Source organism: Mirounga leonina, unplaced genomic scaffold (genome assembly GCF_011800145.1).
Source record: "Mirounga leonina isolate KUSES-001 unplaced genomic scaffold, KU_Mleo_1.0 Mir_173, whole genome shotgun sequence".
Classification (NCBI taxonomy): domain Eukaryota; kingdom Metazoa; phylum Chordata; class Mammalia; order Carnivora; family Phocidae; genus Mirounga; species Mirounga leonina.
In genome coordinates, this window is record NW_023270447.1 from 75,365,283 (window position 1) to 75,509,461 (window position 144,179).

At 44.2% G+C, this 144,179-nt stretch overlaps 3 protein-coding genes and 1 long non-coding RNA gene across 4 annotated transcripts; 1 reads left to right on the forward strand and 3 right to left on the reverse strand.

Annotated features, from left to right (window-relative positions):
* Positions 1-13,754: 13,754 nt before the first annotated feature.
* Positions 13,755-73,980, reverse strand: MACO1 (macoilin 1). The gene is made up of 11 exons (XM_035019453.1): positions 73,818-73,980; positions 59,107-59,248; positions 57,382-57,508; positions 52,125-52,248; positions 50,380-50,558; positions 48,627-49,128; positions 28,303-28,461; positions 26,792-26,974; positions 24,105-24,225; positions 19,691-19,865; positions 13,755-15,006 (listed from the first exon to the last, which is right to left on the reverse strand). Exons 1-11 carry the CDS (start codon positions 73,895-73,897, stop codon positions 14,804-14,806), a joined length of 1,995 nt encoding a protein of 664 aa, XP_034875344.1. The 5' UTR covers positions 73,898-73,980; the 3' UTR covers positions 13,755-14,803.
* A 9,265-nt stretch (positions 73,981-83,245) lies between these two features.
* On the forward strand, positions 83,246-120,558 carry RHCE (Rh blood group CcEe antigens). The gene is made up of 10 exons (XM_035019455.1): positions 83,246-83,454; positions 92,324-92,510; positions 96,179-96,329; positions 100,923-101,073; positions 101,828-101,994; positions 103,497-103,634; positions 105,843-105,976; positions 111,919-111,998; positions 115,512-115,585; positions 120,309-120,558. The coding sequence occupies exons 1-10, from the start codon at positions 83,277-83,279 to the stop codon at positions 120,333-120,335; spliced, it is 1,287 nt and encodes a 428-aa protein (XP_034875346.1). The 5' UTR covers positions 83,246-83,276; the 3' UTR covers positions 120,336-120,558.
* Positions 86,834-112,023, reverse strand: LOC118019866. Its single transcript, XR_004681762.1, has 3 exons — positions 111,384-112,023; positions 89,370-89,446; positions 86,834-87,117 (listed from the first exon to the last, which is right to left on the reverse strand). It is a non-coding gene; the product is annotated as an uncharacterized LOC118019866 (long non-coding RNA).
* Positions 120,559-121,704: 1,146 nt separating the features above from the next.
* Positions 121,705-139,639, reverse strand: TMEM50A (transmembrane protein 50A). The gene is made up of 7 exons (XM_035019456.1): positions 139,398-139,639; positions 137,672-137,778; positions 134,944-135,056; positions 132,463-132,530; positions 130,343-130,435; positions 126,977-127,037; positions 121,705-122,177 (listed from the first exon to the last, which is right to left on the reverse strand). The coding sequence occupies exons 2-7, from the start codon at positions 137,762-137,764 to the stop codon at positions 122,132-122,134; spliced, it is 474 nt and encodes a 157-aa protein (XP_034875347.1). The 5' UTR covers positions 137,765-137,778; positions 139,398-139,639; the 3' UTR covers positions 121,705-122,131.
* Positions 139,640-144,179: the final 4,540 nt, after the last annotated feature.

Consider the following 144,179-nt stretch of genomic DNA (forward strand, 5'->3'; position numbering starts at 1 on the left):
AAGGGCAAATGGGCAGGCGGTAAGAATGGCCAGTTATTAAATCCATCGATCACTCTGCAGGCCTGACCTCATTCTGTCCTGGGAAAGCCAGTTCTGCCCGGGGGCGGCTGTGAGGGGAGGGTGGGGGGTGGGATGCTGACCCAGCAGGAAAGGGTAGTGGGGGCCTGCGAGGCCAGAGTAGCCAGGGTAGGAGGAGGTCACAGACAGCTCCTGGCTGTCTGTGTCCGGACAGTGTGAGGACAGCCAGGGGCCCAGGGACAGGCAAAACCATTGTAATGCAGATGGCCACAGGCAACCCCCTCAGGCAATGGCCTGAAGAGGGGCCCTTCTTGGGGGTCCCTGCCTCTAATTAATTCCCCATCACTGCCTGAGCCCCGCACACCCAGGATCCCAGACCCCAGAAGATAGGAGTCGAGGGCAATACGGTGGCCATGACATGACATAAATTGGGATGCGCCCACGGGGGCCACTACTTCGCATCTAGTGAGCACCTGCTTTGTGCAACACATTGCACTAGGCCCTCAACACATGACCCGTTTCATCCTCAGGCCATGTGGGGAAGGGTGAGGGGCTTGAGTTCTGGAGGCCGAGGGACCTGGGTCAGAATGCAGGCCCCACCCCGTGGGCGTCCGTGCACCTCCTCCCCTGGCTAACCGTAGCTTCCACGTGGGTGAAATGTGGTTAATAATAACACCCATCTCGTGGGAGCAACGTGGTGAGGATTGGAGGGTGGATCCCGTGTAACTTGCTCACCTCAGAGCCGGGCACGTGGATACTTAGTAAGCGGCAGCAACAGCGAGGACATTGGTCCCTCCGCTGTGCAGGGTGCTGTCCTGAGCACTTCCCATGCTTGTCTTAACTTACACTTTGCAGTCACACCGAGGGGCAGGGACTATTGTCAAGCCTCCTCTCATAGGTAAGGCAGCCAGAGCTCAGGGGGTGAAGTCACTGGCCCAAGGTCACACAGCTGCTGGGTGGCAGAGGTGGGATTTGAATCCAAGTCTCTCTGCCTTGAAGGTCTGACTAGCAATCCCCCCCGAGTCACCCCCCCTTTGTACCCCCACCCCTAACAAGTGAGGTTAATGACCCACTGGCTCCTCTTTGGTCCTTTAAGAGAAGCTTTCCTGGAGACCCACGGAGGTCAAGGCACCAGCCCGGGGCTGCAGACAAGATGGGACCGGAGCTGGGACTGCCACCCAGGGCCTCTGGCTCTCTGGCCAGGCCTCATTTAGAACCCTGGATGTCATCTGCAGCTCTGCTCTGGCCTCGCAAGGCAGGGTGTCTTATCTGCTAGCCCTGCCCCCACCTCGCTGGCTCCTGAAGAAAGGAGGGAGCCCCCACCAGAGCTCCTGGGCTTTTCTTCCCCAGGCCACTGAAATGTGGGATTGACGCCCCATTCTTTTCCACTGGAAGGTAATTTGCCTGGAACATGTTGAGCACTTAAAATATTTGGTGACATTGCCACCGTCTAGGTTACCATGGTGACCTCACTTTGCATTTGCTTCCCAGGGGGCGTGGGTAATAATTAATACAGCACTTAGCACTGCTGCCCACAGCGAGTGTGGGGAGCATCACAGAGTTGCCCTGGGACTTACTTCCCCAGGGGAACAGCCTCCTCCCCCTCTAAGCAGGGTCCTGGGGCTCCTCCCCAAGGAGGCATGGAGGGGAGAGGACCCCCCCACAACCCTGCCCACCTCTTCAGCGGCCCTGGCAGCCACGTTGTGGGAGCTGGAGTGGATTGGAGAGCTCTCTTTTACCAATGGGGGATTCGAAGCTCACGGGAGTAAGCGACTCGTTCAAGGCCACAGGACAGGATCCAGGCAGCATCAGCATCAGGCCGGAAGGCGGGTTTCCTAAGCTGTAGGACAGGGCTCTCGGGCTGCCAAGACTGGGGAAGCTCAGCTCTGAACCTCTTCCCTTCCCAAGTGCACTTGAGCCATTTGAGAGGGTGAAATACTGCCCTCTCTGGACGCCAAGGAGGGGCCAATGGCCCTGTGCTCAGTCACTGCCCCTTTAGACCCAAGCGGATTATGAGATGGTGCAGGGCGTCAGGAACCAGGCTTGGGAAGAGGCTGGAGGAGGAGGTGGCTGGACTACGATGGGGAGGAGAGCGGGGGAGGGAGCTCCAGGCAGCGAGGGCTTGGCCATTTTGGGGGGGAGTGCAATGCGGGGGCATTCTGCCTCTCTGCTCCTCTCCACCTGTTCCTCCCCTTCATTTCTTGGTCTCCGCTCACTCCAGCTCTGTATGAGGAGAAGGAGAAAGACATAGAGTAGAAAGAATAAGAAGTCTCTTGAATCCAGACTCCATCCCTTTTCTCCGATGGGGAAAGTGAGGCTCATAGAGGCCTTAGAGAGGTCCACAGACCCACAACCAGCAAGTGGTCACAGGGATGTGGACCCACATCAGTCTGTAGCATCTGTACTCCTAACTGGTACCATTGGGCTAGGTTCTCTCCCTATTCCCACTTTCCCCTTGGGGGCAGGGCTAAGGGCTTGGGTAGGTGTTAGCACCGATCTGCAGCTGAAGGGCATATGGCGGGCCTGAGGCTGCCTAGGGCTGCCCGAGAGCAAGATACAGGGAGGAGGGGCAGGCGGACTTCCTTGCTGGGAAACTGGAGCAGGCACGGCTCGGGCCAAAAACTGGGAGCTTGGGAGCTTCAACTATGGAGGTTGGGTTGTAGCAAAAGGGAAGGGAGAAGGGGAGAGTGGGGAATGGCTTTGATATCTCTAGCCAGGTCCAAAAATTGAGCTTGCGGTGTTTTGTTCATGGCAAACGAAACAAACCTGGGATTTCAGTATGCTGCCATCAGGTGGCGGTGTAACTTGGCTGCTCATAACATTAACTGCCATTAAAATTAAAATTTCACTCATTTTTCAAAAAAGATAAAAGTCTACAGAATTAGATTTATAATGATGTCACATACTTTTTAAAAATGAAGATGATATTTGAGGAGGAAAACACCTGAATACAAGTTGGTTCTTTCTTCCTTGACCTTTAACTTTCATCTACCTACCTACTCTAAACCTTCTGTCTGACTTGGGTCAACAACTAGAGCCCACCCCTAATGTTTTCATGCCAACTCAACATACTGGAAAGATCAGAGGGCATGGAGTCAGCTAACATCCCTGACCTCAATTAGCCCAACTCCAGAGGTAGCTGCTTACCACCTTACATCTGTACAGCGACTTTCCGTACACCGTGGCTCTCCTCCCACTGGGTTTTAACCCTCGACTGCCTGCCATATCAGAAGGTGGATTCCTCCAGGCAGAGACCATGGCCCATTCATCTCTGTACTTGCCCCAGATCATAACCATAATACCTGGCACATGGATGCTGACCAGCAGTTTGTTGAATAAACGAATTCCCATTTCACAGATGAGGAAACTGAGGCTCCAGAGGGAAATGATGATGATCATAATTATAACTGATATTTGTTATGTACCTACTATGTGCCAGACATGTATTAATTCATTTAGTTCCCACAATAATTCTGGAAGGTAGATCCTTGTATCACACTTATACGTTAGGGAACTGGGGCTTAGAGACATTTGGGAGGGGGAGCTGAGAGCAGGCATCATCTGTCTATCCATCCATTTATTTAGGAAGATTTTGCTGCAGCTAGATGCTGGATGTCTATGGGATCCCTGGTCCATGCTAGGCCCTGTGGTCAGTAAGCAACAGGGAAGCACCGGCCCATGTCCCCTCTTTACCCTGGCCAGCCCTTGCATGAGGCTTTTCACCCAACGCCTGGGGTACAACCTGTGACAGCCTACCAAAAATGGCTCCTGTGGCCTTGAACTTCATATCCTCACACCCAGTGGCAGTTTGGGTGGGAGGGAGAGGAAGCGCTCTTTCTCAGAAGATGGGTAATGTTTCCTTGCATGTCTTTGGCCCTCCTTGGGTTGAGATTCCATCCCTGAACCAGTCAGGATGCCATTGGTGGGTTGACTCCACCCCCGGAAGTGGGCAGGTGTTAATTCCAGGCCTGGGTGCAGTTAAGAAGGTGAGAGAGGTGAACCGCCTAAACAAAAGGCAGGGTCCGGCTGGAAGAAGGCAGGTAGATGCCGGGAGGTGGCCACACCTGCCCACTCACTCCTGTTGCCTGAAGCTGAGAACTGGAGGACAGATCCCCACGTCTCTCAAGGGAGCTGCTGGACCCTCCAAGTCAGGGAAAGTGGCCTCCCCGCCCCGTTCCTCCTCTTGTTGGCTGTGGGTGCTCCAGCTCAGACAGGGCCTCAGTGGGCTCACCTGCGCAGTGCTGTGGTGAAGGTCCAGTGGAGGCGAGGCCCAGGAAGGCACCTTGCCCACTAGAGCCTTCCCTGCAGGTGCATGTTCTGAGAGAGCTGAATCACACTCCCTCTGTGAATCTGTGCACAAAGCCCCTCGTTCTGACTGCAGGACGAGTCCCAGGTGGGACCCAGAGTGGGGCTCAGGGAGGCTGGGAAATTGGGGGACGAACACTTCTCCACTTCCTGCCTGTGTGACCCTGCCTCCCTGAGCCTCAGTTTCATCACCCCTGAGGACTAGATACCCACCAACATCCTCAGATTGTTGTGGGAGTAAAGGAGCAGATATGGACATGGGGCCTGGCTCGAGGGAGTCTCTCAGAGAGATTTTCTCTACTTGTTGGGAGGACGTGCAGAATCAGGATGGGAAGAGCATTAGGAGGCTCTCAGTCAGATTCTAGTGCTCATCCTTTGGATGACCAGCAAACATTTATTGAGCACCTACTATGTGCCAAGCATGATACAGAGTACGAGGGATACAGCAGTAAACAAAACAGACAAAAATCCCTTCCTTCATGGAACTGGCATTTCTGTCAGGAGAGACAGACATACCACAAAATCAGTTTAAAAAATTGAAATATGATAGATAGCAATAAATATTAAGAAGAATAAAGCAGAGAAGACAGATAGAGACTATTGGTAGCTGGTTAGGGAAGGGCTCTTAGAAGGTCATATTTGAGTAAAGATCAGAAGGAGGTAAGAAAATGAGTCTAGAACATTCCAGAAAGAAAAAATAGAACTGTCACAGGCAAGAGTAGTCTAAAGACATGTAATGACTAAATGTAATGTGATATCCTGGATGGGATCCTGGAACAGAAAAAGGACACTGGGTAAAAACTGAGGAAATCTGAACTAAGTATGGATTTAGTTAATAATAATGTATTAATATTGGCTTGTTATTTGTAACACATGTACCATATTAATGTAAGATATTAATGATAGGGAAACTACATGTGGGGTATACAAGAACTTCTGTACTATGAGTTTTTCTGTACTTCTAAAACTATCCCAAAATAAAACGTTGATCAAAAAGGCGGGCAGCAAGCGCAAAGGCCCTGAGGCAGGAGTGTGCCGCCTGGTGGGATTAGCAAGGAGTCATTGCTTAAGGGAGAGTGGGAGGTGAGGAGGTCAGAGAGTTAGATGGGGCATGATTTGTGTGCAGGCTGGTGGGACATTCTAAGGACTCTATCCTTTGCTCTGAGGTGGCTATAGAACCACTGGAGGGCTCTGACATCTTTGGACTTGTGTTCTAACAGCATCCTTCCAGCTGCTTTGTTGAAAATGGACCATGCGGGGCAGAAGCTGAAGCAGAAAGACCAGTGAAGAGGTTCCTGCGGAAGTCCAGGTCGGAGAGGATGGTGAGTGGAGGAGGTGAGAATGGGTTAAGTCCTGGAAATATTTTGCAGGAGGTAGAGCTGACTGGATGTCAGATGTGGGATGTGAGAGAAAGAGAGGAGTCGAGGAGGATTCCGGGACAGCCTGAGCCACTGGAAGGATGGAGGAAGACAGGTTTGGGTCAAGTTAGGAGCTCAGTTTAAACATACTGAGTCAGAGGAGCCATGAGACATCCCAGAGAGGTCAAGAGGCATCTGGAAATACAAGTCTGGAGCTGAGGAGGGAGGTCTGAGCTGCAGATTATGAATGTGGGAGTCGTCAGCAAATAAACAGAAGGGAAAACTCTGGAAGCCAGGGAGGGGAGATCCCCTGGGGCGAGGCAGGGTGACTGGTGGCACCGCGCACGCACACACGGTCACTTAACACGCTTGGCTGTTCTCATCCTTACAGCCACCTCCCCAGCCGCCTTCTTGGACGTTCCTCCTGCATCAGTGGTGAGGACTAGGGACGTGACGGGGGAGGTCAAGGGCTAACTAGCGCGCGGCGCCTGGCAGGGGTGGGCCCTCCGAGCTCCCCCAGCAACCCGGTGGCCGGGGCCTTTTTCATCACCCCACGTGACGGACAAGGAGAGTGAGGCACAGAGAGTTTAGGGCATGTGGCCCCCCTCTTTCCAGCAGAAAGCATCCTGACCATGGGGGTCACATCGAAGCCCTCGGTTCTCATAAGGAATTCAGTTTATTCGAAGTCAGGGCTGATCAGTGGGCGGAGCAGCCTCGCCCACGGGGCCTCCCCAGAGGGCCACCAGCACCCGCTGTGCCAGCCTGCGCGGCGCCCGAAATGCCCCCGGGAGCCAGATCCTGTGGTGCTTGGGACATCTGTGGCTTCCAGCGGCAGCGGCTGGAAGGACACACTCTCCGGAGAGGGAGCGGATGAGGCTGCCAGTTGCCACCTGGGGGCCTGGATAGCCAGAGGCCTGGCAAGCTGCAGCATGCGTTCCCGAAGCTAGTTCTGATCGGGCAGAAAGGCAGCACACGGGCCCCGGAAAGGCTGAATCCTCTTGCTTTTCGGCTGCCCTGGAACTTCTCCGAGCGGCGGCTTCTGAACTAACCCAACATCGGTAGTAAGGCATTAATACATGTAGTTACTTGTGAGTGTTGGCAAAACCCTTCAAACACGGAGCTCACGGGAGAGGAAGACATCCAAGGGGCCGGGGTGGTGGAAGGCTAGGACTCGCTGCCTTGGGCTTTGGCTACCAGAACGATCGGTGTGGCGGCCGTCTGTGGGCTTCCTGCCCTCCAGCTCAGCAGCACGCTGGGTTTCTCTTCCGTAACAACCGGTTCATGTGTGCAGCCTGCGGTGGGCACGAAGCTCTGTCTCCCACGTGAAGCTGAGGGCCCAGTGCCTCCTGCCCCAGGCTCTTGCTCTCCATCCCGGGGCTCAGCCAAGGGGAGGGCATAGGACCCAAGCTTGGACTCTTTCTCTGGATTGGTCAGCTTTGCTGTGGTAACAGCCCCCAAATCTCAGGGTTTTGTTTGTTTGTTTGTTTGTTTGTTTTTAAGATTTATTTCTTTGAAAGAGAGAGCAGGAGCAAGAGGAGGGGCAAAGGGAGAGGGAGAGAGAATCTCAAGCAGACACTCCACTAAGGCTGTAGCCTGATACAGGGCTCGATCCCAGGACCCCAAGATCATGATCTGAGCTGAAATCAAGAGTCAGCCACTTAACTGACCGAGCCACCCAAGCACCCCTGTTTTTGTTTTGTTTTGGTTTTGGCTTGTGGGCATGAGGGTTGGCTTTGACCCTGCTCAACTCTCAGCCAGGCATGGCCCCTGTCTGGGAAATACTATTCTCCTGGCAGAGTGAATGAGAAGCTAACCTGAACCACTCAGGTGCATTTAAAGCTTCTGCTCAGATCGGGCACATGTGATGTCCACTCACATTCCATAAGCCAATTCTGACACCCGGGAGGGTGGGTGTATAACCCTCTCAGTGGGTGGAGTGGATCTTTGGGAGCAATGGTACAAGTCTACCACAGTCTCCTGACTCTTGCTCAAGAGAGGCTGGGTCATGGACTCATTCACCCCAGGGGCAGGGCCCTGGCCCGCTGAGCAGCTTCTGCCTCCGAGAGCCCAAGCTGGCGGACTGCTGTCTCTCCCAGCTGGCTTCTCAGTCTCCAGACAACCCTGTATGTGCTCGCCCCCCTTTCCACTCAATTCCGTTTTGGATTTATACTGGCCACAATCTGTTTGTATGACATGCAATATAAAATACCTCAGATAAGAAGAGAACACATGGGCACCTGGGTGGCTCAGTTGGTTAAGCGACTGCCTTCGGCTCAGGTCATGATCCTGGAGTCCCAGGATCGAGTCCCGCATCGGGCTCCCTGCTCGGCAGGGAGTCTGCTTCTCCCTCTGACCCTCCCCCCTCTCCTGCTCTCTCTCTCTCATTCTCTCTCTCAAATAAATAAATAAAATCTTAAAAAAAAAAAAAAAGAAGAGAACACATAATAACAACAAATTTGAAATGATGCAAGCAGAATTTCTTTTTGGAAACCCGAGGGCCAACTATTTAAATTGGTAAAGATCAGTGGGATAAATGTGGGTGGCAAGGGGAATCAGGACAAGGGACTGGAGGGAAGCCCAGGGGTCACAAGGATGAAGAGAGCTGACAAGTGTCTCCACAGGGGAGGTGGGAAGACAGACCCCCTTCCCTCACATCTCTGTTTGGCCAGTTCAACACCTTAAGTCCTGGCCCACAGATGCTCTCTGAGGCCCCAGGTCCCAGCCAGGACTGAGGCTTCCTCTTACTATACTCCAGTTCCCAGTCTCTCAACCTTGGCTGCATATTAGAAATCTCTGGGGAGTTCAACAACAACCACCACCACCACGACAACGAAGTTGTTGCTCCCCAGCCCTGTTAAATCAGGCTCCTTGGGGGCCAGCCCTGGAGATGGGCATTTTTAAGAGCTCTAGGTGGTTGTCATGAATAACCAGGATTGACACCCGAGGCCTATTTCTCCCAAGCTCCACAGTGCATGGGGAGGGAGGCCGGCCCTAGGATTTCAGATCTTCTGATATTTCAGCAGAAAACAAAAAAATCTGGATAGTATGAAACCTCCCAATATTTTTAAATGTTAGCTCAAACTTACTCAGTTCTATGCAGGCCAGACAAAATATGTCTTCAGGCCACTAAATAGAAACCCCTGGGCCATAAAGTCTCTATGTTTTAACATCTGTGGCCTGCTCCCATCTGCTCGGCCCCGGGGAGGCCCTGGAGCCTGAGAATAGCAGCACTGAATGGGACCCGGGGCTGTGCTTGGGTTGGGTGTCAGGCCACTACAGAGGTGACAGAGCCCTCACATGTTATCCCTTGGTCCCAGTCGGGCCCCCCTGAGCACATGGCCTCCTGGGTTCCACCCTACCCCCCCACACTCAGGTAGACACCTGGGCAGAACCAACTAGGAGGAGAGGGGAGCAAGTTCCAGTTGGGGGTTCTCTTTACCCTAAGCTGCTCACCCTAAGATCCCCTTTGGGTTGTTGTTGGCTTTTTTTTTTGAGTTGTTTTTTGGCTTTTAATTACATTTAAAATGTGTTTTTAAAGCAAGTATTGTTTTTTATTATAAAAGTAATATTAAATTTATTGTAGAAAATTTGGAATATAAAGTATAAAGAAGAAAATGAAAATCCCCTATAATCTTAACTGCCCCTTGGGTTCTGAATATGGAATGATTGCAGGATGTTCTGAAAGCAAGTTCGTACGTCAGTGTGCTGAGGAAGGTCCCCTCTCAAGGGCACAGAGCTCCAGTTCTCGAAAACTGGGCTATTCAACACCTTCAAAAGACTTGTCCATCAGACTTTTGATACTTGTCAGACACAGATTTTGAAAACCTACCTCCTTTTTTGGATCAACATTTCTTCCTCCTAATACATTACAACGAAGATTACAATTAGAAAGACATCTTTAGCGGAGAACTTCTGCCGTGCAGCGGTGCGGCCGCCAGAGGCGAGAAAGGACCCCTGGCTAAGGCCGCAGGTGCCCTCTGGTGGCAGCTGGAGGGGATGGCTTCAGGCCGGGCTGGGCCCAGGGCAGTGGTTCCCAGAGTGGGGTCCCAGGACCCAGCCTCACTTGGGAACTTGTAAGAAACACATTTTCCCGGGCGCCATCCTAGACTTCCTGAATCAGAACCACTGGGGGCGGGACCCGGCAATCTGGGTTTTAACAAGCCATTCCGGTCGTTCTGATGAACCCTGAAGTTTGAGAACCATTGTTCTAGGTAAGCTCGGGTCCGGTCCCAGGTAGCGTGTCACAACAGCCAGGCCTCCCAGGACAAGAGGGAGGCGAGACGCATCTCATAAAGGTCACTGGCATGCTGTCTGGCCTCCCGCTCGCCCCTCAGGCTCCTGGCGCTGCAGAGCTAGGGAAGAGGGGTAGGCCGGGTAAACAAACCCGTCAGGCTTCTTGGGTGGGACTTCAAAGGCCACAGCACATTGTGTGAAGCTATGCCTGGGATTCTTCGGACAAAAATCAGAGGTATACTGGCAGGGTGATTCCAGAACCCTGTGAAGCCCATCCTGCGGGGGATGTAAGATTTGAACCTCGGGCAAAGGCAGACGAGTGAAAAGCAAGCACTGAGACAGGAATAAAGCAGGAACAGAGTAAGCCCAAGGAAAGAGGGAGGCAAGAAGAGAAGTGTGGCCTCTGTAGTCAGACGGAAGGAGATCTTCGAGACATTCATTTAACCTTCCTGGAGGAAATGCTTTATAATTCGATCACTGTCAAAATGAAAAATCCCCACACTGACTCAAGATGCAGTGGGGCCAGCACTTGGGGAAAAAGGGTCTAAGACTCCAACTGGGTGATGGATGGATGGATGGATGGATGGGCCCAGCAGGTTCCCTGCGGTGAGGTTTCCCTGACAGAGAAGTGAGTGTTCTCCGTGCATCCAGCTGTTTAGGAAATCTTTGCACCTGGCTAAATCAAGCAGGCGTTTGTAGAGAAAATCTGACAAGGAAACAAGGTTTCGGCAGAAACCAGAGACAGGCAGATGGAAGATGTCATGGTAAATATGCCACTTCAGATTTTCCCGTCTCCTTCTAGAAACAGTTCTGTGTACAGTGTCATTCTAACAGCACTGTTCCAGAGGCGCTCTGTTAAGACACAGGAGTTCAGATTACACGTCTAACCTAGTAACCTTATTCACTCAGTAAATGTTTCCTGAGCACCTATTATGTAGCAGTCACTGCCCTGGGTTCGAGGGTTCCAGCAGTAAACAGACACCCCTGCCCTCACAGAGCTTGCACTCCAATGGGGGAGGGGGGTAATAAACAAAATAAGCAAAATGTATAAAGCTTAGGGCTCTTCGTCTCCAGTTTGCCCCTCCACCCTCTACCAAGCTCTTAACTCTGAATTTTCAAAGTCTGAGCGTTGGCTCTTTCTGATCTAGAAGAGAGAGAGTGACAGTGTTTAATCTTCAGGTTAGGAAAGTCAGCTCAGGATGGGGCTTCTAAGCAATGAACACTGCAAAGCAAGGGAATCCTCTGGGGATCCTGTTAAAATGCAGATTCCGATGGGGGGCATGCTGGGGAGAGCTTTCAGGGGAGTCAGGCTGTGGGGCAGGGAGCTAGCCCCAGGAACGGGAATTCAGCCAGGTCCCTGCCCCTCCAAGACTCCTTGCTACAGTTCTGGACTTGCATCTGGGAGGTCCTGGATAGTCTGCAGAACACTCTTTTGTGTCAGCTCACCTAGTTCTCATGGCAACTCCTTCCAGGAGGCAGGGCAGCAAGGAACAAGGCTCCTTGAAGGTGAGGAAACCACACCCCCCAGAGAGGTTAAGGGGGGTCATGGAGCTGGTGGCTGAAAAGCTGGGAGCAGACTCCCATCTGTGTCTAGAGGGCTTGCCTAAGCCACCAGGCTTCGGGGTGGGCCGGAGCCCTTAGAGCAGGGTGCCCCTGGGCAAGCGCCGCAGGCCCGTGAGGAAGCCCGCTCAGAGGGGTAGGCACTGAGAGAAACAAGGGGTAGGCACTGAGAGAAACAAGGGGTAGGCACTGAGAGAAACAAGGCCGGCACTTACCTGGCTGCCTCTAGCCGTCACAGCCCGGCCCGCCTGACAACACTTTACTAGATGGGCTTCACTGAATTGGCTTCTGGGTAGGCTTCCGGTGTCCCTCTTCGGCTCCATCTAGTGTGATGTGAATTTCGCAAGAAGCCATCTGATAGCTGCCTTGAGAAGGTTCGGCCCTCCCGGGTGGCTGGCATCACCCCCCTGAACAGAGCCAGGTGAGCCCGCGAGCTGCGATGGGAGGAGAGAGGACTAGTCCCTTCCTTCAGGCCCAGAGCCCGGAGGCATTGTTCATTCTCACTTTATAGGAAAGATTATCACAGAGAATGGACACATGACAGCTACTTCCTTGTCAAGTTGGGGGATGTCAATAAAGAGAGGTTATTCAGCCAGTGAAAACACACTCAGCCCGCTCCTTCTGTCAATATTTAACCATACAGAATGGCAAACATGGCTTTATGGCAGGTCATAAATTCTAGTGTACTAAGAAGTGGAACCCCTTCGTCATGGACCTATAACAACAAAGACAACAGGAGATTTTCTGGGGGAAAAGAACGTGCCAGTGAGAATGCTGTGGGCAGACACGTTCCTCCGGGGAAGGTGAAGGCAAAAGCCAAGCCAAGGTGCTTCCCCCCGGGTGGGGGGTGGGGGGGGAGGGGGCTCTGCTCATGGTATTAAGTGTGGCGTGTCTGCGAGAGCCAAAGTGGCTGAGCCGAAGTGGCTGAGACTCGGGCTATCCAGCAACAGGGACAGAGGGTGAGGTGCCAAGAGCAGAATTTTCCAAAACCGGAGCCAAGATCAATTCTAACAATGGCCAAGAGAGGAAAGCAAGGACCAAGAGAGGCAGCTGCTTCTCAGAAGATGTAAAACAGACAAAGCCTCCAGAAACACAGGAGGACTTGTAAGTGGCTATCTTGGAGGTCAGTTCAGGATCTAGAGCAGATAGGAAACCCAACAGGCTACTGGTCACCAAGTGGCCCCAAAAGATTCTGGAAAATGGGAAGGAAATCTGCTCTCAAAAGATTTTCTTGCCAACTACCTTCCAACCCCACCCCTAACTTGCTTTTTCAGGAAAGGAGGGTTGTACCAGAAAACAAGTCAGCCGTGGTTCTAACCATATGTGAGGGAGAAAGAAAGTGTGTGTGGGGGGGAAGATGGAGGGAGGGAGGGGAAGAGAGGGAAGCATGAGGGAGACAGAATGAGAATGCATATGTCTTAAGTTGGACTAGAACTAAAAACAACTTGAGACCCTGCATGGATTCATCCCAAATCCTGTTTCTGCCCCCCACATGGGGCACTGCCCCCTAACAGGGTGCCGAGATAAGGAGAGAGCAAGAGCGACCATCGAGGGCCCGTTCAGAACAATCTACCTTGTTGTCCCTCCTGCAAAGTTTAAAAAGGCAGAAAACTAGTTTTATCTGTAAGAAAATGTTTATTCTTTTGAACCCCACAGGAAAAAAAAAAAAAAGAATGCAGCCAAGACCACGTGTTTAACGAAATTGTGTCCCCAAAGGCAGCAAAATGGGGGAAACCTCAACACAAAGTCAGGGACAATTTTCCATGTTTTTGCACAAAGATGAAAAAAACCTATGACAATTCTGAGTAACACTTCCATGGCAACAATTACACAGGATGATTCAAAAATGCAAAATGGCAGCAACATGCACACCTGGCTAAAGCTAGAAGTTTTTTTAACCCCAAAATAAGATCTGTGATTAAAAGGATGATTCTTTTTAATACTTCTATTTTGCTGACTTGCTTGTCCTACTTAATCTGCTTTAAATATGACGCACATGCCAATTAACAGGAAATTTGAGAAGAACTGTGTCCTTCCAGAACCCATGGCAAGGAAGCCAAAACAATCTATTTGGTTTCTTAATTTTCCTAGTTTCCCAATACAATTTTGCTTTGCCCCTCCCTCTCCCAGCCCCCCCCGCCCCCACCCTGATTCTTAAACACTTCCAAAAGTTGCCAAACACTTTTCTCCAAGTGTCTGATGTACACTTGATACTGAAATCTTTGTGCAGAGTTTTGAGTTTAAAACTCTTAAAAAAAAAACCCTCCTTGGCACGAGAGCTGAGGAATAGTCGTTTCTTTTAAATCATCAAACACAAGATGATGAAGAGAGGAGAGCACAGTTAAATGAAATGCAATTAAACAAACAAACAAACCCCGAACTTAGAACGGCAGCCTGTTAATTAGCTGTCACCGTAGTCTCTGCCCAGCTCCCCGCCCCGAGGTGCTTGCCTCAGGACGAGTCCAGAACGCCTTGGTGCCTCCTCTGGAAGGGCACAGGGGCTGGAGCAGCGACGGTCACGAAGAGCCCCGCTACCCACCAGTTTCCAGCAGGATCCGCAGTGAGCTCGACACAGACAGAAGACAGATGATGGTAAAGGGGGAAAACAGTTGAAAATCAGCAAGTTTCCTCTTGAAATGTCTTTTCCCAAGGCACTGCTAGAAATTTTCTAGGACTGCACACCCGAGGGGAACAGGAATGTTTCCGACACAACCCCCGGTGACACTCTCACAGCTAGTCTCATCACCTTGCTCCCCTCGGCTTAAATGACACTCCCGGAATTTGTTTGGTCCTTGGAGGGGTAATCAACTTTTGTTTTCTGTAATATCAAGAATCATCTTCTGTGATGCAGCTATAAAATCAAAGCCGTGTGAGGTTATTAACCCTCCTCTAGAAAGGAAACCTTTTCATTAGCATCCCATGTGAATCCAATGTGCAGGTTTTGCTTGCTTATTTAAGAACAAAACCAAAAGAAAGGATCGAGAAGCAAAAACCCTGCTTTTTTTTTTTTTCTTCAAGAGGAAACTGTAAGAATACATAAAAGGCAAAATTGGCTACTTGAAATCCAAGAGTGGTTTTAATGTATTGGCCGAGAAAAATAAACTGCAAAGTTCTGTGAGGTCTTCTAAAAATTTACAAGAAAAACTGATGGGCAGTTCTAATCAGACTTGGATGTTATCTTCCCCCCCTTTTTAAAAACGACAACATATACAGTCCCACAAAATACAATATAAACTTTTTTTTTTTTTTTTTTTATCTTGACTGCCAGAGACGTTCCTTTGTGGTGCCTTCTGGTAACCAAATGGTTGGGCAAAACCCGCAGCTGGTCTTCATTTCTTCAGGGGCTGGTAAACAGAGGCATTGGGATCAAGTCCAGAGGGGCTGGTCTCCACAAATTTGGAAGAATAGTGGGGGGAAACGGGGCTCAGGGGGCTGGTGGCGGCACTGTACGTTATGCTGGGCATGACAGCCATGACTTCAGCTATCTTCTGTTTAAGGTCCTTGATTTCCTGGTCTTTCTGAAGAATTTGTCCTGGAAGATCAAAGAGCCACCGTTAGTGGGAAGGGAGGGCTCCTCTAACACGATGCCCTTGTCGTGGGCCAGCCCCAAGTGCCTTCCGCTCCAGCTCTGGCGGGCTGTAAGGGTAGGAACTTTTCCTGTTAAGGGCCAAATAGTAAATATTTTACGCATTGTGAGCCACAGACTGTCTTTGTTGTTTTCTTTTTTTTTTAACTTGGAGAAATACAAAACCCATTCTTAGCCCACGGGTGGTGCAAGAACAGGCAGCAGGCCACATTTGGCCTGTGGGCCATGGTTTTGCAGGTTTTTGAAAAGGGACTCTGTTTATGTAGGTGTGACAAGCAAACAGGTCACTTCCAGGAGCCACGTTCTGAGCACGGCAGCGGCCTACGGCAGCCTCAGAGGGTAGGGATTTTGCACTAAGGCTGCACCTCTTGAGCTGGACTACTTTCCTGGGAGGCTGGATATCTGAGTGTCAGACCCCAGGCACAGAGAACAACTGAGGCCGCAGAGTCGGTCCCAGCACCCTCCGCCTCCAGGTGCTCTGACAGAAGGTACACGAGGCTCTGCAGCCGCTGCACTGGGGGCCCCCTCGTACTCAGCGTGCTCGCCCCTGCCTCTGGGCATCGTGCCCCTGGCTGGACGCCTGCACAACACTGCGGCACACCCTCCCTCGCCATGCTCAGTTTCTAGATCCGACCAACTCTTGCCTGCCTTGGGCCGCTTCCCTTTCCATGCTTCTCCTGCTCTCTCTGTGTTCACTCTTGAGGTTTCCACTTCCTCACATGGCTTTCCCTGACCCTCCCTTCTAAATCAGACCCCACCCTGCCCCCCAATTCCTAGATTCTCAACACACCCTACACTTGCCTTTCTGTCACTTTCTTCTAATAAGGATAATAACTACAGTAGCTAACACGCATGAAGCCAGGTCCTGTTCTAAGTGTTTACGTAGACTTGTTTATTCAGCACAATGACCCTGTGACATGGGAATTATCATCATCATCATCCATTTTATGGATGAGGAAACTGAGGCAGAGAGAGGTTGCATGACAGAGCCAGGACCCGGCTCCATGCGGTCTGGCTCCAGAGTCCTCACTCCTATGTACTGCCTTCTTCCATCTCTTGTAACTACTCATCTGGTGATGACTCCTGTCCATCATTTCTCCAGTGGTCTATGAGCTCCATGAGGGCAGAAACTGTGTCTACATCTTTATTCACTGCTAGATCCCTAGTGCCCAGCCCAGTAGAAAGCTGAGGCTCTGCAAGTTATGTATCTTGCCCAAAGTCATTCAGTTACTAAGGGGTAGAGCAAGATTTAAACCCAGCACCAGTGTTCCAAAGCCCATGTCATTTCCATCACGCTTTGAAGTTCCCTGGTCTACTCGGGGAAGAACACTTAGAGGAGTAGCCCCTCAGAAATTTAAATGCTTAAAAAAAAAAGAGAGAGGTTGCATTTGAGTTGCACTCATTTTGATTCCTACAGAAGACGGTAATGTATCTGAAATGTTAAGAGAGCACGGTGGCACGTTTTTAGAAAGAATGTAAGAGAGATGAAAGTCATTTTGGAACTGGGATGAAGCAAATGATATCGAGAGTAGGAAGCAGAAAAGCAACAAGGGGTTTGATTTGAATTACAAAGTTGGATCCTTATTAGGATATTCTGAGCTTGACAGTGGAGGGAAGTAGTGGGGAAGGCAGCAGAGCCATGGAAAGGAACTGCCCCCTGACTGCCTTCATGTCCCCTCGGCTTCAAGTAAGCGTCAAATAGCCTCCTTCCCTTTGAACAAAATAAGCCTCAGATGAATAAAATACCTAACAGCATCTGAGAGGTGAGCCACCGTATCTTTTTTTTTTCCAGGCAGATTTAAGTTTGATTTTTTTAATCAGCAACATGCAAACATCCCCAGGGCTCTGGAAAGGGCAGTTCTCTTTGCCTTTTTTGTCGCTTTATAGGAATTCCTGGGCTGACAAGGAAGCTGTGCTGGTGAGAGCCAAACTCCCCTCGGCTACCCTGCGACCAGGTGCTCCTCACTCGGGGGCTAGCTCCTCCAAGTGGACAAATCCAAGTCAATGAAACGAGTCAGAGAGGGGTGGCTACTTCTCAGCAAGCTGAGCCAGGAGGGCAAAAAAGCCAGTGTATGGTCAGAAGTTCAGCTTGAAAGCAGCAGAATTCCCAGGAACCTTCTTTTTAAATGCTTTCCCCTGAGTCCACAGTAATCCGCCTGACCCTCAGCCTACTCTTCTTCTTGCTCTACCCCTGTGCCAACCCAAGCCACTCCTATGGTTCTGTTCGCTTCTCACAACTTCTATATTTCTCCCCTCTCCCGGGGTTTGGGCCTCTCTCTGGGTATTAGACCCAAAGTTCCCACTGACTGATGACAATCTTCCACCTGGCCGTCAGGAAGCCACTTCAAATCAGAACAGCTCCAACCAAACTCATTCTCTCTTTTTATCCTTCGAATCTTTCCTGCTCTTTTTTCCTTTGCTCCTGGGAACTTTATCCTCCCACACCCCTCGGGTGCCTCCACTTTCCTTCACTCCCTGCCTGGACCATCTCCCCCCTCCCCCAAGCCTCACCTCTTAGACAAAAGACAGTGACCGCTTCCTCACAGGCTCCTCTTCGTCCACCCAATCTCACCTTCAAATCCATCTTTCACATTGCTATTCCAAAATGATGGCCAGAACACGTCACCCCCTTCCTCCTGAAAATCTAGGGAATACATTCTCTAGTATGGCTTCATTTATGGTTCTCCTAATCTCCCATGTCCTCCAGCTGGAAGCCACTGGACTGCTCACCTGGACATTCTCAGCATTTCTTGCCTTGCCTTACACGATTCCCTCAGGTAACAACGTTCTTCCCTGCCACTCTCTGTTCTCAGAATTCATCCTTCAAAGCCCACTCCATGTCCCCTCCCTCATGAAGCCACCCTTGATCTCTGCTCTGGCCTTTCAAGCCCTCCTACCTCTACCTAAAGGCAGTAGGCCTTTCTGCTTGGCTTGCCCAAGTGCAGTAATTCTCACGGGGTCTGCAGGGTCCAAACCAGCTTCGTGATAATACTAACACATCATTTGCCTTCTTCACACTCATTCCCTCCTGGGGTAAGTGGAGTCTTCCAAAAACAACATGCAAGTAAAATTACAACAGACTGAATGTAGAAACAGAGATGAGAACTGAAGTATCTTCTACCGAGTCAGAAATTAAAGAGATTTGCTCAATGTAAAACAATGCCGTTTTTCTCAAATATTTTTGGCTTTGGAAATATAGTTATTTTTCATAAAAATATGTTGAGTTATATGTTTATTATGTTATTTTAAAGATGAATTAATAAATGGTTAAAATTTTTAATTTCTAATAGGTAAGTATTGATAGATATAACCCACTTGGAAAAAAATCTCCTTGGGGAACTCGATAACTTTAACAGTGTAAAGGGGTCCCTAAGACCAAAAAGTTTGAGCCCCACTGCCCTAGTCGATCCCCCCACTAGACTGCGTCTTGTTCATCTTTGTCTCCCCTTTAGCTTCTAGTACAATGCTTCAAATGCTCTTTAAGTACCTGTTGAAATATTCTTCTCCTTCTACTAAGTCCAAGTGTTTAAAAATTTTTTCAGTAATCTATTGCTGGCTAATCAAATTCTTGGGACAAAATCTAAATTGCTTTTCATCAGACTGTGTCATGCCTCTGTTCAGAAACCTTCCAAAGCTTTTCGAGTCCCTCAGAGTAAAGTCCTCCCATGGGATACCAAGTCTGGCGGAACGTGGTTCCCACCAGTCTTGACTTGCTGACTCCAACAACTCTGCCCATCCCTCAGGCTGCAGCTCCACTGGCTGCCAGGGGCTCCTTCCCCCTGAAGTGCTTTCCCCCCCGCCAGACTGACATGGCTCACGCACTCTCTTACTTTCAGCCTCTGCTCAAATGCTCCCTGTTCAAAGGATCTTCCACCACCACCATGTGGAACCCTCGGCCCCACGGGGACAGGCTCACACATCCTGCCTGACAGTTTCACTTCCATCCCCGCACCCATCAGCATCTGCTCCGCTCTGTGCTTGCTTGTGGCTGCCTGTCCCCTCGGGGGACCTCACAGTGCCTGGCACACAGTAGGCCTCAGGAAAGACCTGCTGAGTGAACAGCCGGCTCTCTAGAGGCTGCTCGTTTGTAACCACGCAGAGCCACCTGTGGCTCGGAACACAGCTTCCCTGGCCTGGCCCAAGCGGTTTCTTCTGTTTCCAGGCCTCTCTGCCCCTTACCCCCCTACACTGCTTCTTCACTGGGCTGACCCCTGCTCATCATTCAAAACCCAGTTCAGACATCAGTTCCCCTGGGAAACAGCTCTCTCGAACTCCCACACGGGCTTGGTCTCTGCTTCTCCCTCTGTTCCCACAACCTTGTACATACCGCAGCACCAGCACCTTTTGGTGGCTCTGCAGCTCTCTATTTCTTCAACAACACCGTGAGCTCCTTGAGCACAGAAATTCATACTCTTCTCTGGATGCCCTGCACTTGACATATTCTCACCTCAAAATATGTCTGCAGAATGAATTAATGTGATGATTCCTAAATATCAACGCTGGGCACTTCTCAAACCACTTAAAAAGAAAACTGAATGCCTTTGGTTCTGAGCTCTAAGGGACCTCTGCTCTCTGCGTCCCTGCGCATTCTTAGCCATACCACTTCATCTGGAGCCCGCTGCTCTCCTACCTTGGGCGATCTCGAGCTGTCGCTTTGCATCCCCCAGTGCAGAGAACAGGTCCAGCTTGATTCTCGTCTCTGCACTCAGACTGTTCTCCAGGTGCTGTGTTTTATCTTGCATGGCCGAGAGGGCTGACATTAACACCTCAGTGTCCTTCTCGTTTTCCTTATACTTCCGAAGCTCCTATCAACATCATCAAAGCAGCAAGATGTTACAAGATAGTTTGGGCATCGATGTCTACAAATTAGCCTGAAATCACAAATAAAATCCCGCTATTACTGACCTGGCCCCTAGAATACAGAATCCTGGTGTTTCATGGGTTAAGACCTCACCACTTAGATCCCTCTAAGTGCAAGATGTATTTATATGATGATATGACATACAAAAATATTTTAGTAGATAAATTTGACTGTGTTGGGCTGTTTCTAGTAAAAATGGACTGGTCTCCAAATGAAACACTTTCTCACAAGCCTAATTCAGAAGAACCACAAAGAACTTGTTCCTTGCTACCAGCTGCAAATGTTGCTATAATCAAATTTGCCAAAACTCTACTCTCAACCTGCACTAAAAATTATAATAAAAGTGTTCATTATTTTGACAGGACATACTGCAGAATAAGCCCACTTAAAACATCTGGTAATGTAGCCCATATATATAATATATATTATATATTAATATATATCATATATTTATTTTATATTATATATAATATGTAACACATGATATATATTTATTTAATATACAAAATATGCAATATATTCAATATATATTTTAATACATATTATATATGTGTGTGTGTATATGTATATGTATATATATACACATACAGGTATTTTAATTTTTTAAGAGAGAAATCCAAACATATTACAGAGAATTTAGAAATATATTAAAGTTCAAGGAAGAAAATGAAAATCACTCCATATCCTGACACTGCGAAAAACTATATATTTCCCTTTAATATTTTATAAGCATATGTGTATCTTTTAGCATAAATGAAATCATACTATAGACAGTTTTGTATACAGTTTTTAAAAAACTTATATAATCTCAACTGTTCTTTGGAAATGTAATTTTTAATGGCTGTATAATATTCCTATTTACATGTATCATAATTTATGAAACAAATCTCCCTTTCTTAGTTAAGGTTGTTTTTTTTTTTTTTCATTTATATACCATTATGATGAACATCTTCGTGTATCAATCATTGACGAGATTTTTAAATATTTATCTTAAGCAGGAGTTGTAAAATGGGAAATACTTAAAAAGTACATGACCCTTTCCAGAAAGTTATATTTCCACCAGCAATTATGAGGCCTGTTTCATTCATCCTCACCCAGGCTGATATTATTATTTAAAAACTCTTTGCTAATTTCACAAGAGATAAGGGAAACAAAAGCAAAAATAAGCTACTGGGACTATACCAAAATAAAAAACTTTTGCAAAATGGAAAGGCAACCTAACGAATGGAAGAAGATATTTGCAAATGATATATTCTGCAAAGGATTAATATCCAAAATATATAAAGAACTTATACAACCCAACACCAAAAAACCCAAATAATCTGATTAAAAATGGGCAGAGGATCTGAACAGATATTTTCCCAAAGAAGACATAAGATGGCCAACACATGAAAAGATGTTCAATAACACTAATCAGAAAAATGCAAATCAAAACCACAAAATCATCTCACACCTGTTAGAATGGCTATTATCAAAAAGACAAGAACAGTTACCGAGGGGCGCCTGGGTGGCTCAGTTGGTTAAGCGACTGCCTTCAGCTCAGGTCATGATCCTGGAGTCCCTGGATCGAGTCCCGCATCGGGCTCCCTGCTCGGCAGGGAGTCTGCTTCTCCCTCTGACCCTCCCCCCTCTCATGTGCTCTCTCTCTTTCTCTCTGTCTCAGATAAATAAATAAAATCTTAAAAAAAAAAAAAAAGACAAGAACTAACAAGTGTTGGTGAGGATGTGGAGAAAAGGGAACCCTTGTGCAGTACTGGTGGGAATGCAAACTGGTGCGGCCACAGAGGCTCCTCAAAAAATTAGAAGTAGAAATACCAAATGATCCAGTAATTCCACTACTGGGTATTTACCCAAAGAAAACAAAAACACTAATTCCAAAAGAGATATGCACCCCTATGTCTATTGTAGCATTATTTACAATAACCAAGATATGGAAGCAACCTAAGTGTCCATTGAGAGATGAATGGATAAAGAAGATGAACACACACACACACACACAGAATATTACTCAGCCATAAAAAAGAGTAAGATCTTGCTATTTGTGACAACATGGATGGACCTAGAAGATACTATGCTAAGTGAAATAAGCCAGACAGAGAAAAACAAAGATACGATTTCACTGATATGAGGAATCTACAAAACAAAACAAAGGAACAAACAAACAAACAAACAAAAGCAGAAACAGAGTCAAAGATACAGAGAGTTGGTGGGGTGGGCAAAATGGGTGAGGGGGAGTGGGAGGTACAGGCTTCCAGTTACAGAATAAATATCAAGGGGATAAAAGGTACAGAATAGGGCACAGAGTCAACGGTACTGTAACATCATAGGGTTGTAGGGTGACAGACACAGCATGACATACAGAGTTGTGGAACTACTATGTTGTGCATTTGCAACTAATGTAACATTGTGTGCCAAATTTACTGCAATTAAAAAAAAGAAACAGAAATTTCACAGGAGATAAATGATATCTAATTTTAATCTACAGGTCTTTGGTGATTGATGAGGATATATTCTTATATTCTTATCAGCCATTTATTTTTCTTCTGTGAATTATTTTTTCATATTCTTTACCTATTTTTCTGAATATCTGAGCTTTACTTAACAAATTTTATGAGCTACCTACATATCAAGAGTATTAATTCCTTATATTTGTTGCAATATCTATACTCACTGCAACTGATTTTTTTTTTCTTTTCTTTTTTTTTTTTTGGCTTTATGATTTCTTCCATTATTTTTGTTTAGAAAGTCTTTCCTGGTTGGGGCACCTGGGTAGCTCAGTTGGTTAAGCAACTGCCTTTGGCTCGGGTCATGATCCCAGCGTCCTGGGATCAAGCCCCACATCGGGCTCCCTTGCTCAGCGGGGAGCGTGCTTCTCCCTCTCCCTCTGCCTGCTATGTCAGCTGCTTGTGCTCTCTCTGTCAAATAAATAAATAAAATCTTTAAAAAAAAAAAAGAAAGTTCTTCCTGGTTTCAAGATCAAATTCTGGTTTAAAATAAAATGCTTTTCTTTTCTGCCTATATTTAACTCCATCTGAAATTTCTTTTTGTATGGTATGAGATGAGCTTTTTTTTTTTTTAAGATTTATTTATTTATTTCTTTGAGAGAGGGATAGCGAGAGAGCACGAGCAGGAGGGAGAGGGAGAAGCAGGCTCCCCACTGAGCAGAGAGCCCGACATGGGGCTTGATCCCAGGACCCTGGGATCATGACCTGAGCCGAAGGCAGACACTTAACCAACTGAGACACCCAGGCGCCCCATGAGATGAGCTTCTAATTTTATTCTTTTTTTCTAGTTATCTAACGTTCTGAAGCCTTTTTCTGACCAGTCCTCACTGTTCCCCATCCATTTGTGCTGCTACTTTTACTGCAGACTTCAGGCTCTGTCTCTAGGGCATCTATCCTACTCCACCGACTTGCCCATAATTCCCTACCAGTTCCACGTGATTCAAATTACTGTAACTTCACGGTATGTGACATCACTTTTAAATGTCCCTTTGGAGAACCAATGCCAAATACCGGGCTAAGATACACACCGCCCAGCGGTTGTGTCCACAGCACTGGCCGCTTTCCCCATCATGCACTGCTCAGAATTGCAATCTACAAGGCTGAGAGCCATTCAGAACAGTCAATTCCCTGGTGATGGACAGAGGGTTAGGGCTAAGAAGAGATGCAAAAGCTCCAAAGCACACTAATCTGGCCTATAACCTGAAAAAGTGAAATGAACCTACAGTAGGTCCAATTCCGGTATAAACTGTGTCAAAAGACTGTCAACATTTCTGGTTGTATTAGAATCTGGCTAATTAAATACTACTTGAATGAGCTGGACAAGGCTAGAGCTTTTTTTTTTGTCATACAGAGATTTTCAGATGCAGTGGGATTTGGCCTATTATCAAAAGGCACCATCTCAAGGCTCCTGGGTGGCTCAGTCGGTTAAGCAAAACCGTCTGCCTTCGGCTCAGGTCATGATCCCAGGGTCCTGGGATCGAGCCCCGTGTCGGGTTCCCTGCTCAGTGGGGAGCCTGCTTCTCCCTCTCCCTCTGTGTACTCGTGTTCTCTCTCTCTCAAATAAATAAAATAAAATCTTCATAAAACAAAAAGGCACCATCTCCACATTGCAACACTGAGCACACAGCTAACACAGAAGGAGAATCCAAGTAGGAGAAAGTTTTTTGTGCTCCCCATACCTGAACTTTCAGTTCTAGTTCTCTGATCTGGTCTTCTTTCACCTTCATGTCCATCGTGAGCTTCTTGCCCTCTGCTTCTAATTCTCTGATCCGATTCCGTAAGGTTTCGGTGCACTCCCCCCTTTTGCAAAAGAAGAGAAGGAAAGAAAAGGATTTAAAAGACTAGAGGTTTACTTATGCTGCAAGACTGGTATTTCTCTTATACTCCAGAGTCTGTCCGGTTTTAGCTTTTGGCTCAGTCTACTCATTCTCTGTTCTTTGACAATTTCAACAATGATCTGAGACAATTAATTGGGTATCTAATATGAACCAGGCACCAAGTGAGGTACTTTACCCATTCTGCCTTCTTTGCAAGGGTAGGATACATTGTCCCATTTTCCAGAGAAGAAAACTAAGACTACACAGATATAATACCAGTCCAACCTCACCTAGCTGGTAGGTCACAGAAATCCAGGGATAAGAATGGAGGCTTTCCAGCTTCCCAATGCAGCAAGCTCCCCCCAGGCCACATGACCTGAGACAGTACCCGGGAGCTGAGCAAGAAACTGGATGTGTACTATCTCCAGCAGGGGGCAGTGAGCTAAAAAAATTTTTCACTTTTGAGGGTCTATGCCTTGGAAAGTTCACTTTCTTGAGTCATGAAGTTGCCAGAGCGTTAGGTTGCTTCTCAGGGCTGTAAGAAGAACAAACTAAAAAAGATGATGGCAATAGCCAGTCCAAAGCTGATTAACCGTTTAGGTTTCAGAAATAGCCAGATGGAGAAGGTTGGTGTCTTCTGCCCACCAAAAAGGAAGGTCCAGTGAGGGACCTACACCTTGAGATTTACTTGAGAATAAAAACAGCCTCTACCTAAGTGATGGTAAACGAGGACCATCAAAGGATAAGATCAAAACAAATAAGCTTGACTGGAAGCAAAAGGGAGTCAGGGAAGAGATTAAAACCAATGTACTGATTCTCAGGCATAAGATACTGAACAGTACGGTTAAGGAACTGTCATATCCTCCTCAGTGGACTTTTTTTCAGGGTAGGAGGTGCTGGATGAATTAAGGACAGCACAGGCCACACGAATGACTGTTCAGAAAAATCTCCTGCAAGCCTAAGTGCTTCAGAAACGTGTACTTTTTACAGAGGTCTGTGCTTACAAATCTTTAAACGAATGAACAAACAAAACCCCCACATCCTAGGCAGGCTAGTGAGGTGTCTTGTGAGTCTGTCTGGATGCTGATGGGCCAAGTGAGCTCAGCCATCTGCACTATAGAGTTGGCTGGGGGAGGCAGGAGCCCAGAGGAGGAAAGAGTTCTCTCTGGCTATTATTTCCTTAAACGTGAAATGATGATCCATCAGTTCTTCTACCAATGCCAGAACCCAAAAGAAGGCTTTTAACATGCCACATACAAAAAAGAAAAACTTAAGGAAGAATTACAGTAGAATTACACTATATCGAGGGTGCCTGGGTGGCTCAGTTGGTTAAGCGTCTGCCTTCGGCTCGGGTCCTGATCCCAAGGTCCTGGGATCGAGTCCCACATTGGGCTCCCTGCTCAGCGGGGAGCCTGCTTCTCCCTCTGCTCATGTGCTCTCTCTCTCAAATAAATAAATTAAATATTTTTTAAAAAAGAATTATATCAATACAAATTACGATAAAAATTTAAAATGAAATCAATCATAATGTATCCTCACTCTGCAACTATAAACCCATAACTGACCCCCGCCACGCAGATGGACTTTGCTAGTCAAAAAAAAAAAAAAAAAAACAAAGAAAAGAAAAAGCCATAAAGTGAAGGCTCTTAAGGCTCTTCCCTCCTGGCTGGAATTCAGTTTCTGGAATACTTGAATACTTTTCAATAGTATAGAAGTAGTCCCCAATTCTCAGCCCTCCACAAATTCAATGATACCTAATAATGACTTATGGTTTTGTTTTTTTCATCTTTTCCAGCTCATGTGACAGTTTGCTGATACCTGACAAAGACAGGAGCAGTCAGTCAGTCAATACAAAGGACTTGGGCAACCAAGATTTTCCTTTCTTCTATTTTAAGATAAAAACTTCAGAAACACATATACCTGAGAGCAGAGAGTAATGACAGTTCTATAAAGGGCACGAGGGGCGCCTGGGTGGCTCAGTTGGTTAAGCGGCTGCCTTCGGCTCAGGTCATGATCCTGGAGTCCCTGGATCGAGTCCCGCATCGGGCTCCCTGCTCGGCGAGGAGCCTGCTTCTCCCTCTAACCCTCCCCCCTCTCATGTACTCTCTCTCTCTCTCATTCTCGCTCTCTCAAATAAATAAATAAATCTTTAAAAAAAAAATAAATAAAGGGCACGAAATTCCAGACTGGAATCTCTCCAAGTGTTTAGTAGTTGTTGGCCACACAGAAAGTGACCGGAAACCCTTTTACGAGCAGCACTTTGCCTCCTGGATGTGGGAGGCATGGTGACGCCCACATCCCGCTCCCTAGATGAGGTCACTGAGGGATGAAGCTGTTACAAGACCACGCAAGTTGTATGGATGGGCCTTGGCCATCTCAGGAAACAGTACTTGGTGGCAACCTATCAGTGCGTGATGGTTGTATTTCAACGCTGCCTGAGGCCTCAAACTCCCATGCTGGTCTTGGGTCTTGGTGCAAGGCAGGCCCACCTCAGATGCAGCGCCGGGAGCGGGGTGGGGGGTCGGGTGGGGGGAGCGGTACGGACATACCTAGACGCGGCAGCAAATGCAACGGCCCGGGCAGCAGTAGCTTCTTCCAACTTCTTCCTTTTTTTCTCCTCCATTAATTGCTTTTCTACAAAACTTCGGGCTTCCTGCTCAGCTTTTAGCTTTTTCTCCAACTGGCTGATATTTTGTTTGTCTTTTTGCTTCATTTGCACAGCATTATGTAATCTATATGGAAATGATTATCATACAGAGTTTCATCATTAGAAATGCCCACTAGAAACCCTGGAGAAACGTGGCTCCTCTTTTGAACAGCAATCATAAATGTCAGCTTCCAGAGTGCCCGGGAAAAACATATTGTCGTTATTCTTTAACAATTCCTAAACACCAACAAACAAGCTGCCTAACAACATACAGAATAAGACCTAACCTTTGCCCTACTACGGTAAGCGATCTACAGAAGGCAATCCAGGAAAAAGGATAAAACAAGTTTCTATCAGAGGGAAAGACAGCTGTACAACTAATTCTAGTTGTGCCCCAAAGCACCGTGAGAGAACCGGAGTTGATCACAGAACTACTGATGGAACCAGCCCCAGAGAAGCCAAGGTAAAGGGTGGGATGGGGAAGGTTTTTCTCTGCCTGAATACTATTATCATGCTGCAGCCTTTCCTTTTCCAGCTGTGAGACGTTTTCTCAAAGTATCCCAAAATAGACCCCAGAGTTAGAGTCACAGGGTGCTTAATTTCAGATAGAAATTTCAGCCATATTCCCTTCCCTGCCTACTACCACCCCCAGCTCTCTATATCAGTACAAGGTGAGTTCATCTCAGAGTATCAGAGTAAGGTGAGATGCCCTCTGTCAGTGTGAGCCATTAGGCATATGGGTCAGAAGCAATGGAGAAGTTACGTGCTTATAATGCTCTAGCTTTGAGTTGTGTTCCTCAAGAATGTTGAACGATTCCTCTTTCAATGGGGAAAGCCCAGAGCCTATCATAGTAATCATTACCCCAGGCACGCACACTGCTGAGAGATTAAAAAAAAAAGATCAATATTGAGTCAAGAAGTAATTCCAGGATGAATCAATGGGAAGCATAAACAAATTCACACAGAAGAGCTGGCTTTTGGCTTGCCTCTTCAAATAAAATCAAAGTTCAATGTCATTTTTTAGTTCCAGATATGAATAAATAGAGTCTTTTCCTCTGGAAACTTTCATTCAAAGGAGCAAGATTTTCAAATTGTGGCAGAACGACTGCTCGTCAGTTTTACTTATAGTATCACAAAAGCTCAATGACTATTTTAAACTAAGAGAAGAACTTAATAAATGAAAAAAGAAAGAACAGTAATATTAATAAACTGTTCTGTTGTGATGAAACAAGTTTTTATAGATTTTGTAACATGTTGAATATCTGGTACTACATTAAAGATTTTAAACATTTCATTTAAAACCCCCTCTGCCAGGTCCCTTTGTCATCACACATCTTTTGCTCCAGTCCCTGGAAGCCACAGGAACAGTGAGGTCGCTTGGCTCGTGACCAAAGGCCCACAAGGTGCACGTACTTGTTCTGCAGCAGCTCGTTCTCCTGCCGGAGCTGGCCCATTTCAGAGCGGATCCCCCGCTCGGTGCTGGAGAGGGAGCTGATCTGACTGCGGAGCTCCTGTTCCACTTGTCTGCTGGCCTGCAGGTCGGCCTTTAACTTTTTAATGTCTTGTTCCAGCCTAGGAGAAGGAGAAATGTGGCATTCTCATCATCAGGGGAAGGACACCCACAGGGCTCTGCGGGAGACCCTGGCTGAAGTCCCAGACTCGCCGGTTGCGGAGGGGGGGTGGTGGCAAAAGACCCCTCCGGCAGCTCCGGCGTTCAACACCACGACTCCCAACCGTCTGCAACTGGCTTTTCACTGAGTGCTTCTTTCGGCCTGGGTCCCCACCTCTTCCCACCGCCGGAGAGTGACCTGATTTCCTCCACATGTTGTGAGCCGAGGTGCTTGTGAATTCCTGAGCTGCTAATTAAGGGGGAGGGACAAGCAGAGAGAGGGTGGCTGAAGGTGTGGGAACCCCAACACACACACACACCCCCACCCCGGTGACTCTCCTACGCCCCTCAGCAAGGGAGACGTATTAGCAACGGCCCGTTCATGGCCCACTGGCTCTGAGGTATCCTGATACACCAGAGTTTACCGTCTCAAGATTCCCTTCTGCCGCGGGCCCAGAGAAGAAGCGTGTCTAAGGCAGCCTCGGAAACTGCTAGCATCCTTGCTACACGATGTTCACACCTCTAGTGACTGTGACAGAAGAGCTCATTCGACTCAACAACAGTGCAAATAGGAACAAATGACACGCTCTGAGAATCGTAAGAAAACTCCATCTGTGAACTGAAGCCTATCTTTTCTGTTCAATTCCTTAACCTCGGTTCCATCTATTTTCTTTTAAGACAGTAACAGCTCCATTTTAAGGGCTATGTTTTGGGGAGTTATTATATGCGCAGGTAGGACTGAAAAGGGTCAAGAGAAAGTATAAAATCCAGACTCTCTTCATGAGAGGGCTTTATAATTTCACTAGAGGCCCACAAATGGCGACTTAAAGTGGTGAGACAGTAGCACAAGGAAGACCGGATTGAATACATGTGAGAAGGAATAACAACTAATACTTAATGAGAACTTACAGGCCACGTACTGTTTGCTCCATAGGCTTTAATGGTATGAACTCATTTAGTCGGCCCAACTGTGGGCCAAGGACAATTGGTTACTCCCGTTCTTACAGATGAAGAGGTCTAGATTCAGGAAAGGCTCCAGCCCCAGGTGACACAGCCTCCAGAGCCCATTCTCTTCCCCAGCAGGCTGAGCCATGGCTGTCACCCACAGCGGGGGAGGGGGAGAGGTGCCACAGGAGCTCCGACAAGAGAAGGTGGGAATTAGGTTGGGCCTTGAAGGCTGGGCAGGATTTGAAGAAGAAGGGGAGGAGGGGGCAATCTAAACAAGGTGAAAACATGCTCAAAAGCTCAAAAAAGTAAGGACAGCCATAGATATTCGGGCACGGAACAATCAGCCTGGCCTCTGAGGAAGCCGTGCCCTCTGGGAACAGAGTGAGAAAGGTCAGAATGGGGCTGGTGGATGGGACTGTGGACAGCACTGAAGGTCAGGCCAAGGATGGCTGCAGGTGGGCCTGAGGAGGTATGCTTTCTGATAAACAGGCAGGCAGGCAAAAGTCAGTAGGCTCTGATGAGACCCTACGCATGTCGTGAATCCAGCATACCAACAGAACCGAGATTTCTGGAGGGCAGTGGTGACCTCTCCTTGGAACTGCCAGCCCCATAGACTTCAGTCCTTACAGACATGTTTTATTAAGCCCTAAGTCCCCAGGGCTCACCACAGTGAACAACACTTACGAAATATATGTTGTCTGGCCTCCCTTGGAAAATCAAAGAGAGGCTTTATTTACTGATCTACCTTTAGTCAACTGAAACAAAATCTCAAAAACAAAAAGTCATAACACACCGATGGTCATTTCCCAGGCACCGTAGCCTGTCCCCCTGTCCAGTGCCCAGGAACAGACAAGAGACCGTATTCCAGAAGCACTGCCATGTCTCCTGACATAGCTCACTCCCCAGGGAAGGGTCACAAGTCGACATCACGCCACACTTTCCCTATTGCCAGGGTTATTCCAGTTGAATGCACTCCCAGAACTGCTCTAAACAATTACAGACTGGCATTTATACTATCCCCACACCATCCCTCATTCACCCGAAGTAACCCAAGGGTTATTTTCCAAAGCAGGTCGATGCTGTTAGGTCATCCCCGTTAAGAAGTTTGGCTGAAAAACGTGTTAGGTTATTTATCTTTCTGGAGAAGTCGATTTCACAGTCTGAGGGTTGAATTTTTAGTAGAAAGGGTGAGCTTAAAGACGAGAATAGGGGCTTAGCATGGTTTATAATGGGGTTTAGGACCAGGATTCTAGATTCAGCTCTGGTGCCAAGTCCGCGACCCTGGGCAAGGCATGTAACCTTCCAAGACTCAGTTTCCCTATTGTAGGCTAATGACCTCTAAAGTTCCTCCCAGCTCGGTCTAGGGTTTCTAGGCCTGACACACTTACCACTGGCTGCTGATCTGCTTCTTCTTAGATTAGCAACCTAAGCTGTATCATATGCGGAGGCCCAGGAATCAAGTTCCACACAACCAGCCGACTGGGGCAAAGCACTGCCACAGTTGGGAATGAAAGAAAAATGAAATCTGCAGAGGCTAGATGTCAATAACTTTGCAGTTATTATTTTGCATCTTTAATCTGTAAGGGCCAATTTTCCTACCCTGAACTAAGAATAATGACAATATTCTGAATGAAACTTTAGAGCTCCTTGAAAAATGTAAAAACTCAAAGACTTAATGCAATTATGAGAACAAAAAGTACAAAATATCTTGAGTGTAAATTCTGGAGACCGCAGAACCCTGAACAAAAATGTACTTTCTTATGTAGGATTGTGAAATTTTGTCAAAGACAATAAAACAAAAATAGAACGACGTGGTTACCAGGGTTATGAAAATTTGTAAGATTTGTGCCCTTTTATGAATGTGTGTTATACTTCAATAAAAAGCTTATTTTAAAAATAAAATAACCTAATTTCACAGGATGGAGAAGTAAAATTAAAATGCTTCAGGATTTTCATAACTGCCATTAATTTTGTGAAACTCTGAATTACTGTTCCCCAAACAGCTGCGGCAAACTGGGGAGCTAACACCGGCATCCCCAGTTGAAGAAACACCAATCTGGGGGAACACTGCATGTTGACACACAAGATAACTTCAAGTGCTAAATGGAAAACTCTCAGGAATTTTAAAAACGTGTAAGGGGCAATTATACATTGTCTCTCAGAGAAAGCATTAATTTAAACTTGCATGTTCACTATATTTTAAATCTTTCCTGAGGTAGGTGGTAAAATGATTTACAATCCCCTATTAGATCTATTTTTTATTGCAGAAGTGACACCCAGTCCAGGTTAAACACTGCATACAACAACAGAAACAACAGAAAAGTAAAAATATAGAATGAAAATGTCAGTAATTCGGGGCGCCTGGGTGGCTCAGATGGTTAAGCGTCTGCCTTCGGCTCACATCATGATCCCAGGGTCCTGGGATCAAGCCCCGCATCGGGCTCCCTGCTCCGCGGGATGCCTGTTTCTCCCTCTCCCACTCCCCCTGTTTGTGTTCCCTCTCTCGCTGTGTCTCTCTCTGTCACAAAAATAAATAAAATCTCTAAAAAAAGAAAAGAAAATGTCAGTAATTCTTAATCCTCTCATTCAGACAGAAGCACTCACTAGTCACATTTGGTTTACTTCTGTTCTGCCTGAGTCTTCTTTCTCTTTGTTCGTATATGTCAATATTTCTTAATACTGATGAGAGAGTACCACATATGCAGTTTGCATATCGTACACACCTTTCCACACCATCAGAAATTGTTCTGTTTTGTTTTTGTTTTGTTTTCTTAAGTAGGCTTCGTGCCCAATGCAGGGCTTGAACTCACAACCCTGAGATCAAAAGCCGCATGCTCTACCAACTGAGCCAGCCAGGCGCCCCTAGAAAATTTTCATAAACAATTTAATTGCTGCATAATATTCCCCTGTATGGAGGCACTACACAATCCTATTTTCTAAGATATATTTCAATTTTTGCATATGCTCAATAGAAAAATGTACACAAGTTTTAAAAAAAGAATTATGTGAATTAGTAAATTGAATTGAATCAAGCCAGTCAAAGTGCCAGGGACACTTATTAGACAAATAACTACTGCTTGTCTTAATGGTATACTTAACCCTTTGGTGCTGAAGGTCAATACTTCCTAGATAAAATGCAGATATATAATTTATTGGTGTGAGGCACCAAGAAGTACTGATTAAATGGTGTTAGAGGTTAATGCAAAATCTTCAAATGCATTCATGGGATTTTATTAAAATGTCAATAGCTGTAATCTGAATCAGCAGCAAGTGGTCAGGAAGAAAATGAGGCAGAAGTAACAGTTTATAACCCTTAAAACCGATTTCTGTAAATAGGGATCAGAAGGAAGGAGGAAAGAAAATGCATCCACAAGCTCAGACCCCTTTTATCAGAGCGAAATCCTACTCTCTTCCCTACATAAAAGATGAAGGTATAAAAGGGAACTTTACTCCAGAAGAACTGCACTCTCATCCCTAAAAAAAGAAAAGAAAAGAAATTGGGCCAGACAGATCTTAACAAACTTGGTAAGGCTCAGGCAGGAAGTAAATGCACCTCCTGCTTGCCCAACTCCTGTGGCAACCAGTTTTCACCCTTACAAAGTCTGCCCAATGCTGTTACCACTTGGGATCCAGACAGGGCCTCTGGCAAAGCTAGAGTCTGTGTGCCTAACTAACATGTCCACTTGTGCCCAATTAGACAAGCCAAGGTTCTAACCAACCCAAAATGTTACCTATTAGGTCCAGACACCTTTCCTAGCCACTTTTATTAATAATTTTAAAAGACAGCACCCAACTTGTAACCTGTGAAGCAAGCTCTGACCCCCAGCAGACTACCTCACTCCCGGGGGTGGGGTCATTCAGAGCAGCCCTTCTTCAGGGCATCACAGCCTTCAAAGCCCAATTAACTGTCAAGGTGAGGATCCCTCTTACCTGCTCCAAACCCAAACTCTATCTCATTTTCTCCCTCATCCCACTCAACTAGGGTAAGTAATCATATGAATGTTTGATAATTATTTAATATTAAGAGGAAAGATTTACGTTTTAATAAGGGGTAATCTCCTAGCTGACCAAAAGAATGGAGCTCAAACGTTAGTCTCCCAGACAGGCTAAGTAGCAAAAGTATCTCTGAGTATCTCTGAGTATCTTGAAGTACATACACCTGGTAGTAAAACAAAGTACAGTATTCAAGTGTCGGCTTTTAGTTGAAAGGGGTATTGTTTTGAAGTATCTGAAAAGGTAGGGAGATATCTGTGTCTAAATGTTTGTAATCCTTATCTTCTGTGAATTACTTGAATTACAGCCCACAGTACTATGACTTCATTGAAGGTGTACAAATCTCCAATGGGTACTGCCAATAACTTCAGGGTTTTTATAAAGCCTCAGGCTTTATGAGGCTTGACTGACAGCTCAGAAAACTTTAAGGCTTTGAGGCAGTAAATTTCCCTAAGAAGTTAAGTCCTGCAAAAAAGAAGGAGATCTTTTTTCAGCCAGGACTTCACCTAGGGATGACTAGGTTCCCCAAATACTCTATGAGTCACACTCTATACCCACTCCAGAAAACTACCTAAGTGTGTATTTCTAGAGCTGCTGGTTTGACCCCATGAACCTATCAGAAAGATGAGGAGCCTCGGCGCTGCTGGTTATCTCTGAACCCTAAAGAGCTAGTGACCGAGAGGCTATAGGCTCTGCAAGACAACACAAAACTGGAAATAACAAGCGTCAGCAAGGATGTGGAGAAAAGGGAACCCTCATGCACTGTTGCTGGGAATGTAAATTGGTGCAGCCACTCTGGAAAACAGTATGGACGCTCCTCAAAAAACTAACAACAGAAGTACCGTAGGATCTAGTAATTCCACTTTGGGTATTCATCTGAAGAAAACGAAAACACTAATTTGAAAAGATATATGCACCCTATGTTTACTGCAGTGTTATTTACAATAGCCAAAATATGGAAGCAACCTAAATGTCTATCTGACGACAGATGAAAGGATAAAGATGTGGTTGGTATATATATACACAATGGAATACTGATCAGCCATAAAAAAAGAATGAGATCTTACCATTCGCGACAACATGGATAGACCTAGAAGGTATTATGCTAAGTGAAATAAGCCAGACAAAGACAAATACCATATGATTTCACTTATATGTGGAATCTAAAAAAAAAAAAAAAGAACAAAAAACAACAAAAAAGAGAGAAACAGACTCATAATATAGAGCATAAACTGGTGGTTGCCAAAGGGTAGAAGGTGGGTGAAATAGGTGAAGGGGATTAAGAGGTACACGCTTCCAGTTATAAAATAAATAAGTCACAGGGATAAAAAGTATAGCACAGGGGATATAATCAATAACATCACAATACACTTATCACAGTGAGCATTTCATAATTATGTAATTGTTGAATCACTATGTAGTACACCTGAGACTAATGTCAACTCTACTTCAGTTAAAAAAAAAAATACAACTTGGGACGCCTGGGTGGCTCAGTCAGTTGTCTGCCTTCAGCTCAGGTTATGATCCCAGGGTCCTCGGATGGAGTTCCACTTTGGGCTCCTTGCTCAGCGCGGAGTCCGCTTCTCCCTCTTACTATCCCTCTGTTATCTCTCTCTCTCTCAAATAAGTAAATAAAATCTTTTTTTTGTAAAAGATTTTATTTATTTATTTGACAGAGAGAGACACAGCGAGAGAGGGAACACAAGCAGGGGGAGTGGGAGAGGGAGAAGCAGGCCTCCCGCCGAGCAGGGAGCCCGATGCGGGGCTCGATCCCAGGACCCTGGGATCATGACGTGAGCCGAAGGCAGATGCTTAATGACTGAGCCACCCAGGTGCCCAAATAAATAAAATCTTAAAAAAAAATACAACTTACAACACTCCTTGCTCTGTAAGAAAAGGGGCTTTGGAAGAAAAGGGGCTTTGGGAGATCATCTCCAAATTATACAGCCAAGTGACTGAAAGATGGATGATTCTAACAAACCCGTCACACCAGCCAAAATTACCTACTTCTTGTTTCCAGACATCTTCTGCCTTTAGTTATACCACCCCGTGGGGGAGGAATGGCCTCCAATTTTCAAATTGCACTCTTCAAGGCCCAGTTAAAAAATAAAAACAAAAACTAAACAAACTCTCCACCATGAGGTACTGATCTCCAGGGCCCAAAGTTCTCTCTCCCTCTGAAATATGAAAGCCCTTACTGTTGGTGCTTCTTGTTTGGCACTAAACCACTGCCCTAGGCTGTTTTTTAATTTGTTTTGGTTTTTAATCTTTTCCTGTGTATGTATCTTATTTCTACAACTACTATACATTCTTTGAAGCCAGGGACTGACTGTGCTATAAAATTAGAAGCTGGAACTGTACTTCTGAAGTTTCTTCCAATCCTTACAGGCCACTGTCTCTAACCCGCACTCTCTGTCCATCTCCCTAGTGCTAAGAACAGGGTGAGGTCTACCTACAGCAGACCGTCAGATTCTTAGTTTAATAGTGGCTGAAGGAGACAGGGGTAAATGGGCGTCTGCTTATCAAGAAGGCAGGTGTACATGAAAAGAATGAATGAAGAGCAATTGCTTCATCTTGGTAAGGACCTAATTCCTTTAGGAAATCCCCTGGTATACATTAATCATATGAGACAAGACTTGTTTAGGGCCACACAGCTGTCTGTGCAGAACATCGAGCTCATACATTAAAGCTCTGTCCCCAGAAGAAATAGTATTTACCCTCTCCACCAACTCCTTCCCCTCCCCCCTTCCAGGCCGTTCTCACTGGCAGGAAGGGCAGCATGGGACATGCACATAAAAACCCGAATGCATCTCATCTTCAGTAAGGCTTACACTAACTTGAAGCTGCTCCAGCATGTTCTACAGACCACGTCTCTGGAAACAGTGAAATGAAGCTGCCTCAGGTCTCACTGTGGTCACTACCCTTGCTTACTAGGCACAAGTATCAAAAAATAAGCAACAGCTTGATGATTACTAAGTAAAACCATATTACAAAGTACCTTATGTCTCTGCTCCCTAATCTGTCAAACACAAAAGGTAAACACATTCATTTTCACCAAGAATGCAACGAAAGAAAAGGAATCCTAGAGGGATTCACATAACTGGTCATATAGGGAAATAGGGAAACTGACTTCTTGAAACCCTTCAAGAATAAAGCTATGAGTGCTACGACTAGTATTTTTAATAAGGTCCTTACAGGATGTGGTCAGATTTGATAGTTTGTATCAAAAGTCTTTAAAATGTTCTGATGCAGCATCCCACTCCCTGACATTCATTCAAGGAACCGGAGACACCCAGAAAGACTTACATAACAGTGTGTCTGTTGCAGCATTATTTCTAATAAGAAAGAAATCAGAAACACTTAAATATTCAACAGAAGACTGGCTAATTGTATATTCACGTGTCTGACACACAACCATTAAGAAATCATTAAGGAAGAGTATTTGATGACACAGGAGAATGCTCATGATATAGTCGGTGAAAAGGCAAGTTACAAAACATTATACATAGTGTGAGCTCCATTTGTAAAAAGAATATGTATGTATGCAAGAGAAACAGGATATATATTAAGATAGTGGCTATCTCTTCTTGATCTTCAAAACTGGATATAATCAACACATAGAACTTGTTTTTAACATTTTATTATACACACACACACCCAATGGAATATTACTCAGCCACAAAAGAATGAAATCTTGCCATCTGCAACCACATGGATGGAGCTACAGAGTATTATGCTAAGCAAAATAAGTCAGAGAAAGACAAATACCATATGATTTCACTCATATGTGGAATTTAAGAAACAAAACAAATGAGCAAGGTGGGGGGAATGAGAGAGGGGCAAACCAAGAATCAGACTCTTAACTATAAGAGAAGAAACTGATGGTTACCAGAGGGAAGGGGGTTGGGGCGATGGGTTAAAGACATGATAGGGATCAAGGAGTGCACTAATCATGATGAGCACCGGGTCTTGTATGGATGTGTTGAATCGCTATATTGTACACCTGAAACTAATACTACACTGTATGTTAACTAACTGGAATTTAAATAAAAACTTCAAAAAAATAAAATAAAAGAGGAGGCTGTTAATCTGCTTTCCATGGTGTTTCAATGTTCATTGTTACTCTTAGATTTGCCCATGTCATAGGTCAGTTTCAGAATAATCTGAAAGCCTTAGGGAAAGTCCAACTCTTTCACTTTATAAACTTTTTAGGTCACTCCAGAAAAGGGGGAATTTAACCTTCTGGAATAGAGAATGCCTTACTTCCTGAATCTACATCAACTACTTCCCATTCATCAGTTCCTATCAAATCAATAGTTTTTCTAAATCTACACTCTAGAGCTACAATTTATTGCCCCGGTCTGGCTCCCTCTGGAAAGGGGAGAGCAGACATTGTTCCGACATCAGGCTTCACAGTATACACACATCATAAGGGATGGTGCTGGGAGGTCAGACTCAAAACCAGCTGGCCTCTGAAGTCTGAGTAACCAGCATCCAGGTCCTGAATTTTGGTGTATTTTATGCTCCCAAAACACAGAGGGAACATCTTGGTGTGGAAGAAGTCACCAGTCCTAGGCACTGGAGGGCTAGGCAGCTCTCTACTGCATGGTTTGAGGAATACCAGAGATCCGCATCACCCTTCTCACCACAAAGCTTGCTGTCCCTTCTCCTTCTACGTGCTCTGAAAGCCTCACAGTCAGGTGTGAGCATTCAATTAGATAGGGGTGGTCTTTGACTGGGGTGGGGGTGAGGGGGACATCGTCAACAGGTGCATGTTTTCCAGGAATGCCACAAACTGAAGGAAAGGAGAAGGCAAAAAGGTCCCATTGATACATGGCAGATTAGTTCATGGGATTTACTAGATATTTCCTAACAGAAAAGTCCTTCCTCTGGGAGTCAAATTTTGATTGGTGGGGCCAGGAAGTGGGAGGGAACAAGATACAAGAATAACAGGAAGGGTCAGGTGCAGAGGTTCCAAATTGGTAAGTCAATCTGGCCCAGAAACCTGTTTTGTATGACCCTCCTCGACTTTATAACTGGGAGATTTGACATCGATATCTATCTTTGGCATCTCTTCAAAATCTCAGAAGATTTAGCAACACTAGGCCTGCCATTCCCCACGGCGATGCCTGGCCGTCCCACTGGAAGGGTATGTGCTCCCAGACTCCCAGGGGCCAGGTGCAGACGTGAATGCAAATGATGGCACCCCTGGCCTGTCCCGCTTGTGCCTGTGCCCTGCCCCGCTCCTAAAGGCGTCAGTCTGTAACACCAGCTCTTGGGTGGGGGGTGGGGTGGGGGTCATAAGGGCAACAGTCTTTTCCAGTTCATTATTCTGATATTACAACACTCTACCAAAAGAGGTGAAATGTATCTTATGAGACAGAAGAGCTGTCATTCTTCCCATAAAAGAGAAACTAAAACTTGTTCTAGTCCTGAGAGTCCCGGCTGGCTAGGAAAAAGGTCTCAGAGATTTGCAAATACTGAATGCCCACACTGGCTGTCAAAGGATTCAAACAGCTAGTTTCTAAATGATAGCGTGAGTAACATTTAAAGAATATAGTTCCTTTTCCTTGGAGTACCTCCCCCTTCAGGGAATCCACCGCTAATCCCCTTAGCTGGAAATCTCAATTCATTATGTGCCAGCAGGGATACTGACTCAGAATTTAACACAAGGTTTTATAGTAATTCCTTCTAAATTCTAGAGAGGAAACTTTCCAATTGTCTAACTAGAAATCCCTGTTTTGTTAGAATAAACCCTTAGTACTCAACATAAAAATGTTTCTAACGTGGACTCCCTGCCCCAAATAATTTGTGTTATTTCATAATTTAGTTACCCATACAATATAATTATCTTCTTTGATCACCTGGATATGAAGACATTAGGTAAACTGCTGACTTAAATTCACTGATGCCTAGTTTCTTAAGAGCTACATGGTTTTCAAGTCACAAACTAGCCCTGTTCAAGTATAAAATTATCATGCTTCTATTACCACATTTATATCTCAGAATATTATAGTTTTAAATCACTGCAATGGTTAATATAAACTCTGAATATATTGTGAATTAATATAAACAGAGCCAACCAAGTAAAACCTATAGGTGCCGTACATATTGTAAGCATGGCAGAAATGGAAATAAATCATGTCTGCTCAGAGGCAATGCTACCCAAACATGAATCAAAAACATTTTTTCGGGGCGCCTGGGTGGCTCAGTCGTGAAGCGTCTGCCTTTGGCTCAGGTCATGATCCCAGGGTCCTGGGATAGAGCCCCGCATCGAGCCCCGCATCGGGCTCCCTGCTCGGTGGGAAGTCTGCTTCTCCCTCTCCCACTCCCCCTGCTTGTGTTCCCTCTCTCGCTGTGTCTCTGTCAAATAAATAAAATCTCTAAAAAAAACCAACAACAGGGCGCCTGGGTGGCTCAGATGGTTAAGCGTCTGCCTTCGGCTCAGGTCATGATCCCAGGGTCCTGGGATCGAGCCCCGCATCGGGCTCCCTGCTCCTTGGGAGCCTGCTTCTCCCTCTGCTTCTCTCTCTCTCTCTCTCTGTCTCTGTCTCTCATGGATAAATAAATAAAAATCTTTAAAAAAACAAAAACAAAACAACAACAACAACAAACATTTTTTCTACAGAGACAGAAAACAAACATGCTAAACTTACTAAATAGAACTATGGCTCTACTACTTATTTTTTCCACTTAATAATTTCCAGATAATTTGATGGCAGCTATAGCCAACATATTTAATTTAGTTAGAACCTCTCGCTGTCCAGTTTCATAATCTTCATTCTAAAATTTCAGCTAAGAGTAAGACCCTTCCATGGAAGCTACTCGGTGCACCTGCAGCAGCAGAGACACCTGCCCTGGCAGCCAGCACTTGCTGGAGCGGCTATCAGCAAGCCACGCTGTTGCAGGAGCTTGTCGGCGCCGCGGTGTGCGGGTGACACGTGCAGGGGAAACAGCCAGGGTAAAGCCCCAAAGCCCAATCCCTGTCTCCCAAGGCCAGATTTTTTTCCCACAAACTATTCCTGACACACAGCAAACTGTATTGAAACACAAAAGAGAACAATCAGATGCACCGTTCTCCCTCTAGCACCAGAAATGATATATAAAGCAGTCGAACCCTTTCTAACCTGGGGGATTTCCTTGGAGCAGAACCAGGGGATCTGAGCTCCCTCTCCAGCTATCACAAGGACAAGGAGAATGGCCAGGGCTGGGGGGGTGAGGAGAGAGAGAGCAAGACTCACCAGGAGAGATGAACAGATAAGCAAACTGAGATTGCCTCCCAGTTCTTGGCCAAGGTGTGGATTGTGCCTAGGTTCCCTGGCCCTGAAGCACAACCAACCCACTGCCAGAGCAAATGGCTTTTTTCTGAGGGCAGTTCCTCAGAGGAGTTTTCTCTCTTTGTCCCTTGTAACTTCCAGAAATTCTTGACCCTCCTGCACAGCCTTAGAAAATAGTATTGGGCACCTGGGTGGCTCAATCGGTTAAGGGTCCCGACTCTTGATTTTGGCTCAGGTCATGATCTCAGGGTCGTGAGATGGAGCCCCACCTGGGGCTTTGCACTCAGTGGGGAGCCTGCTTGAGATTCTCGCTCTCCCTCTGCCCTCCCAACACCCCCCGCCCCGTTCTTTCTCTCTATAATAATAAAATACTCAAAAAGAATTTAAAAAATAAATTTTTAAAGAAGAGTATTGACAGAGTACTAAATTTCAAAACTTCCTAGGAAATACCAAGGAAAGGGGCTTAGGGTGGAAACTATTCTATTTTTTAAAAATCAGACTGATAACAACCTACTCAGGAGCAACAAATAGTGGGACACTGGATGTTGGTGCCTGGCCTGGTCTGATGTAACATTTAGCTTTTCTAATTTCAAAAGCCTCTCTCAGCTGCACGGCAACTCAACTTGAACTACACTGCACTGCACTTACTGAGGCTCAGCTTTTTCTCCCCCCTCTCTTTCTAATATTTTCCCTGCACAAAGCTAATACTCATTCAACAAGTATTTATTATCTACTCTGTGTACCATGGCAGATAAGAGAAAAGGAGGTCCCTAACCTCACTGAGCTTACATTCTATTATGGATATAACAAGATTGTGTAAAAATTCACACTATATAGAAATGGACAATGTAGGAAGTAAATATCCCCTATAATCAACTACAATTGACTGTCTGGTAGATACTATTTCAAATAATTTTTTGTGTACCGAGAACTACATCCACCCTTATTTTGTAATGGCCCCATAATATATAATCTGTTTTGCTACTTCCTCCCCTTTAACAATCAATCTTGGAGTTTTTCCATTACCTTCTTTTAAGATGGATTTCCATCTTTCAAGAGAATCCTTTGTAACCTTTCCTATTCACACCACTGTGATTCCCCACTAAGGACTCTTCAGGCCTTTGGGGAGGGCTGCAATAGTCCATAAAAATGCCATCTCCCCTGGGGCACCTGTCCCAGGGACTGCTCATAGGCTCTACCTCCTGAATTGACTGCTCTGTCTTGTTTCTTCCCCATAGTCAGGTCTCAGCTTTGGCATGTATTCTTGCTTTGTGCCTACAATCTTGGGTTCCATGCACAGACTCTCTTCCCCACCTTCTGTTGTAACTTGGCACCAGCAAGTTCCTTGCCCTTCCTTGTCCCTGGAGGTAGGAGCTAGCGCTGCCCACTCCTAACCCCGAGATGGGCAAGTACCTGGATAGCTTTCTACAAGGGACAGGAAAGATGGATAGTTGTTAGAAGAATTGGTGTCTCTTTGTTCTTCTGGTGGATAGCATCTGCCCCTAATTTTCCTTGTTGCTCTGAAAAGCTTTTCTAAGATGACAAAATAGGAGTTTCTTGGATTCTCTCTTCGCATAGGTCTTTTTTAGTTATTCACACCAAGTCATACTGAATCCACGGATTATTAAAAATCAGTACCCAAAAATATGGCCCTTTATTTTCAAAGGATATATAATTTTTAGTTGTGCATAGACATCTTGAAATGTAGGGAAATGAAAAATAGGAAGTACTATAAACTGTCTCCTGATGTCGGTGCACCTGGGTGGCTCAGTGGGTTAAGCGTCTGCCTTGGGTTCAGGTCATGATCCCAGGGTCCTGGGATTGAGCCCCAAGTCGGGCTCCCCGCTTTGTGGGGAGTCTGCTTCTCACTCTCTCTCTCTCTGCCCGCTCCTGCTCACTCGCTCTCTCTCAAATAAATAAAATCTTTTAAAAAAAGAACAAACAAAAAACTGTCTTCTGTTGTTTTTCCCCAAAGAGCAAGACCACACTAGGGAGGTTTATATAAGTCAGAGGTTATACAACAATCTCAAATGATAGTATTTGGAAGATAAGATTAAATTCAGAAATACAAAATACTGTGAACTGCTAGTCAAACCAAATTTGGGCAATCTGTGCCACCAGCAAGTCCAGTCAAAGGGGAAAGCTAGCTGTTTTTAGCTGGCTACTTTTGTCCCCCCTTTTGAAGAGAAATCTAAAATCATAAAAACAAATACAGGTTTATTTGGGCTAGAAAGTGGAATGAAGAGCAACGACATTCTGCTCGCCCACCAGCTTAAACCAGAAAGAGAGAAGTCACAAACACATGACAGCCTGCTGAAACACAATACTAATTGATATACTCATTGATGGACTAGAACATTATATAGCCCATTTAATAAAATATGTTATCATCAATCTATATGTTCCAAAACAATTTCTCTAAGATCCAGATCTGGTGGTCATGTAAATTAATCCCTGGGCATGAATGTTCAATATTCCTCAGTATAAGTGAATGAATTAGAATTTCTTAAAGTGCTTCTCTATCCCTCCCCTCTCCTCCCTTCCCTCTGAGGCAGGGCCACTACTTGCTTAGAGATTATCTGAAAAATCCTGATAAACATTTTCTCTTCTATCTCCCCCCTCCCCTGATTTCAAGCCTCCAAATAAGCAGAATTATATGAACAAACTAAAGTATAAGTGACTATATTTTGGTGTGCTTAAAATAACCAAATAAATTTAGAGGAATGAAAGAGTGAGTATTCAATATAGTATAGCTTTTCCCAGATTTCCATGTTTCCCTGAAGAGAAGGCTCTCCCTGGCTCCCTTGCTTCAAACTTTCTCCAGAACTTACTCTCATGGCAATGCCCAAACCCCAGGATCCCAGGCCTCCCAAGCTGTCACTAGTGGCCTCTCCTCAGGGTAAGTTGATGGTTACATCCCTGGTCTCAAGTCTTCCTGTTCAGGGCCCTTAGGTTTGCAGGTGACAAGTTAAGCCTACTCCAGAATTACCCCTCCTGAACGGGCAAATTCCATGCTGGGTGGTTCTGGGCTGTCTGAACCAGAGTAACTCCCAAGCTAGCTCTAATCAGAATTGAATTCTCAGAGACTCTGTAAGCTTTCAAGGGTAGGAGTGGATAGCCCCTTTATGTTCAGAGATTAAGTACGCCCTTGTGTCTTTGGGCAAGAACAAGAATTTTAAAAACACTTTAGAACAGCATCTCTCTATAAAAAAGGAAATGGATGAATTCTGAATAATTCATGGACTAATAATACATGAATTCTGAAGTTCTAGGCATTTCTTCTATAGATTTTAGCCATGAGAGCTTAAAATCTAGGTCTGGTGCCAATCCTTGAGCCAGCTTTAGTTGTATGAAAATTTAAAACAAAAAAAATATAAAGTAGAAAAATAAAGCAGGTTGATAAACCTCTTTAAAGCAGTGTGGTTAGAACAAAAAAGGCAGAAGTCAAGAAGAAACTTCGGTCTGGTCCTGGCACTGCTACTGTAGCTTGGTCACCTGGACTAGCCATTTAATCCTCCAGGGCTCCTTTACTTCACTGATAAAAAGACAAGGTTGGGGAGGCTGGTCTAGATGCCTCTGAGAACTCTTCCATCTCCAAAAAAATAATCACCATTCTAAATCCTACTCAGTTTTGTTAAATGCATCTCTGCTCGGCAAACTGTGGATACTTTTCCTTTGTGAATCTTCGTACCAGATACTATGCAACTACATTAAAGTCAAATGTGATCTCTTATTAAGAACAAGTGCTAAAAATAAAAAAGATGAATCTTCTGTCTTGGGTACAAAAAAGAGACTAGAAATGAATCAAGAAGAGACTTTTGTTTCAACATTTCTACAGAATATGGATCACTTTACATCTTGTAGTCAGTTTTAAATTCTCTTCCTTGACGAGGAAACTGCAACAAGTAACAATCAGCAAGAACTCCTCCAGTCTTGGGCTGTATCTGAGAGGGAGCTTGATGCCAAGTGCACAGAGAACCGTCGTCTCTTCTGCTTGCAGGCCCTGAAACTGCAGGAAAGCACCTCAGGTGTCACCCTGACCTGCCCCATCTTCCAGTGACGGCTGAAGGAGCTCACGGACCTGCCATGGAATATTCCACATCAAGGGAAAAGAGGGTGAAGCTAAGTTGGCAAAATGATTTCGATATAATTTTTTTAAGATTTTATTTCTTTGAGAGAAGAGAGCAAGCGTGAACGGGGAGGGGCCGAGGCGGAGGGAGGAAGAATCTGAAGCAGACTCTAAAATGAGTCGAAACCAAGAGTCAGACGCTTAACCAACTGCGCCACCCAGGCACCCCTCAATACAATTTAAGTGAAAAAAGCTAGATACAAAAACTATACAAATGCTAGGGCCACAGCGATAATAAGTTTCGTCAGTGAAACGAACATAGAACAAAATTTTAATAGTGATTCGTGTCATGTGGTGGGACTATTCCCCCTTTTCTCTGCCTAAATTTTCTGTAATTTTTTTGATATTTAAACTGTTTTAAAATTGACCACTGAAGAAAAAAAATTTAGCATATCTCATTCTAATTTACGTTATTCCCAGCACTTAGTAAAATAACTGATCTTCCACACTGCTTTTTCTGTTTTTATCTAGAATTTTCTCAGGTCAGAATTTAAAATATTTTGGCTACCCACATTACACATCTGTTTCTAAATATCTCGGGTAAAGAGCTCAAAAATCAAGCTAGCAGAGATCAGGTCATTTTTGTAAGATGTATTTTTCAAACAAAAAGAGGACTTTGGGCTGGCTTTCGCAAGTTCCCAAACTCTCCCTGGGCAGGATCCGACAGGCAACACTTATTCCCGGTTCCCACTTTCCCCCACCTTCCTTAACCTTAGCAGGCTATCAGCATCCTTTTCCGTGCAGGGCTGGACGGTTAGTATCTTCACCTTTACAGGCCATACGGCCTCTGTCGCCGCTACTCAACTGCAACTGTAGCACAAAAGCAGCCACGGATGCGGGCGCCTGGCTGGCTCAGTGTGGTGAGGCCCCCAACTCTTGGTTTCGGCTCGGGTCGTGAGATCCAGCCCCACTTCGGGCTCAGAGCTCAGTGGGGGGTCGGCTTGACATTCTCTCTCTCCTTCTCCCACTGCTCGCCTCCCCACCTTGCCCCACACGCACGCTCTCTCTCAAGTAAATAAATCTTAAAACAAAAAAACAAAAGCAGCCACAGACGCTACATAAATGAATGAGCGTGGCTGTGTTCCAGTAAAACTATTTTTTACAAAAACAGGCAGGGGGCCAGATTTGGCCTGTGTGCAATCATTTGCCAACCTGTGGTCTACAGCACACTGGAGAGCATCCATGGGGCTCAGAGGGATGGAGAAAAGACCTGAAGGACTACTTGCTCCTTCTAAGGAATGGCTGTCAAACCTTTTCACAGCCACACCAATCTACCAGAATTCTCTTTGAAAGTGGTACTGATGAATTTTTCCCCCAGAAGTCACAGAATTGGTTCCTCAAATATAGCCGTTCTCAACCACGATACCTACAGAATAATACCTATAGAATATTTTGCAATTAATTTACTATTAATAATACAGTACTGGTTTTTCAAATGATTTTTTAAAAAACATTTATAAAACAGGAAGCAGTCGATCAGTCTTCTCCCAAAAGCCAGCCTGGCCCGTACACAATCCTGGGCGTGTCTGCAGTAGCTAAGGGCTCGTGTACACACTTTTAGCCTGTGTATGTTTGCATCAGAAGGAGCCTTACTGGGCGCTGCATCCAGCCCCTCTCCATCTTAAGATAACCACCCCATTCTCTAGCTAACAACTCAAACAGGTCAGGTTTGGATCAGTTATAGTCTTAACTAATATCCATCAAAGCATACATGAAGTGAAACAGGAGGAAATGGGAGATAGCCAAGAAGGGCAAGAGGAAATGTGATAAGGCCTCCTACAAGCTGAATAATTTGCTCACATACTCTTCTTTTTATAAATTTCCATTGTCGTTCATCTTAGAAAAATTGGACAATGCATGAAAGTAAAAAGAAAAATTAAAGCCCCAATACTATCATGAGGCAATAACTATTGTTATCATTTTAGTTCCTTTCGCTCCAAATTATTTTTCTGTGTCTATTAGGGGAAAAGAAAAGATGTTTTTGATAAAACTGCTTTTTACTCTCTTCATTATTATGTCATGAGCTCTTCCCTATATAGTTTAATATGGCTCAAAAATGTGATTTTTGTAATGTCTATATTAAAAGTCCATCAAATGGATGGACCATATTTTATTTCAATTCTCCCCTGTTGTCGGGTATTTATATCATCTCCCTATTTTTTAGAATACATTAGAGGTTGAAAATAATCCTATGGAAGCTCACAACACTATTTACATATAATATTTTCTATTTATGTATTTGACAGCAGATGTTCCCTAGAACAGAGTAATGTCTGAGGCCCTCCAGATCAAGGCACATCAGAGTACGTTAGTGACCACAGGAAGAGGCATCCAACCCAGGATGAGACATGGGGGCACTGGACCCATGCACAGGAAAACTGGCCATCTGAGTCCTTGCACTTCTTTACTAAAGGCAGGTTAGGTGGTAGAGTCAATCAACGTTGGAACTGTGGTCCACGTGAGATACTGTCACGAGACTGAGCCTTGTCTGCTCTCTCTGCAAACCCAACAGAGGAAAACTGTTTTGCCTTGACTGCTATTAATAAAACTGTGTAGGAGAAAGGAGGTCAAAAAGCTTGTGGCCCATGTTTTGTTTATAGCATATAGTAAATTTGTGGGACATTTCCTTTGAAATAGAAGGTCAACTAATTGGTCTTTCTCCCATGGGTGCCTGGAGGAGGGCTCTCTGCTGAGTGTTTTCTCTGCAGGGCATCATGGGCAGAATGTCATTAACGAACACAAGGGGATGTCAGCCTGGCAGCATCAACAGCATGGAACGCTCCTACAAGTGGCTGGGGGCTCAGAAACCTCTCGAGCCTTTAGCGGTAGGTAGAACCCAAACGTATTTCCCTTAATCTAGCTGCCAGTCAGAAAATTCAGACAAATGAATAATCTAGTTCATATAATTTATAATGCTGGAAACCTTCCCTCCTAGAATAAATTGTCTGCTCTTAATTAAGCCAAAGGAAGAGGGATATAAGATGACTTAGCGGAGGGAGGGAGTTTTAAGTGTCTTCTCGAGTTACACATAAAAAATGCTCCAGTTCAGATTCCAGTTTCCATATTGAAAGATACGAGGTAAAAGGAACACATGTGTATTTTAGAAAATATAAAAAACACAGCAAAATTAAGGCTGAGCCAGTCAAGGTAATGCAACAATGTTATTCTTTTACTTAAAGATGGGAAAAGGAACATTTCTGATTAAAATTTAAATCTCACATTGTATTTACCTAGGGGATTTTTAGAAATTACTTTTCAAACCTAATTTTCCCAGAATTATCTGGGACATAATTCACATTTTAAGTGGAATAACAAAAGCAAGCACAAGGTGGTGAGGACAACTTTCTCCACACCAGCCCCACCCCATCTTCTGTACCTTTCTGACAAAGAGCTGTGCACGAACAGGACATGGACTCTTCGCTTTGTGTCTCTGCCACAAGAACTTTGGATGTGCAAACAGAAAAGGACCAGCACTACAGATATGTCTCTCAACACCACAGGAGGAATCAAGTTACATGTGAATTGGTCAAATGTGCACAGAAATCACTGTCACCTCTTACTCCAAACACTGGAAAGAGCTGGAGTCAATGCTTCAGGACAATGGCACCAGGGGGCCAACAAAGCCATGCGAGATAAACACTAAAATGTCAAATCCCACAGAGTTATTAGTCACAGTATCTGATCACAACCAAGGCCTACAGGCCTGTATGGAAGTGTCTGTTTTTCAAGACCTAAGTCAACTTTACTGGAAAGTGGTGGGGAGGACACAGCACGCACTTACCTTACCAGTGCATCTGGTTTGCTTAGCTGGTTATTAGGAATACAGTTTTCCATTAAGTCCTTGTGTGTACTTGGGCTCTTGCTCGGGCATTTTTGCTTCTTCTCGTTTTTACTAGATGAGGAAGGAATGCTCCCATTTGTGGCGCTATGACTGCGAGGTGAGGAGTTCACAACTCCACTGGCATTTTTGTAATTTTTTGAGGAAGCAGTGCATGAGTCCTCTTTCAAGAGATTTTCTGTACTTCCCACAAGATCATTATTTAATCTTTTACTATTGATATGGTTTTCCATATACTCAATTTCTTGTATTTTCGAGTCTACAGGTTGTAGAATATTGTTGTTGTTTATTCCAAGGTTGTGTTTTTTGGCATCCTTGTCCTTTTCTTTCCCTTTTTCTCGGTATTCTATCTCTGGCAAAGTTGTGGAGAGTTTTTTGTTGGCTGGGATACCTCCGTTGTGGTGTATAAGGATCGAGGAATCCATATCAGGCAATCCTTTGGCTGCTACAATACCAAAAACAAACCAACAAACAAAAAGACCCACACCGGAATATTTAGTTGTATAAAAACACAGCACAGATTGATTCAACAAACTGCATTATCTACACTTAGAGACTCACTATATCAATTTGCAAACTCATTGAGAAGCAATAACCACACCACATTATGCTAACTTCAAGAAGCAAATCCAGATAAATTTGAGAAGCTGCCCATTTAGAAAATCACCATCATTTATAAACACCAAGCCATTATAGTTTGGGCCTTGAGAAGAAGATGAGGCTTTTTTATAATTAAATCATACTTATCAGTCAAATCAAACTTGTCTATCACTGGGATGAAGAAAGAGCACACAGGCAGGTCAGACTCTTAAGTGGCCATATTTTAAGAGATGCTAACCAAACTGTTAATAACTTTACTGAAAAAACAGCAATTAAATGAAACAAAAGAAGAGGTGTGATGTTAGGATATAGGGCATTATCCTTTTCTTGACTCTAGCATTAAGGTAATAAAAAGTCTGTGGCATTTACTAGACCACTCGAAAAGAATTTTCTGTATGAGGTCTACACAGTCCAGTTTGTCCAAGTCTACTTGAAGAGATTTTTGAACCATACCAGAGAATAAGATTTTGGTATATATGAACTAAAAACATGACTCCAAACTTCCAACTCTCAAATCAAAGAAAACTGATACTGCTGTCAATTCATCTACTGAATTGGACATATGCTCATTTGAGAGATCCTGTTAGAAAAAGTCCACTTTAAGATCCATACTGCATTATATGAGCCATTTAAAATGGGACCTACCTACCTTTGCTCTATTCAGAAGAATTTTAACTTATAAAACAATTGTTTCTGTCTACCTCTCGATCTTGCTTATACTTTGGTTCTTGGCTTGCCTAAACTACAAAGTCACAGAGTTATATATACATTGCTACTGAGAACAAATATTTTAAAATATTTATAACAGATAAAGTATTGAAACATAAAATAAGCTATAAAAATAAAATATATAAAAATAATAAAATAAACATAGTAAAAGCACATGGTCTTCAGACACGAGGTAGAAAACCCCCACACCCTGTATTTCATGACCAAACAAAGCAATGGCCCTGAAAGGGAACACCAGAAAACAGGAAAATCCTTGGTCATCTTCCAAAGTCCTACCAACGCTGCCAGGGGAAAAAAAAATTCTACTGATAGCAACAAAATAATGACTAATCTACCCAGCCAACACAACTTTAGGGTAAAGACCTACCTTCCTCGGCCTCTTTTTCTTGCTTCTGTAGCATCTGTTGCTCTGGGGGGAGAGCTTGTTGAAGAAGCTGCATGTAAAATTCGTTCTCTTTTTGCACTTCCTTCTGCTTCCTTAACCGCATTTTGTAGCTTACATAACTTTTGAAGCCAAAGCCCAAAGTCACCACAGGGTACCCAATGCTAGAAAGAAGAAAATCTAGCCAGTTATTGTCAGTAAAAAACACACAACACATGCATCAAACACATGAGGACATCTAGGACTGAAATTAAGAAATAAATTCTAGATGATAATGGTATTAGAGCACTTAGTAAACACATAAATATACGGGATGTCTGCTGTGGAAATGAGAGGCAGCCGGCACACAGAACACACCCCCAGGGAGCCGCAGGACTGCTAGACCATGAGAGGCTGCCCACCAGACTCCAGCATTCTTCAAACCAACTCAAGAACTTAACCCAGTGACTGCTGGATACAGTGGCTAATGTCTTTGATTAACACCAAAGTTCCTTGTGCATTATTAGAACTTGGCCATCTGGGGCGCCTGGGTGGCTCAGATGGTTAAGCGTCTGCCTTCGGCTCAGGTCATGGTCCCGGAGTCCTGGGATCGAGTCCCGCATCGGGCTCCCCGCTCTGTGGGAAGCCTGCTTCTCCCTCTGCCTCTCTCTCTCTCTCTCTCTCTCTCATGAATAAATAAATAAAATCTTTAAAAAAAAAAAAAAAGAACTTGGCCATCTGTATGCTTTTAAGAACTAACAGGGTGGAGATTTTATGAGTGGGTAAAAGTAAACACTGTAAGTGTTAGAAAATCAAAACGGACACATATTCATTTTTAATACCACAGCCAGGGTCAAACTCAGGTGACTACTTTATTCTTGCTGCCTGAGGGGTATTGTCAACCAGCTGTTCCTGAAAAATCAGTTCATAAATACTCTGTCATACATAAATTCAAGAATCATTTAAATGAGGATTGATATTATCAGTGCCAATATTTGTTTTGTAGGACCAAGTTAAACCAGCTGCACTTGTAACTCTAACCTCTGGGATAAAAAGTTGAAATATTTTCATTCAACTCATCAGTCTGTCTAATATCATTTCAAAGCCTCTGCAAACACTGTCAAAACTCATATTCAGCTTCATTAACATTCAAACTTATAAATTATAATTAGTCTAAATGTGATCCCACTACAAATTTAAAGTGACAAGTTTTATTGACCAAGTTTACTTAATTCACTTGCTTGTGAAAAGACTTTAAAATATTGGAAACTATATCTTTTTAGTTGATACCTGTTTATTTTGGTTTCTGCCATAAATATTAGCAAAAATTAAGTCAGTTCATTTAAGCTTCATGAAATAGCCATACATTTCATTAAGGCATTTTAGAATCCTTATCTGATTATAATAAAAATAGATAACATTTATCAGACACCTTTGTGCTTGAAATTAAGTTAAATACTTTACATATATCCTCACATTTCCTCTTTCCCACGACCCTACAAGACAGGTCCCTAATACACAGGTGAGACAGCTAAGGCTTAGAGAGAGTGACAGGCCCAAGGCAACAATGCTGTTAGGGGAAAGAGCTGGGGTTCAGACACTCATCTGCCTGAATAGAGGGCTCATGCTCTTTACCACTATGTTATGTTGTCTTCCGGGTTCATGCAAAATCTCTAAAAACAAAACTTATGATTGAACTTACCATTCTACATTGAACTGAATTATAGATTAAGAATACACATAATACTCACCAGTGAGCAGCAAATGGACGACAAAGGTCTACATGAAAATTTTTGAGATCTTTAAACCTAATTGCTGCTTCAATATAAACAAAGAGTATCCAGAGCGACACTGTGGGCAAACACACTCCCCTTTCTGTGGGAAAGCAGCAGAGAGACAAGCATCAGTGATACATTAAACTAACATAACAGATGGGTTGTTTGGGAGACTAGTTCAACTGCAGTAACTTTCTTATTTTTTTTTGAGTATAGTTGACACACAATGTTACATTAGTTTCATGTGTACAACATAGTGATTCAACTTCCCTATATGTTATGTTGTGCTCACCGCAAGTGTAGTGACCATCTGTCACCACACAACCCTATTACGATATCACTGACTATATTCCTTATGCTGTGCCTTTTACTCCCGTGACTTACTCATTCCACAACTGGAATCCTGTACCTCCCTCCCCTTCACCCATGTTGCCCCTCCCCCCATGCTCCTTCCCTCTGGCGACCATCACTTTGTTCTCTCAACTACAGCAACTTTCATTAAGACTTCAAACTAATTAAAAAGCAATATGGTTCAGGGGCACGTGGGCAGCTCAGTCAGTTAAGTGTCCGACTCTTGATTTTGGCTCAGGTAATGATCTCAGGGCCATGAGATCAAACCCCATGCCAGGCTCTGCCCTCAGCAGTGTCTGGTTGAGATTCTCTCTCCCTCTCCCTCTACCCCCCTCCCCACACTCTAGCTCATGCTCTCTCTCAAAATAAATAAATGTATCTTTAAAAATAAAAAGGAATATGATCCAAACTGAAAGCTTTTATATGACAAAAGATGTGATGGAATCATAGACAAAAATAAAAGACAAACATTCTGGCAAAAAATATTTACAATATGTAAAAGAAAGGAGTCACAGCCCTACCATACAAAGAGCTCCTACAAATCAATAAAAAGACAACTGAAGAAAAGAATTTGCAAATTATAAAAGAAAAATATAGATGGCTTAAAAACATATGAAAAGATGCTCAACTTCACCACTGATTAGGGAGATACAAATGTTTCAAAAATGAGATTCCATTTTTTTTTAACCTACCAGATAAGCAAAATTTAAAAGACAGGTAATATAGGGAGGGTAAGGCAAAGGGTTCGTTCTCATACTTGGCAAAAATATAAATTGGGGCAACATTTTTAGAAAGCAGTTCGTCAGTATAATTAAATTTAAAATATTATACATTTGACCCAGAAATTCCAATTCCAGGAATCTACCCTATAGAAATATTTTTAAAAAGCCCTAGAATAAATGTATAAGAATATTCACTATATTATTATTTGCAATAGCAAAAAATGTAGAATTATTTTAAATGTGTATCAACAGAGAACTGTTTATGATAAACCTGTATAATAAAAGATGCAGCTTTTCAAAAGAATGATCTGTACTAACATGTAAAAAAAAATAAATTCTGAAGAATGAGTTATTGCACAAAGAAATGTTTCTGACATTTAAGTTCTGTTCTACAATTTTTTTTAAAAAGATTTTATTTATTTATTTGAGAGAGAGACAGAGACAGAGACAGAGAGAGCACAAGCAGGGGGAGAGGCAGAGGGAGAGGGAGAAGCAGACTCCTCGCTGACCCGGGAGACAGACAGACAGACAGACGAGGGGCTCAATCCCAGGACCTGGAGATCATGATCTGAGCCAAAGGCAGACGCTTAACCATCTGAGCCACCCAGGCACCCCTGTTCTACAAATTTTTTTTCTTAACTACAAGCTTATATTTCTTTTATAATTAAAAACAATTTTGGGGAGTGCCCAGGTGGTTCAGTCAGTTAAGCATCTGCCTTTGGCCCAGGTCATGACCCCAAGGTCCTGGGATGGAGCCCTGCATTAGGCTCCCTGCTCAATGAGGAGCCTGCTTCTCTCTCTGCCTGCCGCTCCCCCTGCTTGTGCGCGTTCTCTCTCTCTCTGACAAATAAAATCTTTTTAAAAAAATAAACAATAAAAACAATTTTCAAGGGAGTAAAAAGCAACTTGCAATAGAATAAATAAGATACAAATAATGAGGTAATTTTCATTGATTTTTAGAATCAAAATCTGCAGGCTAGGTTTATCTATGTCAGGACATGATTAATAATGGGATTTTTTTTTTTTTTAAATGAAGATGGACTACATAGGCATGAGGTCCAATAACTCTGGAAAGAGCTCCTCTGAGACTATTTAAGGCAAGCGAGTTATAGAAGAGAGAATAGAGAGTCAGGGGAGGGAAATCAGTGATCTGAAGGACTAAATAGCTTTTTACTAAGGATCTTTGGGATGAAACAAAAGAAAAATCATAGCATCTTGGAACTACAAAGATCATTTAGTCCAACCTCCTTATCATACTGAAGAGTAAAGTAAGGCCCAGAGTTTATACAAATTGGGTCCAAGTTCACAGAGATAATCCTGGGTCTGCTCCTAAGAAGAACTTAAATCCCCTTAGACCTAGTCCATGCAGTAAGAAAACGCTAAAAGCTCTGTGAAGGCAGCGAATGGCCTCAACCATTCTTATAGATTTAACATACAAAAAAAGGGGCATTTTCACAGTGTACGAAGACAAATAGCAACTCTTAGGATAATGCATTTTCAAATTCATTGCAAAATGCATTTTCAAAAATTTATATTCTCTAACTCCCTATATTAATTTCTGAAGTTATCATATACATAATCACATTACAGAAAAAAATAGAAATTTTTGGACAAAATACCTGTATTTCTACACTTATCAAATAATAAAATTACGTTGAAAATATTTTTGAGCAAGTGAGTCATGTTGTACATACAGTTTTGTATTCTGTTTTTTTCCCTCTTAACAGCAAGGAAGTTTATGATATAATCATTCTTTTTTTTTTTTTAAAGATTTTATTTATTTATTTGAGAAAGAGAGAATGAGAGACAGAGAGCACATGAGAGGGGGGAGGGTCAGAGGCAGAAGCAGGCTCCCTGCCGAGCAGGGAGCCCGATGCGGGACTCGATCCAGGGACTCCAGGATCATGACCTGAGCCGAAGGCAGTCGCTCAACCAACTGAGCCACCCAGGCGCCCTGATATAATCATTCTTTTGTGGCAATACATAATTGCATCAACGATTCCTAATAAACTTAAGAATTTTAAATTTTAACAAATGATAAGAGAAATTATTCCCAAGTTATATAAACTGTACTTAGATCTCTTCAGCCCAATAGGAATACAAAGTTTGCTTTGTTTTGTTTATTTGAATATTAATCATTCCAAATTAAAACATACTTCACAACTTAGCTATTCCAACATTTCTGAGCCTAGGGCTAAAGAGAGGCCAGTATCACTTATGATATTCGCTTCACTGCTGCTCTGTGGGTCACCCACTGAACTCATTCCCAGTAGATTCTGTTAGTAGTTATAGGAGTTGTTTTTTCCAAACTACTAAGACATTATTAAAGTAATTTAGGAAATCATTATAGTTCATCAGAGTCATGGATTGTTAAGCTGGAAGGCTCCCCTAAACATTATCTAGATTATTCCACCATCTTATGACAAAGAAGAAACTGATGGGGTGCCTGGGTGGCTCAGTAGGTTAGGCAGCCGACTCTTTATTTGGGCTCAGGTCATGATCTCAGGGTCGTGGGATCCAGCCTTGTGTCAGTCTCCTTGCTCAGCAGGGAGTCTGCTGGAGATCCTCTCTCTCCCTCTGCCCCTCGCCCACAAATAAATAAATCAATCTTAAAAAAAAGAAGAAACTGAGACCTAGACAGAATGACAAGTGTAAATGGCAACTCACTTGAAACGACGACCCAGGACAAGAAAATACAAGGAAAAACTAAAGTATGAAAAAATCACTTTAATTAGAGGAAAGCAGACTGAGGAACTGTCGTGTTAGCTTTAGGAAGAAGGGAGAGGACTGTGTGGCTCCACTCTAGGCAGAACGTACCAGAAACAGCACATTTTGGTGACGAGAACCACTCAAGAACTCGGGAGATCAGGACGGTGAAAGTGCTTCAAATGACACATAAGGAGAAGCTGATGAAACCAGAGATGCTGTGCCTACAGACAAGAAGGCCCGAGAGGATAGGACAGTGTCTTGAAATCTCTACAAAATGCTAACCGTGGATGGGAGACCACACTCCTTTCGTGTGGTTCCAATGCAGGCATGCGGTGTTGGGGCTTGAGGGGATGGTCTGCAGACCCCTTGAATCTGAAGGCAAGTGGTGTACACTTCCCTATGCTTGGGGGGAAAGCCTCCTTATATCCTCTAAGAGATAAACAAACCCCCAAACAGTCAAGATGTACTGGGTCAAAAGTGTAAGGAGGAAAATTCTGGCTCAGTATCAGGAAGAACTTTCTACTATAGCTGCCCCCAAAGCGGAGTTCCTTGTCACTGTGGCCTTTCAATCAGAGACTAAACCACTATGTGTCAGGGATGCTGTGGGGATTCTTATACCAAATAAGGGTTCAACAAAATGACCTCAGACATTCCTTTCAAAGCTGAAACTCCAGGAACATTTTTCCTATGTGGAACATCGCTGTCTACGAGTCTACCTAAACATAAACCATTTCAACTTAAAAAAAAAAAAAAAAAAAAAAAAAATCTTCATAATGAGAATTGGTCATTGAGATGCCTACAATTGAGATGTCAAATCATAAAGACTTAAACTTTTCATTTAATAATGAAAAAAATATAAAATATATTTTAGAGGTATAATCTATTAGGAAAAGGCCACTTAAAAATGTCCACATGGGGGGCACGTGGGTGGCTCAATTGGTTGGGCCTCTGCCTTAAGCTCAAGTCATGATCCTGGAGTCTGGGGATCGGCCCCCACATTGGGCTCCCTGCTCAGTGGGGAGTCTGCTTCTCCCTCTGACTTTCCCCCCTCTCATACTCTCTCTCCACTCTATCTCTCAAATAAATAAATAAAATCTTTAAAAAAGAAAAAATGTCCACATGAGCACCTGGGTGGCTCAGTCGGTTAAGCATCTGCCTTCAGCTCAGGTCATGATCCCAGGGTCCTGGGATTAAGTCCCGCATCAGGCTCCCAGCTCAGCGGGGAGTTTTAGTCTCCCTCTGCCCCTCCCCCACCCTGCTCGTGCTCTCTCTCTCTCTCTCTCCCTCTCTTTCTCTCTCGTGTGTGCATGCGCACGCAAAAATAAATAAATAAATCTTTAAAAAAATGTCCACATTAAACTCAACTCTAAATAATGTAGTCAAAGAAATCATTACATTAAAAAAGTTTGAATCCAAGATTTCTATCCATCTAAGAAGCCATTAAGACTTACCTGTGTGCCATACATACTGAACCCATACATAGGTGCTAGCAGCAAAAAAGAGCCATTGTATGGGGATGAACAGCAGACATATTATATTTGATGTGAAAGCTACACAAACAAAAAATACTGAGAAGGCCTAAAGGAAAAAACAAAACAAAATTAAAAACTCATCTTAGAACTTGTTATTTTCAAACGGATTATTAAAAGCATGTTGAACAAAATCTCTGAAACCGACATGCAAGAACTATAGAGCAAGTGACAACAGGGAATTTTAAACATATAAAAACCACTATGTAAAAAGTAGAGGTGAATTCAATATTAAAAAGTAATCCTATTTATGTCCTCAAATCAAGAAGAACTGGACCAGAACAAGCTGAGTTGGGTCCCAATGAGTTCATTTGGACTCCGCAGGTGGGTTACCTAAAACTAGAATTTTAACACAGAAAGGGTTCCTCTCTCCTCTTAAAACATTCCTAAAGAGCCTCATTCTTTTTTTTTTTTTTATTGTTATGTTAATCCCCATACATTACATCATTAGTTTTAGATGTAGTGTTCCATGATTCATTGTTTGTGCATAACACCCAGTGCTCCATGCAGAACGTGCCCTCTTTAATACCCATCACCAGGCTAAGCCATCCTCCCACCCCCCTCCCCTCTAGAACCCTCAGTTTGTTTTTCAGAGTCCATAGTAAGAGCCTCATTCTTGAAGAACCGGCTGTTGGAGCACAAATGAACCATGACAGTAAGAATTATGCTGATGTTAAGGATTTAAATAACGCAGCCTTTCTCTGGACACACCACTAGGTATTCCCAAGAGGACATGAGCCCGAAGCCATCTTTTTGAGGCTCTGGATTTCTGAGTGGAAGAGTTCCAGGTATAAGGTGTAGCCAGAGGACACAAGAGAACTGCAGATCAACCAGGGGAACAAGCCCAGGCTAAGCCCTTGCTCTAACCCAGTAGTTTTCAAAACATAGTTTGGGGATTTCCAGGGTCAGTGGGGCAGTGGGGTGTCTCTGAGATCCTTTCAGTGGGTCTTCCAGGTCAACACCATTTTCCTAACAATATTAAGATGGCATCTGCCTTTTTCATGCTCATTCACTTAGGATTAAGGTGGCTTTTTCGAGAAGCTACATGATACGTGATATTGCAATCCACTGAGTTCAGACGCAGATATGAAAATGCAGCTGCCTTCCATTAAGCCAGACATTAAAGACATTTGCAAAAATGTAGTCAATCTTCTAATTGTTTTGTTTTGGAAAATATATTTTTCATTTAAAAATGTAATTTACATTAACATGTAATGGGCTTGTTATTATTTTTAAGTGAATTAATAAGCATTTAAATTTGTTTTCAGTTTTGATTTCTAATATAGTAAATATGGATAGATCTAACCCAGATAAATAAAAGCTCCTCGGAATCCTCAGTAGTTTTTAAGAGTTTAGCGGGGCCCTGAGACCACAAAGTTTGAGAACCACTGCTGTAACTCTAACCCAATCACTAATGTGGTGATAGGGCTCCAGAAATACTTCAGAGTAGGACTGGGTAATTATTGCTTCCTTCACTACTCTGTTTCCCTCCCAAGGTCTTTGTCCCTCCCCTTCTTTTCACTGGAATGGTAGAGAAGGGTGGGTGAGGTATAATGATTTGATAGTGGGTTTTTTTATCATCAGTTACTGAAGACTTTCTTAGAAAATTAAACCCCTTAGACTTGAAAAACATATTAATAAACATACCAGTCCCTGGTATCTGAAGGAATCATAGACGCTCCTGATGAAAAGCCAAAACGGCCACAGGTATTCAAATCTGAACTCCAGGACAAAATCTGCCAGGAGGACAAGTGCCCACACTACCAGGAATTTCAGGTATAAAAATGTACTGCAAAGCATAAAAATAGAGAATTAATTGAAGGTCATTGGTGAAGCACTAGAAAAAGAAAATGCACTGCTTTCTTTAAGAGACAAAAATATCTTCACATACCATGAAAATAACGGCGATAAAGGACAGAGGGAGATGTTGCTACAACCCACCTAAATTTTAAAAGCTCTGCCATTCACTCCGAGACCCACAACTATCAAAGTAAGATGATGACCAAAAATGCTTAATTCTAAGATGGAAAAAAATTTTACATTTCACCACTATTTTAAAATGTGCTAAGTGTCTGATTTAAAATACTGCAACACTCTCAAAATTACAGCTTTCCAGCTCTTCTTCATTAGAAGAAAATGTCATGGTTGAAAGCCTTCGAATTTGCTGTTTGCCCACCCCTCTACATCTGTTTGAAGAGTCTTTGAAATTCTTGATGCACATCCCTACATGCTTGAAGGATTCTGTCTTTTTCCCTCTTTTCTCCTCTTGCCTCTGTGTGGTATTCACCTGTATTAACCAAAGGACATCCCCAAATAGAAACTAACGTAGGGAGCAGTTGCCAATTACTACTATGGGTTGGGAGAACACAAAATGTACATTAAAGAAAAAAATCCTAAAGTATCCTAGCCCTGCTCTAGCTAAGATGTAAATGTGTGCTTCCAGTTCCCTCTGGATTTATGTTAAGTAGAAGCAGACTTTGATAAGCCAGGCAGGACACAGATTTAACCACTGCAGTAGCTCAAAACAAGGTAAGGACATGGATTAAAATCTCAAAGTCCATTCTTTTGTTCATGAGTTGTACAATAGATAATAGAAGCCTTCAGATTAATAAGCCCCTTACTAATAAGCCCCTAATTCTATGTCCTTAACGCAGTCAATTCTGGAGCAGGTTAAGTTTAGGCATTAAAAAAAAAAAAAAAAGTTTTCTTAGATATAGATTGGAAATACCTAAAATCTACTTTGATTTGGGCCAGAGCCTTGTATGCTGCTTTGTAATACAAACATTCCAATATTGATGTGATTACATTAGCTGTTTGAATATACACCATCAACAACAAAATCAAGACTTTAATAAATCATTAAGTATATTAAAATAAGCTACAAAAAAATTATAAACTTGGGGGGGGGCGGCAGACAACAAAAGCAAGATCCAGCCCTGAGGATTCTTTCTGTGCCCTCTGAAGCCACAAAGGTAAAAAGATGTCAAGAACGGACACGTATGACCCTCGATGATACAGTAGCATAATGAGACATTATCTGCAGCTAGGGGCAATTTCTAATACTAACTCTTGGTAGAACTTCTTCGGGCTTGATAATAAGTTTCGATTAAGAGGTTTGCTATACAATCAAGGAACCCAAGGCAAACCAGAAGAAAACAGGCAAGTCCCACCTTTTAGTTTCATTTCACTAGAATCATATTAGCCAGATGAAGATGGGGCCCTCGTTCTCACCCATTAAAAATCCATCATTGACCCAGTGGAGAGCAAGGCATATTTTACTAGCATGAACAGCTGAGTCATGTCGGCATTCGGGAACACAAATCTAGTTTCAAACTAGATTTTCAAGCTGCTTGGCTTTAAAACTGAAAGGTTTTTCCTTGTCTCTAGAACTGTTTCTAGGCACATATGGAAATGTTTTTACCTCTCCAATGAACACTTTTCCCCATGGGGCTGCCTCTGGATGAGGTGAATGAGATGCGGGGAGTATATCATCGTGTGCAGTCATCACCACTCCCCAGGTGGAGAAGGTAGAGTACTACCAACTGTCTCTGCCCCAAATGCTCCCAAGGCATGGCAGGATCCCAGTCTAGCAGGCAATGTTCTGTTGCACTATTTAGATAGCATTATCCCAAGAATGACAGCCTACTGAATAGCTTTTAATAGCCCAATCATTTAAACCAAAGGCAATACAGAAATGATCATCTTTGTAACAATGACTACTCTTTTTCAAGTCTGTGACTTCAAGAGAGTTCCTTTTTATATATTTCAGTTCTTTTCAAAAAAACTGCTCTCGTACTTTCATGTTCCTTGACACCCAAGCTCTTACTGAGTCACAGTTTAGAAGTACAGATATCTAAGGAAACTTGACCTTTCACAAACATATGCCATACCCTCAACTTTCCTCAGGCTCCCCTTTTAGGTGGGCCTGCCTCTAAAAATCAAGAGGCAACCTAATTAACAAATTAGATTTTACAAGTTTTGCAAAAAGAGTTCTAGAGCTTAGTTGCACAATCATGCGAATATATGTATTGTTCCTGAACTGTACACTTAAAAATGGCTAAGATGCTGAATTTTACATTATGTGTTTGACCACACTTTTAAATATAAATAAATAAATAATTCTTTACTCATCTTTTTAAAAAAAGTTGATTTTACTTTAGGACTAGTACTGAATTCTATTGATTCATTTCTGCCTTCAGGGTTTTAGAAAGTTTAAGACAGTTGCCTGATTCAGTATTCACTTAGTCCTCTGTAGCAGTAACTCATGCTTATTATTCTTCTATAGGTACATGTAAAAAAGTTAAAAGACAAGTAACCTAAAATGACTGCTTATCAGTACCCTAATTCCTTTCCTTCCATGTTCTGAAGGTCATAAGATTTTGCCAAATCCAAAGAGATGGCATTCTACTGGGGAGAGAAAGTTAGGTTTTAAGCCATTATAGCATTCCAAAATATTTCTTTTAAACCATGAAGAGAATGTGATCAAATATAAAATATTTTTATACATACAGTTCACAACATGGTTCATAACTTGATGTTACTTTCTCTGATCCAAACACATTTATGAATAACTATAAAATATCTTGAACAAAAATTTAAAGCGTAACTACAATGAAAAGGTATTTTCCATAGTAATATAATCGAACAAGGGCAGACCAATAATGTCTTTTGATGGTCTTATAAGCTTCTGTTCTGGATGCCAGTGAAATTAAGAAGAGACATGTGTGGGGGCGCCTGGGTGGCTCAGTTGGTTAAGCGACTGCCTTCGGCTCAGGTCATGATCCTGGAGTCCCGGGATCAAGTCCCGCATCGGGCTCTCTGCTCGGCAGGGAGTCTGCTTATCTCTCTGACCCTCCCCCCTCTCATGCTCTCTGTCTCTCACTCTCTCTCTCTCAAATAAATAAATAAATTAAAAAAAAAATTAAAAAAAAAAAAGAAGAGACATGTGTGATTATTAGGCTTAATGGTGGTGATTCTTTCAAAGGGGTTATTAACTATAAGTTTCTTTCCCCTCCTCCATTCTATTCCTACCCTTGCCATTTCCAGCCATTTTTAACCTGAATCTATTTGGCAATACTCTTCACCTATGGATTAATGATTAATCACCTATGATTAATGAGAAGCAGTATTGAACATTTTGCTTTTTCCAAGTGAAGTGCACCTCCTTTCTAGTACCACTAGCTGCTATCATGTAGATCATTTCTGGAGCCCACATAATTACCGTGAGTGTGGCCATCAATCCTCAGTACCTGACCTTTTCCCTAGGCAGACTAATAATGGCCATTTAGTTCACCTGGTCCTCACCACAGAAATGACTCTGTAGAAGATTTCACTGGCTGTGCTAGTGGCCATCTATCTCAATCCCTAGCTTGCCTGTCTTCTCTGGAATAGCAACTGTGAATTGCTTTTAGCTTTCAGTATGTGGCATGATACTTCTTAAACCAAACTGCTGTCTTCTCTGTTATCAAATACCTCTCCCTACTCCACATCACCTCTAGAATATTCATCCAGCCTCTTGTCCAGCCCATCCTCCTACTGAAATCAGATTATGTGTAATTATAGTCCTGCTACTCCAAGTGTGGTCCATGGACCAGCATCATCAGCATCACTATGAGCTTTTTAGAACAAAAGTATTTCAGGGCCCATCCCAGACCTATTTCATCTAAGCCTGCATTTTCACCGGATCCCTAGACCATCTGTCTGTACATTAAAACTTGAGAAGTACTGGCCCATGGTATAAACTTCTCATTGTCATGGAACCTCCACTGAATTCCACAGTGTCTCAGAAATTAAACAACTATCTACTTAAATAATCAATACTTATCTCCAAACCCTTAGTTCTCCTTCCCTCAATTGGGAACACTGTTCAGGGTTGATTCTTCCATTTTCTTACCTTTCTATCTGAGTCACAGACAAGATCCCCACCTCCGTACAATTTAACCTAATGAAGCACTTCTGCTACTACACCCATCCTTCAGCACACAACACAGACATCACATCATTAAAGAAGGTCTCCCTGATCCCAAAGTAAAGACTGTTACCCCATTATATGCTCACATAGCATCCCGTACTATAAGAACATTTAATCACGGTTATAAATAAACAGTATTTTATTTAATTAACTATTTAGATGTAAAGTCCACAAGAACAAAAGAGCTGCCTATTTTGTTCCCTACTTTATCCTCAGTGCCTGGCAGAGCACCCTGCACACTACAAAAACTCAACAAATATTTGTTGAATGAATGGCCTGCAATGCACAAGAGTGTTTAGAATTGACAGTAAGGCCTTTACCAGAGTACACACTTAAAATGAAGGTAGACAGAGAAATCATGCACAGATGACTGGGAAGGGTATCTGAACAAAGCAACATCAACAAAAGAAACAAATACAGCTTCTGCTCCGAAGATTACCATGTACCTGCTCCCAATCTGTTGTGGTCTTCAATAGGAAGAAATGAATCTAATCAGCCTTGCTCTGCGTACCAGACTATCACTCCATTTGGCCTGCCTGCCACTGGCTCGGCCTGCAGTGGGGGTTCTCAAAGTGTCTTCTATTTAGCCTAACATTAAAGAAATCTGCAAAAATGTAAAGCCACACCACTCTTCTCATGGATTTATTATTTTTATATGAGCTTGTAATTATTATTTAAAATGTGTCTGTCTCAATTTCTGATACAGTAAATATTGATAGATATAACCCATATAAACCCAGAGTGGAAAGAGGTCCCGAGACAAAAATAATTGAGAAATGGTGGACTACAGAAAGTTGTGCACAGGATCAAGATAAAATGGCCTCACCCCTGCTGTTAGGTTCTGCACCTGCCTCCTGGTGTGCAATCCAGACAGGAGGATGCCTGAGAAGACCTAAGCTACTCCTTATTTCTCTTTTCTATTCTAGGCCTCTTGCAGACTGCCAAGAGAACCTTTCGCGTGTCAATTACACACACACACACACACACACAGCCACTGCAATGACAAATCTAGCGTAAGATATGCCCAATTTAGAAAGCATAAAGAAAACCTAGAATAAGAAATCACTTAAAAAAGCTTTTAAGAATTGTGTGGTGGGGCGCCGGGTGGCGCGGTCCATGAAGCGACCGACTCTTGGACCAACTCTTGGTTTCGGCTGGGGTCATGAGCTGGGCGTGGTAAGATCGAGCCCCGCGCCCCGCGCCCTGCGCAAGGCTCAGTGCAAGGTCTGCTTGGGATTTTCCCTCCCCTTGGCCCTCCCAACCACCCCCCTCCCATGCGCACACTCTCTCTCTAAAATAAATAAATAAATAAATCTTTAAAAAAAGAATTGTGTGGTATAGTGTTTTTACAAAGGATCACACAGACTGCAGAGATTTCAAGGACAGGTACTGTAACTTAACACAGTTGGAGAATTTAGAGTTTTGGAAATTCTGCTTCAAAAACACTTTCATCTAAAAAAACCAAACAAACCACACCACTTTTGACAGTGTGGACTCTGTGAGGTTTGGGATGGGGGGCTGCAGAAGCACATGAGGAGAAAGAGAACAACCCACAGGATTACGCTTCACATCTTCAGCAGTAGTAATCATCTACCTAATCACACCTTACACTTACATCGTATGTGCAATTTTTCCGAATGCTTTCATATTAATTATCTCATTTTAGCCTTACAACTGTGAAATAGGCAGGGCAGTTATTACCCTTTCATAGGAAAGAAACCTGAGGAACCAGGAAGTGAGAGGCTGCGGAGCACTGTTGAAGGAGCACAGAAACAGGAGTCGAGACCGCGGAGAAGTGAATCCTACGTGGAATGCTGTGCTGCTGCTGAAAAGGTGAATGAATACATTTCCATGGGAAGAAACGGAGAAGAGATTAAGTGAGGAGAAAAGCCAAAAAGCCACTTTTATGTAAACTGGAATCGTACTTTTGTTAAGGGAGAAATACACACGTTTGCTTATATAGAAAAAAAGAAAAAAATGATACTTAAAAATTATATAACAGTGATCATCCCAGAGCAGGAGTACTAAGGTCTGGCGCATTATGCTAATACACTATCACGTTAATTTCTGCATACCAAGTATGTTACTTTTATTTTTTGTAACTCTTCATTTTGAAATAACTCTGGACTTACAGAAAAGTGGCATGAATAGTACAAAGAGTTCCCTTATATTTTTCACTCAGAATGCACAAATGACATTTTATCACGTTCTTGATATCATTCTCTCCCTATATATGTTTTTTTGGTTTTTTTAAAATCAAAGTCAGGAAATTAACATTGATATGTTACTATTATTTGATCTAGACACCTTACTCAAATTTCAGTAACTATCTCACTAACGTCCTTTATTTTTTTAAAAGATTTAGTTATTTATTTTGGGGGGGGGAGGACAGAGGGGGAGGGAGAGAGAGAATCTCAAGCAGATTCCCCGCTCAGCATGGAGACTGACACGGGGCTTGATCTGAGATCATGACCTGAGCCGAAACCAAGAGTCAGATACTCAACCGACTGAGCCACCCAGGCGCCCCTCACTAATGTCCTTTAAAGCAACAGATAAATAGATAGAGCTCGATCAACCAATAGGATCCTGGTCCGATCACATTTTGTACTGTTGTCATATCTATACTGTTTTTTTTTAATTATTATTTAATAGACATTCTCTTTTTGAGAAGGAAAAAAGGTTCCTGGTACCTGTTGCTTCACCTGGAAAATGAAGATAATGACACTTGCTCTCCATGTAGCAGAAAGTCTGAGAGTATCACATGAGTTCTTACACATAAACATCACTCAGAAACCATGAAGCGGCACAATACTGTACAACAGAAAGAGGACAGACTCTAGGGTTAGACTCATACGGGCCTCTATCAAGTAACCAAACCTGGGGCAACTGTGGTTTCCTCACATATGAAACTGAAGCTAATACCCTTACTGGAACAAAATAAGACAATGAAGAAAAGATAATAATAGCAGTAACAGCAAATAACTTTATGAGCAATCATCTGTGTCAGGCACGATGTTAAGTTTTTTATGTGACTTATCTCAATTATCCTTATAGCAGTCCTATAAAGTAGGTGGTATTATTTACCATCCTCATTTTACAGATGAGAAAACTGAGGGCTAAAGCAAGTAAGTGACTTGTTCAAAGTGACACAACTAGTGTCAGGGACATTCTTTGAAGTCGAGTTCAAATAACTTTAAAGCCCATATGTTTATCCATCACACTGGACTTTCTCATCTCACATTAGATATTCAATAAATATTACTTTCCTTCTTTATATGCTTTCCTATATACACATTCAACTTATATAATTCTTTAATTCTACAAGAGAACCAAGTTTTAAAAAAATGAGCAGATGTACTTTATGAAAGAATAAACCCTCAGTATCTCATTCATAAACTATGAATTTATAAACTTAATTTGTAAACACACTATGAAGCTCTACAGAAAAAAGTTTTAAGTCAAATATTCTTTTTTTTTCTTTTTTTAAGATTTTATTTATTTGAGAGAGAGACAGAGAGAGTAGGAGCGGGGGCGGGGGGAGAGGAGAAGCAGATTCCATGCAGGACCCTGGGATCATGACCTGAGCCAAAAGCAGATGCTTAATCAACTGAGCCACCCAGGCGCCCCCTAAAGTCAAATATTCTTTACAGAAATAACTATGGCACGAAACATGAGACAACTCAAGACTGCTTTCTAGCGAAATTCACACTCCTAGAATGATCATTGTAATAGAGAAACATGTAATTCAAAAATAAAAAGATAATTCATTTTTTAAAAAATTCATAATTACAATAAACCATTAGGTATAGCCTGTCAAGCCTAGAGCAAGGCAAGAAAATAATGCTTATTACATCTGAGAAAAAAGATTCTAGCCTTAGTATTTCTCTCATCTAAGACAGGAGTTTTTGTTTGACCATGAACACGGCACTCATTCTCTCTATAACACAAGTACTCTCACTACAAGATAGGCAAAATACTGACTTTAATACTGAACAACTTATTTGGTTTTTAGAAGTGCTTTAAAGATGAACAAAGTAATAATATAATTTAAAAACAGAACTAGACTGTTTCTGGCCACCTCCCCTGTGCTAGGTAAGGAAAGAGATCTCAAACGGTCTAAGTCCATTAGTGATGTCTACAGGTATACCTCAAGTGGATTAGCTGCACTATTTCAATCCACTAAAGGCAAAGCCTCTAAAAAAGAAAAGGCAACAGAAGAGATGGATGAGAGAGAAATTATTTCTGATGTCACAATCCCATGACTCAATGTGAGTACGTTGTCCTTAAAAGCAGCAGAGGAAAACAAAGGAATGAAGGTTAGTGGTATGAAGGGGCTTCCAAGTCTGGGGATGATAGGCATTTTGGAAGGTTGATGAGCAGAGGCCAATTTGGTATCAGTTAAGTTAAATGTTAAAGATATAAAGCCTCAAAGAATACATTCTAACAGTTATTTTTTTTTAAATTTCCATTACCAGGATCCACGTGACTAAAGGTGAGAGACCTTGAAGAAATATTCACTCATTGGGTATTTGAAGAAATTCATGATGGAAAAAAAAACATCTAGCAAAGGATATGTGTTTCTCCTGTTGGTCTGTACCATTATACTTATGTAGCTTGTTGGGCAAACAACTTTTTTCTTCTGGGCCTATTTCTTGAAAACGATCCAAGTAAAATAATTAAACCCAAATCTAGTAAGCCTAGAGAATAAAAGTAATCAGAATCTTTGAAGAGCACACTAAATTTCATCAAGAAAAATAACCAAGGGGCGCCTGGCTGGCTCAGTTGGTAGAGCATGCGACCCTTGATCTCAGGGTTATGAGTTTGAGCCCCATGACAGGAAGGAAGGAAGGAAGGAAGGAAGGAAGGAAGGAAGGAAGGAAGGAAGGAAGGAAGGAAACCTAATTACAGTATTTCACTTTGAGCTCTTAACCATGTTTAAAATTTCTATCTGACCCTCCAGACTCCACAAGGTATATGTTATATTTTGGGCGCCTGGGTGGCTCAGTCGTTAAGCATCTGCCTTCGGCTCAGGTCATGATCCCAGGGTCCTGGGATCGAGTCCCACATCGGGCTCCCTGCTCGGCAGGAAGCCTGCTTCTCCCCCTCCTACTCCCCCTGCTTGTGTTCCTGCTCTCGCTGTCTCTCTCTCTGTCAAATAAATAAATAAAATCTTTAAAAAAAAAAAAAAAAGGTATATGTTATATTTTATTACATTCCCTTAAGTATCACCTGGATGGTAGCCTAGAAAACAACAAAACAAAACAAAACACACATATATATACACACAAAACCCCAAAGGGTTAATATCAGTGGGAAGATCTGGGAGAAATGGCCAAAGAAAAAGACTCTGGACATATAAGTGCCTATAGAACAGGAACTGGCTCCAGAATATTTGGCAAATAACTTACAAGAAAGTGAAAATAATAAGCTATTAAGTCTACCATTAAAACCAATCTCCAAATCTAGTGAGGTTCAAGAAAGGCCACAAGGAATCAAAGAAAAAGGAGAATATCACTAATGAAACAGGAAGCTTTAAAGCAAATAATCTGAACTAGATCACGTTCCCTCCTTCCCCTGCCTCAACTTGTAGCAGAAATTTAAAGGGATTTTCAAAACATCTAATGAAACTAAACTGCCAAGAGTACTCAGACAAGAAGAATCATAAATGAGAGTTGGAGGAAAGTACCTTTCTTTTAAGGTAACACACTACTGGCAAAAACTAAGTACAAAACTCCAGTGTGGCAGATTTGTTCAAATGCATTTCATGCAAATTGCAAATATAAGGATTAGGTAAACACCTCACTGGAAAGGTTAGTCCAAACTCACCCCCTTCCCCAACACCCCTCTAAAACAATACAGAATCTATCACTTTCATGTCAGGTCCAGTGTGGCTGAAAAAGCCTCCCAAGATTACCAAAATGCTTTTAGGCTGTGAGGTTGCAACACTGGGGTGTCTGGGGTTTCGGTTGCAGAACACATGTACAATCAAGGCAGCCAAGGATCAGGCCAGCCTCTAGTGGCTTTAATAAGCATAGCCCAAAGGAGCTAAAACTAGGCTTAGGAAACATCATTAATTAAAGAGGCAGGAACGGCAGAAAAGTGAAATCTCTGGAGATCAGATTATTTCGACTAGGGTCTGAAAAAGGAAATTAGGAAGCTGAGAAGGATGCAAACTTGGATCATTCCAAAATTCAGAGGCCAGGAAACTCTTTTCTGAAACAAAGACGGGCCAAGGTATTCTACCTACCAGGGACGTCCGAGTCCTCAGCTCTAGTTTCAAGGTGTGAAGCTGTAAGAATCTACGAGTCAGGCACAGTCCTGCTCATCGAAGCTGCAGGTGGCGTGCTACACGATGACAGGAAGTATTCATAAATTCACAAGTGAAGGGGCGCTTCCTTCAACCACCAGTAACAAAGATATAGAATAGTTTCCTGAAGCTTAACACATGTGCCTTACTTAAAATGCTTATTATGCCTACTTGGGCAAGTAACAATTTTAACTCCAGAAGTTTTCAACATAAACGTCTCTGCCCCTGTCTTCTCCCTACCACACACATCATCTCATCTTTCCATTATAAAGTCAGCAATTCTCAGGGGGAAGGAAGTGGGGAACATGGCAAAGTGACAGGTGGCTAAACCACACAGGATCCCCTTAAGGCTTTTAAAAACTACAGAGCACTCCAACCCCACCTCACCTGGAGAATCACCGCATGTAATTAGACGTTACTGCTGGGAGTGTCTGTGTGTGTGCATGTGTGAAGGAGCAGACATGGGCAGAGAATCGCTGCCATAAAACCTGAGGACGTCTGGAATGTCACAGTTAAGTGCAGTTATTTATTTTGCTTTCTCTTATTAATAACCATTCCTTATCATTTCCAAAGTTCTTTCACATTTATCTCATTTGAGTTAGAGAATATTCCCTCACTTACTGGCGACTGTCTACTTCATCATAAAATAGCACAGGGCAAAATAAAGCTGTTAATGCATCAGGTGAACAACTAAAATAGCCAGCTAAAATATAATTCAACAAAAATATTTTTCCTTGAACAGAACGCAAAGTTCTTTGGAACCTCAAAACCACTGTACAAATTTAAGAGGGCATTATGATGATCTACTAAACTGTAAACTCCTTGAAGACAAGAAACCATATCTAATTCTGTATCCTCCACGATTCCCTGAACAACACAGGTTCTTAACTGAGTAGGATGAATTAGTTTATATTCATTTATTTATTAACTCACACACTCAACATTTATTGAATACTGAATTTCTACTCTGGATCTATGCTGGCTCGGATTGTTTTTAAATGTGTTTTGAATTTTAGTCCTTAATAACATAAAAGAAAATCATCACCATTCCTGTTTCTTTTCTCTTATTCTTGATTATTAATTTGACTGGAATAAGATATATGTACATTTCAATTTTCAAACAATGGGCACACATATAAATGAAGATAATGCTGATATGTCTAAAATCCATTTTCCTTTTACCTTGCCCCGAAACAATTCTGTCACAGTCATTATACTGACAATAAGCATATCATTTGACAATCACCTCAGTCACAGTTGCTGGATTGGAGCCCATGATTAAAAGCGTCTCAGCAATAGGATTTTTTTCAGCAAGACCAAGCAGCAACTGACCCTTTGTTTTGACTACTCAACTTCTGTTTATAACTGTAGCAAATCTTATAGTCTCTCTTGCCTCCTTAAAAAATAAACCAAACATGTTAAACTGTGATAACAACAACAGGGTAAATAATATTTGGATAGCCTGCTAGAATATATAAGAGTTTCACAAACTGAACATGAGCTCCTTTAGTCCTCAAGACTCATTTGACAGATGAGAGAATGGGGCTCAAAGTGGCAGAGCTGGGATTCTGAGTCCGAACCCAGGTCTCCTGAGGCCCACAGTCCAGTGCTCTCTTCATCACAGCTGCCTCCTTGCTATGCCCAGACTCAAAAAGTTGTGCAGACTGAGAACATGAAAATAATGTTCATGAAAGGTTATGCTGTGAAACAGTAGACAGTGGTTATCAAAACTGTCAACAGAGCCTCAGGAAAAAAGGTCTCTGTTTAATAAGACCAAAATTGGCTAGATGTTGAGAAACAAAATGGGTAATAGATGGTATGAAGAACAATTTAATATAGAGTTAAATTCGATGATCACAGAAATTTGATATTCACAAATCCTCAAACACCATAATTTATAACTAGCCCACTCATTCTGTTTGTTTTAGGAATAAAGGAAAAATTTCTAAACATATTTTTAAAAACAGAATTGGAACAAAACAAAACTATGATCTTGTTCTTTAGTCCAATACTCCATATTATAAACTAAGAAACAGGTAAGTGAATTAAAACATTCATTTGATATATGATGCTCCAAAAGGAAAGACAGGTAGAAATATATGTAGGTCTTTGATTAACATCTAACTTAAAGAATGCCAAACAGAGAAGGGCAAACAGATTTGAGAGCTGTTGGGTTTTAAAATTTTACAGCAAAACTCTGAATAACTTGCATAGCATATTTACTGTAGGGTAAGAACATTTGAATTCCAAAAGCTCATCACTAAAATCATAGATCTTCATTAGACAATGAATTCACATTGTTCCCATTGATTGAGTGGTTACTATCAGGCAGGTATTAAATTGGGCATCGTTTGTTCAAATATAAAGAGATGTCAAAATACAACACATGTAAACAATATGGGATCCCCAGTCTTCTTTCTATAAAGGTATATCATCATGTGTTACGGTGACTAGCAGCCATTCAAAGTCCTTGGTCTACAATTCTGTTTAATATGCTTTTTCTATTCTTGTGTCACTATTAAGTTGTTCAAATCTTTTTCAATGGGCAGAAAAAAATCCTTCCTAAAGGATCACAGTGTCTTCAACTTAAAGAGACATTCCTCCCCCACCTTTTAAATCTGTAGGAAAATGGTTTTAGCTTTTTCACTTTTAGTTTAAATGGTCAGGTTTGATTAATTCAGCTTGGATTTTGGCCTGTTTTACTGACTGCTGTACCCTCATAGCTAGAACAGGGCCTGGCACATAGTATGTACATTTGTTGAACGAATGAATGAATTATTCCTATGATCTATGGCTCATTACATAAGGATATATCTATAGAGAAGGATAAATATACATAAGAACTTTATACTTTGACTTCTTAATGCTTTTAAACTTGAAATAAAGGAAACCCCTGATGTTTACATCACTCAGCTGCTTGTGAAAAGCAATCTTCCATATATGTAAACAACAGCATGTGCAAGGTGTACAGTTATGCTAAGACTTGGTCATTAGCTTGGTGACAACTTGGGTGTTATCAGCTACCTCACATATTTCTCTAAGTCCCACAAGCTCAAACAGCTAAATCGTAAAATACCACGAAAACTCAATTAAGCCTATATACACATGCTGATAATTCTCCTTTGTAAATTAATGATTTCTCCACCGAAATCATTTATCAAGGCAAGTACCATTCAGAATTAACATTCTAAGAAGAACCAGAAAAATGACAGGTCGTACACAAGTTTTGCTTAGGAAGCTGTGATTGTCACCAAGTTGCCCCATGAACCTGTTATCCTTCTCCCCCTCAGAGCAGCGAATTCAGTTTCTATTTAAAGGGACACTGACTTTTTTTTTTTTTTTTTTTTTTCCCGGAAGAAAAAGAAAATTTTGAGTTTGGAAAAAAATCCCTTTTAAAAGGTTCGAAGAAAACTATCAGCTTAGAATGCTCAAAATAATGTTTGTTAAGAAAATGATCATCAGCTCCTGAGTTTGGAGCGGGGCCACAGGGCATGATTAGGGGGTATCGGCTTCAGCCCTCGGTGCCAAGTCTGAGATCCCGCAAGAGAAGTAGAGGGCGAAAGACCGGGCAACGTGGCCACCTGCCCAGTCTGCCGGGGACCGTGGGGCCACCGTCTGCTCCCAACTTTGTCAGCCTTTCCCCCTAGTGCATATGGTCCACCCGCCTCCCGATTCAGGCCGGCGACTCCCAGGCCAGAGCGGAACTGGGGGGCCAGCGGAGGCCCGGCGGCCCCGGGAGCAGCCCTCGGGGCCCGGCGGCTTGGGCTAGGGGCGCGGGAGGGGAGGGGGCCTGCCGCCCCTCCCCCCGGCGGGTCCAGGGAGCTCCCAACGGCGGCTCGGCGGCTTCCTCCGCCAGCGGCCGCCGCGCCCTCCCCGCCCGGACGGCGGCCCTCGCCACGCCCCGCGCCCCCGGGGCGCACCCCTGCGGGCCGGCCGGAGCCCCCCGGGCCGCGCTCCTCTGGAGAGCCCCCGGCGCGGGCGTGCGGCCTAGTCGGGGTTACATAACGGGGCCGGGCCCCTCCGCAGCCGACCGGGGGCCGCGGGGCCCGCGCGGGCGGAGGCGGGGGCGCCGCCGCTCACCTGCCGTAGATGCCCTCGGTGATCCGATTCCGCTTTAGGGGGCGGCGGAGCTTACTGCAGTCGGCGTTCCGCCGCTTCATCCTCCCGCTGGGGGGCCGGGTGCCCGCGCCGCCTCCGCCGCCGTCTCTCACCTCAGCCGCCGCCGCCGCCGGCCCGCCCCGCGTCGGGCCTGGACTCTACCCCTGGGGCCGGTCACACAGACATGGAGCCAGCACCCGGGGGGGAGGGGGTGGGACGGGGAGGGGGGGCTCAGAGCCTCCTCCGCCTTCGGAAACAAAGAAATGACAATTCCGGGGCCCGCCCGCCCCAGCACCAGCCAGCCGCCTGCCCCGCCTCCTCGGCTCCGACGGACGGCCCCCGAGGCCAATCGAAGGCGTCGCTACGCCGCTGCCGGCCAATCCAGGGGCCCGCTGAAGCACAACGGACTCGAGAACCCGCCTCTTTGAAGGACAGAAGAATGCGCCAATCATTATAGTGTCTGTGTGCGTGCCTGGGCCTATCAGAAAAGATTTAAATAGAGGCTTATAAATAGGCCCTATAAATATAACATCCTATATTATGCCTTATTGCGAAGGCACACTTCATGACTGTTGGGTTGCGTTTCATTGTATTATAATCCATGCTAGAGCATACCGTGCTATATTCATTGCCCGCTATCACTAGCACCGTATGAAATCGGGAGGCCTGGGTTTGCGGCATGTGCTGTTTTCTGCGCTGACATGTGCCCCAGTCAGTCGCGTCATTATGTAAGGGGTTCGCAGCATCCTCCCCCTCCGGGAGCCTCCGGGGTCAGCGCCGGGGGCCCTTTCTGCGGATCCTGGAGCGTTCGGCCAGGCCGGCCGCGTCAGCGCGCGACGGGGGTACGAATGACAAAGCAAACCCCACACACACATACACGCACACACCCTGCCAGCTCCCGGCGACGTGGTGACAGCGCGGCGGCCAATCGGAGGAGGCGCGGGGCGGGGCTGCTACGGTCCCGCCCCCTGGGGGCGCGTCACAGGGGGCGGGGCCGTGGGTGCGCGCGACGTCGAGCTGGGCTGCCGGGGGTGTGTAGGGCGGTGCGACCCTCTCTCCACGTCTGCAGGACGGGCTGTGCGGATGGCTCCGCGGGCACCGCGCCTGCTGGACACGGCGAGCGTCAGCGTCGGGGACGTGTCAGTGCTGTGCGAGGGGTCGATGCCGCGGGGACTAAGGGGAGGCTGCTCGGCGGCGAGGGCCGGGCTTTTCAGATGTTGGGACACCGGCCAGCGACCCCTCTCACCGGACCCTCCTAGAGCGCCGATTTTGTGCCAGGCACCGTGCTGAGTGCTTTGCATCTACTTGTCATTTACCCCTCATTAATTCCTTGTAACGTAGGTCTGGCAAAATCACATTAGAAAAGACAGCAAAGATTCTTTTAAAAAGAATGTCATTAATGAAAACTGGGAAGCTGTCAAAAAGTAGCTGAAGGGAGAAGAAACACCCATGGATCTCATCACCTTAACACGACCACTATTAGCACTCTAAATTTTTTCTTTCTTTCCTATTTTCCCCCATTGGTGATATCATTATTACTATTACTGCTATTATTACTGAAGAGTTGTGATCATACTAGATATTCAGCTTTGTATTCTGTTCTTTTGTGTGTGTGTGTGTGTGAGTAAATTGATAGAAGTTTACTAGGTGAAGATACAGAAAAAGCTCTCAAAAGTGAGAGGGGTCCCGACAGGGTTGCCACTGAAGGCCTTTAGGGTTGGTCTTTTTGTATTCTGTTCTTTAATGTAAACATTGTCCCATGTTATTATGCATCCTCCCTAAATATTTCTGATGGCTGCTGAATCTCCTATCACGTGGCCATACCAACTTAACCACACACCAACAGTGGGACTGTGAGGTGGTCTTCCAGCACATTTTAAAAACTTCCAGGAAGTAGATGGTACCTGGTTTTGTCCTGAGTTGGAGGGACCTCTTCCTGCCCTGTAATCACCCCCTTAATCAACACCTACCCCAAGGAGGAACTTGTAATTTGTATCAAAGTCATCATTCTCATCTGCTGTTCTTCGTTATTTTATCCTGCTCACAAATCTTTAAAGATCCTCCAATGCCTGAAAGCCATTCTCTTTGTTATGGCATCCAGAGCTGTCACACTGGAGACCCACTCTCCTTTTCCAGGCCTACCCAGGCCAGCAAGCCTTATCTACTCACTGTCCTAAAACCCACTGCAACCTTATCTTCCCTCCTTTCTGCCTTTGCTCCCACACAGAGCATCTCCAGCAGTGCTGCTCCTAAGTCGGGTTTCTTGGGTGAGTCTTGTTCATCCACCAAGGATGAAAGCTTCTTGGGGGATTGGATCCTTATTCTGAAGAGATGCAGTTTTGAAAAATTGCAAGAGTACCTACCTTTTCAGACCAGGATTGAAATTCCAGCGTGGCCACTTACTAGCTTGGGCAAGTTACAGAATCTTAGAACCTCTGTTTCCACTCAGGTATGTTTTAAGGCTTATAGAATAATGAACTTTCAGGGCCAGGCATGCAGTAGGTGTAACAGCAAGCAATTACTGTTAATAGTGTACTTGTTTTTCTTTTTTTTTTTTTTTAAAGATTTTTTTTTTTTTTTTTTTGACAGAGACAGAGACAGCGAGAGCAGGAACACAAGCAGGGGGAGTGGGAGAGGGAGAAGCAGGCTTCCCGCTGAGCCAGGAGCCCGACGTGGGACTCGATCCCAGGACCCTGGGATCATGACCTGAGCCGAAGGCAGTCGCTTAACCAACTGAGCCACCCAGGCGCCCCTTATCTTTCTTTTTTTTTTTTTTTTAAAGATTTTTTTTTATTATGTACTTGTTTTTCATCCCTCACTTCTCTCCAGCATGTTGATAAAGTGGCACTGGGTAGCCAAGGATAACAAACTCCGTGAGCTCAAACTTTCACCAAGGCTGCCCATCATTGTGAAAGGGTCTGAATGGAATGCTCTGCTTGGAGCAACAGAAAAAGGCTTCAGCTGCCACGGTGAATTGGTTCATGGAGGAGGATACAGGCAGGACCTACATCAATATTCTGGAGGCTTGAATGCATTAGGAAGGTTACATGGTAAGATCCTGGCTCTAGACTCCATGAGGCCCCAGATCTGAATATAGCCATCAACTCCATGACTACAAGGCTCCAGATTACCTGGGCCAGAGACAGCCAACTCAGTAAGGTTATTAACAGGGCCATATCCATGGTCTTTTCCACTCCCCTTTATGTCCCTGTTATCTAGGACAGTGCCATGGCACACTGTGGAACGAATAGGTGAGTAATCCAGGAAAAGATGACAGAGGCGCTGGAGCTCACTGTCTAGCCTACCATCCTTATAAGGACATTCCATGCTGTGGCAGAAGTGTGGAGTGACTGGGAGTTACTCTCAGGCATAAGGTTACATGGGGGAAAGAGAAAGAACAGAGAAAATCTGGTGGTCTGGGTTCCAGTCCCAACACCCTGCTATTGAGTTACCTGCATACACCTGTGCCAAGATCCCCTCTGGAGACTCTTCAAGCCCTGTGTTTAGAAGCAGGTCATTTTAGCTCCATTTTACAGATGGGAAAACTGAGGCTCGGAGAAAATAAAATTATGCAATTGGCTTGGTAGAGCAGCTTAGCTCAAGGAACAGCTGAGTGAGATCAAGCTGTGATGCTATAGGCCAAACCTGGGGCCTAGAGATGGTTATTGATGACTAGGTTTATTGATCTGGTGATGGGCTGGAGTAGGATGACAGGAATTGTCCCCTTGCCAAGAGCCCACGGTAAGACTGCCCTTCTCCATTCCCTCCTTCTGCCCCAGCCAGACCATCTCTTTTCCTGGGCCGCCCTAGCCCAAGCTCCTTTGGGCTCTAGTCAAGTGCCAGCCTTTCCCCTCTGAGCCCTCAGATGGCTCTTTGGGACCCTAAGGGCACAGGCCTGGGCAGAGGTGGGGTAGCCTCCTGCCTGCCACAGAGCCCCCCAAGCTCCCCATACCTCCACCATCAGTCAGGAACCAGGGGAGAGCAGTGGCCATTTTACAGATGAGTAAGACAGGGAAGGGAAATCATCTGTTCGTATTCAAAAGACCAAGGCCCAGCCAAGAATTCAGGGTTGTCCCTCCTCTTCTCCTGGGACGTTCAATGGGCAAGGGGTTGAGATTTGTCCTTGAGCTTCACCTGAGCTCAGAATAGCTCAGAAGAGCCTGGAGAGTGATCATCACATCCCGTTTCACAAATAAGAAAACTGCATCCCCCCCTCTTTCAGTAGCTTCAAATCCCCTCAAGCCCTCGAGTCAGCTGCCCAGCTGCCTTGAACTTGGTTCCCATGCCACAGGAGTCACCGAAAAGTCCGGACGCTGGGGTGGCCACCTCTTATACACGTATCTGTGTCCCCCAGAGAACCCTGTTAATGGAGGATATTCATTGTAATGTTTAGAACAGAAACAGTTTAGAAATAACCCAGATAATCCTCAAAGGGGGCTGGTCAAACATGGTCACACATTCTTACCATGGAAGTCATGTGGCATGGAGAATGGTGACACGTAGCACTTACCACGTACAGTCACTGCTCTAAGCACCATATGCACTTTGATCTCAACCTCACAACAACCCTATGAGGTAGAGATGTTACTGGTGCCATATTAAAGACGAGAAAACTAGCCCAGAGCAACTCAGTTCTTTGCCTAAGGTCGCACAGTAAATGATAGAGCCCGGATTCAAACTCAGAAATTCTGACATCAGAGCCTGGGTTCTTAGCCACCCTGATAGAATGTTGTAGAAAGATATTCCAGGCTTGGAAATGACTTAGGATATACTGTTCACGGAAACAGCAATTACTCATTTTTGTAGGGGAGAAAACAAGGCCTAAATTCACATGAATAGGAAAAAAAATCTGAAAAATATACAAAAAGAAGAAGAACTGGTTTTTGGAGATATGGAAATCATGGGTGCTTTATGTAAACTTTATGCACGTCTGCATTTTCAGAGTTTTCTACAGTAAATACACCAACCCTGTGCAATAATAATTACTAACATTTATGGAGGATTTTCTACACATCTGACACGTACATGCACTTCCTCATTTACTCTTCATGACCGGGGTTCTCTGGGTGGCTCAGTGGGTTAGGTGTCTGACTCTTGATTTCGGCTCAGATCATGATCTCGTGGGTTGTGGGATCAAGCCCCACATTAGGCTCTGCACTGGTGGGGAGTCTGCTTGAAGATTCTCTCCCTCTGCCCTCCCTCCACTTGCATGTACTCTCTCTCTCAAATAAATAAATCTTAAAAAAAAAAGTCTTCACAACCACTCTATGAGATTGACACTGATTTTCCCTACTTTACAGATGAGGAAATAGATATTGATCATCATACCCAAGTTCACACAGCCAGCAATTTGTGGAGTCAGGATTTGAACCCAGACTGCCTGACTCCCAAGATCATGTTTGTTGAATGAATGAATGAATGAATGAATGAATGAATGAATGAATGATTGACTTAGCCACAGTTTACCCAGGCGTGCCCAGAGCAGGATCACACCCTTGGTATGGACAAACTTCCAGAGAGGGAATGGAGGACTTACCTACGTCCTTGCTTGCTGCCCATGACTGAGCTTTACAATGCCCGATGTGGACGGTATGGTGAGTATTCTTATGGAGTCCTGTTATTACAGAAAATGCACGATTACATGTGAATTCTGTAGTCTCTCTGACTTGATTTGTCACACCTGGAGGAAGCCTGGTCACTTAGATCAGAACGTCACAGGCATGGCGCCACTTGCCCACCTTCCTTTCTATAACCCAGCCGCCACTCATGCTTATGTATTCATTCTCACATTTGTAATAATTCTGTGAGGAAAGTAGAGCAGCTCATCTTATTTGACTCATTAAGGAAGTTGAGGCTGTGAGTGGTTTACTAAATGGAAGGCAGAATTGCAAAGTAGTTGACAGCATAAGCCGTGGCGTCAGAGGGATGTAGGATGGGTCCCACCCCTAGCATTTATTAGCTGTGATGTTGAGCGCTCACATCACCTCTCTGAGTAGCAGCTTCCTCATCTGTAAGACAGGATGACTGCGCCTGTACTCACAGGCTTGAGGGGAAAAGTAGATGGAATAATGTATGCAAAATGCTTGGTCCAGTGCTTGGCATTCCGGAAATGGCAGTTGTTATTTATTCAACAAATATTTAGGGGCGCCTGGGGGGCTCTGTTGGCTAAGCATCTGCCTTCGGCTCAGGTCATGATCTCATGCGTCCTGGGATCGAGCACCGTGTCGGGCTCCTGGCTCAGCGGGGAGTCTGCTTCTCCCTCTCCCTCTGTGCACTTTCTCTCTCTCTCTCAAATAAATAAATAAAATCTTTTAAAAAGCCCAAAATTTATTGATCACCTCTTATGGATGAGCAGTAGGTGCTGAGATACAACAATCAGAAGTCCCTGTGCTTGGCTCTGAGGCGGAGAGGGCAGGGGCAGTTTTCTGACAGGAGGAGGCTTTTAGGCAGAGGGAGAAGCAGGTACACACAGTGCTTTCCCCAGCATTTTATTATGAAAAGTTTCTAACAGACGCCAGTGAAGTTGAAAGAATTATACAGTGAAAAGCCCTTTACCTCCCGCGTAGACTCAACAATGAACATTTAACTATATTTGTTTTGTGACATATCTGCCCTAGATCCCCGTGCTTTCTTTCTTTCTTTTTTTTTTCTAAAGATTTTATTTATTTATTTGACAGAGAGAGAGACAGCAAGAGAGGGAATACAAGCAGGGGGAGTGGGAGAGGGAGAAGCAGGCTTCCTGCAGAGCAGGGAGTCCCATGCAGGGCTCGATCCCAGGACCCTGGGACCATGACCTGAGCCGAAGGCAGACGCTTAATGACTGAGCCACCCAGGCATCCCCCTCTGTGCTTTCTTGGACCAGTTGAGCTGCCTTGATGGTTTGAAGACAGAATGTCTGGAGCAGGAGTGCGAAAACAGGGACCTTTTGCAAGAGTCAGAGGGGAAGAAAGAACATTCCCCTTTTGACAAATCTGTTGGGAGAGGCCAAGTGTGGGGGATACCTCCCTTTATTAAAGAAAGCCTGTTTGGCAAGGAGCTTGGCCCTCTTGTCAAGCAGTCTGTCCCTCACTGGGGTAGGGGCAGGCCGCACAGGGGTTTCCGGGGTGTGGAACCAGCTGCCACCCACACTAAGTTGGCCCGAGGGTGAACACAACCTCCAGGCCCAGGGGCTGGCAGAGACTGAAAATCTTCAGTGTTCATCTGGCTGACCTTTGGTGCCCCTGGGCAGGTGAGTCTAGCTGCCTGGTTTACAAGGTGCTGGTACAGGACTCAGGCCAGCTAGGGTCATGTTTATTTGTCCCCCACACAGGGGAGCCCCTCCTTATGGAAACCCAGTTCATAAGAAGTGCTGATGGCCAGAAATCAGAACCAGGGGGTGACCATGAGGGGATGGAGACTTCTATCTCTGATCTCTAGCAGTCAGGGTACCTTCTCTCTATTGCTACTGTTTAGAGGGCAGAGGGCTGGGAATCCTATGTTCCTAGACTCGGAAGAGGACTTAGAAGTCGTCTGGGCCACAGTTGTGTGGTTAAACACCCAGTTGCTCAATCCGGGCTTTGGGTCTGGGTTAAATCCAGGTTCTCCTACTTATTAGTCCTGTCACCTTGGACAAGTCACGTAACCCTTCTGCACCCCGGGTGCCTCATTTGTCATAAAAGGCTAATAGTACCCACCTCCCAGGGTCATTAACTGAGTTCATACATGTAAAGTGCCTAGAACATTGCCTAGCAATGGTAAGTGCTTGGTAAGTGTTAGCTCCAGACAGCATCTAAAGCGAAAGGAGCTGGCATTGGTGGTTTGCAGCCATTTTTCCCCTATGCATGCATTAACATATTGGGTTTTTATTATTATTTTTCACGAAAATGGGAACATACTGTACACACTGTACTACAACTTGCTTTTCCACCCAATAGTATATCCTCTGTGTCAGTTTTGATAAACCTTAAAAGCATTTTCCTCTGGATTTTTCCCACATATGTTCAGGACCATGATGTTGGTGGCAAGATGTGTGTCCTGTAGCTTATTTGCCAGTCCCCTACTACTGGACATTTCGGTTACTTTCAATTTTTTTTCCTTCTGCCAATAAAGCTGCGCTGAGCAAGAAGTGACTGATGTCAGCTGGCTGTATGACCTTGGGTATGACCTTCTGGTGTGAGTTTCTTCATCTAAAAACAAAATGAAAAGATTCTTTTGGGTGGTTAAAATCTCCAGCAAACTGCATATTGAATCACTTCCAAGACATCGCTGACAAGTAACCATCAGCTTCTGTTTGCATTCCGCTAGGGACAGGGTGCTCACTACCTCACGAGCAGCCTGTTTCACCGGACAGCTATAATGGTCAATAAAGTATCCACCATGCTGGGCCAGAATCTGCCTCCCTGCAACTCCTAGTCTAGTTTTATTATCTGAGGCCCCATAAATTCAGTCTATACCCAGTGGCCAGTGGCTGGGGCCAATCCTTCCCTTCCTTCCTTTCTCCCTCTCTTTCTTTATGCTTATTATAGATCAGACCATCTGCTAGGCACAGGGATGGGGCTCCAGAAGTTAGCTGCAGGGTAGGAACTGGAGCCCAGGTGCCCTCAGTCCCATTTCAGGGGACTGCCCCTGCTGTGGGACAGGGGTCCTGAAGCTGGTGGTCTGCCTCATGCCCCAGGCAGAGTCCTGGGTTGCTCTGTGAGGAGGTGACCAGAGCTGGAGACAACTACAGCCTAGGGCTGGAGCAGGACCCCACCAGGTCTTTACTAGAGCTGGACCCAAGCCTCCTTTCTTTTCCCCCACCTACCCTTAAAAGATTTACAAACAAGTAGATTTAAGTACAGATTCAAACATAAATAATTTCAACCATGTAACTCAGAAGAGTTAGTTCCCCAGGGGCTCTGTCTGGATCTTTCTCAGGGCTTAGTGTTGTTCTTTGCTTTCATTCATTCATTCATTCATTCATTCATTCATTCATTCATTCATTCTCATTCAATACATTCTTATTAAGAGCTCACTGGGTAAGGTCTTAAAGAGAAATTTTGCCAATCCAAAGCCCCCTCTGAGACTCCGTTTCCCCATTTGTAAAATAGGAGTGCTGATCCACTCTCTGCCTTGCAAGGATATGGGGAGGGTAAACTGAAGTCATGAGCAAAGGAGGGTTCTTATGTGTGGGTGCCCAGTGAACGGATGCCCTCTTTGAAACTGCGCACAGTGCCCGTCCTAGAGCAGGAATGCAGCAACTACTTGTTGAATGAACAAATAAGTGAGGGACTGAATGAATGAGTTAGTGTTGGAATAAATGCATCTCTTCTGCTCCCTGTCACAGTCCCTCTGCTCCTATGTTAACTCCATCAACAGGCCAGCAAAACCAGCCTTGCAGCTGGAGATAAGGCTTTTGGCGGGTGTCTCCCCTATCACTCCTTGGAGTGGGGGTGGGGGTAGAGGGGTGATGCCTGGTGCTGGATGCCACACAGACACGGACAAGGACACAGGATGGGCTCCAAGTACCCACCATCTATGCGGCGCTGTCTGCCCCTGTGGATCCTAATGCTGGAGGTGGCTCTCATTGTCATCTTCTTCTTTTTCACCTCCTCTGACACTTCCTCACAGGATCCGAAGAAGCTCATGGGGAACTTTCGAGGTGAGTGTCCAGAGGGGGGTGGTCACAGAGGCAAGTAGCAGGAACAAGGGAAGAGGAGGTCTGTGGTCCTCCAGTGGCTGACATGTTCCTTTCCACAAAGTCTCTGAGTAAATGGGTTCCCACACCTTCTCCCATAGGTTGCGCAGAGACCCAGCCAACAATGTAGGCTCCCCCTTTAGGACCAACGTGGACATCTCCTCTTCCATGAAGCCTTCCTTGATTTGTCAGGGCAGTGAGGGCCCTCCTATTCCGTATTTCTAGAATTTCCTTTGCCAAATGGTTTTCATAAGTCTCTGCTTCTCTGTCCTTTCCTCCCCTTTCTCCTGAACAGCAAGGAATTTCACGTTGTTTGGCTTTTAGTTTTTATTTCCTTTTCTTTTTTGGTCTCTCTTGCTCATTTCTGTACTACCCTCCTTTTGGTAGCTTGAGTCTGTTGCCCCTCCCCCACCCCCAGCCTTCTCCTTCTCACTCATTGGCTGGGAAGTCTACATTCTGTCTGCAAATCCAGAGCCATAAGGTATGGCTGAAGAGGAGTGTAGGATGGTTGTGATTTTAGATGCAGCTAAAAATATTCACAGACTGTGATGAGAACAACTGTAAACAAGACAGATATCCACAGTGGTGTGGCTTCTGCTTTTTTAAAAAAAAAATTGAGATGAGTTTCAAGCATCTCATTGGGCCGATATCTTATCTATGATAATGGATGGTCCTCCTTGAGTGTCCTCCCTGAGACAAAGCTGAAGCTCTAGTCTGGTTGAGTGCCTGCTTCCTCCCGAGTGATATTAACTGACTAGCTAGCTGAGAGCAATGGAAAAGCATCACTGGGCCCTAAGCAGAAGTAAGTAGGACAAAGAGATGACTTGGGGAGGGAAGCCTCTACACCACTTCAGGGGCTGATCCAGAGAGGGGCCCTTAGCGCCTGACGAGCAAGGCCTAGACAAATTTAAGTTCATTTCAGTTTACTTTAATTCTTTTCAGTCCAATACAATATAATTCAATGCATGCATTCATCCGCTCATGTATTCATTCAACCCTGTATTACATCCAGTGGGGGATCTAGACACGTGCTAATCAGAGCTAATACTTATTTTCTCTTCCTAAGTATCAGGCACTATTTAAATGCTTTATATTGAACCCTCACAATAATCCATGAGTTGGTATGATTATGATCTCTGTTTCTCATATAAGGAAATGAGGCACATGGACGTTGATTAATTTGCACAAAGTCACTCAACCAGTGATAACACAGCAAATTTAAACTCACGCAGCCTGGTTTTAGTTTCCATGCACGTAACCACAATGCTTCACTGCTCCGTTTTACAGTGAGCTTGAGTCACCTGTCATATAACCAGTGGGTATAGGAGCCAGTATTTCAACTCTGTATGTTGGCGCCAGGGTCCACATTCTTCACCCCTCTGCTGCTGGTAACATAGAAATGAAGTGTCCTCAGACACTCACTTTACAAGGAAGCACAGAGGAGGGCCCATAACCCAGGCAGGGGAGTTGATGGTGTCAGGGAAGGCTTCTGGAAGGAAGTGACTGACCAGCCACGTCTTGGAGGCTTGGTAGGAATTAACCATGTGAAAATGGATCATCAGCCAGAGTGTGCACTCACTGGAGTGGACCAGGTTAGGGTTTAACATCGCAACATTGGAGCCCAAAGAAGGCAGTAGGGCATGGTGGACCCACTGGGTTGAGTAAGGAGCTTGACCTTCATGCTGCTGAGCTGATAGGAAGAAGCAGGGGTGTGGTGAGTTTGGGTTCAGGTTGTGGAGAAAGCCATTCCTGGGCTAGTGGAGGGGTAGGGGAAAGGGCCATGACTTGAGGTGGGAGACCAGTGTGTGGGCTTGTGTGTAGTATGGACCAGAGGACTTCAAACGCTTCTGATCACATACACCATTTTTTAAGCACGTACCATACCTACATGTCATCATCAAGTACTGCTGCGTGAATGTATTTTGTACATTATAATAATACACACAAATTAGAAAATCTGAAAGAGGTCAAAACAAATACATAATATTTTCAAATTACTGATTGTGATGGTGCCAATCAATCTCAAGGCAAGGTCCATTGTTTCCATTACTGAGAGTGGATGTAAATCCATTCCTAGAGTCTTCTTGATAACTTCAAATTCTCCTGGTTGACTTCCTGTCAGATCTAATTAGACTGACTTTTTTAAAACCTCGAATGTGACGGTTGAAGAGTTTACACAAGAAATATCACTCTGCCCTTTTTTTTTATACACTTGGCTGCCATTATGGTTCTGCCTTCATTCTGTGGTTTTAGGCAGGCGTTGTTCAAGCCATTAGTCCATTTTGTAAAGGTTAGTTGAGCTAAAACTAGGTTACCTTATCTGTCAATTCACTTAATCTAATCCAGTCCACATGAACTCAATGTTATTCAAACCAGCTAATTCCAAAAAGACATTTTTGAGGCAATCAGCATGAATCCGGTATGACATACAGGAATTATTGTTAGTTTTGTTAAGTCTGATAATAGTATGGTGGGGTTTTTTTTAAGGCCCTATCTGCTAGAGAGGTATATTGAAATGAAGCAATGTCCAGGGCTTGCTTAATGCCAGTCAAAAAAAAAAAAAAAAAAAGGAAAGAAGTGGAAAGGATAATAAAAACCAGATCAGCCCCGTGTGGGACAGTCATCAAAGCTGGGAATGGAGACATGACATTCACCATGCAACTCTCTCTGTTTTTGTATATGCTTAACGTTTTCCATAATAAAGAATTAAATTTAAAATGAAAAGCAAAAAAAAACCCTGCCATTCACTGCACCATGATGAATTTGGAGAAACACGTCACCCTCTTCCCAGTGGCCCAATATTCCCTCAGGACTCCTTCCAAAGCTAGGAGCCTAGAAACTGTCTGACATCCTGAGTGAGCAGAGGAGGCTCCTGGGTCAATGTGGATCTTAAATACTTGCAGAGCTGCAAACTTCACCAAGGCCCTTTGGAAGTAGGATAGCCTAGATCAGTGGTTCTCAAAGTGTGGTCCCCAGGATACCACCTCAGCCACTAACAGCTCAGGAATGTGTTAGAAATGCAGATTCCCAGGCCCGGATCCATACCTACCAATCAGAAATGTTCAGGGTGGGTTTTAGCAAACTGTGTTTTACCAAGCCCTCTAAGTGACTCTTAACGCACACGAGAGTTTGAGAAGCGTTCAAGGCAGACTGATTCAAACCCTGCCTCTGCGCCTTCTCAGCTGCGAGATCTTGGGCAAATTATTCCACCTTTCTTGCCCTCCATTTCAACCATGTCACGTGACATGGGTCACGGGACATGGGTCGCGGGACATGGGTCACGGGACATGGGTCGCGGGACATGGTCACATGACAATAGTACTTTTTCAATTTGTTGTTGAAAGGTTTGAAAGAACGAAAACATATACAGACTAAGAGTATTCACTTTCATTATTAATAAACTTCAATTTCTTATATTTTTATAAAATCAAATAAAACTAGAAGGGCTCATATCTTCTTCCAGCAGCCCCTATGGATTGTCTGGAGCATCTTCTGAGGTGTGTGTTCCCTGCGCTGATGACCACTGGTCCGCACGGCCAGTGATGAGGCCATATGGGCAGGGAGAGTGAAGGAGACACAAAGCGTCAAAATATTCAAGAGACAGCTAGGAGATCAAACGAGCTGTACCTGGTGGAACTGAAGGAGGGGTTTAAGGATGGCTTCAGACATGAGCTTTGGTATATGGAAGTGCCAATTCCTGAGACAAGAAGCACAAGGGGAGGAGCAGTTTGGGAGGTAAATGAACATCGATATATTCATTCTGGGCTTGGGGTTGAGGTGCCTATGAGATGCTTAGGAGAAGCAGAGTGTAGCAGCTAACTATTGCTGCATAACAAACCACCCCCAAACTCAATGGCTGAAAAAAGCAACCATTTAATTTGCTCATGATTGTGATTAAGTGGTTCAGCAGAAGAGTCATAGCAGTAAAAGAGGATAAGCCCCAATGAGAGGGTGCTTTTCAAATCTCGGCTTGTAACATGTTGACTAATGTCACATTGGCCCAAGCAAATCACAAGGCCCAACCCAGGCAGGACGGGTCTATACTGGAAGGCGTGATTCATCGGGAGCCATTACTGTAACAGTCTGCACACGGAGCCTGCTCTAGGAATGCCACATTGGGGAAACATCCTGGACCCTGCACTGTGGATACTACCCAGGTCCCCTCCCCTGCTCCCCAAAGGGAGGAGAGCTACCAAAAGACATTTCCACGGACATGTAAATACAGTACCCCCAAATCCTACAATGTTGCAATCCCCCTTGATTGGGACATCCCTTTTTCCATTCCCTGTATGCTGTAGGGGTGAAGGCAGGGTGGGAGTAGAGGCTACTGGGGAACAGAAGTCAGCCTAGGGCTCTGTGGTTGGTCCCAGTCTGGGGCTGCAGAGGTCTTCCCAGTCAGCAGTGGGGAGAACAGTGTGGAAGTCGAGCCTAGAGCCTAAGGGCCAGAAGCTGGTTCTGGCTTCAAAGCTGTTCGTGCTGAAGTGTTTGCAGGCCAAAGGAAGGAGGAAAGGTGGGTGGAAACACAGGGGCAGCCAGGCCAGAGGAGGGGGGAACGGTCTTGCCCAAAGTCACACAACCAATAAGTGGCAGACACAGGATAATAGCATCTAACACTGTGTATCCAATGCCAGGCTAAGTGATTTGCACGAGCCAGTGAAAATGTTCATGGCGATCCTCTGAGTGGGTGCCATTGTTTCATACCCATTTTACAGATTAGGAAGCTGGGACACAGAGGTAGAGCCAGGCTCTAAACCCTGACAACCTGACTCAGAGTCTTCACCATTACACCCTGTGTGCTGTGTGGAAAAGCATGATGCATCGTGGTTAAACCCAGACGGTCAGCATTCAGATCGCTCACCATTTGCTAGCTGTGTGACCTGGGCTAGTTCCGGCGCCTCTCTGGGCCTCCCTTTCCTATCTGTAAAAGATGGATAGTAAATAGTACCTACTGCATGAAGTTGTTGCAGGTGAAAGCCATAAGGCACTTAGAATGGTGCCTGGTGTGTGGAGGGCATCACGCACGGGCCTGCTGTTGCCAATGCTGGTCATCATTGCCTCCTCTCACACCAGCGGGCTCTCAGCTTAGACCCTTCCTGCAAGTCGTGGGGCTTTCATAAAATTCTCCCGAAGGCCTGTCTGAGACTGTAGAACTCCCCTCTGGGGCCCAGTCATTGGGACCCCTGTAGCACATCCACTCCTTATCACCTCCAAACACCTTAGAGTCCATTAGCCTATCAGCCCAGCAGCCGATGTGGGGTGCAGCGCAGAATCTGAGAGGGGGAGGCCAGCACCACTGGGGATGCCCTGAGCTGGGACTTGGCCCTGAAGTGGGGGTCCCAGTCCTGAGACCGAGGAGGAGTTGGAGGGGGGCCTAGAGCTCTGGGAGGCCAGGAGAGGAAGCAGGAGGGTGCAGAGAGTGAAGAGAGGCCTGACATCTAATGTTATTGACTCACCCATTTGGGGCAACTGGGCTCTGTCAACAGCTCCAAGAAACTGCCCCCCCCGACTTCATCCCATGGGGTGGAGTACAAATATCCTCCCTCAGGGAGAGTTTGGGGCCTTGGGGAGGAAGGCCCTGAGCTCCTCCGCCTGACAGCAGTGACAGGCATGACAGCTGTGACTGATAAAACCCCCCAGCCCAGATCCTCCGACTCTCTGCCCTATCCTGGTTACCCCCCTCTCCCCACCCATTGATCCTCTCCTCAGAATATGCCAAAGCTGTAAGGGCCTTAGAGAGTACCAAGTCCAACTCCCACATGTTTACAGAGAGAGAAATTGAGGCCCCAAGAGGGTAGGGGACCTGCTTGGGGTCCCTTAGTGAGGTGGGGGCAAATAAGAGCAAGAAACAGCCTAGCCTGGTGGAAGAGCACTCACTGTACCTGGAGTTCAGAGCATGGCTTTGCTGCTAGCATGCTATGTGGCCTTGAGGAAGTCACAGGCTCTCTCTGGTCTGCTCCTGTAAAATGGGAGGAAAATGAAAGGCTCTCCCTACTCATGGGATCTTCAATAAGTCCAGACCCTACGCATATGGTGTGGCTGCTAGATGGCATCTGTGTTTGGTTTAACAGCGGGACTTAATACGAGATTGAACCGGGGCGCCTGGGTGGCTCAGTTGGTTAAGCGACTGCCTTCGGCTCAGGTCATGATCCTGGAGTCCCGGGATCGAGTCCCGCATCGGGATCTCTGCTCGGCAAGGAGCCTGCTTCTCCCTCTGACCCTCCCCCCTCTCATGTGCTCTCTCTCTCTCTCATTCTCTCTGTCTCAAATAAATAAATAAAATCTTTAAAAAAAAAAAAATACGAGATTGAACCGGAATACCGATTGTTGGGTGTGCGGTCTCCAGTGGGCCATAGGCCTTACCACTCCCAAAGATGCACTGTGCCTTTCACACACATAGTTTCCTGCCTGGCTCCTGAAGGAATTTGAGTGATCCCTATACAAAATGTGCCCTGTCACCCCCACTCCTAAGAGGATGTAAGCAGGAGACAGAAACATTGCCTGCACCTCTCTCACCCCATGGCAGAGAAGGGGCAAGAAGTTGAATCAATGCCATTTCTCACCCGTTCCCCAAGTTCCCAGACCCTTTGGAGGTCCTCGGCGGTCTCCAACGTCCTGGTGTGATCAGATTGTTCTGGAGGCATCCATACCCACCCACATCTCACACGCAAGATCCTGTGCGTTTCTCAATGAAGGTGAATTTAAATGTGACTTGAAGGGGCTTTCTGAGACTTTGGAGCGTTCTGGAAAGGAGTGCTTCCTCATTGTTATCAGAGCCAGGGCTGGAGGGGGAGACCAGGTGGGTTCTTTTTTTTTTTTTTTAAAAGACTTTATTAATTTATTTATTTGAGAGAGAGAGAGAGCAGGAGAGTGGGGAGGGTCTGAGGGAGAAGGAGACTCCCTGCCGAGCAGGGAGCCTGATGTGGGACTCGATCCAGGGACTCCAGGATCATGACCTGAGCCGAAGGCAGTCGCTTAACCAACTGAGCCACCCAGGCGCCCAGAGACCAGGTGGGTTCTTATTACTGTGATGGTGAGGATGGTGGTGGCAGGAGGGGGAGAACCACCATTTCCCGAGCGTCCTCCCTGCGCCAGGCGCCGTGCCAAGCCCTTGAACAAAACCTCACCTCCTTCAGCTCTCCCGGCCCCCTCTGGGGTGGGCACAATTGCCCTTATTTAGCAGATGAGGAAAGTAAGCAACCTACAAGTCCACACAGATATGAGGTTGAAGCATGTAAAACGCCATTTTTATAGGTCAAAAATGGTCAAATGTTGGCAATTTTAATATGGTTTAACCTGATAGGGAAGGACAGAGCTGGGATCAAACAGAACTGTCTAAACTTGAAGTCTGTGCCATTTTTCATCTGTGTGTGTATGTCTTGTTTTGTTTGTTTTTGTTACTGTCTGCATGCTGGTTGTAGAAAATTTAAACACCGAGAAAAAACAAGTAAAACCCTCCCAAACCCAGAGATAATATCATGGGGGGACAAATTCTTTCAAGTTCTCTCCCCAGGCATTTATACATGGGAAATAGTTGGTGTTTGTTGATTAAACAGTCTTCCTATTCTGAGCAATTGGGTGCATTGTATCATTGGATTCTGGCCACCAGACGGAGAGTGTGATTATTTTTCCCATTTAACAGATGAGAAGACAAAGAATAGCTAGTGTGGTAGTTGAAGGCACAGGCTTCAGAGCAGATCATCTAGGTTTAAATCTGACTGGAAGAGCTGGGGCAAGTTAGTTAACTCCTCTGTGGCTCAGTTTTCCCACCTGTGAAATGGTGATAAGAGCACCCACCTTGAAGGAAGCGGGCTGGTCTGTGTGATGTGATTAAAAGCGTGTCGCTGGGGCTCCTGGCTGGCTCAGTCTAGAGAGCATGTGACTCTTGATCTCAGGGTGGTGAGTTCAAGCCCCACGTTGGGCGTAGAGATTATTTAAAAAACAACAACAACAACAGTGTTGCTCCTTGAGAAGCACTTAATAAATGTAGGCTGTTACTAAAGCTCAGAGACATTAAATAACTAGATGAAGCCACACAGCTAGAAAGTTCCAGATTCTTGATTTTGAACCCAAGTTTGTCAAGCCGCTACCCATTTTTCAAACTTGGAATTAAATAAAAGTGTCCACCCTTTTCCTTTTGCTGGACCTCTCCCTGCCATCATCAGGCAAGTCTCTCGCACTCACCTGGGGCAGCAGCCCCCGAACAGGGTCCGAGGCTGGAAAAGGTGAGGGTCACTCAGATGGCCCTGGTGCTTCCTGCCTGCCCACTGGGTCCCTCCCAGCAAGTGACAAAGGGAGAGATCTGCTTTCTGAAAAGATAATTTGGTTCTTACCAACAGAATCTCTGAGCCTCCTTTGGCCCCTCTTTTCTGGGCCAAGTCATTGGCGTCTGTACTCTTACTTTCTCATGCACATGATCAGGTTGAATCTGTTCCTCAGTAGCCACAGTAATTACCTTTACTGGATGTCAACTGTGTGCCAAGCACTGGTCCAGATGCTTTACACATGTTCATATCATTAAGTTTAATAATAACAGTTACCGAGCACTCACTATGGGCCAAGCCCTGCCTTTGTGCTTCACCAGCAGTAGCTCATCGAATCCTAACCCCAACCCTGCCTGGTATGTATTGTCCACATTATTCAGATGACAAGACTGAGGCTCAAAGAGGCAAACTATCTTGCCCCAGCACTCTTTAATGATCTCTTCCAGCTGCCATCCCATAAATTCATACAGAATGTATGTAAATTCTAATTCTGTAAGCTCTGTAAATTCTAATTTCTAACTTTCCATCTTGTCTGCTTCTCTTGCTCCTTCTCCATATCTGCTCCTGGGCAGTCCTCCAGGATGTGACCATCATGGCGGCCCTTGGCTTTGGCTTCCTCAACTCATCTTTGCGGAGATATGGCTGGAGCAGTGTGGCCTTCAACCTCTTTTTGCTGGCCCTGGGGGTTCAGTGGGCAGTCCTGATGGATGGCTTCCTGGAATGGTCCTTCCGTAAGAAGGTGGTCATCAAACTGTCCAGGTAACCAGACGACAGCTGTTACCATTTTTTGGGTCCTTGAGGGTATGGGGCCCAAGAGGGCTGGTTCTAGACGAGCTGGGATGTCCCCTTGAAGCCATGAAATGTTGAGGATATCCGCTAACAAATTATTTACTGTTTATCTAAAATTCAAAATGCATCAGGATTCCTATATTTTATCTGACAACCCTGAGCCCAGATCTACAGCCCTCCCCAAGTTCTTTCTTTATTATTGAGTATGATTTTATGAAGTTACACAAGCAATATGGGTTCAAAGAAAAGTTAATAGAGATTACAGAAAAGAAATAGAAATGTCACAGTCTCTTGAAAACAAAGGAGTACTCTTAGTCCTCAAATGTCGGTGAACAAGAAATAGCCATGCCTTTAAATTACCTTTGATCCATTTAGATGCATGTATATGAAATTCTAAAATCTAGCAAAATTACCCATGTTGCTAGAAGTCAGAATAATGTTTACAAGAGGAAGGTGATGGTTATTGATTAGGAAGGAGCACAAAGAACCTTATGAGACACAGTAAATGTTCTCTGTGTTATCCCAGGTAATGGTTACACAAGGGGATAGATATATATATCCGTCAAGCTGTACACTTTTTAAAAAAAAGGCATTAGCATGGGGCACCTGGCTGGCTCAGTTGGTAGAGCATGCAACCCTTGATCTCAAGGGCGTGAGTTCAAGCCGCATGGTGGGCATGGAGCCTACTTAGGAAAAAAAAAAAAAAGACAAAAAATTAAAAAAATAAATAAAAAAGGCATTAGCACTTGACAGGAGAAACTCGGTAAAATTTACCTTGTACGTTGTTTTTTGCTCTTATCCCACTCTGAATCTCTGTTCTGCCCAGATGATGGTAAATCCCATCTTAGGCATCTTGGGGAACAGGTCACCTCTCTAGGCCACTCCATCCTCCCCTCTGATGAAACCCTGCTCAATCTCTGGGCACTGCTGTTGACCATCTCCCCACAAGCCAGACATGGTACCAGGCAGCACACAAACATTATTTTGTTTAACCCTTCCAGTAGGGGTCTAACTGGGGTACAGGCAAGGAAATAGAGGCTCAGAGAGCATAAGGCATTTGCCAAGAGTCACAGGGCTAAGTGGTGGTACTGGTTTTAGCGTTTTACTATCTGCAACCCTCCCCACACCCTCCAGGGTGGTTATGACATGAACCATAGCCCAGTCAGTTCCTTCCCTATTGGCCCTGAAAAAAACCCTCCACATTTTTTCTTCCAACAAGTTTTAGAGCTAATCCCCATGGGGATTTGATACCCACCCACCCCCACCCCCAAGAAACACCTGGGAAGAGGCAAAGGGTACTCTCTGGAAGAATTCTGACAGTGATGGCCCTGGTCTGGCGTTTCTGCTGCCTTGCCTTCAGCCTCCTGCCCCTTAGTGTCCAGGCATCATCTCTGGGCTGTTCCTTCTAAGGTACCGCGCCCAAGGAGGCCAACTTGTTCTTGACTCAATCTAGGAAGACAAGAAGAGGCCATGTGCAGCCTGAGTGAACTCCCCTGCCCCACCTCTGACAGCCTGGATCCTCCCAGCTGGGACCCCTGCTGGGACTGGCTTCACAGATTTGAATAATGAGCTCTATCCTGACCTTTCCAAGGGCCTGGCTGCTTCAGGGGGTGGTGCCCAGGCCTGCCTCCAGGACAGGGTCCTCCCTTCTCCCTTGGCCTCACCCACACTCTGCAGCCTGACTTGGCACTGAATTGCCTTGAGTCACCGATGACCAGTCCCTTCGGGGCAGGGGCCTGTCCTGCCTCAGCTTTGTCCTTTGTTTTCCTCCTGTAGTAAAGACTTACTAAATGGTTTTTGGAACCAAAATGAAAATAAAAGCAACCCTGAAAGTTGTGATATATTTAATGCTGTATTTTGAGAGGTTCAGGAGGGCTCCGCTGGAGGATAGTAGCAATAACCAACCCTCTTACTGTGCTTGACACATATTAACTCACTTTACCCTTACGACAGCTTCACAGGCCTGGCCTCCACCTTACAGATGAGGACCCTGAGGCACAGAGTGGTTCGGTACTTTTCCCAAGGTCACACAGCCAGGAAGGGGCTGAGCCAGGATTCCAACCTAGGCTGGCTGGACTGGAGACTGCACTCCTGAATACTGCACCTCACTGTCTCAACACCTCCCCCGCACCAACTGGCCCCCCGGGGTCTGACATCCCACCACTGGCACACATCCCCTTGAATTAGGCCCTTGCCAATTAAGTGAACACTCACCAAAAAGACATAACATGGCCTAACTTTGAGTAACTCCTATTCTAAATAATTCCCGATCCCTGTGAGACTCCCTCCCCAGGCCCTTGGCCCTCTTCTGATGGGCCCTCTGAAGTCCTTGAGCCTTAAGCAAGGTACTACGTTGGCAGCAAATGCCAGGGAGCCTGTGTCCAGACTTCAGAGCACAGGCTTTAGATCCAGGCCAACTGGGTTTGAACCTCACATCTGTCATTAACTAACTTTATGGCCCAAAGTGTCACCTCTGCTAGTCTCAGTGTCCTTTTCTGTAACGTTAGAGGTACTGAACGAACAGTACCCTAGCCACATTTCTAGAGGGCCGCTGAGAAGATTAAAATTTAAATGAGGTGATGTAATCGTTGTAAGCCTATTATACATAATGCTTAATAAATTACTGTTATTTTGTAGTTGTGGCTGTAGCATCAGGGAGGGGAGGTGGTCTCAGAGCAAGGTGCCTGGAGAGGGTGAGTGAGTTGGTTTAACCACCATGGATTATTCTGCTCATTGCCACCTCCTCCAGGAAGCCCTCCCTGATGAGTCCAGTCCACACTGCTCTCTCCCTCCAGTGAACCCCTCTAGCCATGTAATATCATGGATAGTCTTAGTAGACTGACTCACGATGTCAGCCCTGTCTCCCCAGCTGGATCATAAGTGCCTCGAAAACAAATTGTTTTCTCCTCCTGAATGCCTATCCTGAGCTAGCTTATTTCTCAAGGGACGGAAGGAATCAGTAGTAGTGCTAATAATGCGGGCTTCTACTCCTGAGTTAGTTCTTTGTGCCAATCATTGTGCTAGACACACAGGCACAGATATTCCTTCTAATCCCCACAGCACTACCACAAGATAAATATTATCATCACTCTTACTTTACAGATCAAGAAACAGGCCCAGTGAGATTAAATAGTTGCTCAAGTGGAAAAGCTGGGACTGGAAGCAGGCTTGTCCTACTTCTAAACCGTCTCCATTACAAAGGAGACCATGGGGGGGGCTGCAGAATGGCAGGCAGGCCAGCAGGTGAAGAGCGCCCTCTATTGAGCATCTTTGTGAGATGCAGGCAGAAGAGAAGCCGTGGGCAGAACCTCAGTTGTCAGACCTAGAAGGGGGTCCTGAGGGAACAATCAGCCTCTGTAACTCACCATGACATTCTTACGAGAAATTCAGAATGGCCTCAGTAGGCATGAGTATGTGCAGATCAATTTCTCACCCTGATGCCACCCTGATGGGGGAAGGAGCCCACGGAGACAGCAGATGGGGCAGCATCCGTTCCCATGAGGGTGGAATCTTGTTTCCTTGTTCTCCTACTGTGTCCCTAATTTCTTGGACAGCGCCAGGCTTGCTGAATGAGTGAATGAGTGAATAACGAATGAGAGGATCCTTTTCAATCATCCCTCTCTCTCTCTCCCCCCCAGTATTAAGTTGGCCACCATGAGTGCTATGTCTGTGCTCATCTCAGCGGGTGCTGTGCTGGGGAAGGCCAACCTGTTGCAGCTGACATCGATGGCACTGGTGGAGGTGACAGTCTTTGTCACCATGAGGATGATTGACAGGCAGTACCTCAGTGTGAGTCACGATGCTGTGAGCAGGGTACTTTGGGGAGGAGGGGTATGGAGGTGGAGGGGGGTGGACAGTGCCTCCATTTGGTGGAGTTCCTGGGATTTAAAAATTATAAAGACAGACCCAAATGGGGTTCCAAAATTGTGATCTATGCTAAATGTTTAAATATAGCAACCTAATGGTTTTAACTGGAGCTGGCATAGTCACTGGTGATGACAAGGTCTAAGGTTTGACAGGGGATATGGGTGGCTGAAGTGTAATGTAGGAAAGTTATTAGTAGAGAAAGCATCAAGGAACAGAAAGAGTTGGATGGATCAAGATGATGACCTGGAGGAGTGATAGAAAGATGGTAAGGCAGGTGCTGAAATCCTTAGAGACCAAGAAGCAGGTGGATAATCAGCAAGGAGTGTAGAGTTCACCAGCATGTTCTTCAAGGGAGCTGGAGATATTTGGGAGGGAAAATGAACAATGGTCTAGAAGCTTAGATTTGAAGTTCTTATTATTCACTAATTTTTGGTTCTCTTCATCTTTCTATATGACTTTTTTTTTTTTAAAGATTTTATTTATTTATTTGAGAGAGCGAGAATGAGAGAGAGTACATGAGAGGGGGGAGGGTCAGAGGGAGAAGCAGGCTCCCCGCTGAGCAGGGAGCCCGATGGGGGACTCGATCCCGGGACTCCAGGATCATGACCTGAGCCGAAGGCAGTCGCTTAACTGACTGAGCCACCCAGGCGCCCCTCTATATGACTTTATTTTAACCCCTAACTACTTCGGCATATATTTCCTATAAACAAGGGCATTCTTTTACATAACCATTGTTCAGTTAACAAATTTTAGAAATTAACATTGACATAATATTATTATCTAATTCAAATTTCCCCAATAATATCCTGTTACAGCAATATATATATATATATATATTTCTTTCTTTTTGGTCCAGGGTCACACTTTCATTCAGTTCTCATGTCTCCTTAAACTTTTTCAATCTGGAACAGTTTCTTAGTTTTTCTTGATATTTCATGAACTTGACATGTTTTGAGGTTACAAGCCAGTAATTTTGTAGAATGTGGGTTTGTCTACAGTTTCCTCATGATTAGTTGGAGGGTATGCATTTTTGGCAGGAATTACACAGAAGTGATGTTGTGCCCTTCTCAGTGCATCATATCAAGAGACACATGCTGTCAATTTGTCCCATTACTGAGGATGTTAACTCTGGTCACCTGTTAAGATTTTGTCTTCCAGGCTCTTCCACTGTAAAGTTACTATTTTCCCCTTTGTAATCAAAAAGCATCTTGTGGGGGAGATAATATTCTGTAAAATCCTGTTTCTTATCAAACTTTCACCCACTGTCTTTTTTTTTTTAATATTTTATTTATTTATTTGACAGAGAGAGACACAGTGAGAGAGGGAACACAAGCAGGGGGAGTGGGAGAGGGAGAAGCAGGCTTCCCGTGGAGCAGGGAGCCCGATGTGGGGCTTGATCCCAGGACCCTGGGACCATGACCTGAGCCAAAGGCAGACACTTAACGACTGATCCACCCAGGCGCCCCTCACCCACTGTCTTTAGCAACTGCTGATTTTTTTTTTTTTGCCTGAATCAATTAGCACTCTGATGACTACCAATATTGGTTTTCTTTCTTTTTTTTTTTCTTAAAGATTTTATTTTGGGGGCGCCTGGGTGGCTCAGTTGGTTAAGCATCTGACTTTGGCTCAATCATGATCTCAGGGTCCTGGGATCAAGCCCTGCATTGGGCTCCCACTAAGTAGGGAGTCAGTTTCTCCCTCTGCCCCTCCCCCTGCTTGTGCTCTGTCTCTCTCTCTCTCAAACAAATAAAATCTTTTTTAAAAAAGATGTTTTTAATTAGTCTCTACACCCAAAATAGGGCTCAAACCTACAACCACCAGATCAACAGTCACATGCTCTAAGGACTGAGCCAACCAGGCGCCCCCAGTATTGGTTTTCTAATTCCATCTTCCCTTCCACAACCATTAGTTATAACGCAGTCCGCTGTAAGAAAGAATTTTCTTTTCTCCTCCATTCAGGCATTCATTCATTCATTCATTCATTTAACTATGGGCTCACGGAGTCACCCAGACATACTTTCATTTTTTTCCCTCTCTGCTTACCATAAGAACTAACTGCAACTCCTTGGTTTCAAGGAAGAAAACTGCACTGGAACTTTTTTTAGGCAGAAAGAGGGGACCACCAAGGGCAGGAGTAGCAGTCAGACTCAGGACTGGAATTGTATACGAGAAGCCTTTAAGATCCTAGGTAGTTCATGCTCTCCATCTTTTGGTTCTGTTCCTCTCTGTGCACATCAGCATTCTCCTCAGTGGAGAACATGTTCTCTCCACCCCTTTCATTTCCGGGCTTCTAAGTCCCAGATCCTGCAGGATCCTGCCCTCCTCTCTGAGCTGGTCCCAGTTCTAGGGTCCAGTAAGAAAGAACCTGATTGGCTCACGCAGCCACGTGTCTGCTTTGGCCCAATCAGCTGCAGCCAGCGTGGAGGGCGGGTCACGCAGTGAACACGTGGCCAGTCCAGAAAAAGAGGTGAATTCCTAGAGCTGGAAAGCTCCCTGCGGGCCGGGCGTGGTAAATGTTTTCCTACTTTTTTTTTTTTTTTTTAAGATTTTATTTATTTTTTTGACAGAGAGAGACACAGCGAGAGCAGGAACACAAGCAGGGGGAGTGGGAGAGGGAGGAGCAGGCTTCCCGCAGAGCAGGGAGCCCGATGCGGGGCTTGATCCCAGGACCCTGAGATCATGACCCGAGCCGAAGGCAGACGCTTAACGACTGTTTTCCTACTTTTAAGGGCTGCAGTGATGCAAAGCCATATGGTCTCCTCTCTTTGTGGCTTTGACTCCAGTTTAGTTGGTGCCGGGGAGGATTCAGCACTGATTTTGAGAGTTGGCTGCTTTACCTAAAAACGTCAGTTCAGCCTGGGTTTATTGAATGGAAAGGCTCGGGGAAAACCAGAGACAGCAACCAGAGCTGCTTCGGTGGCGGCGACTCCAGAAATGAGTGTAGGGTTCCACTCCAGTCATCCCCACGTGTGGTTCCTGGATGCTTGGGAGACCTCAGACATTAAAAATGCAAGACCTCTTTTCAGTTCTTCCAGGCGACTTCATTTTCATGTATGCCTGAAATGTGTGAATGTATCCTTCCCATTCACTCATTCCTTTTCACAAATATTTATTCCGTGCCTATTATGTACCAGGCATCTTTTCGGCAGTGGGAAAATGCTACTGTGGTGGACCTTCCATTCCAGAAGGAAAGACTGCCAATAGCAATCAACGTAGGCAAACGATAGGGCATGTTAGATAGAAAATATAATGAGAAAGGAGATATGAAGAATCGAGAGGGGGATAAAATGTTAAATAAGGTGGCCAGGGAAGGCTTCCCCAAGTAATTCTGAATAGAGACATGAAGGCGGGGAGTGCACAAGCCACGTGGGTGCCTGAGCACAGTGGCAGGTCAAGGGCGGGGGTGGGGGGTAGTGGTCTGCCTCTTCCAGGAGTATTTTATCACCCACAGTGTTTAGAATTGTTGGCACGGGGTAATAATAAAAAGCAGACAGACTTCTAATAGTTTTTATTATCGTTTTAAATTCTCCAATGCACCCCCTTACTGCCTGCACCCAGGGTGGGCCACTCCCTCCACCTTGCATTCCACGCACTGGAAAAGCCAGAGTGAAGTGGGACTGATGTGGGAGCATGCCTGTGGGTTGGAGGAAGAGCGAGGAGAGTGTGTCAGGAGTGGAGCAGGAAATGAAGTCAGGGAGGTTAGGGGAGAGCAGGTCACACAGGGTTCTACAGGTCATAGCCAGAACGTGGACTTTGAATTGAGCGAGAGAGGAACCATTGGGAGATTCTGAGCAGAGATGGCCATGAACTGACTTAGATGTTCGTAAGGTTACTCCGGCGGCTGTGTGGAGGGTAGTCAGTAGAGGGACAAGGGTGGAAATGGGGGGGGGGGGGACCAGTTAGAAGCTTACTGCAATAATTTGGAGGTGGTGGTGATGGTGGGGCTTAAATCAAGGTGGGGTCAGTGAAGCCTGGTGGTAAAAATTCTGCCAATTCTGGATATTTTTTGAAGGCAGAGTTGACAGGACTTACCAGTAGTCCACCAAGTGAGTTATTAAAGATTACTAACTTTGATATTCATAAAGCAAAATTAGCATATGGCTAGAATTTACTAAAGACTTTAGTTTCGTATTATAAAAAGTCTGGCTGCTTCCTGCTGCAGAGTTGATATCACTCATCACTCCACAAATTCTGCTGAAAAGTAGGAAGCAGTGGGGGTGCATGTCCATGTGACTTTTTGCCTCACCTAAGTAGATCTCAGCCAAAAGCATTTAAGAGCTACTGATAAGGCCAAACCAGCAACTTCCCTGGAATAAATCCATGGCTGCTCCTGGGTCTCTCCTGGGTCTTCTCTGAAAGGGGAACTGCTGGGTTGGGGAGGCTCCAAACACCAGTGTCATGACTCCAAGTCACACCTTCTGAACTTGAGTGAAGTTCGGAACTGTCTCCCAGGAACGGGGGTTGGCCTGTGGGCAGGGGCTGTGGGCATTCACCGCCCTGCTGGCTTTGTTGCAGATGGACAACCACGTAAGCATGATGCACATCCACGTGTTTGCAACCTATTTTGGGCTAATGGTGGCCTGGTTCCTCTCGAGGTCTCTGAATGAGAGAGTGACGGAGGAGAAGAATCAGACAACAAAGAGCTCCAGTTTGTTTACCATGCTGGGTGAGGACAAGGTGGGGTGTGTGTGGAGGGGGGGTCTCTCCCTTGGAGTTAGCGAGAGGCTCTCTGATGGCTCTGTGGGAAAATCTCCCTCCTTTACCGACCTGCCCAGGGTGCTCAGAGCCCCTCCATGATGACTCAGCTCCCCAACTAGTGTTGGATGGATTCACAATCCCTTTTAGGGCAACGCTCTTCATTAATATCCACAGGAGAGGGGAGACGCGTTACCCTTGAGTTTAGATCAGTTTGCCTAATCCTTTTATCATCGAGCGAAGGGAGGGAACTGGACAAGTGGAGAAGGGAGAGGCCAGCAGTGGAGAGAGGGAGAGGGTGGGGAAAAGACTACTAATACTGGCGTATCTGGCAAAGCCCAGCGGAAATGCAGAAGCCTGACTGTGGGAGAAGCCGAGAGGAAATTGGGCAGTTAGCCAGGCGGTAGGTGACCCAACAGCCAGCCGCGAGGCCAAAATCAAAGTGGCACAGTACATTTTCAGAATAAGCATTTGGCCATCACAAGCTGGGCTCAGGAGGCCTGGGGGTTGGTGATTTAAACTCTCTGGGCCTTTGTTTTTTTGCCCGTGAAGTATGTTAGCTGGGCCCTATCAACTTGAGAATTCAGAGGAGACATGACTTGCCCCAAAAGTCACATAACTAAAAAGGGACAAAGCTGAGACTTGCCTGCTCCAGGAAGCCCCCGCAGGCTCAGGCTTTGGAGTAGCAGTGCTGGCTCTGGCCACTGACCCTCTCTGGCCCCCAGGAACCCTCTTCTTGTGGATATTCTGGCCGAGTTTCAACTCCGCTCTGCTGGATATTCCAAAGGAAAGGAGGAATGCCGTGTTCAACACCTACTATGCTGTCGCGTCCAGCGCGGTGACAGCCATCTCAATGTCGGCCTTGGCTCGCCCCCAAGGGAAGATCAACATGGTGAGGAGGGGGTTGCCCCTTGGGCAGCACTCAGGTCTTCTAGGCTGGACACATATTCATGCCCCCTGTTCCAGAACCAGCCCCACAGGGTGGGAAAAAGTATTCCGGGTGACAGAGACTTGTCTGCAGTGTCCTGGAGCAAGGGGAAGGGCACTGGCTTATCAAAATGGAGGTGGAATTTGGAGACTATGAAATGATCAAAGGCTCTCTGAGGGGAATGATTAAGTCTATCAGTGTTGACACCAAACAGACGGGTGGGTGTGAACCCTGTTTCTGCTAGTTACTAAAGCCAGCCACCATGAGCAAGAGTCAGCAGAGAAGAGCTAGAATAGAATCAGCCGGGCTCTCCCCTTCCCCTAAGAAATTTCAAGAATGGGATGAATGGAATTGGAGGTAAAGAAGGATGTTATTACCCTAGCCGTGTGACCCTGATCAAGCCACTTACACCTCTGGAGCCACAACTAGCTCATATGTAAGGTGGAAATGAAGAGGCGATGCACATAAAGTGCTCTATGGGGGAAATAGTGCTGGGCAAACAGTAGCCATGTTACCAATGTAGCCAGGAGACTGTGTGTGAGTTTTGGGGGTGGAGAGAGAGACGGGTGAAAGGGTAGAGCTAAAGATGAAACAAGTTTCCATGACGATCAGGTATGAGGCCAGCCAGCCAGAGGTGGTGGGAAAAAGTCTAGAGAGACAGCAGGGCCTAGAGTGGACAGAATGTGGCCATGCAGGACAGGTTAAGCACTAAGGGGAGTGGGTGTCTTTCTGGGGGAGCTCCATGGTGACAGGGAGTCTAGGATCAGACAAGGTAGGGACATCTAGGGAGGCAGGTGTGGCCAGAAGGTCAGGGAAGCCCAGAAGCTGGTCCCAGGCCCCAGAGCTCCAAGACCTGGTTAGAGTTGGGAGGGCAGAGGGAAGTAGCATGAAAGCGAAGCAAGGCCCCAGGTCTAGGGGATCAAAGGACATAGCGGAGATGTGACCCAGGAACGAGAGATAGCTGGTTAAAGCTGGATCCAGTAGTACAGGGTGGTGTAAACACCAAATAGCCAATAATAATGATAAAAATAGTAAAAACAATAATAATGGCTTATATTTCTTGAGCCCTTGGCTCAGAGTCTTCCATGTGGTAACTCGTTCAGTCTTAACAATAACCGTATTAAGTAGGTACAATCAAAACCCCGTTCTTCTGGTGCAAAAGTTGAAGCATGAATGGCTCAGTGCCCAAGGACACATCGCTCATAGGTGTGAGGGTGGCTAGGATACACTTTCAAGTTCATTGCCTCCCAGTCAGGGTGACTGCTCACTGAGCCTGAGAAGTGGAGTAAGATAAAACCATTGATGAAGGTCCTGTAGTCTCAGCAGAGAGGAGGGGATGGTTTCAGGGCCAGTGAAGCAGGGAAGACATGACAGTGTTGCTTGCTACCAGCTTACCAAGTAACTCTGGGCAAGATGCTGTCCTCTTTGTACCTCACTTCATTCGTCCACAAGCACTTTCTTTGCAGACTCATATCCACAATGCGGTACTGGCTGGAGGTGTGGCTGTGGGCCCTTCGTGTCATCTGATCACTTCTCCTTGGCTCGCCATGCTGCTGGGCTTTATGGCTGGACTGATCTCCATCGGGGGAGCCCTGTGCCTGCCGGTAAGGAGCTGGGCCGCTACCACCTGATTTGGCTTAGACCAGCAGGGCCCTGGGAGCATGGTGGGCCGTCGTGTGGTGTCATGGGCTGCACGAGGCAGACGTTGGCACCTTCTCAAGCAGGCTTCAGAGCTTGGGTGAGCGACCCACCCAGGTTGTACTGTGTATTTGTTAGGATCTGGGGGAGCAAGTAACAGAACCCATTCATGTTTGCTCAGGCACAGGGGGGAGTATTGTAAGGCTACTGGGGTGTCACAGAACCCAAGGACAGGGATGCTGCTGGGAACCCAGGATTGGCTGACACCAGGGACAGGAATGTTGTGAGGAACCCAAGAAGTATCCGCTCTTCTTCTTTCTTTGCTTTTCATGAGTATCTGCTTTATTCTCACTCTGTAGACTTCCTTCCCCTTCTCCTTCTCCTGCTCCACATGGTGGAATGTAGTCTTGCTCTTCAGGAAAGCAGCTGGGTGGAATTTCTCGGCCCCATTCCCAAGTGTTCTGGAGAAGGGACTCATGGGCTTAGTTTGGACAGTGTGCTTATCTTTGGCTGGGAATGTGGGGGACCCGAGCATAATATACGTACACAGCTGCTGCCCGTGAGCCATGTGAATGGGGTGGGGGGGCAGCAGCCGGAAGAGGGATGCTGGGTTAACCCAGGCCATGTCTACTTCTGATTGTTTAGTTCTTCTAAGTGGATGGGCTTTTCTTCCTTCAACATCCAGCAGGTGCTGATAATACCAGCATACCCCATGATAGCCAATTTGTTATAATACACTTCTAAGAGAAATAATTTCAGAGCAGCAACTCTTTGTGGGTTTGAAGCCTTGGTAGAGGAGAAAGGAGTAGACTTTTGGGTGGCTCAAGAAGCTGAATTTGGATGAAAAATGGATATTCAGGGAGGCAGTTTCACTCCAGAATAGGGGAAGATGTACCAACAGTCTCGTCTGACCAGCGATGGGGTAGCCTGCTTTTCATCTTTGGAATTGCAATGAATGTCTTTTATCTCCTGTGCTTTGAGGCCCTATGATGAAAGGCCGAAGTGCGCAGGGAAACCTGCGTAAATTCTCATCAGGCTGGGCGTCCACTCTCTGTGCTTGTTTCCTTGACTCCATCAGTGGGGGAACGATTCAGAGATGATTCACTCGTTCATCCGTCCCTTCATTCATTCAGCACATATGTTTTAACATGTCTCCTGCTCCCTGAGCTATAGTGTAGTGAGGGCAATGGACAAATGAACATAGCACAGCACATCTAAACCAGCCTGAGTTGGATCAGAAAATGCTTCCTGGAGCAGAGGGTGTCTCAGCCGAGTGTTGACAGATGACTAATATTAGCCAGGCAAAGTAAAGGGAAATGTATTCCAGACAGAAGGAACAGTGTGTTCAAAGGCTCAGTGGTGAGAAGAGCAGATGGCCCAGCCAGGAAATAGACGCTGAAGCCCTGGGTTCACCTGGGAGTGTGGTGGGACCACAGTCTTGAGAGATGGGAGATACTCAGGTGTGGCTCCTGGGCAGCTTGAGGAGTCTGGGTTTTTATTCTGAAGACAGTGGGGGATCCCAAGGGGGAAACTCACCTGTCCTATTTGCATTTGTATCCACATTTGTTGGCTCATGGTCCCCTGGGAGGCTAAGTGGTGGAGGGGAAGGGGTGCTGAAGGAGAGTCCGGAGGGGGGGGGGCAGTCAGATTCTTTTCTTCTCATTAGTCATGTTGTCTTTGGGATAGCAATTACATTTGGGCTAGACCAGCGGGTCTCAATCACCCTCTGGGGACTTTTTGACTCTACCTGGAGACATTTTTTTGGTTAACACACGGTGCGAGGGTTGCTCATGGCATCTCAAGGGTGGAGCCCAGGGATGCTGCTAAACATCCTAGGGCCTTTGCACAATACAGAAGTATCAGCCCAATGTGTGAGTAGGGCCTGGGCTAGGCCCTTGCTTCTGGAAGGGTGGTCAGGGGGCCAGTAGCATTGACATTACCTGGAACTTTGTGAGAAGTGCAGAATCCCAGGCCCTAGGCCCACTAATCTGACTCTGCAGCTTCGCAAGCCCCCCACGTGATGCAAGTACGCATTCAGGTCTGAGGAGCCCTTGTGGAGGTGAGCCCCAAAGCCTACCCCCTGTGGGTGGCCCTGGATGCCAAGGATCTGTGGAAAGCCTGGATAGGGGATATCAGTCTTTCATGTACATCTGCTTATCTGACGTTCGTTCCAGGAATACTTTAACCGTGTACTGGGGATCCACGACACCTGCGGCGTGCACTACTCCTTTGGCTTGCCAGGTCTGCTCGGGGGAATCGCCTACATTCTGCTGATAATCTATGAGGTCACCTGGACCAAGCAGTCCATGTAAGTGACTTGGCTTATCCCCTTCGCACCCCGTCCAACTCAGGAAGAAACATGCCCAAAGCCCTCAGCTGAGGTGTATGCATTCAGAGCCAGGCACTCCGCAGACCTTAACAAATATTTGCTGGCAGATTTATTAATACATTCTGCCTAACCTCTACCTCTCCAGGCCATGTCTTCTTTCCAAAAAGGACAGCTTAGATGCTGGGCAAAGGCAGACAGTTGTGAGTCCTGCCCCCAAAATGTAGACAGAGCAGGTCAATTGGGCCCAAGCCCGCTGAGTCCATTGTTTAACCCCTGGTGGTTTAGGTCATGGTGAAGAGTGTGTCATGGAGTCAGACTCATCTTGACCTCTTACTAGCTGGGTGTGCTACCTAGTCTCTCTCAGCCTCATTGCCTGGTGTAAACGCAGATAATGACAGAGCCTCTCCTCATAGGGTGCTTGGAGGCCAGGTGCTTGCAGCCAGACACCTTGTGGTTAAAAGGATTTAATACTTTAATGTAGGAATATGCTAAGCACAGCCCATCCCTGAGGCCCCAGAGAGAGAAGGAGCTTGGCCAAGGTCTTGCTGTGAGGCAGGAACGTGGGCCTTGGGACTAGGGTCAGATCCTATGTTCTCTGGACAATGGATGCCAGTGGCCGATTTGACATACCCGAGACCTGGCCATCACCTCCCAGAGGTTGTGTGAGTATCTTCTGGGCATGGCTCACATAAAATGAAAGAGTGACTTGGGCATGATACAGGGATAGATTTTTCCAGATGAACTGATACAGTGATAACAATAATAATAGTCCTGGTGACAACCACCACTGCTTATGGACTGCTCTCTAGGTGCTAATAGGCCTCTGCTAAAAGCATCACATGCGTCATCTCATTTAAGCCTCGCACCCCGACCCGAGATGTATTATTATCATACACTAAGATACGACACATATGGGGAGTTATCTGCCCTAAGTCACTCGGCTGGAATGCAGCTGTACAGCTGATGAGCGCCTGAAGTGGGTGATGAGGAGCTCATCGCATCTGGAGGCAGCTCAGAGAAACCACGGAGGGCTGGGTCCCTTCTAGCTCGAACAACAGAGATGGCCACAGCCCCACATTATAGGAATCACATACAGCATGTGAGGCAGCCCTCCTTAAACTGCTTGGGGTAAGGGGGAATCCCACCTCCGGGTGGGGAGGAGATGGTCTGCGTGAAGCAAGACACCATAGGGATGGGCTCCAATGATGTGTCTGCCACTGTTTTAACAGTTGTGCAACTCAGCCTCTCTCTGAGCCCCTGAGTCCCTCTCTGTAAAGCTCAGGTGACTGTAGGGGCCAGGCAGGTAAGGTTACAAAAAGAGAGCAGCGAGAGGAGGCTGGGAAATCGTGGGCAACTGCTCTGAATTCAGCACCAGGCAACCATGACGGTGCCGGGACCCAGGCTCAGTGTCCCCAGGTCTAATGACTTTTTTTTTTTTTAAGATTTTATTTATTATTTATTTGAGAGAGAGAGAATGAGATAGAGAGAGCATGAGAGGGAGGAGGGTCAGAGGGAGAAGCAGACTCCCTGCCGAGCAGGGAGCCCAATGCGGGACTCGATCCCGGGACTCCAGGATCATGACCTGAGCCGAAGGCAGTCGCTTAACCAACTGAGCCACCCAGGCGCCCCAGGTCTCATGACTTTTTAAGAGAAACCAGAAATCCAGAGTTACGCACCTGCACTCCCAAGCATTGGCAAAAGATTCAGAGTCATTAGAAACATTGTGTGGGCCAAATTCTGTTCCTGGGTGGCCAGCCTGTGATTTCTGAACCACCTACCCTTCTAGCTCCTTAATTCTGTGCTTCTATAGCTCTCCTAGCGCAGTGGTTCTCAACAGCACTAGCATCACCGGGAACTTGCTAGAAATGCAAATCCTACCCTAACCCAGACCTGCACTGTTAGAAATCTAGTGATGGGGCCCCAGCAATCTGTGGGTCAACCAGCCCTCTAGGGGATTCTCCTGCAAGCTAGTTTGAGACTACGAGCCTAGAGCAAACAACAACAAACAAACAACAACAAAACAAACAACAAAAAACAAAACAAAGGTCAGCCAACCAATGGCGTGCTACTAAAGGACTAACAACCTGCTCTCCAGGAAAACAAAGCCCTGATTGCAGAGGGGCAGATACTCCCATCTGTAACCATGGAGGGGCTATCACTGAACTGGGGGTTGGGAACGGTTGAGAACAGGGGTCGGTCAACCCGCCCCTGGGAGCGGGCTCTTGCACACCTCTGCGAGTCAGGTCTCACCAGGATGGGACAGTAGAGTACCAAGGAGTTGTCCTCTCTCCTCTGCAGGAACCCGGCAAAGGGAAGGACATAGCGACAGCAATGACCTCTCTTAGGGAGGCCTCTGGTCAGCTGGAAGTCAAGGGCACAGGCTTCAGGGAGGGTTCCATTTACCAGCCGTGTGATCTGAGGCACAGTATACTCAAACTCTCTTCAAGTCTCAGCTTTGATCTGCATGATGGGATAATAAGATCTGCGTCCCAGGGCTGCTGTGAAGATTCAGCATGGAGGGAACACCCTCTTGTCTTCATGATGATTCTTGCTACTGCTGCTTCTACAGGAGAAACACCTCCGTGTATAGAAAGAGGGACAAAGGACTAGCTGGGAGTCAGAACACTTAACGTGACACGTGGAGCAACTGTTTATTAGCTTCGTGTCATTGGGCAACACGGTTGGCTTTTCATTCATTCCACAGTGTTTGCCGAGCTCCTATTCATGGGAGCAAATGTGAACGGGTCACGTGCTTGCCGCTGGGATGGGGCAGGGTTTCACAAACTGTGGGATTTAAGTGGTGTAGAGACACTTAAATAACATTGACTCATGCAGGGCAGATGCTGTTTTTCAATTATTCAGTCCTTGGATTGCATCAGGGAGAAAACCTGCACTCATGTGCTAAGTGCCTCTGTGCTTCTGAGGCAAGCTGACGTCAGGTTGGAAGGCCAGCGAGGCAGCCTCTGGCTGAGACACGTGCTCAGGCTGCATCTGGGGGAGATTTTAGCCACACTTTGTTTGCACTGTATCTTTTTACAGTGACCTCCCATTTCTCTACCATTTACACTGGTGACTCAAAGTTTCCTTTTAAATACATTTATTTAAATGTAAAAAAAAAAGTCCATTTAAAGAAAAATATTTAAAAAAATAGTATCCTTGGAATGTCAATATGGCTAAATTTGTGAAGGTAACTCACAGATGCCGAAATTTGGGAAAGATCTGTCTGGCCTTCGTGGGTAGATGGGGTTTGAATCCCAAGAGCCACCCATGCCAAGCCATGTGACATTGGAGACTCTGGTTCACTTTCCTAACCTGGATCTTCCCATTTGTGGAACAGGGATGCTGACAGCTCACTCAGAGGGCTGCTCCAGCATCATATGAAACCAGATGGTAAACATGGGGAGCAGAGGGTGTGGTGCAGGGGAGCCCACCCTGCGTGGGGACGGTCATTATGGCTAGCTCTGTGTCATCCATTGCTGCTTTCAGATGGCACCAGGAGAGAGTGAACTGGGGGGTTAGCAGATTTAGATTTAGCTTCTATGCTACCACTTAATCTTATTTTTAAAAACAAAACGTTTTTGGGCGCCTGGGTGGCTCAGTTGGTTAAGCGACTGCCTTCAGCTCAGGTCATGATCCTGGAGTCCCGGGATCGAGTCCCGCATCGGGCTCCCTGTTCAGCAGGGGGTCTGCTTCTCCCTTCTGACCCTACCCCCCTCATGCTCTCTCTCTCTCTCTCTCTCTCAAATAAATAATAAATAAAATCTTAAAATATAAAAAAATAAAAAATAAAAACAAAACGTTTTTGTAGTATAATCTACATCCAGAGAAGGGCAAATATCCTCAGGGCACCACTTGATGAATTTTCTGACACGCCCATGTAATCAGCACCCAGAACTCCTTCTTGTCCCATCCCAGGGCAACCGTGACCCTGACTTCTAACACCATCAGTCAGTTTTGCCTGCCTTTGTCCTTCATGTACGTGGAATCCTACAGGAAGTCTGTGCTCTTGTGTGCCTGGCTTTGACTCTACATTGTAGTTGTGAGACTCTCCCACATTGTTGAGTATCTCTGTAGATTGTTCATTTTCATTGGGGTAGAGTATAGAATTGTGCTGGGGTTTACTTCATAAAGGTGACTTGAGTGATGACATGGAGAGGTCAATGTCATTGAAGGAAAAGTTTAATGTTACAGTTGTCCTAGAAATGAGAGGCTCAATACACCATGTAGGGCCCCACAAAACCTTATTACACCCAGGGACCAGGCAGCAGAGAGAGAGGGGAACTGAGACTATATGCCTTCAGGTTGATGGCAGTGGGGTAGTGGGGGGGAGGGGCGGGAGTCCCCTCTTGGGCAGGAACTGAAAGCATGTGTTAGAGTTTGTGGTCAGGGGGTTTATAATATGAATTTTGCACTCCCATGAAAGCTGACTTGCTGGAGAGAGAGCGGTAAACAATTTCGGCCATTAGTTGGGCCCTGTGATAAATGAGTGCCATGTAGACAAATACAGAATCTAAGAAACAGTTAAAATAAGTGTTCCATTCTGTGAATACAAAACAATTTCTCCATCACTGATGAACATTTGGGTTCTTTCTGGTTTGGAGCTGTTATGAACATTCTAGTATGGCTGCTATGAACATTCTAGCACTTTTTTTTTAGTACATACAAATGCTCTTCTGTTGAGTAAATGCCTAGAAGCAGAGCTGTTGGATCATGGCATTCATATGATCCATTTGAGAGGACATTACCAGTTTTCCACTGTGCCAGTCTAATCACCCATGGCACCCAAGAGTTCCCTTTACCCCATATATTCTCCAACACCCCATATTTTCCTTCTCTTTAAGTTTATCCACTTAAGCATCAAACATCAATTTAATTTTAATTTCCCTGATGACCAATTAAGTGCAGCACTTTTCATTGGCTCTCTGGACATTTGAACATCTTCTCTTTTGAAATATCTGTCCAAGTTCTTTTGCCCATCTTTCTGTTGTATTGTTCTGCCTTTTTCTTATAGATTTGTAGGAATTCTGGATATAGAGTCTTTGTTATATAAATGTATCATAAATATCTTCTCCCATTTTGTGGGTTATCTTTCACCTTAATGGTATCTTTTGATGGACAGAAGTTCTTAATTTTAACACAGTTCAATTCATCACTGTTCCCTTCACGTTTGTGAGTCCTATTTAAGAAATCTTTGCCTAGGGGTGCCTGGGTGGCTCAGTCGGTTAAAGCGTCTGCCTTCAGCTCAGGTCATGATCTCAGGGTCCTGGGATTGAGCCCCCCACCACCCCGATCATGCTCGCTCTGTCTCTTGCTTTCTCTCTCTCTTAAATAAATAAATAAATAAAATCTTTAAAAAAAGAAAAAAAAAAACGAAATCTTTGCCTACTGCAAGGTCATGTAGATGTCCTCCCAGGCTACTTCATAGTTTAGAGTGAGGTCCTGGGGTCGCCTAGAAAGAGAGAGGACAGGGAAGTATGTTCAACAGGGGTGGGCCGGGGAGATGAGCCTGACAGCCAAGCTCTACTCCACCTTGCCCTGATGGAAACAGAACTTTCATCATTAATTGCCTCATGAGGGAACTTGGGGCTCAGAGAGGTTAAGTGACTTGCCCAGGATCATGCAGCTAGTTACAGTCCTTGGACTTGAACCTGGGTTTTCTGCCTCCTGGTCAAATTCATCATCCATGGTTTCCGAGAATTGAAGGCAGCCAAAGAGGATCTTGGAATCCCCCCTTTCCCTCCTCCATGTCTGTGTGGCTTTGCAGGAACACGGCAGGGGAATGGGTTACCTGGGGAGAGGAATTATTCTTCTGATAGCCCTTCCTGACAGCATCACAGGAGTTGCAAACAGTCCTTCTTGACCCCAATGACCTCTGCACTCTGATGGTTGAATGTGACTATACCCCGCTTTGTCATTTCTAGGATCAGCTACCAGTTGTTCATTGGCACTGGGACACTCAGCTTGGCCCTGGCTTCAGGTCTGATAGCTGGTGTTTTGACAGGTAAGTGTGAGATGACCCTCCTTCCCCCATGGCCCAGGGCACAGGTCCTGAGGCCAGAGGGCATCTGGCCCACGGCCACATGTATCTGTGCCCATCCCCTTCTCTGTGAACCCCCACAGCTCAAGCTAAATGATGCAAAGGGGCTCAGACCTTGATTAACAACAAAAACAGAATCACATGATTTCAGAATTAGAAGGGCCCTCAGAGGTCACCTGTCAGAGGTGTGGACTCTGAGGGCCAGACAAAGTAAGAGACTTTCTGGAGGTTACAAGTAGCAGCAAGTGGCGACATTACAGTCTCCTGAGCTCAGGGCTGGTGATTTCACCCAATTTTGTACAGCAAGCCAAGGAAACCCATATGCCAAAAAGTTTACCTTCACTCCCTGAGAATACCCATACTATTATTTTGTTCAGCAAGTATTTATTCAATATCTACTATGAGCCAGGGCACTATTCTTTTTTTTTTTTTTTTAAAGATTTTATTTATTTATTTGAGAGAGCGAGAATGAGAGAGAGTACATACGAGGGGGGAGGGTCAGAGGGAGAAGCAGGCTCCCCGCTGAGCAGGGAGCCCGATGGGGGACTCGATCCCGGGACTCCAGGATCATGACCTGAGCCGAAAGCAGTCACTTAACCAACTGAGCCACCCAGGCGCCCCAGGGCACTATTCTTAGGCACTAGGGACACAAGAGTGAACAAAACACGTTCCCTGATCTCATGGAGCTGATATTCTAGTGAGGGGGGAGGGGATAATAAATAAACAGATAAGTGGAGTATTTACTATGTCAGAGATGGTAAGTGCTATGAAGAGAAATAACTCGGTAGAGGAATACAGAGTCGGGGTGAGGATGGGGTGCTCTTTTAGAATGGTGGGAAGGGAAGGCCTATCTAATAAGTTGACCTTTAAGCAGAAACCTGAAAGGAAAGAGGGAAGGAGACATGCCATGCGTTTATTTGGCAGAAGAGCATTCCATGAAAAGAGATAGCAAGTGCAAAGGCCCCGAGGCGGGACCAAAGCATGCTCAGTGTGGCTGACATGGACAGAGTGAAAGGGAGAGTGGCAGGGGTTGAGAACAGAGTGGTAACAAGGAGCCAGATCATTCTGAGAGATGGGAAGCCATTGGAAATCTTTAAACAGAGGACTGAAGTATGCTTTTGCTCCTGCAATATGACAGAACAGCAAGACCCTTAGGGAGCTGCTAATCTGCCAGTCTTATTTATATGCTAGGTGAAAGTATGGATTTCTGTCCAGAACTGCTCACCTTTATTCTACAAGCAAACAGCTTTATTGGTTAGACATTCATATACTGTGTCCCTAAGCAGGGAATGAATGCCAAATAAGAGACCAAATAGCATAAGCAGACATAAAGGAGTTGTATGGTGTTGGGCACATCAGTTTACTCTCTCTGGGCCTTGGGTACCTTCTCTGTAAAATGAAAGGACAGTGGTAACTAATCATTTGGCTTCTTTTCTGCTCCAAAACGTAGAAAGATACTTTTTGGAATTGCCTAGGTGATTTTAGAGAGTGAGACTGACTAGAATTACTCTAATATACTCACTGGCCTCAGCTTTCAGCAGAGTTGAGGTGATTGATTAAGCACCAGATAAGACAAATACCTCCCTCCGTAAGTTTACATTCTATTCATGGTGGCAGTCTAATCCTGAGTAGGGTTACCAGATTTAGCAAGTGAAAACCCAAGGTGCCCATTTTTTAAGTTCAGCATTAACTGAGCATCCTGTATTTTATCTGGCAACCCTCCCCCCGGACTGTGACACCATTCACCATTGTCACTAGTATTCACAAAGTGACACTGATTTGCACCATCTTGTAAAGCCCCTGGGAGGGCTTTTTTAATGCTTGCCTGGAGTCAAGAAAGAGAATAGAATATTGTTCCTTTAAGAGTTAAGACCAGCGAGTATTCCTCTTTACATGTGGCTTTGAACATAAGAACACTGGTAAATAAAAAGAACATGAACAATGGAAGGGGGAAAGAGGCCACCAAGCAACCAAGATAGCACCAAATTGACCCCCTAAAGCTGAGCATTTTGCTTGCCAAGAGCCCCGCCCCTGATTTGGGCCTGTCTACACTTATGTAAGAAACAATCCCATCAAGCATGGTTATTGAGTTTCCCAGTTCCGGCAGATCAGAAATGGAGGTTAGAAATGGGACAGGTTTCTAGAGGTAAGGCACACTGGTAGAAGTGAGAGGTGAAAAAAGACAGCCTAACGGAAGAAAAGAAATTCTTAAAGCTAGACACTAGAACATGAAACTTGGGCTGCTAAGAGAATCCAACAACCCTCAACAGCTACATACTTCCTCTGCATTAGATAGCACATTTCATAAATGGATGTTCCTAGCAATGGTTCCGATTAAAAAAAAAAAAAATCTGGGGGCACCTGGGTGGCTCAGTCGTTAAGCGTCTGCCTTCGGCTCAGGTCATGATCCCGGGGTCCTGGGATCGAGCCCCGCATCGGGCTCCCCGCTCAGCAGGAGGCCTGCTTCTCCCTCTCCCTCTCCCCCTGTTTGTGTTCCCTCTCTCGCTGTGTCTCTCTCTGTCAAATAAATAAAATCTTAAAAAAAAAAAAAATCTAAATGTGTTTAGTGTTGTCTCATAAGACAAGAAAATATAATATATTTTGGGTGGATTTTTGTCAGTGGTGAGTAAGCCTCAGCTATGTGGAAAGTTCATGTAGGTGTTAGAGATCATTTCTGAATAATTCCAGCTAAATGAGGTGTGCTGGTTACACCCTACATGTCAATATCAGTTAAAGGTGTGCATTACAAAAGGAAAATGTGAATAAGTACACGCCTACTCTTGTTAATTTTACTACTTAATACATTGGGACCGATCACAGATATACACAGATAAAAAAAATACACAGGTAAATCTATCAGTGGCATATCCGTGGTTCGTATGAAAGGTGAGCAATCCCTTCACGTATCCTGAGAAATTCGGTTCGCTTTGCATAGCTGGAGGAATACACAGGGCCAAGCTCTCTGGGCAGAAGCTGGATGGGTGAAAAGAAGAATAGCGCAAAAGCAAGTTAGTATAAACTACTTTCCTAACTACACAAGTGGAGTCCTGAGCTGAGGGTCACAGAGTTTATTGAAGCCAGTGAGTCACGCCGGACTGACAGGAGCACCTAATTGGAGTTGCTGTCCATGGTAGCTCTCGTGTTCCAAATAGATCAGCTTTTAAGTAGGAGCACCGTCTGACAGGGCTCTTCTATTCCACCTTGGGAAGCATGTCAGATAGGTGGCTACTGTACACCTCTCAGTATCATCTAAATCCTTTGGAGATAATTGCTCTTGCCAGTTTCTTTTAAAAGATGTCTATAGAGTTAATAAAGCTGGTCCAGGAAGGCCAGCACTTCAATTTGTCTGTCTCCTGGCTGTAGAAGAAAAAGGGACTTTGTTGAGATAACCATAGCTGGCCTATGATATTTTGATTAATTTAGAGATAACAAATGCTGTGCTCTAAAGGTTTAACACATAATTATGAATTTTAACAGGTTTGGTCTTAAACCTCACAATATGCAAGGGACCTCATGCAGCTAAATATTTTGATGACCAAGCTTTCTGGGAGGTAAGATTTTTAACCTAAGGTCATAGATCTTGAGTGAATGAACTTAGAACGATATCTGTTATATCTGTATGTATGTTGACTTGGTGTTTGTGAGAACAAACTAAAAACAAAATTGTGTGTGTGTGCGCTGGTAAAAGCTGGGGAGGGAAGTGGTAAAGGTTACCATTCCCCTGACGCCTCAAAGTCACTGAGGGTCAGAGATGTGAGAACGGCTGCTGGCCACACTTCCCTTATCTGGGGTCATCAACGTGGGCAAAGGGTTTGACGTAAAGGTGATTGAATCCTGCGGTGCACGAGCCAGCAGGTCCAGTCTCATTTGATAGACACACTGAGTGGAGCTGTGACCATCTGGGTTCTCACAGTGAGTGTGCAGCAGAGCTGGATCTAGAACACAACTCTTAATAAGCGGTAGCTAGCGGACACAGGACCACGTGTACTGTTGGAGTCTGGGATCATTTAGCTAAAGGACAGAGAACTCGAACAACGCGGCTACTGCTGAGGGTCTCTGTGTTCCGTGTAGTGTTTGTTGTCATGACTAGTCTAGAAAGAGGCTCAGGGCTCATTCCCTGTTACCCCACTGCACTCCTCCCTTTGGCCAGCACTCATAGTCCACCATGCAGTCTGATGTGCCACCTTAGGTAAATCCCATGTGATGCTGAGGTTGGCTGGGCAAACATTGCAAAATTATAAATGGGAAGTGGAGGCTGACGGAGGCCAGGCTAATGCCCAGCATCATACCTTTGTGAGCAGCAGAGGTAAGACCAGGAACTGTACCTCCCGAGTCCCAAGCCAATCCTTTCTCCACCTGGCATGCCTAGATACTGATCACTAAAGGGACAGAGAACCAGCCTCATTATGGGCCTTGGCATTAGTGTTTGTAGAGAGAACCTGCCTCTTCTTCTCCTTTGCCTCCTTCTTTATCTCTTCTCTTAACTCCGCTGCTTCTTCTTCCTTTTCCTTGTCAAAGAGCTTTACGGAGGTATATTTAAATTGTATATTTCAAATATACAATTTGATGCATTTCAACATATTTATATGCCTATGAAACCATCACTACAGTCAAGATAATGAACATATCCATTGCCACCATGTTTCCTTGTGCCTCTTTGAAACTATTCCCTCCCTAGGTCACCGCGTTCCATCCTCAGGCAACCACTGAACTGCCTTCTGTCCAATAGATCGGTTTACATTTTCTGTAATTTTATATAAATGAATCATACAGTACATTCTTTTTCTGGCTTCTTTTACTCAGCATAATTATTCTGAGAGTCATCCATGCTGTTGCTTATAAACGGTCTCATCTGGTACCAGCTTCTCCCTACAGCCAGTCTCTCTCAGTCCCTGCCGAGTGTTCTTGCCCCTTTGGTGGTAGCAGGGTAATCTAGTGAAAGGACTCAGGAAGCTGGTTTAATTCATCCATTCATTCCACAAGTATTTATTGAGCAAGCCCTATATGCCAAGCATTCTGCTATTAATGAGGGATGCCACAAATGGGACCAATATCCAGCTCAGTTATTTGAGTTGCAATAAATACTTGCTGAATGAATGAAGGAAATTTGAGGAACACCCCCATCCCCAACACTGGGCACTGCAGCAGCAGGTGAAGTGAAACCACGGGTACAGACCTGGAATGAGAAGACCTGAATTCCAGTTGCCATTCTGCAAGGTCTCATGGAGGCAAGTTCCTTGACCTCTCTTACTGGTAAAATAAGAATGGTAATCTTTGTTCTACCTCACTGGGTTGTTTTGAAGACCAAACGAGGTAATAATGGCTGTAACTACATTCTATAAACTGTAAAATGCAAAGCACCACGTGAACAGGAAAGCTTATTACTGGGGGTTTAGCCAACCATGAAGGAATGCGTAAGCTTAATAGTTATCATTTATCGTAAGCCGATGGTTTCCGATTTTGTGCTAGATGCTTTTCAGCATTATCTGATTTTATCCTTACAACAAGCCTGCTCAAGAGTAAGCATCCCTGTCTTAAAGATGAAGAATGGGGCGCCTGGATGGCACAGTCAGTGAAGCATCCGACTCTTGGTTTCAGCTCAGGGCATGATCTTGGGGTTGTGAGATCGAGCCACATGTTCGGCTCCGGGTTCAGCACAGAGTCTGCGTAAGACTCTCTCTCTCTCTCCCTCTGCCCCTCCCCACCACACTCTTTCTCTTTCTAAAATAAATGAGGAGGAAGAAGAGGAAGAGGAAGAAGAGGAAGAAGAAGGAGAAGGAGAAGAAGAAGAGGAGTAACTTGTCCAAAATGATAAAGCTAGTAAATGGAAAAGGAGGAATTTGAACTGGTATCTCTTTGGCTTGAAAGACACAGCTGCTCCTGGAGGATAGTTACTACTCCCCCCACTATTCTGATTTATCCTTTTACAGCTGAGCAGAACATTTATTCAGCAGTAGAACACTGCTTTCATTTGAAAAGCCAAATATCCATTAAAGTGGCAAGAGTTCAAACTTCCAAAGCTGATAAATCCAGGGGTAATTTTTTTTAAACCATCTGAAAAGACATTTTAATCATCATCGAATGTCCTAACGCACTTCAGAGAACCAGACACCTGGGGGTTGGAAAGGACATTCCTTCACTGGTTGCCCAAACCATGTCTGACAGTTCTTGGGATGGGGCATTCACCACTCCCCAAAGGTACCCATGTCATCCTTAGGTGGCTCTATTACTAATTAATCATTCATTCACTAATTAATTCCATTTAATGTATTCCCTAATATATGACAGAACTCTTGTGTGAAGAGCTGGAGAGAAATCTAAATGTAATGCAGCTCTCGATCTCAAGGAACTGCATCTTCTAATCCTGTCTTCCTATAGATTACAATGATCCTACCTCAGATACTGTTTTACAAAAATTCAGTTCCTGACACAATTTTTCATAAATTCCTTCCTTCAATTTTTTATTTCAATTTAATAACCCATGGATTTTATTTCATGCTTTCCAAAGCACAAGAACTCACTGACATCCACTTATTAAAACTAATTCCACAGTTAACCTTTCTGAAGAAAATAGCTTTTTTTGCGAGTCTATCGCAGACAAGCCCCTGTCCTGGGTACTGTGTGGGGGTTCAGAGAAACTAGGACTTTCACCATGTAGAAGGACTGGATCTTTCTATATGCACAGCTCTATCTGGTAAGCACTGAGTGAGTCATCCTGGCAGTAGCTGCTGGACAAATGAGAGAAGGTAGAGTTTGGGGAGGTCAGGAAACATGAAACTTGGAGCTGTGTTGGATTTGGTTAAGTGGCAGGAAGTGAAAGACATTCCAAGCAAGGGGAAGGTTGTGAGCAAGAACTGGAGAAGCAGGAGGCAACCTGGCTCAGATGGTTGGTGAAGGGAAAGATGAAAGGTAGGCGAGAGCCACTTGACTCATCCTCCAGGCAATTGGAAGCTCCCAAAAGTTTAAGTGGGGGAAACGACAGGATAGTTTTAGAGTTGAGTGGAGCAAGACTAAGCTCGTAGGATGGATTCTGAAATGAGTGCCATATGCTGAAGATCATCCATTGGCTTCTGAACAAGTATTTGCAGTTTATTTTAAAAATGATTTTATTGCCAAGAAACATAACCACCACCACTGTTTTAGCATATAAATACCTCAGAATCCGTTGAGTCCCTCCTGCTGTGTTAGGCAAAATTCTCAAAACCTAGCCTCATCACACTGGTATTACCCCTGCTTCTGATTTAAGATACACACTGTAGACACACAGTAAGGATCCAACAAACGCTTGTTCAACAAAAAGGAGGACAGCGGGTTTCTAAAGCAAAGCAGGAAGACAGATTAGGAGCCTGCCAATGGACTCCTCCCCTCTTGGAGAGGCCCCTGAAAAGAGCCTTGTTCTGGAAGGCGGATCTGAATTCGAGTCCTAGTTCACCCACTGGCAGTCTAGTAGTGCCTTCAGGCACGTCTCTTTACTTCTCTGGGGCTCAGTTTCTTCATTTGTAAAATGAGACCAAATTCCACATTCCGGAGTCAGACGGATCTGGGTTCTACCACCCCTTGTTCTGTGATCTCTCAGAGCCTCATTGTTCCCATCTCTGTGGAGACAGAGATATCTGTCTCACCAGGTCGTTGTAAGGGTTTAAAGGACATAATGGGTGTGAAATGATAGCACACTGATCCTCAAAAAACACCCCATAAATGTTAGCCACTCTGATTCCCACTTCTACAATTCTGTGGTCCATGCTACCGGACACGCAGTGATTTAGGGCAGGGTGTAACGTGGCACCACCCCAGAACTTAGGATATGCTCAGCTTGCAGAAGAGAAGACCCAAAGGAGACCTAAGAACAATCTTCAAACACTTGAAAGATTGTCATGGAGAAAAGGACAAGTATTGGTTCCTATGCTTCTCCAAAGAATTTACCTATATCCAGTGGGCGATGCTGTATAAACTGCTAACAACTTGTCTGCAAAATTACTACGAAGTAATTCATAGTGCGGTGAATTCACCCATTGGGTGAAGTGCGTCCTCTGTCACTGGGGGCAAACAAAAGCCAGATCACTATTTATCAATGATGCATGTAAGGAGCTGTAAGAAATGAGATCTAAGAGTTCTTCCAATTCAGATTTTGTGAAAGACCCTCTTAAGACGTCTGTGAGAAGACATTTTCGTCAACATGTCAGTTTCCAGAGTTCAAGTCAGAATCAGTATGTGTCCAAATTTTAAGACTATAAGGGTTCATCTGTAATAAAAGTATTTGTTTTGTTTTCACAGTTTCCTCATTTGGCTATTGGATTTTAAGCAAAAGCATCCAAGAAAAACAAGGCCTGTCTGAAAATGAGACAACTTCCTTTCACTGTTGCCCCCCTTTTTTTGTGGATGACAGACACTCGTTACAGCAAAGTCTCCTTATATACAATGGAACAAGGTCAGAGATGAATTTGGTATTAAAAAATAAGATTAAAAATTTATTTGAATGGTAATTTCGTAATAGTTTAAAATAAATGTTTGGTTTCATTAAAAATGATGCTATCAGTATTTTCTTGGGTGCAGACATGTAATTAAGGTATTGGTTCAATTTTATTGACAATTCCTAGATTCTTTCTCATGCTTAACAAAGTGTGCTATGCTACCCAGTGAACTCTTGTCTGCATCAACAGAGCAGAGAATAAAATAGGGAAAAATTAAGAATTCACTTATATTTAGTCCTATAATGTGGACATTGTGTTTCTACTCAAGCAGTTTCACAAAGTAGTTCTTACAACCTGTGCACATTGTGGATTTAACTATAGGGAAAGTCATGGTCAATTGTGGAGATAACAGTGTCTCAAGATTAAAAAACTGGTTCTGTGACCTTGAGAAAATCAATGTTTCCACGGTCTGGGTTCCCTCATCTGGTAAAAAGAGAAGGTGGACCTTCAACCTCTCAGATGCCCTCGAATTCTCTGAAAACCCACCGTGAGTGATTGGCTGTGGGATGGCAGCAACATGGCCATTTTTTTGAGTGTGTCTGGATGCCCAGGAGATATTCCATATGTACACAGTGAAAGACCACATGGCTGGTGTGGACAAGAGCACCACAAATTTAAATCATCTGGGAGATATTCTGTGTTTCAGGAAGGGCTAACTGTAGCAAATTCTATGCAAGAAAACATTTCAAGCTGTATTTCTAAAGAACAGGTACCCCATAGTTAGCTAGTTCATTTAAAAAAAGATTCCCATTTTACCAAGGTGGGGGGAAGGGGAGAGCCTGACAAAAGGAACAGACCATGAGAATTCTCAGTAGTTAATGTTTGTAATTTTAATTGACCTTGCTGGTCTATTTTGAGGTTAGTGGTTCAGTACAGAGATACGATGAAACTTGGAATCCAATTTACTGTCAAACCAACAACAAAAAATTTGTCACCTGAGTAAAGCCTAGTGTCAAGTCTCTATCCTTTTCCTCTTTCTTTCAGTGGTGGATGTGGAGTGACTGTCAGCATCCCACCAGGACCATGTGTCATGGCTGAGTGATTGCCACTCCCCACCCCCGCCATTAGGGGCACCAACACGGTCACCCACCCCTTGGGAGACCCTCAATGGCTACTTACACTGAAATGTTTCCAGAATTTTTGGCAAAACTGTATAAACCAAATACAAAGTATAGTGAGAAAGAATTCTGACCACTGCATAGATTTAAAAACAAGAAATGTTTATATTTCATTTAACATTCGACACAGAATAGGCCACATTTAAACAGACACAATAAATCTTCAGAACACTTTAATCTGTAGTTTTAGACCTTGGATATGACAAATGCTCATGTAAGATGTATCCATAATTCCTTTTGTAATTTATTTTTACAAATTACACCATGATAAAACTTAATAAAAATTACTCATGTGGCATATTTTCAACATGTTATAAGTTAATCCAATGCACACCACAGTAGATTTTTGTTGCTGTTTACATAGGAAGTTCTCATGATTTTAGTATTACACAAATTGAAGCTGAGACTACACTGGAAAATGAGTTTAGAAAATGGCATTACAAAAAACTGGGGTGTGAGTAGTAAAAAACCCATGCAGGACTGCTGTGCGGAAGCAAACCGGATGTTTTCACTGCCATAAGTCTTCAGTGCGGCCAAACTTAAAAACCAGTCCTCTGCAAATAAAATAAGAAACATCACATCTAGTTGAGTTTGGGGGGAAAAAAAAAAGAGTATGTGAGACTGGGAGAATGGTGGGAAACTAGCAACAAAGGATTGATGAGTTGTATGAAAAAAACCTTGGAATGTATCAGAACAAAAACTGATCATGTGCTTCCCACGTCCTTGACTTCCGGGTAGGTACTGGAGACCTGTATGCCACTCTTAAAAAGTTAACCGACGTTAAAAAAAAAAAGTTAACCGATGTTTAGTATGTAACCATTATATGTCTAATTTTATCATATTCATTCAACAAACCTTTTTTGAATATAATGTGCTAGGTGCTCAGGCTATAAAAATACAAAAGATATGGTGTCCGTGCCCTCAAACTGCTCACATTTCACATTCTTGGTGACACAATGTGTTAATGGCAGAGGGAGCGTGGGGGGGGGCGGGGCGGGGAAGAGGTGTATTTATCAAATGTTGAGAGAACACGGAAACATACAGAATTTATTCTGCCTGAATGTGTTAGGAAAGAAGTTACAGAAGTGGTAATATTTGGAATGGGCTTTGAAGGATAAGCAGCAGTTTCAATGGGAGACTGGTAGGAACAGGAGCTAGTGTGACGAAGGAAGATGTTTCAGGGAGAGGAAACAACATATCAAAAGGCAAAGAGGAAAAAAAGACCACAGGGCCTCAGGAGAAGCCCGAAAGACTGTTGTGTCAGGAATATACCCACACAGAACTTACCATCCAGGGTTTAGGTGGGCAACTGTCTACAGCTGTCCTCAAGGTTTCAACTTAAAGAGGGGCAAGACGGCAATTACATGCATAAGGAGATCTGGGTCTACGTCGAGATCTAGATCTCTGGATAGACGTAAAGATACCTGAAGTGTAGTAGAGAAGGGAGGAGTGCAATATGGCTGGATTATAGCTTAAGAGATAAGAAAGATAGGGAATGGAGGTGGCCAGGATTTGGTAAACCAACTGACCGTGGTGGCTAATTGCCCACAGGGGCCGCACATGCCTCAAATGAGTCAAGAGGGCAGGTGCCAGCCTGTATGTTCTACTATAGAGGGCAACTGATACTCCCAGGCAATTTATGAAATGGGGTTTTGCAGAGATGCACCCTCTATTTAAAAGGAACAACTATCCACCTCCACCTGATTGTTGCTGTGCAAGGCTCAGGATTGTCAGATCTTCCAGTTTTTGAGAAAAAGCCAAAAATTCGGATTTTAACGTAAAAATTCGGAGTTTTAAATGTTGGCTCAATAAAACAGAAAATACTATATAGGATAAATGAAACAGAACTATGGACAGAATTTGGCTGGATGGCCACTCGTGTTGAGTTCCTCTGTAGACAGCTCCAAGTTTTTAAAAAATTTTAAGATGAGAAATGACAGGATTAGAGGCATGTTTTAGAAGAAAAAGTGACACAGGAAAACTGGATCCAAGGGAGGAACCATCAGGGATGTGAAGTGCTCAGGAAGGGATGATGGTGACCCAACAACAGAAACGGACAGAAAGAGAACAAGTCTGAGACCCTTCAGAGGCCGTTCAAGAGGCCTTGGATGCGGGGGGCAAGTGGGAGGAAGAAAGTGAAGATGGTGATAGACAGTAGCACAAGCTGGTTTGCATTTGTTTTCTCATGTCTTCCAGGCCCCAGTGTCTACTCAAGGTTAGGCCTGCAGTCGTAATGATCAATTTAAAAAGGCTTTCATAAGCCTTTCTAGAGGTAAACACTTGAGTGTTTTTTGAGGAAAATAAAAATGCAACCAGGAAACTGTCTGTATCCTCTCTTGCAAGTATGTTAATTTCTCTTTATAAAGGATTTCATAAAGCTCCAAAAGGGGATTTGATCTCTGATCTTCTGGTTAATAGCAGGCCTATACCCTCCAGATAGCTTGGATGAGACATACTTCAGAATACTAGTCAACAGATGTAAACTGTAATCTGAAGAGTTTCTTGGGCAAAACCCAGTCCCGCCTACACTGTCAGATGGTCACCTTTGGTACTGACATCTGTGTCTGATTTCTGAAACAGTAATTTCTCAGCTGCTGCTGAGTATTATTGTTCTGTTACAAATCAGAATGGTAGGCAATCTGCTACAACTATTCTAGTAACAGTGTTTATTAGTTGAATTCAATTTCAATTTGCTTATTTTCAAAAAACACGGTTTTTAGTCTTTATAATAGGGACAATAGTACCAAATAAGAAACTAACCAAACTTGTTTCATATAAAAGGAATTTATCATAACTAATTTGAGACAAGTCAATGATCGGTTTCCAGGGTTTTGTGACATGAAAACTGCTTCATGAACTCATGTGTTTCTTCCCTCACTGGAAGAGACAACACATTTCCCACAAATCTTCCCCCTCAATCTGCTGTCCCTCCCTCCTGTGACAGTGACTTCTCTGCTACGGCAGCATCTCAAGATGGACCTTGCTTTACCCCTTCTCTCTGCCACAGTAAAGAATGATAAAGAAGGCTGCTGTTTGCCCCTCCCTGGCTGGTTCTCAGTAAATACCCTCCCCCCAACTCCATCCTGAAGCTTTTCCTCCACACCCTCACACTACCTCCCTTGGCTGAAGTTGTGGGGCCCTGAGTTCCCAAGGGCCTCCCACCCTGTGGAGACATTGGGGTAGTGCGCTCAGGATGCTTGGGGTCCCTCTATACAGATGCCCAAGCCTCAGCACTGCAGCTTGAAAGGAAAAGAAATCCTACCTACCCACACCGTCCTGCTCATAAACATGCTACACTATCCTACAAAATAACAAACGTACCCAAATTTTATTTCATAAAGCTGAGGAATGAGGTTTACTCGTGCTATATTTTTGAAGTACAGTGTTATACTCCCAAAAAAGGAGGGGAGAGGAGGGAAAGAGAACTCATACTAAACAACTGGCTGAGGACAGCAAAAAGAGAAAACATCAACTGAATTCACCCCCAAATCTGGAACGTCATCCTCCTAGTAGCTAGAGCCTGAACTCTGGAGTCAGACAGCCTCAGTTTTAGCCACATGATCTCAAACAAGGAGCCTATTTTTTCTGTGCTTCCTTTCTCACATATAATATGGGGATACCTTCAGAGTTGTTACAGGAATTAACTGAGAGCATACAGGTAAAATACTAAGAATGGTGCCTCGCACATAGTAATTGCTCAATAAACTCTGGTCATTATTATGTTCTGCATAAAATCAGTGGCTTAACTTTTTGTTGTTGTTGTTTAAACCCTTTGGGTTTTCTCCACTAGTTTGAGGACCCAAGGAAAGAGCCAAAGACGTTGTGCATCTTGCCTATCTAAGTTCATATCTGCATATCTAAGTTCACTTTTTTCTTATTTCCAAACTGATATTATAAAACTGCAAGAATTCCTGGTGGAGGAAAAGTTTGGATACCACTGCTGAACGTTACTGAAGGGCAACTATCAGCATTTCATGAGTGGCTGAAGGAGATATGGGGCTTCAATTTCGTTTTGGGGGGGTCAGTAGGAAGGGATAGAAAAGAAGTCCTACAATAGACTGTCCTAGAATACAGATCAGTTTCTTAACCTTTTTTTAGATTAGGGACTTCTTTGAAAATCATGAAAGCCATAGACTCTCTTCCTAGAAACACCAGCGTCTTGCATACAGAAATGTCTGGTGCTTCCCCCTCTTCAGAACCCTACCCATAGGATGATGGTTAAGAACCCCTGATGCAGGGGTGCCTGGGTGACGCAGTCGGTTAAGAGTCTGACTCTTGGTTTCAGCTCAGGTCATGATCTCAGGATCCTGGGCTCAAGCTCCAGGCTCAAGGTGGAGTCTGAGATTCTCTCTCCCTCTGCCCACCACCACCCCCTTCTCTCTTTAAATAAATAAATAAATAAAATCTTAAAAAAAAAAAAGAATCCCTGATGCAGAGGATAAAGAGAAGATTTTGGGTGTGGGGTTGGTGGGGGTGGTGGTGGCAAGGGTGGAAGGCTAAAGGCAGGGAAAAGGGCAGGCCCTTAGTATCCAGGAAAGAATGAACATTAGAGAAGATTATTGATAACAGTATTAAGGTTTTTAGGGGTTTTAGTAATCTTTTAATTTGTCATTGCATCAGAAGGATAAAAAATGTTAAGGCTTCTCCTCCACACCTCAATTCTCATGCATAAGTTCTAATAACACCAAGGATAGAACAAACTATAAAATGCATTCAGAAACAAAATTTTAAGGAGAAAAGGTTTTAAGCAGGCTTTCACTGAAAGCAACTGTTAGAAATACAGATTTAAAATAAACACGGTTACTCTCTCAAATAAATAGAATCTTAAAAAAAAATAAAATAAAAATAATATAAACACGGTTAGTATTTTGTAACGAAATCTATATGAATCACAGTTCTTCGTTAAAGGGGAGGTGGTGACACTTTAATAAAGTCAGTGTGTGTTCCTAAGGTTGGTAACAACCAGCCCCTATATTAAAGTACTTTCCCAGTCTCATACTTCATACTTTATGACATAACATGGGGGAGGGACACTGGCCAGGGTAAATTAATCAGCTAAATACAGTAACATAAAATAAACAATTATAAAAAAAGAATTCAGGGGTGCCTGGGTGGCTCAGTTGGTTAAGCATCTGCCTTCAGCTCAGGTCATGATCCCAGGGTCCTGGAATCGAGCCCCGCACTGGGTTCCCTGCTCAATGGGGAGCCTGCTTTTCCCTCTCCATCTGCCCCTCCCCTTATCTGCCCCTCCCTTCCACTCATGTTCTCTCTCTCACTCTCTAATAAATAAAATCTTAAAAAAAAAAAAAAAAAGAATTACAAAAATAGGATAAAGAATGCAAAAGAAACTTACCCAAAAAAGATGAAGGCATTTTGGAAAAATACAGCAATTCCAGGGTATACGATGGCTTTTTCTGTAAAAATAGTTGTAATATTTAAAGGTTTATGGTCTCAAAACATTTAGTTTCTGATATACTGGTGAATAGCAGGTTTCCTGCCTTACATAATTGAATTTTCTGGTAACCATGGTTGGTTTGAGTATTAAATGACATAATACATGTGACAGAGTCTAGCACTGGTTTAGTAAGTGATAGCTCCCTTCCTTCATTTAACATATATTTAGCGAGTGCATACCATGATCAGCATTGTAATGTGGAAAGTAAATAAAACAGGCAAAATTTTTTTCATCTTCATGAAGCTAAACAACGTAGAGAATAAGTAAATGAGGAGAAAAAATAAAGTGAGAAAAGGTAAGGGAAGTGCAGTGAATGATGACATTTTATCCAAGTGGCCAGGAAGACCTCATGAGAAGGTGACGGTGGCAAAAGGACAGGAAGTACATGAGGGCAGGACCATGCAGAAGCAGCAGAACAGCAAGCACAGTAAGCCTGGAGGTGGGGGCGGGCTGGCACATGAGAGGAATGGCCGTGTGGGCAAAAGAGAGAAAAGCAGGACACAGATCAGAGAAGAATGAGGGGCGGGTGGGGGGGTGGTGAAGATCATATGGAGCCTTGCAGTCACAGTGAGGGCTTTGATTTTCACTCTGAGGAAGATGAGAAGCCACTGGAGGGTTCTGAGCAGAAAAGTAATGACATATTTTAATAGGATTCCTGTGGCTGCTGAGCTGAGTAGACAAAAGGGGGTAAGAGGAGAAACAGAAACCAGTGAGGAAGCGGTTTCAGGAAATCAGACAGGAGACTAACAGACTGAACCAGGGTGGTAGCAACGGAGATGGTAAAAAGTGGTGGGACTCAGGGGGTGCCTGGCTGGCTCAGTTGGTAGAGCATGTGACCCTTGATCTAGGGGTTTTAAGTTCGATCCCCACACTGGGTGTAGAGATTACTTAAAAAAAAAAAATCTATATTAAAAAAAAATGGTGGAGGGGCACCTGGGTGGCTCAGTCGGTTAAGCGTCCAACTCTTGATTTCTGCTCAGGTCATGACCTCAGGGTAGTGAGCCAGAACCCCACACTGGAATCTGCACTGAGTGTAGAGCCTGCTTAAGATTCTCTCTGTCCCTCTGCTCCTCCTCCCTGCCCCCTCCCCCGCTCACGCATGCTTGTGCACTCTCTCTCTCTCCCCCCCTTTCTCTCTCTAAAAGAAAAAAGTGGTAGGATTCAGGATATATTTTAGCAGCAGAATCAGCAGGATTTGCTGATGGACTGGGGTATGAGAGAAAGAGAAGTATCATCTTTGACAGGCCTTCACCACCCAGTTTTTACCTGAACATTTGGAGGGACACAGAAGCCATTAGCTAGGATAGGCAAGACTGCCAGAGGAACATTTTATTCCAATTTATCCCAGATTGAAGTTGAAATCCTCATAAATTTCTACTATTGGAGCTGTCAAGATTACTCATTAATTGACAAACCAAGCATGGTAAGTAGATGAATGATCAACTTTTTCTCATAAGAGTTTTAAATTAATCTGATTACCGTGACAACTGGTTTGCATAGGCTTCACTACTGTAAGGCCAGATCAAATATTCCACATTAGTTGGAACTACTACCACTAGAATGGCTCCTAAGGATCCTACAGAAAGGCAACTTATAAAATTACAGATCTCCTGCTAATAATTCTCAAAGCATAACCTGGCTCCAGAAGTCTTTAGGAAAAGGACTAAAAATTCTGTGAGATTGGGGCGCCTGGGTGGCTCAGTCAGTTAAGCGTCTGCCTTCAGCTCAGGTCATGATCCCAGGGTCCTGGGATCGAGCCCTGCATCGGGCTCTCTGCTCAGAAGGGAGTCTGCTTCTCCCTCTGCCCCTCACCCCACTTGTGCTCTCTCTCACTTTATCTCTCAAATAAGTAAGTAAAATGTTTAAAAAAAAAATTCTGTGAGATAAACACATTTCTACAAAAAGGGGCTCTGTATTAATAGTTGCATCCGGGAGAGGAAAATTATCAATAATTTTATTTTCTTCTTTGAGCTCTTTTATATTATCAGTATTTTTTTTTTTTTAAGATTTTATTTATTTATTTGACAGAGAGAGACACAGCAAGAGAGGGAACACAAGCAGGGGAACTGGGAGAGGGAGAAGCAGGCTTTCTGCAGAGCAGGGAGCCCGATGCGGGGCTCAATCCCAGGACCCTGGGATCATGACCTGAGCCGAAGGCAGACGCTTAACAATTGAGCCACCCAGGCGCCCCTCTTATCAGTATTCTATAATGAACGAGTACTATGGAATTCACTATGGATGAAAAAGTAACATTTTTGTTTTTAAAATATGATGGTGATAAAGATTTTGTAGCAGCAAGAGAACTACTGAGGATATCATGTAAAATGCAAAAACCTAGGTTCAAAATTATATTTACACTATAACTACACAAAAACATAAAAGAAGAGACCAGAGGAAATATACCAAAACATTTAAAAACAGTACATTATTATAGTTTCTTTCTTCTCTACATTTTTGGGAATATGGCTTTAGTAATAAGTTATATAAACAACAAAAAAATACATATTTAAAATGCCTATCATTCCTGTCTATAAGACTTAAATGATCTTAATAAAAAAGTCAGGAAACCCATGATTTTAATCCAAGAATTACATTTTGTTTAAAGAAATAAAGGGTTAAAATATGGGCTAGATTAGATCTCTGCTGGTCCAGTGTTTGCAAATCATTAATACCATATTTTTACTGTGAGAAGCATAGTCAATTTTACCTGGAACAATAAGGGGTTTTCATATTTTTCTGAGGTCCCTCAAGGTAAAATTTCACACAGGGATCTAAGAGCAGGCCTTGTCCTGAAGGCCTTGCTTTCCACTGGCTTTATACAGCAGATGCCCGTGAAGTGTTAATTTACTTTCTGTCTAAAAGGAGATGATGTCATAGTACCAGGGAGGCTTAGCTCAATAAATTTTAATTCTAGGATGTTAGAGCTTTGCATGGATATCATTCACCAAGACAAAACTTGCCAAATAGCTACAGAACATATGTATCCTGGTTTTGAGGTTTTTGGAAGCCAAAGAGAAGCAAGGTTTGGAGCCGTGTACCGTTACTTCCAGACACTAGATTAGAAGAAAAAATACAGAAGAAGGGAATAGTAAAAACATACCAAATAAACCAAATGCGGATAGGGTGAAGGGAGGTCCCAGGCATAAATGCTAGTAGCTAGGAGCTGAGCCACCTGTATGAAAAATACCTTTACTCTAAAATAACCAGCTCTAATGCACAACTTCAGTATTCCATTGAAGAAAAACGTGAACTGTTTTCTCTTACCTTTAGCAACATAACCTCCAAAGAGAATCCACATAGATGCAATCAGAGATCCAAAGGCCAGCATGAAACCAATGAACAGCCAAATGCGAGCACCTTAAAAGAAGTAACATTTTACCAGAATCGCTTCTCATATGGCAGCAGTCAGTTCAATTAACTTCTCAAAAGGAAAGCAAAAACCAGAACAGAAAAAATGTGTAGTTGCCATTTAAAGTCTAAAATAAGAATGGAAGATGTGTTGAGTATCTTTCATCAGTGCAGACGTTGGCCTTTTTCTTGTTGGCTGGTCTGTATATTCTAAGTGCCTATAATTAATCTCCTTAAATATGTATACTGAGAAAAATTCCTCAACCATCTTATAAAAATCTCACAAAATATGTTTCAACATATTTACAGGCTCATTCTCCAGATATTTTTAGAAACTGTATTCCAAAACTTAAACTCCTCCAAGAGAACTTCCAAGCAATAACATAGGTATGCTTAAAAAAAAATCATATTCAGTGATATGTGAATCTAAACACACTACCATACTTCACTTTCAGGTAAGTCAGGCAGCGAAATAAATTCAAACTTATTGTGACTGGCACTTAGGAAAGCTACATTAAAATTATGTTAACAGAGGAGGACAAATTTTAAATCCCATTTATAAAATATTTATGAAGATTTGCTATAAAATACAATCCTTAGACTGTCTAAAATAATTGAGATGAGTTTCTTTAATTAGCACAAATACATTTTAATAAAAACACTGCCTTGTTCAATAAAGCAAAGCAAATAGAAGGCTACATTTAATTTCTGATTTCATTTCCAAAACATAAAACCAAATAATAGTTTTGAAATAATAAGCTGACAGTCATAGATGTGGTATTAAATACAACTGGCTCTGGATCCCCAAAGCTGTACTAGCTAACAAATTTTAGAGATGTGATGGCCATATTCTAGTCCTAGCCCTCACTATTACTGGCTTATCATTATCAACACCAACTGCTAACATTCATATATTTGTTTATAGTTTATGATTATGGCAGATCAGTGTTTCTGTATCTCTTCTACTTCAGTTCATCTATAAAGAGAGTGAACCCAAAGTCTGTAAGTGTAGATCAGGGCTGACTCCTGTTTCATTAAAAAAAAAAAAAAGAAAAAGGAAAAAAAGTCACTTGAATTCTGCCTATTTATTTTTTTATGGATGTAACGTAAGTTTACCATTTAGATTGTTTAATCAGTGTCCCCTCAAGTCTTTGTGTAAGTTGGACTCTCGAGGAAGCTGTGCCACACGCATCCTGTACTCAGCCTGTCTCACTCAAGTGCATGGCAATGGAGGCCAGGGGACGGGAGTTGCTCAGTTGAGGAGTAAGGGACTTGGTGAACCTAAGCACCAAAATTCTATTAATTCTATTCAACTTTGCAAGATGAAAAGAATTCTGGAGGTTGGTCACACAGTAATGTGAATGTATTTAACACTACTGAACTGTACACTTAAAAATGGTTAAGATGGTAAATTTTATGTTGTATATTTCAAAACACACCCAAATCACTACGATTCTATTTCAAAATGCCAATCCAATCAAATAAAGTCGGCAAAAAAGAGAAGAAAATAATTTATATGGTAAAGCTTAAAGTGCTATAAAGTCTATTTTGCACATGGATTCTTTATTACATACTGTCCTTTATACTGTATACACTTGTATCTACGTATTACTGCACGGGGCTAGAAATTCAAGACTGCGTACTTGGGCTCTACAGCCAGGCTAGACTAAATGTGACTTGTACCTTATGCTTTTTTTTTTTTTTTTTTTAAAGATTTTATTTATTTGCGAGAGAGAGAATGAGAGACAGAGAGCATGAGAGGGAGGAGGGTCAGAGGGAGAAGCAGACTCCCCGCCGAGCAGGGAGCCCGATGCGGGACTCGATCCCGGGACTCCAGGATCACGACCTGAGCCGAAGGCAGTCGCCCAACCAACTGAGCCACCCAGGCGCCCCACCTTATGCTTTGAAACCTATAACCTCTGCTCTAGATATACTTCCATCCTATCTCTGATCTGAAGGGCTTATACACGTGGCCCTTCCATGTATAATTCTCACTTTTAAGGATGTATAGTAAGATGTTGTTTACACCTGTTTACCTGTTTGACCCAGGCAACCTTCACTGTAACTATCACCTCGGACTTGTCCATTTGATACTGCATTAATCCTGTAGGAATAAAATAAAGCCAAGTTATCACGGTCTTTGACTCCAAGAGAAAATACCCATGACATCAAATTACCAGATACAATAAACTAGAATGCCTCAAATTTAAGATTAGGCCTCCTGGGTCTTGAGTAATGGGTTCATGTAAACTTAAGCAAGTCCCTTCAACCAGATACCCTCTAAGCAGTGGTGACAGTCCCCAGACCAGCAGAATCATCACCTGGGAACTGATTAGAAAGAAAATTCCCCGGCCCCACCCTAGACTTACTAAGGCAGAAACTCTGGGTATGGGGTCCAGCAATTTGACTTTTAACAAGTCTGTCAGGTGATTCTGATGCTTGGTAACATCTGAGAGGTAATTTTTCAAAATGGTGTCTCACTTGTTAAAATTTGAGAGTGAAATTCTCAAAATTACGTCTTGCTGAGATGGAACAATCTTTAGCTTGGTGCTACCTAGCTCTCCATTTGTACACATGGGATATACTCAACATGTAATATGCATGCATGACAAAACACAGAGAGAAAAAGGTCCCTAGAATATCCAAAAACTACTTAAAATTGGCTTAGGAATGAATTTTTTGTGATAATTCTGTACTAATGTCCAATATTTGGAGAAATGATTATATATTAAGCAAAACAAGAACTTTTTGCTCTGAAGACATTATCAAAGTGATTCAAGTGGTAAAGTCTTGTTTTTCAATCCCCGATACAGGTTCCAAACATAGCAAGTCTTTTGCTGACTCTCACAGAGTACCATTCTAAATTGAGATAGCCTTGCTTTCTTTAGAAGTATCCTTTCAAAAATTTAAATATCATGGGAAAATGTTCACAATATATTAAGTTAAAAAGTTATAGAACTTTACACATACTATGTACATATATGTACACATACATATATGTATATAGCATATATATATTGTGTATGTATGTGTGTGTGTCTACCACTACAATGGAAGCTTCATGAGGGCAAGGGTTGTGTCTATCTTGTTTCCCATTTTTATTTTCAGCGCCTAGCACATAGTAGGTACCCAATAAACATGTTGACTATATGCACCCTGACTTTTTAAATAATAATATGAAGTCTTAATTTATTCATTCAAATCTAAGTTTTAGAACGATCAAAATACTCTTAATTATGTTCAGTGATCTCTGTATCAACCACATTATTTGGTACACAAAATAAATACATTTTAAAATAAGCTTTGTATTTAAAAAAAAAAAAATGCAGATGCTCTTAGGTTAGTGATTCTTTGCTCCTATTTTTTCCTTGCTGAGCCATCTGAATAGACTTTTTAGCCCTCTGTCAAACAGCCATGATCTGCCCTGTCAGTCTCCACTACCAGGCACATTCTAAAATGAACAATCTCTATTTGTTCTCTGGCATTACTGGTTTCATATATAATCTCAAACTTACAGAAAAGTTATCTAGTTCAAATAATTTTTTTTTCTGAAACATTTGAAAGTTGCCAAACTGATGCCCTGTAACCCTAGAAATGTGTATGTATTTCCTACAAACAAGACAGTTCCACAGAACTCCAATACAACCATTAAAATTGGGAAGTTAACAATGATCCATTACCACCGTCTACTCTTCAGACCTCATTCAAGTTCCTCAGTTGGCCCAATAATGCTCTTAACAAAAGCATCTGCTCATGCAAAAAAGCAGAATCATGAGGTACATTTTGTTCTCATGTCTCTTTAGTCTCAGTCTTCTCTGGCTTTTATGACCTTAACCCTTTACTCCAGCCATCCTGGTCTCCTTGTCATGGAGCCTCTGTCCTTGCTGTTCCATAGGTCTGGAATGATCCTCTCTTATATATGCCCATGGTCAGCTCCTTCATTTCTCCAAGTCTTCACTACAAAGCGCCTTCTTCATGAGGCCTTCCTTGACTCTATGTAAAATTTCTGTACCTCCTCCTGACATCAACTTTCTCCCTTCTCTGTAATGCTAGCATGCTATATACATAATTTATTTCTCCTTGCTTACTATCTGTCTCACTCATTTAAGTATAAATTCTGTAAGTGCATGGATGTTTCTGTTTTATTCACTACTATATTTCCTATACCTAGAGCAGAGCCTGAGAAAAGTGTAATGAATATTTGTTGGATAAATGAATAAACAAACACTTAGACAAAGTATATGGTTTCTGACCTAAAAGTAAAGTTGCAACATGAGCAGTGTAGCAACAAAAGGAGAGCTGAGAGGAGCTGGGGGATGGAAGTGGGAGAGGAGAGCTGGAAGGGAGACTAGAAAAGAGAACTGTTGCTTTTCTTTATAAGTCCTCTGCAAGCTGACTTTTAAACCATTCCAGTACATTGATGACATTGAAAAATATGAACTCTACTAAACTATATGGAAGACATTTTTATTTTGTGATAATCTATGTTAAGTAGTGTCATGAACAACAATGCTTACATCAGGAAGGCTATGGTTGCTATAACACCACAGGCATGGTATGAGTGGTTGAAGTCTTCCATAGTGGGATAAATGACAGCTGCATCTATGATAATCCACCAGCCTGTAAAAAACTAAAACAGACATTAAAAAGTGATGCTAATGAGAAATTACCGTAATTTCGTATCTTACTAGCTAAAAAGAAAGCAACGTTTCTAAATGAAGATATCCCTTCTAATGAATTTCAAAAATTTTTAAATGTTCTAGCAGTTTGTTATATATAATTTGAACATGGCTTAATATGTGAATAAATATTAGATACCCTTAAGTCTGCCAGTAATCACTATGTAATACGAATTTCTTTTCTAAGCCTACTTCAATCATTATTTTATATTGTTGTAATAAAGTCCGTCAACTTATTTTGTGAACTAGAAATAAGTTCTATTTTCCCATGGCAGGAGAAAGGAAAAAAGCGATTCAGATTCTGACTGACAGGAGTGGCTTATTGCTGACATAACCTCCAGAAAGAGGTTATCATTGAAAATGAAAAAAAAAAAAAAAAAGTATTCAAAATAATGGTGGGAATAGTTATTGTTGACAGAATTTTAGCTATTCTCTTGGTGTTGTGAAATAAGTAATGGTTCTGCAGTTCTGCTTTTCCTTTTGATGTATACAGTGCAGTCTACAGATGGTTTTAGGTGTGATGCTAAATTCAATTTAAACACCAAATATAATTTATCTTAATTGAGTTTGGTTTTGGATGTTATCAAGGGTAAATACATAATGAAAAAACATTAAAACTGCACAAATATCAGCTGACCACAAGCTTAGAGTAAGATATTAGCCAAATTCTGGTAAGTAGCTTAGACAGTTTTAAAAAGTAACCCCCTGAGGATGCCTGGGTGGCTTTTTGGGTTAAGAGTCTGCCTTCGGCTCAGGTCATGATCCCAGGGTCCTGGGATTGAGTCGCTCATCAGGCTCCCCTCTCAGGGGGGGAGTCTGCTTCTCCCTCTGCCTGCCACTCCCCCTGCTTGTGCGTGTGCGTGCTCTCTCTCTGACAAATAAATAAAATAAAACCTTTAAAAATAAATAAAAGTAACCTCCTGCCCTACCCCCACTCCCAACCATGACCCAGTTAGCTCTGGGAACTGCCATCTTCTGGCAATTCTTTTTTTTTTTTTTTTTTTAAGATTTTTATTTATTTATTTGAGAGAGAATGAGAGAGAGAACACAAGAGGGGGGAGGGTCAGAGAGAGAAGCAGACTCCCCGCCGAGCAGGGAGCCCTATGAGACTCGATCCCAGGACTCCAGGATCATGACCAGAGCCGAAGGCAGTCGCTTAACCAACTGAGCCACCCAGGCATCCCCTGGCAATTCTTTAAAAATAACTACTGGGGCACCTGGGTGGCTCAGTCCTTAGGCATCTGCCTTCAGCTCAGGTCATGACCTCAGGGTCCTGGGATTGAGCCCCAGTCGGGCTCCTGGCTCAGCGGGGAGCCTGATTCTCCCTCTCCCTCTCCCTCTGCCTCTCCCCCTGCTCATGCACTCTCTCTCTATCTCTGTGTCTCAAATGAATAAAAAAATCTTAAAAAAAAAAAAAATAACTACTTTAGGCTAATCAAATTACTTTTATCAGGTTATAGACAGTTCCATACTCTATTAATGACATTTTTTCTGGCTAGCACAAGTACTCTTCCTTTTCTTTCTTTTTTTTTTTTAAAAACTCTCACCTCAGTGTATTCAATATATTTTCTTCATAGACTAAAATTTAAAGCTTTTTTTGGGGGGGGGGATGTTTGTAAGAGCAGAATTTCTATAGTAGTTTTGTTTTTTATTTTTAAGATTTTATTTTTAAGTAATCTCTATGCCCAATGTGGGGCTTGAACTCACAATGCCAAGATCAAGAGTCCCACGCTCTACAGGCAGCCAGCCAAATGCCCCTCTATGGTAGTTTTATATTTTGCCATTACTTTAGGATAATTATTTTTCATAGATTATAAATGTCAGAGACTAAGCAAAGAGGAGATATTTAAACTTAGATTTTTTTTTTAAGATTTTATTTTTAAGTAACCTCTACACCCATCATGGGGCTTGAACTGACAACGCAGAGATCAAGAGTCACATGGTCCACTGACTGAGCCAGCTAGGCGCCCCTAAACTTAGATTTTTGTTTGTTTATTTAAAATCCACTATTTAGAGCATATGACAACATAAGAGCATAAAACACAAGTGTCAGATGCCTTGAGGGATTTGCAATGTAAATAAAAATTTTATACTATAAATTACTTCTAGGCAATATGCTTTAATGAGCTTCCTGTGTGATTTTTTCTTTTGTTTTGCTTTTTAATGAGATTGAGAAGAAAGCTAACTCTGGTTATGAAAAAATACAATCATATCTCTCTACTGGTTTTGACCTGTTTCTTAAATACTTCCTGGTATCTCAATGTACTCACAAAAAGGAGGCACTATCCATATAATGAATAAATATACAAAGCATACTATCTTATATATCATTTTTAACATGCATTTAAAGAAAACCAATCACTCTACTAATAATTTTTCAAACCATAATGTCAACTCTTAAAATGGAGTAACTCAACTCCCTTGTAAACAAAACATCAACGTTTATTAAAATAAATTCAGTGGTCAAAGATAAATAGTACATATTTAAAAACATCATACAGAATTCAAAACACATAAAAACAAACACAACAAAATAATGAAGGCCCAAATTATCAATGACACTTACTAGAACACCAGCAGCAATGGAAGCAATAGTATTGCGCTTTTCCCCCCAGTCAATGCATTCTGAGCATCGCAAGCCTTCTAGAAATCCAGACATTTTTTCTCCAGTCACTTAAAAAACAAAAAAACAAAAAAATCAAATCCATTAAAGTACTCCTATTTACTTGCTTCAAACATGAGTTATGTTCCTAGAAAATAATTAACAGTTCAGGAATAATTTAATAAAAGTGAAATACTTTATCTTGGCTACATATACTTTTTCAGAATATTTGATTTAATTTTTGATCAATCTCCACATTAAAACCTTGGTAAACAAAATTTGGATTCATTTAGTTTTTTTTTTTAATTTAAAAGATAGTTTTGGTATATTTAAGAAATATGAACAAAGGTGGGTATCCAAATATGGAAAAATTTCATAATGGTTATTAATTTTAATTCCAAACCAAATTATTATGTGATTTTAACATTTACAATCCAGGAGCACTAACATGAAGGAGAGAAAAAAGATAAACTTTGGCTCTCAGTTAAAGCATGCACTCAAATGAAAAAATATTTGTCTTGGGAATTTACACATTTTATCATAGAACATGTGTTTCTTCACACTCAGATTAAGAAATTAAACAATGCAGTGCAGGTCTTCTACTCACATCACTTTCTTTCACTTCATTATTTTTTCCAGAACCAATCCTGATTTTTGGTGTTATTTCTATGTAAAGAACACCCATTTCATTTTAGTATCTGTCTCTGATTGTAAGAGATGCCTTTCCAAAGGAAAGCATAAAATTGAAGCTAATATTAATTCAGAACCCCCCAAAAAATGCACTGCTGAATTACTATAGATGAATTACCACAGCCGACCTAACAAATTACATAAAACACCCCTCGGAGCCCAGCTATGCAGACCTGGCCTAAGACACATCCGGACTACCGCTATTTCAGAGTACTGAAAAAGCCTGAATTGGGTATAACTTGCTAATTACCAAGACACACCCAAACTCCTACAGAGACTCTGAATCCGTCTGTTAAGCTACTCCTCTGTACGGAGCAATTCTGATTGCCCAAAACCATGATATTCTAAAGAAGAGCAAGGAGTCCAAGCGTAACATCCCTTTTAAGCATTAAATATTAACACCTGTGATTATATCCAGTGCTAATATGCTTTGGAGACAAGCCCAGTTTTGAAAATTCACCTTTCATTTTCCCTGGAAGGAAGTGCAATCCAGGGTGTGTTACTTTCGGTTCATCTCTATGCCCCCGCCCCAACCCATCCGAGCCCATTCTTCTTGGGTTTATCACCCGCACCCTGCTGCACATAGCCCGCCCCCAGACCCGGGATTCCAGGTCTGGAGCGGACGCGAGCTGACAGGATGTGGGAACTCGTTCTAGCTCGGCCACCCCACCCCCACCCCCCACCCCCCGCCGCGTGAACCCGCGGGTGACACTCGCTCTCGGGGGCTGTTTCTCCAACCCTCAAGGAGGAGACCACGATGATTTCCACGGATCCCGGGACGTCCCGGGGAGGGGCGCTGTCCGGCAGTGCGGCGCGGTCCGCACGCGGCCGTCCGGGAGGAAGCGGCCGGGAAGGGTCCAGGGAGACACAGCCCGAGCCTGCAGCCTCCCAGAAGGTGGAGATAACGACCCCGTCAGCCCCGGCCCGGCAGACAGCCCCGGGCCCGAGTCCTCTCGGCCTGTGGCGGCGACCCCCTCTCCCACTCCTGCCTGGCACTTACGTCCAGCCCCGCCCGTGCAGTCGGTCCCGAGCCCGGTGTCGCGCAGCGCGGGGCCGCCTCACTTTCTCCTAGTTTTCAGCCAAGAAAACAAACCAGCCACCGGCCACCGGGTACCCGGATGAAACAGCACCGCCCCCGGAGCTCGGTCGCGCATGCGGGGAGCGGGGCTGAGGGAGCAGCACGGAGGGGGAGGAGGCGGGAGGAGAAGAGCGGAGGGAGGGCCAGAGGGAGCCACGCCCACCGCGCCGAAGTCTGCGGGTGCTCCTGGTGCAGGGGGCTGGGCGTTTCCACGGCGCTCAGTTCGCGGCTGCACCTCAGGAGTGGTAGTCTGAGTGCACCTTCCAAAGGAAGGCGTCTGTTGGGCCTTTGTATTCGTCCAGTGTGAGGTGGTAAGTTTTCTAGTGCTGCGGTCGGCTCCTCAGTTATCTCAGGGTGACAGGAAAAGTGTCGGGTCCCGCGTGGTGCAAAAAGAGGTTCTGGGGAGACGCCTGGGTGGCTCAGTCGTTAAGCGTTTGCCTTCGGGTCAGGTCATGATCCCAGGATCCTGGGATCGAGTCCCACATCGGGCTCCTTGCTCAGTGAGGAGCCTGCTTCTCCCTCTCCCTCTGCTGCTCCCCCTGTTTGTGCTCTCTCTCTCTCTCTGACAAATAAATAAATAAATAAATAAAAAAGCGGTTCTGGGTTCGCGGCCCCCCGCTCTAAGTTTTTAAGTCTTGTTTATTTTCGCAGCGCCTGGCCCCGCCCTCACCGTAGCTCCGCCTCCATAAGGGGTGGAGTCACTCCCAGGAGGCGGGGAGGCCCCGGGTGAGCGACCGGGTTTTGTGCCCTACTAGTCCCCGGCGGGCTGACCCTCTTCTGGGACTTGACGTTTTATTCCCGTTGGGGGAAAAGGCACTGCTGACATTTGGGGCCAGATAATTCTGTTTATGAGGGCTTGTCCTGTTGTGCACTGTAGGGTGTTTATCTGCATCCCCGGCCTCTGCCCCCTGGATGCCAGGGTCATTCCGGCTGTTGTGACAGCCACATATGTCTCAAGAGGCTAAATATCCCGTTCGCGGGAAAGTCATCCAGGTTGGAGCCGCTGTTAAGGAGACAATGTGGGTTTTGGGAGGTGACCCTTTTCAAAAGCCAGAAGCAGTGAAGTCTTGCCTACATGAACGACTTGTGGCGGCCGCTCAGAAGCTCTCGGTCCCGCTCCAGCGGCTCGAGTCGGGCGTCGTCCCGGAGTCGGAGCCGGCCCCGGAACCCGAAAGAAAGCAGCGGTTGGAGGAAGAGATCCAGGAAGAGGTCGCAGAGCAGAACCCGTTTTGCTCAAAGGGTTTTGCTGAAGTTGCATGGGTCATTTGTAGTGAAGAGGGACGCAAGGTTCACCTCTTTTACATGTTGAGGCTACAGTATATGAGTAAGCTAGGAACCAAGGTTATGTCGTTTAATTTCTTTGATTTCCTTTGATGCATAACATCTGTAGCTTTGTGATGGGGGGGCATTAGCTGATTAGTAGGCAAAACTGGACAATACAACCCATTTAGCCTATTTTTAAATGGACATCGTTCTTACCCCTCAGGATTAAAGATTAATTATGACTCTTAAATGGCTGGGGGTAGGTAATATACTGCAGGCAGTTCTTCGTAGAACCTTTTTAATGGTTATTAACGACTTAAGGTTAGTTTTGCAGCTCTGAGCAGCCTATAACAAATCTTGCCTTAAGCTTTTTTTTTTTTTTTTTTAAGGATTTTATTTATTTATTTGACAGAGAGAGAGAGAGGGAACACAAGCAGGGGGAGCTGGAGAGGGAGAATCAGGACCCTGGGAACATGACCTGAGCCAGAGGCAGGAGCTTAAGGACTGAGCCACCCAGGCGCCCCTTGACTTCAGCTTTTAGTAAGTTAACTAATAACTGGGGGGAGCGGTATTAACTTTTCCTTTTTCCTTTCTTTTTTTTTTTTTTTGTCTCCGCCCTTTTTTTACATTTACTGGAGTTAATAATTGTCAGGTATTTTATAAACATAAGTAAGCACCTTTATGTTGCTTTTATAATAAAGTTCATGTTTAATTTGTCATTCTTAGCCTTTTTGGAATACGTTGTAGAATTAATGAGTGCTTGTTTTTGTCTCTTCTGCATACGGTGGAGCTATTAGAAATAGCAAAAGCCAGCCCCGCTGTCTCTTTGGGAATAGCCAACCTTGACTTAACACCCGGTCTCAATATTGTTCTTGCAGCTAAAGAATGGAATTTTGGAACAGCTATACCAAATAATGCAAAGTTCTAGATAAGCCAGATTTATCCAAACAGAACCTTCCAAAAAACAAAACAAAAAAAACTGTTGCCAGAAAAATCTGGTTAACTGTTTTTATTTGGTTTACCTTAGAATACACTTCTCAGAAAGTCTAGCTAAATATAATTTGTTAATGTCAAAATAGCAGATCTGAAAATACTAGACAAGCTCTCACTCATGGAAATGGGAGAGTAATCAACTCTATTTTTGGTGACCAACCACACCAGATTGGGACTAGCCCTGAAAGTCCTATGTTCCAAGAAACCCTTCCTGGATGTAAAAAGTCCTGGTTTTAACAATGAGTGCCATAGATTGGAAGAGGGGAGGAGATACAAAACCCATATTATGCCCCCCCACCACAAAAGGAAGACAACACGGTTTTTAGTGACACATGAATCGGGTGATTATCTGCCTTCTGTTGACCACTGACACTGGCAGCCATGATTTGTGGTTCACAATAATGTATCTATTGTAGCATTCTCTCAGAGCAACTTAAATTCTAATCATGAGTGTTAACAGTCTAATCATGAGTGTTAACCCTTGTGCTTTGGAGGGAGATAGCGCTAGTTTAATTTTTAATTTTGTGCATATTGTGACTGTGCTTTCTAAGAATTGAGATAATGAAAATGAGAGTGAGTACAATGTCAACGCCAGCATGACCCAGACAATACCAAAAAAAGAAGACCAAATGGCTGTTATTTTAATGACAGTTGGAAGGACACATACAACTGGATTAGGGAGGCAAATGATCCAAAGAGAGCATACTGCACAATTTGCAGAAAAGAATTTGGGGTTGGGCATGGCAGAGAAGGGGATATGAAAACATGAAGAGACTGAGTACCACAAGTCTGGAATGAGACAAGCAAGTACTTTTGAATCAATGAAAAGTGTCTTCATCTCCCAAAAAGACACCAGTGTTCAATCAAAAAACAGCAGCTGCAGGGCACCTGGGTGGCTCAGTCGGTTAAGCACCTGACTCTTGATTTTGGCTCAGGTCATGATCTCAGGACCAAGTCACGAGTTGGGTTCTGCACTGGATGTGGAGCCTGCTTAAGATGATCTCTTTGCCCATCATACCCCCCCCACAGGCGCGAGTGCTCTCTTAAAAAAAAAAAAAAAAAAGAACAACTGCTGAATTAGTGTGGGCATACCACACGATTGAACCTATGTTATCTTTTCGCTCCCTTGATTGCTCTTTGAAACTGGGTAAAGTTACATTTCCTGATTCAGAGGTTGCAACTAAAATGTCCTATGGGCAAACAAAAGGGGAAATTTTGATCACAGTTGTATTGGCCTCTTACAGTGTAGAGCTGATTCTGTCAGATCTTACCAATAATCGTGCCTTCTGCAGTATATCAAGTGATGTGTTGTACTATGGCAATCAAAAATGTTCGCCCTAGCTCTTAAGTACTTTGATCTGAAAAATGAAGTTTCAAATCGTCTTCTTGATGGCTATGAAGATTTTAATGAAACCTTAGAACACATTAAACAAGAGATCAAGCAAACGATACAATAGCAATACAAACTAGATCTGGCTCACCTATCTGTATATTCGGTGGGTAGTACAGATGTAAATTTCAGCAAATTCCATTCAGTCTATTAACTTCTTACCAAAGAAAATGAGAGCTGCTAAATGTCCGGCACACCTTGCACACCACAGACTGCTAAAAAGGGATGTGATTTGCTTTCTTGGACATTGAGGCTTTCATAATGAAAGTTTTGGTGACTTCAGTTTCCTCAAAACACACAGAAACACTTAATGAGACTTTTGACTTTTAGAAATGGAAGGAGATAGACACCTCAGACATATGCCTACAAGATGGTTGTCACTTGCCAGCCATAAAAAAGATGTTAAAATGTTGGCCAACCATAAAATCCTATTTTCAAAGTGTGGGAAAAGACGAATGTCCTTCTCTAATTTGGAAGTACACTGAAGATGAGAATGAAGAAAAGGATTAGACTACAACAGAAATTTATCTGCTGTTTCTCCAGACCTGCTTGCTGATCTTTGAAGAAACTCTCAGGAGCCTAGAAAAAGATAAACTGCCCACACCTGGGTTATTTGATGTTATGTATAAGTTGCAACAAAAACTCATACAGTGAAGAAATGACTCTTTTGGAAAGAAGACTGCTTCAGAACTGAATAAAATGTCACCAGAAAAGGGCAACCAAATTAAATTAAACAAGACTTTCTCCATTTCTTTCCTAGAATGATAACTTACTTGGAATCCAGTTTCAATTTCACAATCAAATTATGTCTGTGTTTGAAAACCATTTTCCCTGAGAAAGAGAGGTTTAACTTACAGTGACATCCAGTGTGCTTCAGAATGTTTAAAAATGATGGACATTTGATGGGCGCCTGGGTGGCTCAGTCGGTTGGGCGACTGCCTTCGGCTCAGGTCATGATCCTGGAGTCCCCGGATCGAGTCCCGCATCGGGCTCCCTGCTCGGCGGGGAGTCTGCTTCTCCCTCTGACCCTCCTCCCTCTCATGCTCTCTGTCTTTCAT

What these genes read in the sequence shown, in the direction of transcription:
- TMEM50A (XM_035019456.1), bottom strand. Translation starts at nt 137,764, where the DNA reads ATGTCTGGATTTCTAGAAGGCTTGCGATGCTCAGAATGCATTGACTGG. An exon ending in TGGAGGTTATGTTGCTAAAG is followed by an intron (nt 127,038 to 130,342) that starts GTAAGAGAAAAC and finishes CTATTTTTACAG; the next exon opens with AAAAAGCCATCGTATACCCT. An exon ending in AATGCCTTCATCTTTTTTGG is followed by an intron (nt 122,178 to 126,976) that starts GTAAGTTTCTTT and finishes TTTTATTTGCAG; the next exon opens with AGGACTGGTTTTTAAGTTTG.
- RHCE (XM_035019455.1), top strand. Translation starts at nt 83,277, where the DNA reads ATGCCACACAGACACGGACAAGGACACAGGATGGGCTCCAAGTACCCA. An exon ending in TTGACAGGCAGTACCTCAGT is followed by an intron (nt 96,330 to 100,922) that starts GTGAGTCACGAT and finishes GCTTTGTTGCAG; the next exon opens with ATGGACAACCACGTAAGCAT. An exon ending in CAGTTTGTTTACCATGCTGG is followed by an intron (nt 101,074 to 101,827) that starts GTGAGGACAAGG and finishes TCTGGCCCCCAG; the next exon opens with GAACCCTCTTCTTGTGGATA.
- MACO1 (XM_035019453.1), bottom strand. Translation starts at nt 73,897, where the DNA reads ATGAAGCGGCGGAACGCCGACTGCAGTAAGCTCCGCCGCCCCCTAAAG. An exon ending in AACGAGCTGCTGCAGAACAA is followed by an intron (nt 26,975 to 28,302) that starts GTACGTGCACCT and finishes ATTTCCATATAG; the next exon opens with ATTACATAATGCTGTGCAAA. An exon ending in AACTAGAACTGAAAGTTCAG is followed by an intron (nt 19,866 to 24,104) that starts GTATGGGGAGCA and finishes TGATGTTGATAG; the next exon opens with GAGCTTCGGAAGTATAAGGA.